General features: G+C 41.4%; 5 protein-coding genes and 1 pseudogene across 6 annotated transcripts; 4 read left to right on the top strand and 2 right to left on the bottom strand.

Annotated features, from left to right (window-relative positions):
• The first annotated feature begins 17,561 nt into the window (after window positions 1-17,561).
• LOC134624625 (uncharacterized) lies at window positions 17,562-30,297 on the top strand. The gene is made up of 10 exons (XM_063469634.1): window positions 17,562-17,748; window positions 18,822-18,884; window positions 20,445-20,536; window positions 22,047-22,173; window positions 22,871-22,897; window positions 23,848-23,927; window positions 24,058-24,148; window positions 24,246-24,353; window positions 26,654-26,821; window positions 28,861-30,297. Exons 1-10 carry the CDS (start codon window positions 17,718-17,720, stop codon window positions 28,995-28,997), a joined length of 924 nt encoding a protein of 307 aa, XP_063325704.1. The 5' UTR covers window positions 17,562-17,717; the 3' UTR covers window positions 28,998-30,297.
• Window positions 30,298-36,401: 6,104 nt separating this feature from the next.
• LOC134624621 (sterile alpha motif domain-containing protein 3-like) lies at window positions 36,402-39,374 on the bottom strand. Its single transcript, XM_063469630.1, has 4 exons — window positions 38,550-39,374; window positions 38,127-38,279; window positions 37,862-37,954; window positions 36,402-37,243 (listed from the first exon to the last, which is right to left on the bottom strand). Exons 1-4 carry the CDS (start codon window positions 39,111-39,113, stop codon window positions 36,926-36,928), a joined length of 1,128 nt encoding a protein of 375 aa, XP_063325700.1. The 5' UTR covers window positions 39,114-39,374; the 3' UTR covers window positions 36,402-36,925.
• An 18,035-nt stretch (window positions 39,375-57,409) lies between these two features.
• Window positions 57,410-128,053, top strand: LOC134624596 (NLR family CARD domain-containing protein 3-like). 2 transcript variants are annotated; one of them, XM_063469592.1, is made up of 8 exons: window positions 57,410-57,450; window positions 58,259-58,394; window positions 60,643-60,721; window positions 61,122-61,350; window positions 61,492-63,286; window positions 65,579-65,752; window positions 125,517-125,690; window positions 127,841-128,053. In XM_063469592.1, the coding sequence occupies exons 2-8, from the start codon at window positions 58,285-58,287 to the stop codon at window positions 128,031-128,033; spliced, it is 2,754 nt and encodes a 917-aa protein (XP_063325662.1). In that variant the 5' UTR covers window positions 57,410-57,450; window positions 58,259-58,284; the 3' UTR covers window positions 128,034-128,053. The 2 variants fall into 2 exon arrangements, with proteins under 2 accessions (XP_063325662.1, XP_063325661.1); XM_063469591.1 differs by lacking the exon at window positions 57,410-57,450 and adding an exon at window positions 57,540-57,643.
• On the top strand, window positions 67,400-69,410 carry LOC135932722 (uncharacterized). Its single transcript, XM_065470314.1, has 3 exons — window positions 67,400-67,495; window positions 67,568-67,647; window positions 68,324-69,410. Exons 1-3 carry the CDS (start codon window positions 67,493-67,495, stop codon window positions 69,285-69,287), a joined length of 1,047 nt encoding a protein of 348 aa, XP_065326386.1. The 5' UTR covers window positions 67,400-67,492; the 3' UTR covers window positions 69,288-69,410.
• LOC134646929 (galactose-3-O-sulfotransferase 2-like) lies at window positions 111,676-118,044 on the bottom strand (annotated as a pseudogene).
• Window positions 118,211-123,216, top strand: LOC135932543 (NACHT, LRR and PYD domains-containing protein 5-like). The gene is made up of 6 exons (XM_065470021.1): window positions 118,211-118,320; window positions 120,569-120,647; window positions 121,048-121,276; window positions 121,418-122,136; window positions 122,776-122,944; window positions 123,062-123,216. The coding sequence occupies exons 1-6, from the start codon at window positions 118,211-118,213 to the stop codon at window positions 123,214-123,216; spliced, it is 1,461 nt and encodes a 486-aa protein (XP_065326093.1).
• Window positions 128,054-136,097: the final 8,044 nt, after the last annotated feature.

The raw sequence follows: 136,097 nt of genomic DNA, 5'->3' as shown, positions 1-136,097 counted from the left end.
TCTTGACACTCTTCTGTGTACCCTTTCAAATAAGGCTGTCTTAAGCTCTTTTCAGCATATAGTTCTGCATTTTTCGGCGGATAATTTCCGCTACATAGCATTCACACTGTATTTTCGCAGAAAATGCAAATTCTTCTAGTAATTATTTAACCCTTCATGTGGTTTACGAGTAAGAAAGACTACAATTCTAACCAATAATACTTAGTTAATATATGATAGGGTTATATGTGTTACAAAAAAATGAATTATATACAGAATTTATACATATCCTAGCTGTAAAGAGACAATATTAAATGAGGTACATGTTTTATACACATCAAAAGAAAGTAAATCTTTTCTCAGGTCAAAGAATTTATAAGTCAGGGCATAATAAAAATCATATGGTCCTCAGCAAGTCTTAAAATTTTTGAGATACATCCTCAAATGAACAACATGTGAAATGACACCATGTCACTATTTATAGAACAAAACCTAAACCAAAATACAGAAGTGGAGTGTGAGAAACAACCTCCCTGAAAGCTAGGCGCTATATATAAAAAAAACAAAACTAAAAGCAATGATTTGTCATTCTCATAAACCCACATTTTATTCACAAGAGAACATAGAAAACATATCCAATGATTAAACTGAGAAAATGTGGCATCTTAGGAAAATATACTAGAATATTTTTAGAATTTGATGGCAGCAACACGTCTCAAAAAAGTTGCAAAAACAGGCAACAAACTGATAGAAAAGTAAGTGGTACTGGTAAATGGGTTGGTTCTTATCAGTGTTGGGCAAGTTACTTTGAAAAAGTAATTCAATTATAGTTACTAGTTACTTCTTCAAAAAAGTAACTGAGTTAGTAACTGAGTTACAATATCCTAAAAGTAATTAATTACTTGAAAAGTAACTATTGCGTTACTTTAAAAAAAAAGTTTAACCCTCTGGGGTCCAGGGTATAATTGGCCATTTTAACTACTTTTGATTTTCCTTCCACATTTTACCTTTAAAAACTATTTACTTTGCCTTGTTTGGTATCATCCTTTTCAGCACAACCTCACATGTCTGAATTTACAGTAATGTTTTCATTTTGACATACTGTATTAACACAATTGATCTAAAATCAGACAAAAACCATAAAATCAGAGTAGAAAAAGTTTTATTTTTTACTGTAACAACCACAAACATCTTTAATGAATCATATTTCATAACTTTAAATGCAACTATAAATTGTCAATTTTAAAATCCTATGCACAAGTTTACTTTTACCCTTTTTTTAAATAACCATTTCAAACTATTTACAGAACAATCAGCTGTTCTTCAATAAGATGCCACACAAATTATTTGTGCCACTCCAAATATTTCTGTCCACTATAAAGGAGAACATCACAGCCTGATACCTGCAGGTCTGACAGCAGCAGGTGTATCACTCCTGTTTCTACCTGGAGACAGCACTCGCCTCATTGTTCTGACACACAACACAAAACTATCCACAACACTGCACACTAACTACACAAGACAACACATTAACTACACACTCCAAACACGCTAAACGTCACAAATCTCACGTCTCAAAACTCGCTCTCTCACTTTTTCTGCTCTCTCTCTCTCTCTCTCTCTCTCGCCGTCACTCCTAAAACTTCCGCTGTTTTTTTTTGTTTTGCTCATAAGCAGAGAGTGCTTGCTAGCGCTGTCCTTAGACAGTAAACGTGACGAAACTATTGAGGAAAAAACGCCGCGTATATATTGTTTATCATGACTCTGGTTTTACGTGGCCTATCAACACAATTTATAAACTGGTATATATCACCTTGTTGCTTTGTCTTTAAGTGGTCGTGTGATTAGCTTACCACGACTACTTTATTCTTCCTCAGTCAAACAGCAGCACTCATGCGATTGTTTTGCCCCCTTAGCTCCAGGTGTTGTGCTAGACAGTGGTCGTGATTTTCGCGTCCGCGGGAGCGCCCGCAGCTGCTTAAAGCTGTAGCGTCCAGATTACTTACGTAGTCAGCTACTTCCGTGCTACTGATATAAGATGCGGTAAGCTGAACACAGCTTCAACCGTCTGTTTGTTGAAAAATAGTAATGGACCGCGTTTCCTTGTTAGTAACTGTAACGGCGTTGTAACGATAGGAATAGTAATTAGTTAGATTACTCGTTACTGAAAAAGTAACGCCGTTACTTGTAACGCCGTTACTTGTAACGCCATTATTCCCATCACTGGTTCTTATACAGCGCTTTTCTATTCTATCCCAAGGGTAGTCATCCTAGAACACTAACTCCAAGGTCAGACAGACGTGCAGTGCTGAGAGAAACTAAAAAAAACATACAAGAGACACATGTCAGACTCTATAGGCCACTGCACGGTGGTGGTGGAGTAATGATTTGGCCTTGTTTTGCAGCCAAAAATAAAGTTTAGTTGAAACTGCAGGAGGAATCTGGTCCCAGTCAGATCAGCAAATCTGCAACATGATGGCTGAAATAGAAAAGACCCAAGTTCAGATCTTAATGCAATTTAAATGCTGTGGAGGGACCCTAACAGAGCCGTGCATAAATGAATACCCACAAACTTCAACGAACTAAAACAACAATCTTAAAAGTGGGCCAAACGTTCTCAACAGCAATGCGAGAGGCTAATAAAGTTACACCGAAAACAATTACTTTAAGTTATGGCTGTTAAATGTGTTTCTACAAGCTACTGAATCATGGGGAATATTTGTTTTTCACTGCTTCTTCATTTTGTGTAGTGTTTGTTACTGTAAATGATGTATTTTCTTTCAGCATAACTATACTATGTCATGAAGGTTTCATTAATGATCAGTGATCCTGTCTTCAGTGCCAGACTGTCAGACACCGGTGTTTAATGAAACATAAAGTGCCATGTACCACCAGCCCTGGAAGGTCGGACGCATTTTAACCGAACCTGCAATATTTCCAAAACCCGAATCAAGTAAATGAACATATAAAAAACAGTAAATGGATTTTTAGAGTTCACACCTGCATGCTATCCAGACAGGGGAGTTTCTGTTGACGTTTGTAAAATACGTTGACATGAAGATAGAAAAAAAAAAAGAAATAGCAAACACTGATATGCAGCCCTGTGACCTCAAGTATTACATAAGAAGCCTAAAATTATATATTATGTAATATCATGTATATGATGTTATTGGGTAATTATCATTGGTTCATTAATTCGTCTATCACTTTAATGTTTGAGCTGGATGTTATTTTAAATCCTTTATAATGTGTGCTAGCTTTATATCTCTAGCATACACTATAATATATTAGCACATCTATAATTTATTTATCTATTTTAAAACTTAAAAATAAACAGTACAAAATACAATTATACACCCAAGCCATACTATATTTTGATTCTGGTATCACTTCGTTTTCAGAAATTTCATGTCAACATGATTTTTAATGCGTGTATTTGAAACCATTTTTCGAGTTAATTTTAACCCTGTTATAAAATTATAATTGAGCTGAAACACCAAAAGCAGTGAGCCCAGAGATATAATCTCTCCAGGATGCCCTGAGTTTACCTTCCTCATGGTAGGACATGCCGGAAAAATATCAAATGGTAAATGGACTGGTTCTTATGGAAGCCCGTTTCCACCACTAAAAAAAAAAAAGTATCCATAACTCGAAATTTCAACTTATTAACTTATTAACTCGAAATTTCGAGTTAGCTCTGCCAATCAATAATCTACGTGGAATGCGCACTCAAAACCGAATCGCAACAAATTGGCGCTTTCGAGAGTACATTTGCTGATAGTAATGCCATGTGATGCAGCTAACAACACAAGGATTTCATCATTTGTGAAGCCCCATCAGCAATTTGTGCATTCATGACTGGCTGTAATACTGGTAGCTTAGCTGTAGCATTTGTTGCTGAGGGCTTCAGCTTCCGGATAACAAGGAAATGACGTCATTCACGTAGATTACTGATTGGTAGCGCTAACTCGAAATCTCAAGTTATTAACTCAAGATTTTGAGAAAACTAAGTCAAAATTTCGAGTTATGGATATTTTGTGTGTGTGTGTGTGTGTAGGAAACAGGCTTCCATATGTTCTTATATAGTGCTTTTCTACTCTGAGTGCTGAAAGTGCTATACACAACTTGCCTCATTCACCCATTCATGCACACACTTTCTTTTATGTCAGTGCTTTCTATCAAACATTCACACACATTCATCAGGTGGATGCATCTTGGAGCAAATTGGGTTTAACCCTGGAGAACCCATGGGGTCAAATGCACACCGGAGCAGACAGGGATCAAACCACCTTTCAGATTAGTAGAAAACCTGCTCTACCACGTGAGCTACAGCCAATGATCTCACCTAGGAAATGCCCAAGAGACATGGTGAGTTGGCTGTATCAACTCCTGTGGCTCCTTTCAGTGTGGAGGAGTAGCAGCTTTACTATGTGTCCCTCTTAAATTACCAAACTCCTCTCTCTGCCTGTTATGCTGAGCCCAGAAATCTTCAGAGGAAACTTGTATCCACGATGTCATTCTTTTGGTCATAGCCTACAGCTTGTGATCACAAGTAAGGAAAGGACCTGAAAATCATCAACCTCACTTTTCACACATAGCTCTCTCTTCACCACAGCAAACTGGTATAGTGTTGCACCAGTCAGTCTCCTGTTCTACTCTCTGGTCATTCATGAACAAGACTCTGAAATACTTAATCTCCTCCACTTAGGGCATCAGCTATTTCTTTTTTTTCATTTTTCATTCACTTTTCAATTATTTAAATGAAATAATAGGGATTGGTATATATGTGTATATGTATATGTATGTATGTATATATATATATTAGGGGCTACAACTTTACTTGATCTGCTATTTTTGTTCTTATTTCCCTGAAGGTACTGGAGTTGTTTTATCAGAGGGAGATGATCCACCTGTTGATGATGAAGGTTATAGTTATTTTTTTTTTACTTCTGGCGAAATAAATTCAACCCTAATAATAAATGACACTGAAATACCGTTTTCTCTACTGCCAAGTAATATCTGTCTCCTCTGCTCTATGTTTAAATTTCTAATTTTTAAATATCTTTACATGATGCTGACTCCAAACATACTGTACTTCTGACATACTAGTGAAATAGACTGCTTAACAAATTTATTGGACCATAAGTTGCACTAAATGAACAGTATTTGTAATGACCAAAATAGTTGTATGTGTTTCTGCAACGTTATCATTTTAATTAAAATGATATTTTGATGGCAAAATAAAATTAGGTCCATAAATAGACAGAGACAACTTTTTTGTAATTCTGGTTCTGTACATTACCACAATGAATTTTAAGTGAAACATCTCAGCTATAAATATAAATATAGATCCATCCATCCATCCATTCTCTTCTGCTTATCCTTGTCAGGGTCTCGGGGGGGCTGGAGTCTCTTATTATTATTATTATTATTTATTGAATGTTTAATGAGTAAATGTCACAGCTTAACTTAAGCTGTTATTTCATTTTCAGATTATGAAAGTTTTGAAAATGTTTTTGGCAGTGGTGAAATTCCAGAAAAAGACAGCACACCCTCCAGTCCCTCCTCAGGTAATGTTAGCCTGCTATGGCCTGTGTTAACAATTCTTGGTTGTTTAAGTCGGATGTGGATGCTTCAATATGGGATTGGGGTTCAGTTTGAAGGCCTGAAAAAATAAAAACCAACCAACCATGGTGTGCTTAGTAAGGGATGGAATGTAGACTGACCTGGAAAATGATCAGCCTCACTTTTCTCTCTTCACCATGACAAACTGGTAAAGTGTTGCACCACAAAACCAGCCAATCACAGACTTGAATGCAAAAAAATCTGATTGGCTGTTTTGGTCTCCAATCAGCTCGAAATGACGAAATGCAATATCCCAGAATCGAGGCAGTGGTGAAGAAACACAGAGTGGCGGAGTTTGAAATATTACTCTTTCTGGGTCACAAAATAAACTTAAGATATTTTCATGTGAGAATGTAGCTGAGTAAACTTCAAATATCTGCTTGATTTATCAAGACATAACATATTTGCAAAAGTGCTCTAACGCCGCCACTCTGTGTTCCTCCGCCACTGCCTCGTTTGAGTTTCGGACGAAATGGATTCTGGGATATTGCATTTCATCATTTCGAGCTGACTGGAGGCCAAAACAGCCAATCAGATTTTTTTGCATCCAAGTCTGTGATTGGCTGGTTTTGTGGCACAAATATAACGGTGTACAGAAAGAGTTGAACCTGCACGGGCAGAAATGTTGAGAGCGCAAGCAACACATTGCGAGCAAGCGCAAATGCAAAAACTGAGCGAGAGGGGCTGCTATTGTGTGTGTGTGTGGATAATAGCAAACACTGAAATACATTTTTTGCACACAGCAATGAATTTTGTTCACTCACATTTAGCTTTTCTTCGCTCAAAATAAATTTCTCCTCAAAATGCAACACTTGCACCTGCAAATTTTTTTTTACGTGCGCTCAGAATAGTGGCACAAAAATAACGCCATAGTCATCTACCACTCTGAATATTGATAATTTGTTCCTGAGCTACTCCTATAGTAATACATAATCAGGGAATATAACTTAAACAGATACAAAACACTGGATCACTGACCCAGGATCGTGACAGTTTTCTTGAAGAAGTTTTCAAACCCCCAGAAGCTTTTTCAGTTCTAAGAGCAATTGTTGGAGAGTCCCAAATTTTAAGCCCTATGGGAGTGTCCCCAAGAGGGACATGGTCCCCCTATGAAGAAGTTTCTCGGATGAAAGGTGAAACATCTTCGAGGAAACTTAGTCCAACAAAGTCCAGACGCTTTTCTTTCCAAGCTCCTTAGACTAGGATGACCTGGATGACTTCACAGATAATAGGGACTAAACTACTCTTTTACTAGCCTGTGTGCTCTTAACCTTGAATTGTCCATAGGCATTGTTGGCATGGATCATGCCAAATTTGTATATAAGAGTTTATTCCTCCTCCTGACAGCTAGCTAGCTCAGAATTAGGTGTGCTAGCTGTTTTTTCTGCTAATGAGGAAATGTTGTTTTGCATGATTGCCCTCTCTCTCTCTCTCGTTGCAGCTCCCAGAAGCCATGGACTGAAAACAGCTGGTGCTGAAAATGCTGACCTCAGCTCCCTCGGCCTGAGCTATGCTCTTTTAGCTTTGTGTATGCTAGTATAAAAAATTGTTTGTTTTTTCTTTTAAAAAGTGTGAGCTACTCGTAAATACACTGGAAACCTGTTCACCCCCCCCCCCCCCCCCCACCACCACCACCACCCAGAGCATGATCTTATCACACATGTGTTAATGAGCTACTGATATTCAGCATCTGCAACCACAAATCCCACAAATCAAGAGCGAGGTACTCCTCACTCCTCAGAACAGTGTTCTATTTTATTAGTTTTTTTCCTGATGAATAAGCCGTTAGAAACAAAATAATCTTTATTTTTCACCAATTCTAACCATGAAAACTTCAGATTAGCACATAAGCTGCACACACCTTACATATAAATCCTGAAAACTGCCTTCTTTATTGGTGCAGTCACCTTTTCTAGGTATGCAAATTTCAGGGTTAAATCCCACAGTTGCCATCGTTATAGTTACTCATGCATGCATGTGGTATATTTTAAAGAACTCACTGACATTTGCGTGTGTGCAGTCATCTTGGACGGGCAAGGGTTTGAAACTCAAGTTGGTCCTCAGAGTACACAAACTGAAACCTGCTGGTTTCAAAGTGCAGGTGAGCTGCTGTAGAAACAACAACGTTTACCCATTGTCAGGTGTACATGAAAACAAATGAGAGAAGAAGATATGTCAACTTGTAAAGCCCTTGTAAACTTGTAGTAAGTAGTAAGTCTAAATTCAAATATATATAGGGTGTAAAATAATGGATTGCATTTATATAGCGCTTTTCGAGACCCTCAAAGCGTTTTACAATTCCACTATTCATTCACTCTCACATTCACACACTGGTGGAGGCAAACAACAGTTGTAGCCACAGCTGCCCTGGGGCAGACTGACAGAAGGCTGGCTGCGATATCGTGCCATCGGCCCCTCTGGCCATCACCAGTAGGTGAAGTGTCTTGCCCTAGGACACAACAACCAACACCGTCCGAGCCGGGGCTCGAACCGGCAACCTTCCGATTACAAGACGAACTGCCCACTTTTGAGCCACGATCGCCTGTGAAAATGACTTTAAAGTTCAAATTTCCTGAATACTGGCCTGCACAGAGTCCTGACCTCAACCTGATCGAACACTTCTGGGATGAATTGAAGCGGAGACTGTGAGCCAAGTCTTCATATCCAACATCAGTGTCTGACCTCACAGACGCACTTCTGGAAGAATGGTGAAAAATTCTCATAAACTCTCCAAAACCTAAGTTGAAAATGTTTGGGCCAACATCATATGAAACCCTGTCACTCAAGTTCACATGCATGTGATGGCAGAGAAGTAAATACTTTTGGTTATATAGTGTATGCAGATCTGACCACTGCGCTATTAATACTCATTGTATATAAAGGAACAGCTCAAATAATAAACAGTAAAAATACACTTTGTTCACTTTGTGTCAGGGGCTGTCTCTGTGACCCAGCGCTTTCAGTTGGTTTTGATCTCTTGTTATATTTTGAAGATTGGGATTTTTAATTGGCCGTGAATTTTAGTTTAGTCTGTTTCACCCAGACTAAACTATTTGTTTATGTATTTCTTGTCTGCGTGTTTCATGTTGTCAAGTATGTGTTGTCATATCTACGTCTTGCCATGTTTCCTGTTTTATTTTGAAAGTCTTGTGTTTCTTTGTTTAATGTGTTTAGTTTTACTCTTCTCCTGTGATGTCATTATGTTCATTTGAGTCACCTGTTTCCCCGTGTGTTTCCACTTCCCCTGTGTGTACTTAAGTCCTCCTTCTTCCTTTGTTCAGTGTCACGTCGTCAGTTTTCCTGCCCTCCGTGTCACTTCAGGTTTCCAAGGTTTTCATGATTTTGTTCAGGCCATGTTCATGTATCTAGTTCATGTTTGTATTTCACAGTTTCTTTCATGCCTGCACAAAATCATGTTCATAGTCGTGATAGTCATTTCTAGTGTTTCCAGTTTAGGTTTTGGTTTAGCCCTTGCCACTGTTCATGTTGTTTTGTTTTGCACTCTTGTCATCAGACCTAATAAAGGCTCACTTTTTGTTTAAAGTTCAGTACCGTCTCCTCTCGTGTTCTGCATTTGGGTCCACTATTCTCGCAACACACAGTCAGCTCCCGCTGGCTGTGACACTTTGTCCTATCTTACTTATTCAACAGAAGAAAAATTAAACATAAAGTAAATGTTTTATACACAATTTTTCATCACAAAACAATTATATGTCTCGTACTATGATTTATTTATAAAGTAGGACAGCTTCATATGTATTGCTGCTGTTATTCATGACGTCACTGTTTTCCATCATCCTCACTGCTGATTTTTCTGAATAAATAAACATGAAAACTGGAATTATGTACTGAAAACACAAAGCTGCTGTGTGTCAGCAAAATGACTCCAAGCTTCTAACTTTAAGCACAATTCCACTGATCAAAACACCGCTTTAGAAACAAATCAGCATAAAGGTCATCATTTAGCACTCGTCTTTAAAATACAGCACAGTGGTTTCATTACGTCTCAGTCAAGTTGCACCTGTTCAAACTTGGAACAACAACTCAGTCACGTGTCAAAATATTAAAGAGACCTCAAGTGACTTATGCAGATGTTAGATAAAAAAATAACAGAGCAGGAAGAGGAAGAGTAGAGTAGGAGTAGGGTAAGGGTAAGAGCAGACCTAGGAGGAAGAAGATAATTTACAAATTTTCCTTGTTCAGCTGAACACTTTGAATTGCTATAACAAATGTTTCTTTTAGTACCTTTTTACAAATCTGGTTTTCTTTGTGTTTCTAATTTTACTTAAATTACATGGGTGGGTTTTGCCACATACTGTGTAAAAGAGGTAACATCCGTGCTACACATTGAGTTGGGAGCTCCCACCAGTCCTGCTTAGATATTAGTTCAGTTCATTTATTTTAGCTTTGGGGAGAATCCTGAGTCAGATGATGGCTGTCATATGGTGTTCTTCCTCTCTTTTTTAAAACCGTGGGTCCCATCTCTTATTTTTTCAAGTACATTAAGTTTCTTCAACTATGGTTGTGTTTCCTTTAAGGCATGGTGTTTAGCAACATGTAAAAACTGTGGATGCTGGATGTTGCGTTTTGTGCTTGCAAATAAGTCAATCACATGGCAGCAGCTCAGTGAATTTAGGCATGTAGACATGGTCAAAAAAACCCTGCTGAAGTTCAAACTGAGCATCAGAATGGAGAAGAGGGCTGATTTGAGATGGGCTATGTGAGTATTTCAAAAACTGTTGATCTGCTGGGATTTTTCCACACAACCTTCTCTTGGGTTACAGAGAGTGATCTAAAAACGAGAAAATATCCAGTGAGCAGCAGTTCCTTTTTAGACGAGAATGCCTAGACTGTTTCACGCTGATAGGAAGGCAATAGTCACTCAAATAACCACTCGTTACAAGAGATACGCAGGAGAGCATCTCTGAATGCACAACACGTTGAACCTTGAACGAGATGGGCTGTAGCAGGGGCTGTAATGAAACCGGGTGCCACACCTGCCAGATAACAACACAAAATTGAAGCAAGAGTTTCTACTAGATAGAAAAATGTTGCCTGGTCTGATGAGACTCAATTTATGCTGCAACATTTAGATGATAGGGTCAGAATTTGGCCTAAAAAGAATGAAAGCTATGCACTATCAGGAAATTTGTTAACAATTCAGACTGCTGCTAGTGGCACATTTTGAGTCTGTGGTACCAATGCAGCATTTCAATGCCACGGCCTACCTGAGTTATGACCACAGTATACACATCTTCTGATGGCTGCTTTCAGCTGGATAATGCACCATGTCACACACTGTCACAAAGTTCACTCTACTCAAATGAACTCCGCAGTCATCAGATCTCAATCCAATAGAGCAGCTTTAGGATGTGGTGGAAGATGAGATTCTCATTATGGATGTGTGTAACTCTGTGATGCCATCATGCCAGTATGAACCAACACCTGTGAGCACTGTTTCCAGCACTCTGTTGCTATTAGTGCCACAAAGAAATAAAGCAGTTCTGAGGGGGGAAAAAATGGGTCAAACCAGTTACAGCAGGGGTCGGCAACCCTGGGCAACCCTGGGCACGCGTGGTTAACTGATGGCACGACCATAGCTGGACTGGTGATTTTTCGTTTTTATTATTATTATTCTTTTTAGTAACGGTATAAACAATGAAAGATGGTGGATTGGTCAGATGCTGGCAGATGTGTAAAAATAACTCAGTTGTTTGGTGGTGGCATCGCGGAGATTCCACAGATTCAGTAACATTAGCAAGTGGTGGAGGCCAGCAGGTGGATGAGAGAAAGGGGAGGCAAGAGGAGGAGAGACCCGAGGCGGCCGTCGGTCCGACTGTCAGGTGAACTGAACTTCAGGTAAGAAGTTATGACCTGCAGTCTATCTGGGTCAGATATAAACCAAGTTTAGGTGTAGTTTACTTTCGTTGTGCTGAGTTTTTACAGCCAGTTACAATAACTTGTACTGCGTGCTAGCTAGCATGACGGAGTTTATACAGCTGGGTTGATGCTATGATGTTACTGATAGTGAACTTTATTTTGTTCATAAGGACAGTTAGTAGAGTTGCCAACCCTCCCGTAAAAACGGAATCGTCGTATTCAGAGAAAATATGACGCGTTTCATATTGAGCTGAGAAGGAACACAGTTTGTCCCGTACTTCAGCTAGAATGAAAAAAGACACAAAGCTGAAATTATTCTGCGTCTTTACGCTGTCAGGTGCCTCTTCTTCTCTCATTCAATCATGAAACTGATCAATGATCAGCTGATTGGTATTTCTGACGCAAGTCCCGTCTCTCCTTTGTTTATCGCCCACTTTGCGCCAGAAAGAGGAAACCAGCGGATGTCGCGCTAAACAACAGCAGCATGTTTAAGCTTGATCAGCTGTTGTTAGAATGTATTTAATATTAATTTCTAGTATCAGCTGATGTTTGCTGGAGCCACAGCTGTAAAAGCTGCTGGTCATGATATCGGTTTGGTTATCTGGTGAGAGGGAAACATGAAGATGAAACCAGGAGATGTCCTTACTGAATCATCAGAGCTGAACAGGTGATGGAGAAACAGGTTTACCTTTTAGGTGACATGAATGAGTTGAAGGGAAGTTATGAACTGTTTCTGAGAGACAAATAACACCAGGATCCTTTTCTATGTAGCTGACAGCTGGTAACTGTGCAGGGGCGGGTCTAGCAAAGTTTTGCCAGGGAGGCCAGGTGGGGCATTAACAGGGAAAGGAGGGCAGAAAGAAATGCTTTTCTTTCTTATTCTCATTTAAAATGTCTACCTTTTATTAAATAATTATCTGAATCTTACAACCAAAGTTTTTATCTGATGTAAACTGTATAGAAATCATACATATACCAACAAGACAGTGTACATCATTGTCACAACAGTGTGTGTTTTCATTCAAAGGTATTTGGATTATTATTATGGATTTTCCTATAATACCTGGGGGGCCGGTCTCTAGTCAAAATGCCAATTTTTTTGTCCCAGTCCAGCCCTGGGCACGACACACAGTGAATTAATCTGAGAGGGTGCATTAAAAAATAAATGGCCGGGCCAGCGGTGCACATCGCAAATTAGCTCGCATAGACACATTAGTTGTACCGCTTCTTAATGACGGTATCTTCGCTAACAACCCCAACTACCAGATTCAACTTGTAATTGGCTAAAAATCACTTAGCCTACTGGTGAGAGGGACGTTGCTAGCTGTCAGTTTTTTCAAGCAATGTTGAAATTTCCACATTCCGACCCTGCAAATGCTTCAGGAGCTGTCCGCTCAGCGCAGCAACTGTTAATATAGAGCGTTATTAAATTTATTGCTAATGCAATTATATGGCACATTGACTTCTGAGGAAAGTTTAGATGGCACTCGTCATCAAAAAGGTTGCCTACCCCTGAGTTACAGTATAGCAAGGTGTGCTTAATAAATTAGCGGGTGAGTGTAAGTGGCTGTGGTTTAGTATAATAAATCTATATTTCTACATAGTTTACATTTTCACCATGTTTGGTAAAGTTACATTTAATTCAGTTTTATGTCTACATCTCCAGTTCACTGAAACAGTTGCCGAAAGTGGGTTTAAACTGGAAGATAAAAACAACAGGCACTTGGTGACTGTGGAGAGGAAAAGCTCAATTTTAACAGGAAGAAATCAGCAAAATCAGGCTCAGGGAGGGGCAGCCACCTGCTGCAACTGGTTGAGGAAAATATTTGAAATGAACAAAGTCTCTGTCCCAGTCAGTTACATTATGTAAGGTAAGTGTTTATCACCCCAGGTAAAGTTAGTAAATTTAAGCTTTGGGCTTCCAAAGGACTTGAAAGCATTCATCCAAGCTATGATACTGTCATGTCTACAGTTGTTTTAAAGAAAAGGTTTGGAGCCATTTTTAGATTTTTTTTTTTTTTTAGATATTTTGAATCCAATAGAAATTCAATCCTAACATTTTTTTCTTTTTGTTTTACTGAATTATCTTCTTAATGGGTTGCTATCATGTGATTTTCATCACCAAGTTAGTAACAAGTCTGTGGTTCTCAAGCGCAACTGGGCTATTTTTAAGGTATTAAAACTGGTTGAGGGGTTTTTTTTGTCTGTGATGAAAGTACACCTATTTTGCATAAAGATTTCATTATTGGCAAACAATAAAAATCAATACTGATAAAATTCAAACAAGATTTTCAAGTTAGCTCTCAGAACTGTGCCTTTCTAGTTTGTACAGTCACCACAGGTATGTGAAGGTCCAGGGTTTGAATCCCCCAGTTTCTACCAGAATAGTGATTCATGCGTGTGATATTTTACAACGTGCTCGTTGACATTTGCGTGCCATCTTCTCGGACTGGCAAAGGTCAAAAGCTGAGTTGGTCCTCAGAGTATGCAAACTGAAACCTGCTGGTTTCAAAGTGTACGGGAGCTGCTGTAGAAGCAACAGGTTCTGACTGTGGTCAGCTAGCCACAAATAGGCCATGTGTGTCATTTTCACAACTAGTGAAGAAAGAGTTAAAATGTAGTCATGGTGAGATTTAGTTAGTTACTCTGTCCAGTTTTCTTCATACAAACTGGTTGGTTGCTTTATATTCTTTGTACATCTCATCAGCTGTATATGTCTCATAATATGATGTATTTATTTTTATAACTACTCATTATTATGTACACCTCTGTCTCCTGAAATATTTACCATCCAGCTGCTGAGGTTTCTGTCGTTCTTTTTAACCTGCTCTCTCCTCTCTCATTCATGCATTATGCTGATTGGTTGCAGGGAATTATGTTCACGCTGGTTGGCTCATCTCCATCAGCTCCAGCATTATTCCTCACTTGGTCTTTGCTGTCTTCTTTATCTGTTTTGAGCTGAGCTGGGACTCATCAGTAGTACTGTTTTCATTCATGGTTGTCAGTAATATTAGTTTGGAGTAGATGTCTTTAGCCACAAACCATTGTGTGGCTATTCTTCTTCCTCTTTTGCTTGATTTAGCTCGGGGTCCCATCTGCCTTGATTTTGATTCAGTGGCTGTAAGTTAATATGTTTGTAGTATTAAAAGTTTCAGGAACAGCAGCGTTGTGGCATCTTACTTAGAGACTTTAACACTCATCCAGCATAATTATAAGAAGTTGGCATGTTGAATGACCTCACCTCATCGCATCTCTGGACAGACCCAGACGACGTAATCTCCGTCAGCATAACTACAATATGGTACAACTACAACTTCCACAAACCCAGAAACACCAAACAGGTAGTTCCCTGTCCCAGCTAAGCAGGATGGGAATGCTTGATGGATATTGGGGGGGGGGGGGGGATAGCACCAGCAACAGCAATTGTAAACCAACATTAACCACAACCTGTTGAAGCCTTGACTTCGAACTCTCTGTTGTGATGTTTTGATCTGTTGCCCCAAAATGAAAAACTGCCATGGAAGGAGAGCGGGGCGTTTTGGGGGTTTTAGTGAATGAACTGAAGCTTCCTTCCTCTGACAGGGGCAACATCAATCTTAGAAGTCAATAATTAAATAAATTAATTAAAAAACAAGTCACTTCTTTAATAAATACCTTCATATTTTTGTCAATTTTGTATAAAAAGGCAGCTGGGCAGAGTTTCAGGCTAAGAATAATACTACCTTAAATCAATGACACAGTATTGTTGTTAAGAATATTTTTAAGATTTCAAATGTTGCTGAAAATAAAAGCAAGCTGACATGATGTACCGTTTTTAATCTCTCAGTTTCCTCCTCAAATACGAGTCATGACTGCTTCTGTTTCCTGGGGGCAGTTGTGGCTCAGGAGGAGGTATAGTGGGTTGTTTATCAAATTACATGGCATGCATGTCAATGTATCCTTGCAGTGCGTGTGTGTTAAAACAAGGTGTTTTGGTTTAGAAGTCACTCTTTTAAAAATGGGCGTAATTGGGTGAATGTAGTAAAAAGCACTTTGAGTGTGCAGTTAGAGAGGAAAAGCAGCAGTCCATTTACAATGTGGTTACATTATACTGTGAGACACTGTGTCCAGTGTTGGGAAGGTTACTTTTAAAATGTATCCCACTACAGATTACAGAATACATGCCCCAAAATGTATTTTGTAATGTATTCAGAATGAGAGTAACGTATTCTGAATACTTTGGATTACCTAATATATTTTAATACTTTTTACAACAATTGCTGTGTGATTTATTACTATTACTGAAGGTTACTCGCCATACCAATACCAACTAGATTTTTAAATCTTAATATAAAATGAGTAACAGTAGGATGGACAATAGGTAAGGCTGCACTTTTAGCAGCAATATCGTATAGAAAACTATTCCACGCATATATAAAACAGGTCCACGGCTCCGAACTGTAGTAAAGGGACCTCTGGCTAATACGTCGGGTACTGTGTCAGACTCGTAGCTGAAAACTAGCTTTACTTTGTTGTCTGGGTCAACTTTGCTAACGAGAGACAGAGAGAGGCGTTGAAAAGCTGCTCCAAAGGAACTTATTGTTTCGGAGGAAAACATGAACACAGTGTATAGTCGAGTCTTAATAGCGTACTTACAACTGGGCTCATCAGGCACTCTTTTTGGCTGCAGTGGTTATTATTATATTTACATGCTTCCAGCTCCCGTTTCTGCTCGGTGACCCCAGAGTGTGAGAGCCCACGAGGGCCGCTGAGAAGAGCCCCAGACGAGGGGTGACCCAGAAGTGACAGAGCGGACCGAGCCCAGAGGCCCGAGGTCTTAGGGTGCCCCACCCCCCAGAAGGGGCCCAAACGAGCCACGGACACCAGGAACCACCACGCACCGACAAACGAGCGCATCAGCCACTGCCAGGAAGTGTGGTGGGGGTGAGATAGGCCCCCAAACCTGAGGGGGGCCTGAGATGTCCCCAGAAAGGTGGAGTCCAAGACCCGACCTGACACATAGACATAGAGAAAAACATGGTTTAACACAGCGGCTCAAATTTCATCTGAAATTACTGATCTTGATCTGCCTCTCAGATTGTTGTCACCCTTTATCAGTGCCATCTTCGCAACGTGTGTCTCTGCTGTAGTTTTGTGTAACTCCTCCCTCGTGTGGTTAACATTAAGCATCACATGCGAATCACTGTGCAAAATGTGACGAGACACACAAGCTGAAAACTATTGTAAGCTACAAAAGACATTTAATAATCTGGGTCAAGACATTAAGAATGTGGTTAAAAAAATGGGACAAAAGCTGCAATTTAAAGCATCCACTGCACCAGAAACTGGATTTCAAACACTTTAGGCAATCTTTTCCCTTTCTGTAGTTTGTGTAGGCATTTTTTTTAATGCTATATGGTGTGTCGTGGCTTTAAACCAGTGAAAATTAACACTAAAGAGGTCCTGCCGATGTGTTTCTGAGGTGAGAGGCCAAAACTGAGCTAGCATCCTGTGCCTGTGGTCGATGACTCAGTTCCTGAGAGCGAGGGAAACATGAGAGGGTGGAGAGACATGTAGACCATATAGAGAGTATGAGAGCGAGAACAGTGGGTTGAGATGTTGAGAAATAAGTGGGGGGGAGACTGTAGCAGGTGGAGAAAAGTACACACAAAAAGAGTGAAGAAGCATGTGAGCATGCATCTAAACTGATGCTCTTCTTTTTTTAAGTGTTTTCACCTGATTATTACTATTACAGAGATTATAATCCCAGCCTGCAACTCAAGGACCAATGACCAACCCAAAACTGATGCTGGGTCATAGGTTGTAACACACAGTCCAATTTCAGCTTCATCCTAAAGTTGTTAGATGAAGGTACAAAGCTTTAAGATTCTTCAAAAAAAAGGATCCACATCATGTTTTCAGCATGCTTTACGTTGTGTAGCGTGCATTAACAGAACAAGCATAGAGCACTAAGCACAAATGAAACAGGCACTGAGTGAGTGACAAGAGACACAGTGAGGGCGGGAGGAGAGGGTGAGAGAGAGGAAGAGAGAGAGAAAGCGGCAAGCAGAAAGCTCATAGCTAAGGAGCGAGAGCAGCATGAGAAGAAGAGGATCGCTTTAAAAAGGACAAAATAAGGAAATTAAGAAACAAAAAAGGAAACTCACCAGTCCCGCTGATGGTCATACGTCAACTTTAAGTGGCTAAAATCTCAGTGAGTAGGAGAGAAAGAGAAAAGTAAATTCATCACCACCATGAAGCTGTGGAGCCGTGTCTGCGTCCTCGGTGAGTTTAACTGTCACGCAGCTTTCACCTTCGATTTCACACTCCATTATCTCGCTAGAGGAAGTTTGAATTTGTGGTAAGTTAAAATTAAAATTAAAGGGAACAGAAAAACTTGCGATTGGGGTCCTCGTGCGCGCTCAAAAACTCAGAAGCTTTCAAGGTCAACGTTCAGATTGTTTTTACTGTCAGATGCTGCAGGAGTCTTGAATTTTTACTCCACATCAAAACTTTCTTTGACCAACACAAGGAAAGCCTTGATTTTCTCCTAAATCTGCACTTGCATGCATTTGATTACATTTCAGCGTCATTCAGGGACTTGAGAAGCATGACATATCCAGGAAGTAATCTGGGAGCACAAAAATCTCGCCATATGCACGCCCTTCTTTGAATCTGCTTTTTGTGCAAAGCAATGCAAATATCACCAGATTAGCAGAATTTATTAATTCAACATGAGGCTAAAAACAGATGTAAGATGTAATAATTTGAATCATTTGTCTCTCTGCAAATTTTAATTTGTCAACCACAAAAAACATGAATGCACCTATAAATATAAAGGTGTTTTGGTTGCAGATTTAATTACTGTAAACAGAATATGCACGCAATACATATAATAATGTAGTATACAGATAAGGTTTGCAGGCTTACAGGGGAACTCTCGTAGAGAGGTCGAAGGTCAGAGTGCAGAGTAACTGAAAGTTTGTAACTGACTGATTGATACGATTTAAAATGATATATCTACTGTCCTGCTTCTCTCACCATTCTCTGCTCTCATTTTCACACCAGCTGTTCTGTTTTTCACACGTATTTGCAGCAGCAGTTACCAGGCGTGCTTTGTCAACCAAGTGACCGTAAATGAGCATGTTTAGTTGGTTTGTGTATCACACACAGGCTAGCCACAGAATCTGGATGACATATACATTGTTAGGGTAAAGTGTAGAATCATGTTGCACACCCACAGTCTGCATCCTGAGGCAATTTCAGATGTTTTTATTTCATTTGATCTCTTTCCATGACTAACTAGCTCACTTTTTACTGCATGTTTATCTGTTGCTCATTCTCTCTTTTTGTTTCAGTTCTAGCAGTTTCTCCTATTTGCCTGGGACTAAATACTACAAGTGATGCACATCAAAACAACGGTATGTTCCATTGGAAATTCGAAAATTATTGAATTAACATAAAACAAGCTTAGAATACTGATGTTCTTGCATACCACAAGTGCAAATACAGATGGACTTGGACAGAAAGTGACAAAAAGCAAGAATCTGACTTTTTAAAACTTTTATGATCATTTAGATGTTTGATTATTTGTATTGTATTTAAAATATTGGACTATTTAAGTCATTAAAAAGTAACAATACTACAGTATAAATGTCCTCTTTTATAAGAATAAACATGCTCACAGTACCTGAAGTTAAAGTACTCATTATGCAGAATTAATAGATGTGTCAGAAACATTGATTGATTAATGTGAAAATGCTTTGATGATGATTTTAATGACTTTATATACTAGTGAGTTGCTTGATCTATAATAATAATAATACTGAATAATTTATTTATTTAGCTTTTTCTTTTATGTAGAAAATATGCAAATGTATTTAGTAATTAAAGTCTTTTGATAAATATATGTTAGTTGGTGGAGCATCTAATCATATTTTAGGAGAGCGGTGGGGTCGGGTTTGGGGGCAATGGCCACTAGGCACACATCCTCTAGACCAGGGGTGCCCAATCCCAGTCCTCGAGAGCTACCGTCCTGCAGCTTTTAGATGGATCCTTGTTCCGACACACCTGAATCAAATGAATGGCTTGTTATCAGGCATTTGCCAAACTTGATGGCATGCTGAAGAGGCAATCAAACCATTTGATTCAGCTGTGTTGGAGTAGGGATGCATCTAAAAGCTGCAGGACAGTAGCTCTCGAGGACTGGGATTGGGCACCCCTGCTCTAGACACACCCCTGAGATGGGATTTTAAAAGCAAAGTATTTTATGGTTTTGACCAAAGTTATAGTGAACTAAAGGATTTTGTACAGGATGAATTTTCAGTTTTAGTCTTTGTCAATTTAAAACCTTCCCAATGAGACTTTCGGTGCATTTGTTCTTGAGTCGCTAAGTAACGGTCAGCTGCTTTTACAAGAGTTGTTTTAACTAGTATCTGTATGGTAATATTTATTTGGTTGTTCTTAAAGAATATTCTGTAAAAATACCTTTTGTATCATAATAATAAAGTTACTGTTGTTGAGATTTGGAACTATATGAATGAAAAAAAAATGATAATAAAATGAAATCACTGAAATGGATAAAAAAAATTAACCAAAATGAAGAAATCAGGAAACTGAAGCTAAAATAAAATTTGGAAATGAAACTTCAACATGAAATAAAGCAATTTTGGTACTTTGGACCTTCTTATCGTATCTTCTTAATTCTCACAACAGCCTAAAACTGGTCAGCACTCTTTGGCTTCTTAAACTGCCCTGAAAAATTTGGCTTGGTATAACTTTATGTATTGTAATGACGGGCTGCAGAGTTCTATTCTCTTTCTTTGTCACATAAATGTGTTTTCCCACTTTTTAAATATATGTTTCACTACATATTTAGCAATGTTGAAGCAGTCCATCAACATTGCTAGCTGTCCTGCAAAGTGCTGCTTTGGAAATGGGGGGAATTAACTGTGATTTTGTGTTTATCTCCTTCATGTCAGATACAAAGGCTTCTGCCACCACGATCACTTCCCCACACCATTCAAATACCACATATGCTGAGAGTACTACAGCAGTGATGACAAACGTTACGGTAAGTCCATTTATCTTGAACTTAAACTGCAAGTTGTAGTTGCCAAAGTGGGAAAAAATGCTTAAGAGTTTCAGGTTTTAGAACATCAACTTCAAATAGCTTTTATTTCATAAAGCGAATTAATAGTAACACCTACAGCAGTCTGGCTGTCTTTAAAATGCAAAAGCCACCAATTCAAGGTTAAGGGACGATCTGCACACAGATATATGTTGGAGGTATTTCCTGGTGCACAGCATGCAGTCACTTCCTGGAGTCTTGTTGTCACTATGAACCTGTAAAGAGAGTTAGAGAACCACAGGCTGTCGTTTACTGCCTTTAATCACAACTCTTATCGTCACACAACATAAAGAGTAATTATTTAATTTCTGTTTATTGGATATTGGATGGTTAACTTGATTCTCCATCAACAGCTTTACATCCCAAATAGTTCTTTTCAGCTTCTGATGAAGAAAAATATAAGTTTAGGATCAGAATAACACTGAGCAAACCATTTTAAATCTCATAGTTTTGTTTGATTCTTTGATTCTTTCTGTCTTATGCTAAATTTGCCAAAGCAGGAGGCTGAGGGTTGGTGATTCAATCTCTGGCTACTCAAAGCTGAAGTATCCTTGATACTGAACCATGCGTGCGAATGTTAGCTTAAAAGTACTTAGGCATACAAAAAAGCAATCATATTAATGGGTGAATGGCCTGTAGTAAAAAAGTCATTTTGAGCAGAAAATATCTTTGTAAGTAGGAATTTAATCTAAAAAGTTATCTACTAATTTACACGTTACTTACATAGTGCTACAATGTAAGTAGAAAAGCACAATGTGAGTAATTTATTCTGAACTTCACTTAACTGGATGTGATATCATCACAGTTGAAGTGCAGGATCACAGACTAAAGATAAACCAAGCCTGAACACACCTGAAGACAATGTGGAGGCGTCTTAGATCTGCCTGCACGAGCTGACTCCTCTGGTTGCAAAAGCATGCAGATTGTATAGAAGTCTTTTTTTTTTGGCGGGGGGGGGGGGGGGGGGGTTGCTACTTGTTTAAAGTCATATTGCACTCAACACAATTTCCTTTTTTTAATTTATAGTCTAATCTGAGTAAAGTAGATGAGAAAGGAGTGTATGATTTAGGTTGTGGCTCCTGTACCAGCATGCAGTGAGCTCAGTTTCACGCCCAGACTCATCCTTCGATGGTGACGTCAAATTTCAAAAAACCAAGATGGCGACTAGAAAAGTTTTCATCTAAAGCCTTCGAAATAAGACTTCTCAAACCACTGGGTGATACCACAGTGGCTACAGACACCTTTATTTTTTTTATTCACAGTCTATAGACATGGCTCCCCACATCAAAAAACAACTCACTTGAACTACAAAGACTCCGCATAGGAAGCCTTTTGAATCAGAAACGACAGCTGTACATAGTTAGATGCCTTCGTATTCAATGAGTGAAACAGAAATCAGGCTGATTACAAGATGAAATGTTTCAAACTAAAGGATGTCTGTTACTCTTCACAGTCTCGAGGTATGGTGGCTACTACTCTAACAAGTACTAATGTACCAATGAAAGAGACTACCACCAAAATCAGTGGTGATCAAACGACCCGTGTTTCCACGACACCAAGTACCAGCTCAGGAATTACAGGTACTGTCACATATTCAGAAGGCGCATGCACAAGTTGTGTGCCTCAGTTTGTCTTCCTGTGCATCAAACCACAACACTCGCAGGCTCACACACTCTGTAGCTGTAAGCAGACTGCAGAAACAACCACTCAAACACTCTCACCCTATTCTAACACACCGTCAAACTAAATATTCAGACACAAGCGAGTGGCAGGTCACCGTATCACATAAAAGGACCACAAAGCAACACACTCACACAATCTAACCAAACTTTAGGGTATTTTAATTTGCAGGCTTTAGGGTATTTCCTATAGACAGGACTAAAACAAAGGCAGACCTGGTGAAGGGTAGATATAAATGTAAGTAAGTAGTAGATATAAAAGTATCATCATAACAAAACTGTAAACAAACAAGTATTAAAAGGGGCCCAGTACTGATACTTGTGGAACACCTTAATCGATTCTTTGGGATATTAAACTGAAACAATCCTTACAGTTTTTTGAAAAGCAGCTTCTCAATAGTAATCACGTGGATACTAACAGGAAATATGAATAGATGGAAAGGAGTTCCTAGCTTAAATTGAATCACTATGCTTAAAGAGTGTCTGCTAAACAGAAAGTCACTTGTAACTGTTGCAAATTAACTAAAGAAAAATCAAATGCTGATCCTCTTGTAAGTTTAACTTTATCTGAACTGAGCCTGCTGTTTGTTTCTTTTAGCACCCCCTCCAGCTGGCTCGTCTGCAGGTAAGAATCTTTATTATGTTATCTATTATGTTATTTAAGCATTGTGTAGACAGAGAGATTTTCATGAAAATGGGATGTTTATGTTTTTCTTTTCTCTCATTATTTCAGTTATATTTACATGTTCAAAATAAAATTATTCTATCTATGTTTAATTCTACTATCATTTTCCACATTTTTACTTCTTTTTTTTCTACTTTTTTTACTAAATGATTGATTACATCGGTGGTTAAATTTTATGTGTGTGTATCATCAAAAACTTGAGTGTTTCCCAAAAAATGTTTTTTTAAAAAACATCACTGAATTAGACTGAATTGCATCATATATTTACAATTGCCCAAATGGGCACTAATGTTGTAGTGAAATTCTTAAAACTACAGTGGCCAGATGTTTCAGTGGTAATAAATAGGATCTAGAATCTTTATTAAAACAACAAAACTGTGAAATTGTTTAGATGTTAATGGATTTTTAGCACATATCAGTGGTTTCCTGTGAGCTGCCTTGGGTTGTCACTGGCAGCACTTACTCAGGATGTGTCTGGTTACCATTACTCAGCCACAGTTCCACTAAAAGCAAGTTTTGACACGACATGCCACACAGAACACTGGCCAGTGCCAAAAGTAGGCTAGATTTGGCTCAAATGAGTGTGCTGCGTGGCCGAGACACGTTTTAGTTTTTCTTATTTGGTGGGACTAAAAAAAATCAACCATAAAAAATGCTAGTGACCCCCAGTTGTTGCAATGCTGATTAGATAATAAGAAATGGAAACTGCAATTTCTCTACAATTCTACTTTTGCATCATTAAATACTTTTACTTTTTAAAGTGATGTCCTCAGGAGTTTAGCGACATAAGAAATAACAGCTCAATATTAATTGTGTCCACTCCCTTTGTTGGGTGGTCCCAATGCTATTACCACTGCTTTTAAAACAGCTCTGCTTATCTTTATCTCTAGGTTATGTGGTCCTGGCGCTTATCATCATAGTGATTATAATTCTGTGTATCATCCTCTACCTCTTGAGGAGAGCCTCCAGGGTAAGAAAAAGAAATGGAAGTAGAAATTATTTTCTGTGGGCTTAGCCTTGGCTTATAATATTACAGCTGACACAGGCATATACACACATCATGTTCGCTTATTAGTATCTTACTTTGTTTGTTTGCGCAGACGTATTCATTTGACCTCCAGCGTCCAAATCCTGTTGGCCATCTCAGCCAACCCACTGGCACCTTTGAGCCAGTCTACCTGGATGATCTGGGTGTGTTTCTGTGGAATTACCTTTTACATATACATGTCTGCACTTAAGATGATCCTAATGAGTTTGCTTTGGTGTTTGTATGCATGTCACATCTCAGAGCGACCGGTACCTAAAGATATTGAAGCCACTGATGACCTTTCACCTCCACCGGTCGCTAACGGCACGAGTCTACAGTCAGAGGAAAAGGACTCCACTGGAGAGAACGGTACAAAATGAAAATGTTTTTCAGTTCTCAAAGACAGAGTTTTAATTTTTCAAGTGAATAAAATGTAAAGCTATTAACTATAAATTCTATTTTTGATGATCATGCGAAAATTGTCCTTCATGTCCATCATAATTTCGCTATAATTCTGTGATGAGACTCCCATTTTGCCACTTCCCAAAGGTGATCTGTTGGATTGAGATTTGGTGACTATGAAAGCCATTTTAGTACTGTCAGAGGTTGCAAGAGTACAAACATTCTGTACTTGAGTAGAAGTACAATATACTAGTGTTAAACTAACTATACTCCAGTAAAAATTGAAGTACTGTTTTAACTTCTTTACTCAAGAAAAAGTAAAAAAAAGTACACACCCTGAAATGTACCGTAAGTAAAAAAGTAAAAAGTAGCTCTTTGGCAGATGTTTTTGTTTTGTGCAAAGCAAACTGAACCTTGTGCTTTATTAACAATAAAATAATATCAGTAGATGGGAATACAAACTTTAGTCTTATTTTTTTTATTCTAATTATACTCAGCTTGAATCTGAAGAAAAAGAAGGAAAATAAAAAATAATATCTATTTTCTGTTGCCTACATGTAGATGGTGACTTTAACTCTATACAGGAGAATGTAGGAGTTAAGGTGGGATACAGCAGGTGGGGGAAGCCTACAATTGGTAGTAATGGCTCAGTGTCTGGAAAAGAATCATGACTCAAAATAATTTCTGTTGAAAGCTCCAGTAGATTTTCTTAGTGTAAAGGCTGTGATCAGCTGATCTGCTACTCTTTCTGGACTTGCACAACTGAATTCAACCAGATGTCAGCAGATTTTTCACGAGTTGTCCTGGCTGATTTCCATCCTTTTCACTGTCATTAAACAGTTTATGCTGTCTGTTTTATCTAGATGATATAATGTTGGTATGAATGTGGAATTCGGTCAGTGGATCTCAGCATCAGTTAAAAATCATATGAATCTCTGCCACACTTGATGAAACCTAACTCTGAGCATGAAACCACAGCCACTGTGCACCAGTCACACACAGGTGCACTAACTAGATGCTAAAGTACTGCAGCAACTTATGAACACCTGCAGAGTCATTTTTGTGTTGTGCCAGCGCCCCCCGCCCTCCCCAAAAAAAACAAACAACAACAACAAAAACAAACAAACCCCTGACCACTTTAAATCCTGATTATGACACACAGTTTTGCCTCTTTCATCTGTTGTATGCTAACTCCTCTGGTGATGCACAAACAGGATTGCCTTTCATTTGCTACTGTTTATGCTCAAATCAGTTTAATGTTTGAAGGTTTGCAATAATGTGAAAAAAATAAGTCCTCTGTAATGTGTAAATATAAGGAGTAGAAAGTACAGATATTTGTTTAAAAATGTACAGAGTAAAAGTTAAAAAAAAACTACTAAGTTTAAACTACTACTAAGTACAGATACCTGAAAATTCTACTTAGGTTATAGTAACTACATATTTGTACTTCAAGGTAAAATTTGAGGTAAAATTCCTCAGATAGGACAGAGGCAGATGCAGTATGATCGCAAATTACAAATAAGATTGCAAATTATACATGTGTTGTGTAACTGTTTGTTGTGGGAGGGGCTTTAAACTACAGTAATTAATGTCTTTAACACCTTGGGGATTACCCAAAATTACATTCAAGTCTCAATATGTCACGTTTTAGTTAACGGACTCAGGCGCAGACCGGAGATCCTTGCAGGGGTAACAGTCAGTTTATTTATACAAACGACACCAGGTGAAACTATTTACAACGTGCTGGAGGGAGGGAATGTAAGGGGAAGGCTGAAACAGACACACTCCAAACGCTCTCTCTCCTTTCTCCACACGGGGGCAACACAAGTCCAATCACTCGTCCAAACAGGCAGGCAGGGAGAGGTCCGGGGTAGATCTGTACACAGAAACTAGTGTTAAAAGCGAAAAGGTAGAACAATCTTTACAGAGTTTAACTCACGAACGGTTGAGTGACTGACGCTGATAGCTCAACGATCCAGCGACGAGTAATGCAGTGCTGCCGTCTTAAGTAGGCCTTGTGATCATCCAGATCGGCAGCAGGTGCGTGGGCCAGGATCCCATAACGAGCGCCGCCCCGGCAGGTGTGTGTGAGAGAGAGAGAGAGAGAGAGAAAAAAAAACCCAACAAAACACATGTTGCCTAATACAGGATCAGCTGGTGAGGCACAGGGACCATGACACAATACATTCGCTAACTCTGCAGCACTAATGAAAGTTGCACATTATCTTAAGAATCCTGTTTGTCTCCTGTTTGCCCTCTCTATTCAGCTCCTGAGGAACAGCCAGAAGCAAACGGTGTGGAGACTTCACCTGCTGAAAACACCACTCCCTCACTGAGCAGCGATGAAGCTGACAAGATATCCAACCCACCGAGCAGTACCAACCTGTTCTTTGATGCTATTGGGGAGCAGCAGAATGAAAACAACAACAACCCAAGTAAGATTTTTCTTTAATAATGAAAATACAAAAACAAAGCACTACGGTCATTTCTCTATTGAATTTTCAGAAATCAAGCAGGACTTTGGGGAGAAAGTTCATTGTGAAGCTCAAACATATAACTCTGTTCTATATATGTCTAAAGACAAAACATGAAATATTCACAAATCAGAAATGAATTTCTTTGTATACACATGACTCAACTTTGACACATATATCCAGTAATAATCCAATAAGTGAGGTCAAACAAATTGTTTCATGCTGCAAAGAAAAGCTGCCAGTTGTAGTCAACTATGATTACAATTACAAAGTTAATAGGCTTTGTCCGTGTCTGGCTATTTACCATGACATTCATGCCTATAGAGATTGAAAATGTGACGTCATTCAGGGATAAAACCGCAAAGGATTCTGGGAACTGGTGGCAAGAGGTACTAGCGCACGCAGGCTTTCAATTGAAATCAGTCACACAGCGATAAAAAGAAACCCAAAAAATGGCAAGAAGCTGTTGTATTATTAACTGCAATAGCCGGTCGCATGACAGCCATGGGAAGCCGACGGGTAAAGAGATCGGTTTTTATCGGATTACCTCGTGGAAGAGGAATTGTTTAAGCCATGTTTCCGAAGTAACAAAGAGCCGACGGATGGCCTGGATATACCAAATATAACGTCCCAGAACACTCCAGCTCACATGTTAGTCTGCTCCAAGCATTCCAGTTTTTTTGTATCACTAATTGCCCAGTACGATTACAGCATACAATATTATTGTCACTGCTACATTTCTGTAATGCGTACTAGAAATTATTTCTAATTATTTCTACTACTAATTAATTACCGTTGAGCTCAAAGGTCCTATTAATAAACGATTTGTGAGGTAAACTTACCTTTGTTTGTACGATGGTCGTTCTACACGGTGCATTTCAAGGTCCTGCACCCATCCGTCGGTAAACTGTACCTGGGCTTGTTGCAGTGACCTGAAGTTACTAAACTTCATGAGTGTATGCAATCACTCCAAGAACCGTATAATTATAAATATGAGCGTGGTGAAAGTTGGGCAGCACGCTAACGTCTTTTGTCCACTCGGTGTGCTCGTAAGGGTCTGACCCTTTCACTCCTTTGATTTTTCCCTCGTATCTTTTCTTTGCCTTTTCGTCGAGTCTGTCTTTGTACGGACCAGCATTGTTCTCCTTCGTTTTGTACAATCCTTTTTTGGTGAGGAAAGAAAAACCAAGAAGGTATTGGAACCGGAGAATAAAAGTTTTGCGGTGCTGCAAATGCTTGTATTTGATGCGGTACTTGGATTGTTTTGCCACCAGTTCCTGGCATGCAATGCGCGAAAGTCACGTGGTCTGTCAATCTCTATAATGAGTGTATGGAAACGTCCAACCACAGCTGTATATGGGACTCTTACTGTGTTTGCTGGTGTAAGGAGTGATGTGACTTTTGCTTTCCTGAACAATCCCCACCTCCAAATGTGAACTTTTTTTGTTTTTAGTTCATGCAAAATTCAAAAGGTAGACCTAGAAACAGGTCAGTAACCAACTGAAGGTAAAGACCATTTGGCTTTAAATGAAGATGTCTGCATTTTAAAGGTGTTGGCTGCAGAGGTGATACATCAGTTTTACTCTAATAGTGAACATTGTCTGTTTCTGTGGCACTTTTTAACGTTTTACTGCTGCACAATGATTAGGTGTTTGCAGATATGTTGGCAATTTCCATTTTGCAATCCACTGTCTTCTTCAATCCCAATCATCAGGAAAGTGATGAAAGAAAGATTTTTTTTTTTATCTGTCCTTGTTGATTGCACCAGCGAACAGCAAAGCAGATTATATGCATTGTGAAATAAGCGATAATATGTATGGAAACGACGTGTGAGTATTGTGTCAAAGTTCATGTCAGTTGCAAGTATCACATCGAATATGGTGGACAGCTCTTGAGAAATGTGCACATGATGTCACATGAAATCTGGTTAGAGTTAGTAATTGACAGGAATGAATAATTTGGACAAATAAATTCAGTTTTGTCTTTGTCCTCTCTCACAGCAGTTTGCTCCAGTGACCCATTTGTTGAAATAAACCTGGACGAGCCAGCGTGGTGTGATCAGCTCCTCAATTCTTCTGAAGGTTCTTCCTCGGTCCTCCCCTTTTCTCCATTCTCCTTATCCTCCTCTTCCTCTTAGCACCTTGAATGTTATCCTCTTCGATCAACATATAGGCAGAGACTGTCTTTCGTAGCACATGGACATGAGCACGACATCTTTTGTTCTCAAAGCTAGTATGGATTGTCAGGTGAACAACCAAGGAATTAACATCAACCTGTAAACATGAAGCTAGCTTTAACTGATTTCTAATTGTGATTTTATATGTTTTTTGTTCAAACTTAATGGTCTCTTTTAGTATTTTTTTTTTCTAAGCCTGTATGAAGGGCTGATTTTAATTGAATTGGTTGAAACTGAGCAATTTGGGAAACTCAAAGAGACAGTCCAAAATTGCACCTAAGAAAAAAAAGGATTGAAGAAATGTTAACAGTTTTTACCCAAATCACAACTTTTCCTGCATTTAACTGACTGATTATTATTGTTACCTAACCACACTGCAAACTTCATACCAAAGGAAGTAAAATAAGCGAGGTAGCTTATTCGTGGTATCTAGACTTACAATAACACCTGAACTTTTTTACAAATGTCATCACTTCATGAGCGTATAGATTGACTCCAGTCCCTTCAAAGTGGGCTCTCAGATCTAACATTCTTTATAAGTAGGCTTAATTTCTCTCAGAAGAGATGTTTGGTTTTAAGTCAGATTCTTTTGGGGGAAATTCATGTGTACAAAGCACTCATATAGGAAACAGTTGATCAACTTTTTGTACATTTTAATATTGCAATAATAATTTAAGGTTGTAATCCCATAGATGCACATGGATGTACACAAGAATGATACATCATTTGGGGACCACATCTCATTAGCAATAAATATAAAACTATCTTTAATGTTTCCTTATGATTTTTTTTTTAATTTCGTTTGTTTTGCACATTATCAGCACATCAAACTTAAATCAAATTAGTTTTTTCCTAAAAACTTTGCCCCAGTAGCATTCTTCTACTCCATTTTATTTACTAAAGCATCATAAAACAGCAGCAACAACTGTTACTCTCAAATTATCGATGTAGGCTAGTTTCCTCTAAACCTACAGTGACATTTGTGAAATCTCTGAACTATAGAAAATAAACTCTGTGTCATAGTTACTGTAAATATTTTTGTATACAATATAATTTTTAGTAGAATACTATGAACCATTTACATTTATTCAAGTTCTATATTTTAATTTTGTGACTATGGATGTTTCCATTCTACTAGAAGTTTAAATGCTTTAAGTTTTTTTAACCTACATTTATTTTGTCATTTTTTTATAAACTGGCTTCTTTTTAGAAGCTAGCTAAAAATAAATTTTACTACTGCCATTTTGCTCAATGTGCTAGTTCAAACTGATATATAAATAAAACATTTTCTGGCTAATGTTAAAAAAACATAGAGAAGTGTTATTTTGTTTAATGTTAAAAATCAAATTGTTTCAAATAAAACAAATTTTTCCAGAATTTCACTCTTATCCCTTCTTCATTGTCTTTATTATCCTGATGGTTAAAATGTCTCTAAGCAGTTTGGTATTCATCTTTCTTTCACTTCACTGATTTTTGGTTTAATTTTATTTGCTGCCTTACTCAAACCTTTTCAGGAAGTCATCTGTGTATTCTTTTGTCCATCAAAACTATAAAATAATTTTGACTTGGCTGTCTGTGAGTCGCAGCATGTGTGGTAGCAGCAGGATGGCTGCTGGTTTGCACTGTTGCTTCACAGCAAGAAGATCTTGAGTTCAGTTCCACCATCAGGCTGGGGTCTTTCTGTGTGGAGTTTGCGTGGGTTCCTCCTGGGTACTCCGGCTTCCTCCCGCAGTCCAAAGGTGGGGAGTCAGTGGCCCATAGTAGTGCATGGTTGTCTGTCTCTGTGTGTTATCCCTGCAACAGATTGGTAACCTGTCTAGGGTGTTCCTGGAATGAAGTCACGACTCTGAAAAGGATAAGTGGATGGATGTCTGTGAGTATGTATACTCCTACTTGTGGCCATGGCCCTTAGATCTAAGGGTCTTCAATCACTTTATTAGTATTAAATAGCTGATGTTAACATTTTTTACCCCACACAGAAAGCCTTGATCAAGCCAGTATTGTTTCATCACAAAGATAGCACACCATAACATTTTTTTTCAAATCCTATAATTAACTTTTTTAATGATCATTTTTGCAGGATGTAAAAAAACAGAAAATACATTTTAAACAAGAAATTGGAATTAAATTATTTGGTGTTGATGAGATGTAAAACTCAAAAGAAACTTGGATTAATTACTTGTAATCTGAGAAACTCATCTCTACAGCTATAAATAAGTCTTGTGTCTGCACTTTCTTTCTGAACTATGGCAAACACCACATCAGAGGTGGTTCTGTCAGTGCCATTCCCAACTGTGTTGGGTGTTAAAGTCGATCTCTGAGTTGATCAGCAGCTGCTGTAAAAGACAAAAATAAATAAATAAAGGAAACAGTTAACATATGTTCATGTCCAGAATGAGCACATTTTGATGTTTGTCTTACATGGTTGACATGTGTTTTAATTATGAAAGCTGATCTTGACTATTAATAAAATTCTCAACAATTAAACTCCATCAAGTGCAGATTATAAGTCCAGCCAGTGGAAGAGGGAAATTTAAAAAAAATCCATTAATTTTACTGAATAAACTTACCAGTGACTTTGACTTCACATTTTGCTGAACCTGAGGAGTAGTTAGTAAACACTGCACAAACATAAAGGCCCGAGTCATCAGTCCTGAGTCTGGACAGTTGAAGTCTGATTCGTCCTTCTCTGAGGGCGTCTTTGTCACTCTGGACTCGTCCTGAAAACTTTTCATCCTGAGACTCTGACACCTCAAAATAATGAACAAAATTGTACAAGACTACTATTTTTTCTTCAATTTTCTGATAACAGAGGACACTAATCAAAGACATGTCATCTATGATGGTGAACGTCCACTCCAGTGTGATGTTGTGGTTCTCCTCTGCCTGATAGGAGGTCTGTGTCACATTGACTACAAATGATCCTGTTGAGGAGACAGAGAGGGAAAGAGAGGAGCAGACACACTGAGAACTGGAACAAATCTGTTGTTGAGCTTTATTTGGAGTTCATAAAGTGAAGCTGTAAACTAACCAGAGACACATGAGGTGAGGATGACGAGCAGCAGGATCCTGCAGATCATCTTCTCCCTGTGAGAGGAGACAGAGGTGAAGAGTCATCAACACACGAGGTCAAAGGTCAGTCAGTACAGCTAGAAGAAGGAAAATCTACAGTCTGACTTCATTCACTCAGTACAACATCTGATCCTGTTCATGATCCTGATTATTACACTGTCTAACCAAAACTACATGAACTACAACCACTGCAATGGAAGCAACCAGGAGAAAAATTTGCTCTCAAAATATTTGACATATTAATTTTTTTTATATTCAGAGTTGCAAAAATATATATCTGACACAAGGTGGGGCCAAGTTTCAACATATAGAAAACAGCAACACTGTGAAATCTGTTTTCTGTGATGGTGTTTAAAGGAGTGTTTACCATCAAAATGAAGATAATATTTTCATGAAAATAAGTTCTAGTCAACTAATCAACTAGCACCATAGTTCTCTCTAGATTTTTTTGAGCTTAATTTTAAGGATTTTTTTTGTACCTGTTACTTACACTGAGAATTTTTTAACTGTTTAAATACTTTGCTACAGACACACAGAATGAGCTACAGTCCTCTAAAAGCATTATGTCAATGACACAACCTCTTTAACTCTTTAAAGCATTAATCATAAAATAATTGGCAGAAAATTAACATTTTTGAAAATGTAGTGTTTATTGAACCTGACAAATACAAAAATAAATATGAATTTGCATCACATTTGCTACATCTGGCTTCTGTTTAAAAAAGTGTTTTGGTGGGAAAAACAAAAATCACATTGATGATGTAGAAATATCAAAAACTTACAAATTCTCATGTATCTAGTAATTTACTACTTAATGCTACTACTACTTGTACTAATAATAGTCTATGCACAGTCTTGTTTTTTCTTTACTAACAGTAGCAATAGAAGCAGAAAAACATTATAAAAACATACATGGGTTTCTTCTTCCTTTCTCAGATTGTAACGAACACCGTTGTCTTTGGTTGTCACTGCCTCCAAAAAATGCGCAGTTTAAACTGTTAACATGAACCTCGTTTAACAAAGCTTGTCCAGGTCTGTGCAGAGTACAGGGTCCTCTTCCAGACTGCAGAATAAGCAACAACTGAGTTTGTTAACCCCGAGATAAGAGAAAGTGAGCAACTGATGCAACAGGCTAAATTCAACAAATAATATTTGAGCTCACATATCCAGTCACATCATTAGACACACAACAAGCTACAAGCTAATTTTCATTTAAAGGAGTTATCACCCAGTTCAGAATAAACTGACTTGTTTGTTGCAGCAGTGTGCCGGGGCACTGACAAAAAATGATCACACAAAAGCAGGTTCAGAGGAAATACTATGAAAAATTTTTCTGACTCAAAAAAATAAACAAATGAATAAATAAATAAATCCAGACCAGTGAGGGACCCCAAGTTGCTCATCTGTGGGAGTAGTACAATTATTACTATTATTATTATTATTATTTTTACAGTTGTGACTCCTGATTTGTATTTTCGGTCTTTTGTGAAGTCATGAATCGGAAGGTTGCCGGTTCGAGCCCCGACTCGGACAGTCTCGGTCGTTGTGTCCTTGGGCAAGACACTTCACCCGTTGCCTACTGGTGGTGGTCAGAGGGCCCGGTGGCGCCAGTGTCCGGCAGCCTCGCCTCTGTCAGTGCGCCCCAGGGTGGCTGTGGCTACAACGTAGCTTGCCATCACCAGTGTGTGAATGTGTGCGTGAATGGGTGAATGACTGGATATGTAAAGCGCTTTGGGGTCCTTAGGGACTAGTAAAGGCGCTATATAAATACAGGCCATTTACCATTTACCATGAACTCCCTCAGTTCTCTATAGGGATTGAACTTTTATAACTCCAGCAGTTTTTGCCTAAGTTCCACTAACCAGGGAGCAGCAGTATTGAATAGTCTTGGATTCGTGGGAATTCTGTTTATCTCCTTTACACCAAATCATTCTGGTATTACCAAAAATGAGCTTAGAGGTACAGTGTGTAAAATCTCAGCACTGGCAGTAGCACTGCTGTTAGCCTCTTGTTTTAGGCAGCATTAGAGAAACTTTCTATGATGTGGATCCAACATTATTGCACTTGGAAACTTAGCAAAGAAACCTTCGTGCTATGTGAGAATGTAATCAAACAATTTGTCAGAGGGAAAGTGTGATTTTCAGACACTGGAACCTAGCATTAGCTGGCATCATGTTAGCTTATAAGCAGCTGTTGTTATTAAAACATTTTATTGTCAGCTGTTAAAAGAGGGGAGAGTCACATGTGTAACTGCGACAATATATGGAAAAAAAATTAGCTTGCTTATTTATGTTTTTATTTGTTACAGCCGTGGCTTCAGTTCCTCGTGAGAAAGAAATTATGAGAAATTCAAGTTAAAGTTAAAAGTAACTTATAAAATTAATGCATATGTGCTCAGTCTCTAGCTACATACATAAAACAAAATTAGGAGTAGGAGAATAGACGAATGTTGACTTTATATTTTTTGTACATTAAACAACTGTAAGACACAAAAATTTTATTTGAAATACACAAACCTAGAGTGCAATAAAGCATGTGTACTCAAGTTCAGAGATGAGTGTTTGACATAAGTTGCTTTTTTTCTATGTTGTTTCACTTTATTTTATCACATTTGGATTTATAAATCTGTTTCTTATCTGCAAGTTCCATGATTACCTTTGTAGTAATTAATTCAGGAAGAAAGATTTTCCGCATGTCTTTTTCCTTTAACCAAGCTCCTTAGACTCCTCCTCCCAGTAGCAACGTCCAGTCAGATTCTCTCTACTCAGGACCTGATAATATTCAGTTAATCTGTCTGGATGATCAGAATAAGACTGTAGTTCCATCCAGTCACTTCTACTTGCCCTTTTTAGGGTCCCCTGGGGGCGCTGGAGCCTATCCCAGCTGTCTTAGAGCGAGAGGCAGGTTACACCCTGGACAGGTCGCCAGTCTGTCGCAGGGCTAACACATAGACAGCGGAAACCAGTCACACTCACATTTACCCCATTCAGACCTATGGGCAATTTAGTGTTTCCAATTAACCTATCCTCAATAAGTACATTTATTTGGACTGTGAGAGGAAGCTGGAGTGATTTATTGTTAATATTTTAAGAATTCAGCTCTGGTCTTTGGCTCTGGTGGTGACAGTAAAACATCCACTTCAGTGACTGTCAGTGAGATGTTTGTCCATTCCTCTCTCAGAATGTCCTGTAGTTTATCTCTGGTCTCTGACACAGCTGCTGTCACATCCTCAAAGTAGCTCAGAGGACGAATATTGATGCTGGATGAGTGTGTAGACTCACTGAGTGCTGACAGTGAGGGGTAGTTGTGTAGAAACTGGTTGTGATCCTCTGTGTGTGAGAGCTGCTCCAGCTCGCCGTCTTTCCTCTTCAGCTCAGCGATCTCCTGCTCCAGCTTCTCCTGAAGCTCTTTGACTCGACTCACTTCAGTTTCCTGCTGGGATCTGACCTGCTGCTTCACATCAGAGCTTCTTTTCTGGATGAGACGGATCAGCTCAGTGAACATCTTCTCACTGTCCTCCACTGCTTTATCAGCACAGCCATTGATGGCCTCCACCTCCTGTTGAAGCAGCTTCACATCTTTCCTTCTGCTTCTCAGTCCTTTCTGCTGCAGCTGGGACTGTTTCACACTCTTAACCCGAATTAGTTGACTTTACTCGCAAATTGCGAGGAAACCCGTTGCCTTATACCACTTTAGTTTTTACACAAGCTGAAACTAAATACGTTTAGTTTAACTAACATGGAATGTTAAGTTTTTACACAAGCTGAAACTAAATAGGTTTAGTTTGACCAACTTGGAATCATAAGTTTTTACACAAGCTGAAACTAAATATTTTTAGTTTTATTAACATGGAATACTACGTTTTTACACAAGCTGAAACTAAATAGGTTTAGTTTAACTAACATGGAATGTTAAGTTTTTACACAAGCTAAAACTAAATATTTTTAGTTTTATTAACATGGAATACTACGTTTTTACACAAGCTGAAACTAAATACTTTTAGCTGTATTAATATAACATGAATTTTCATATTCATATTTTTTTGTGTAGTCAGAATTATTGAATAACAAGATATTACTTGTTACTGGTACTTACTAAAAAAATTAGATTGTATTTTCCTCTAACAAAATAACTTTTTTATGAATTATAAAAAACATTGTTACAATGAAGTTGGATAGGAAAAAAAACAAAATCTTCAAATGCTCCAATGCATTTTATTTTTAAGAAAAAGCCACAACAAAGCCAATGTTAATTTGTCTGTGTGGTAGTTGAATGTGTGTGTGTTTGTGTGGTAGTTGAATGTGTGTGTGTTTGTGTGGTAGTTGAATGTGTGTGTGTTTGTGTGGTAGTTGAATGTGTGTGTGTTGTGTGGTAGGTGAATGTAACAACCAACAAAAAACAGAATTCCCAAAAATTCCCTGTTACAAACAGGATCTGCACCATCTGCCTACATTAAGGCAGGTCAACAGACATACTAACAAAGACTTTCTAATTAGAACAATATCCAACTCCATCTACAAAGACTTATGATGCAACAACTTAAACAATGTCTGTCTTTCAGGTACAACTCTTCAATTTTTACTTTCACGTCACATGCTTCTGCTCACTTCTAAAGCATCTAAGTGTGTGTGTGTGTGTGTTTGTGTGTATAGAAGTTTATGTGTAGTGTTTTTTGTTTGTAGGTGTTGTATGGGACTGTTCTGACTGGGTGCTGAATGTGTCTGTTTCTGCGTTTTGTGCCTTTTTGTTGGGCTGTTTTACAGAACCAAAAAGGTGAGGAAAAAAAACAAACATGTCACAGTAGAGATGACATCACTTTACATTGTAAGCTGATTTTTCAAAGATTGTATCTTTGGCTTTAGGTCAGTGTGGCCTAATGAGAGCAAAATCTGTTGGATGAACAGAAAGGTCAGCTTCATACTTTTAGGATAGTTAAGATGGAGTGCATACGTGAGTCCAAACAGAATGCACATTGCTTTAGGCAGATCTTGGATGTTTTCCATCACGACTTCTCCCTCAATGATAATTTTCAACAAGGTTGGACTTGGATGCTGGGCAGATGTGAGCACAGCCTCTTCACGCTCAGTGAGAAGAATCCCGATGTCAAGGTCACGGAAAAAATCAGCATCTGATTCCTTGTAAAACAAAAGTACATAATCATTAGAATACTCGTTACAAAAATAAACTTCAATCATGATACCATGAGAGTGTCATAGTGAAATGTAAAAGAAAAGAGTGGAATAGAGGCTTCGGGAACACTTGGAAGTGCTATAAAACAATCTTCATAAGTAGATTGACAGGGTTATTGAAACAAAAAACAACAACCAACCAACCAGCGTTTAAATATGCAGCATAATATAGGAAGGAACGTCGATACACCAATCAAAATGTAGGGGTGGTACCTTCAATTTAATTGGGTCAAAAGCAATTTGAACTGGATCAGTATAAGTGATTTTTCAGACTTGATCCGGTTCTAATTCCATTCTAATTGTGTTAATTACTTCCTTTTATACTTAGACATTCTTTCTTTGCATTCCTTTTGATATTTTATTTTTCATATTATTTTTCTTTTGTTCTTTTTTCCAAATATATTTTGTGCATTTCCAGGTTGATTATTGTTTCCTATAACCTCAAAGCGTTTTATTTACTGCAGGCGTCTGTCCAATCAACTCTTGACCTTCTCTGTGCACCTTGCATGTGGGTGAAGCTGTGCCAGGAGACGTTTGGCTAAAAGAACACAAGAGTGTACTTACAAAGCCTGCTTTGAAGAAGGTTGAAGGATTGTCCCCCAGGATGATTGGAAGCCCTCTGAGCACCTGTGTCCGGATTGCAGTTGGGTCAGTAGTCTTTGGGAATGAAACAGAATAACAAATTAGACGACTAAAATAAAACAAAATAACTTATCAGTAAGAAAGCTACTGATCAACAATAAACTGAATTACACAAACTATAGACTGGGACTATGATGTTTGTAAAACCTGTAAAGAACAATACTAAACATAATTTGTATGAACTTACATTGGTCTGTTGTGAAATCTGAGTCAACAACTGTCCAACATTCCCTCTCTTGGAACGAAATAACTCAAGGAAACGAGGACTGTGCCGATCGATGTTCTCATAAAATTCCTGCTTGAGGTTCTTGCCCACAATCCTGCTGAACTCCATGAACACCTGAAAAATACAGAAAGAGAGAGAGAGTAAAAAAAAAGCACTTAACATAACCAACCTGTACAAGACAAGCCATCTGCAAAGTAGAGCTGGAGAAACAGCCATGAATGTCATTTTTGTGGAATTTTAAGTTTTGATGTTTCTATGTATAAACGACATGCTCCACATTAAAGTCATCCATGTTTTCCTTAAAGGGGTCAAAAGAAATCGACATCTAGGCACATTATATAAAACACAGATAGTTATTAGTTATCTTTGCTTTTGTGAACATACCTGATCTTCTGTGAAGAGGGCAGGCCAGCGTTTCACCATCATGTTTATGGGGGGTTCAGAGTCCACAACCTCTTTTCTTCTCAAAGCAAAAGTCTGATCCATCTTTTGTTTTACAAGAAGTCCATTTGGGGTTCTCTTCTGCATTTCATCAGCCAAGTCCTTACGGGCCTCTTCCAGGGCAGCTTGATCAAATCCATCCGGAAAGTTGGGCAAGTAGTTGATTTCACCTTTCTTTGCCTTTTTTATCCGCTTGTTTGCTGGTTGTCCATCTGATGAATGCCTTCCCCGCTTACCGGCATTTACTGCAACATCAAGGCATCCTGATTGCCTGCGCTTTGTTCTATAATTTCCCATTTTATGCTTTAGACTATTTTTCCAACCACAACAGCGAGTGACAGAGCCTCGCTCCTGGAGACAGGGGTGTTTGTTTATCAGTGCTGTTGCAACACTTTCAAACTGAGCAGCAGTTGGGTATGCTGTGTAGCTATACATGCTTTCTGCCAGTCTCTCTAGTATCTCATGTTTCAGCTCTTTTGAGACCTTAAGGTGTGTTCCTTCACTCATAAACAGCAAATCTGCTTGCCTCAGTCTATACTCCACATCAACAGAAAATGTTGGAATGTCAAAAAATTCTGGCCATGGTTCACGTCGATCCTGAGGTGAATGTGAGAGTATCTCTGTATCTGCAGTACTTGTGTCGCTAAAGACGTCATCAGATGAGACAGGCACCAGGTCAAAGACAGGCAGGACTTTAATGGTTGGTTTTTCTGGAAGTTCTTGAAGATCTGTTAGATTACATAGTTCATTATTGAATTCAGGGTCTTGGAATTGGAGACTGAAGTTGTATTGAAGTCCCAGTGACTCTCGAAGCTTGGTTATCAAGTCTTTTACTGTAGAAGGCCTTGAATGTAGGATGACTTTCCTTATATCTGCCTCTGTTAGAATGACTCTCATGGTCATTTTCTGGTTTGCAGTCATCTTGGAAATAGAAACAACAATTAGAATATAACTTTACATATAAAAAAAGGAATTTAACGGCTAAACAATCACTATGTGCATCACAAAAATAGTTGATTAATGCATTTGTTGCCTAAATTCAGTACACTTTTTTTTCCTTCAGAAGAAACATCACTATGAAAATAATTAAGATAACTTAAATGATAGAAGTGTTTATGATTTCAAGTCAAAATATTTGAGAGCATCATACTGGGCTTTGGAAAACACTGAACAAGCTGAACTATCACCAACACAGAAACAAGTTATGAGTACTATCCAGAGGGGGAAAAAACTATGGATGTCCATGAGATTGAAGTTGTACATCCAATAAATGTGTGTTGTTTTTGTTGGTGTTGCTTGTGTCTGTGTGGTACATGACTTTGTTGTTTGTCTTGGTGTTCTATGTAAGATAAGAAAATTATGATTTATCCTGAGATTTAAGTGGTAATTCCATTTTTTAGTCTATTTCTATAGAAGCCCCCCTACTCAAATGTACAAGAAAAACATTTACTAAAATAGTCAGACATTTATGAAAAAATATAAAACCCTTCTCAGACTGTATTATTATATATTTCATCATGAGCTCTAAAATTAGACAAAAAACCTTACAGTCTAGACTGATTGCAGAAACCACACTTTTGCTTTTTAGCATATAATATGACGCTTGAGGGTCACTACTAAATGTTGACCATATGTGTATGCTGGAAGAGGGAACACATCATTTAGATCTTTCAGCTGCACCACACACAGAGAGGGGTTCCTGCTGTCACAGATGAGTTCAAAAGACCTCAGATGCTCGTGGTACCAAGCAGTCATCTCATTACAAATAAACAGGATCTCGGTGTTGAGTGCCACTATCTGTTTGATCTGCCTAAATGAAGGTAGCCCAGCGCATGAACCAACAGAGACTATCATGCCAGAACGATATGTAACTCCATCTACAGAGACTGATGATGCAACAAGCACTGATGTAAGCTGAGGAACTTTCCGGCAGAAAACCTGTTGGACATCCTCAGGATAAGATCTGATTGATGCTGTAGTGACCTTGTCCATTTCAACTGATGGCCTGAAAAATGAACTTGTGTCCAAATAGTAAGCCATCATTTTCTGATGCTTAACAGCCAATGTCAGAGCTACATTTTTGAAGTTGTGGGCATTACGTATGACCCGTTTGAAGAATTTGTGTTTCCCCTCAAATCGCATTGTCCAAACGTCTGAAAGGGGACCAAATGCTTTGATCAGCTCGGGGTAATGCTCGAGGTAGTGATGTTTTGGCCGTAATCTAAAATCTGGGAATGTTGTTTGCAACAATTCTCTGTGTTCTGACACTTTGCAGTCAAGGAAATGTACTGACTCTTCAGTGTGCTTTGTTGCAACAGCCAACTCAACAATCTCTTTTAGGAGCAGTAAAATGTTCCATGCATCGTCTCCCTCAGGGACTTTATGGCCAATGATAAGTGGGAGCAGCCTAAGTAGAGCCCAGTTCTCATGGCCATTGCCACCAATGGTCCCTTTGGTAGAGAAGCTGTGGGAAATTGGCTGAGGCTGGTCAGTTTTGTCATCAAAGGCATATTCAAAAGCTTTTATAGCATAGTTCAGTGTGTCTATGGTAAAATATTTTTTAGAAATCATGTTTGAAATGCAGAGTGATAGCTCAACAGGAACAATCCCTTCCAAAAGGTCATGGAGGATGTCGGGGGGATACCCATGGACAACGTGAAAATGCTCCAGACCATCAGTCAGTACACACTCTCCTTTAACACCATATTGTTTTGCCTTAGTAGGATCCTGCTTTACCTCCTGCACCTGCTGATTGTGAGCATCAATAGTGCGGGGTTCAAAAGCACCTGAATTTACCTCTTTGGCTTGCATCTCGTCCCTTGTTGCCATGCAGAACCTGCAGAATCTGTCCACCGTAAAGCTTTCGAAGAATCCTGCCAGAGAATGAGCAGCCAGGTTATCTGCAGCCACATATACAACTGTCCCTTTAACACATTCTCCCAACTTCTCAACATAGACACCATGTTGCTCCAAAGAAGCTAGATCTTGAATGAGTGGGTGGAGAATTTTTGCATAGCCAAATTCTTTCACATAAGAGGCTTTACACAAGACAGCAAGCTGGATGGAGTGGAGTGTGGATCTGTACTTTGATGGGACATTAGCTATCACCCAATACACTGCACTCATTTTGTGTTTCTTTCTAGATGTTCCCAAAGGGTTGGACACTTCAAAATCATCTGTATATAGTCCAACAGCGATTTTGAATTCATCCCCTTTAAGGAGGTCATTTTCATTACAGTATGTACCATCTCTGTATGAACTGTACTCATGTTGCACATGCTTTTGGATGGAAAGAGCTTTATCCAAAATGTCTGCCCTACTCAACATCTTCTGTAGCATTGGATGCAAAGGTACATATACAGCACTACATTTTTTTCCTCTTTCAATAAGGTACTCTACTGGTTTAACCTCTGTAAAGTTTTTATTCACATATGCTGCTCTCCTTTTTGTAGTTGATAAGGGGCCATTCTTGCCACAGAATTTCATCATTACATTACCCTTTTCAGCAGCCCTTACTAATTCTTCCACAACAGAATCTTCCACATTTGTATGTGGTTTGAGAATTTCCTTGACTGCATTATGCAGCAGTGGCTGGGCTAGTTCACAAATCTGTAGCAGCTGTTTTATAACTTCTTGTACTGTATTTTCTGGAATGTGTAGCACTGTTTGCATCTTTAAAAAAAGAGCAGCAAGATTGTGCTCCAGCTGTTTTTCTAAATCATGAAGATCTTCATTGGTAGAGTCCTCATTGTCTTCCGATTCGGAGGTGTCATTGGGAGGCTCGTGATATTCTTGTGCCATTTCATTAGTTACATTACCAGCAACAATTTCCGGCCTGAACATCCTCCAGTCGAGTGTTCTGTGCTCTTTACTTCTGTGTGCATTAAATGTAGAATACACACTGGTGTGAAAGTTGCAGCCATTAAATGGACACTGGACTCTGTGATTTACCTTCAAATGTGTACTGCGCAAGTGAGTGAGGAAGACTGCTTCTGTGCAGGGTGCAGAAAAGTCACATGACTGACACTGAAAGGTTACTTGTGCAGTATATATTGGCTGTGGAACCTGGGTTTTTTGGTGGATCTTTGCTAAGTGAACCTTGAGTGCATTCATGGAGTTGAATGTGCACACACATTCTTGGTGTAAGCAGGGAAATGGGGCTGTTCTTCCATAGTTTCCGTGTTTTAACCGGTAATGTTTTAAAAGGTAACCCCTTTTCTCACACATAAACTCACAATACTTACACTTCCACAGCATCTTCACAACACAAGGATCTGTAAAACATAAAACAAGAAAACTATCAGACCAAAATAATATTGCTGTATAACACAAAAAAGTAATAGAACCAAAATATATGTGTTACCATAAAACTGGCACGTAAATAGGTAAGAGAGAGTGAGGGAGAACGAGAACAGAGTTCCTACAGGTTAGTTAGTCTTTTTAAGACCTTTTATGTTAAAAATGAAAGGTGGCAGTATGTGTAAAAGTTGATAACAAGCCAAGCAGAGTTGTGAAAAATTAAAGAACACTTCAGAAGGCCACAAGAAAGTTTGTCTAACAATGTTGTTTTTTAACGTTGTTACATTTTTTTAATGTTAATCATTTCTCTAAGACATCGTGTTCTGAGTTTCTGACCTGGGTCATCATAGTGTTCTAAATCGTTGATTCAGCAAATATAAACTTATGTTACCCTATATATCAAAGTAATTGTGGTTGACAAATTAAACTGACTAAATCTAACTTTATTATTCTGCTGACAATAATAGATGGACTCTAGCTAGCAATAAGTAGCCTATATATTACCGATATGCACCAAGTTTAAACCGTACAGTAAGTGACAGCGTCAAAAAATACCTCCAAGCTTTTTGGTGTTGCATGTTCCAACAAAGATATTTATACTACTTATTTTACATACTAACCGTTCAAGGCGTTCAATGCTGCTGAGAAAATGTCGGCAACAGTCTGCTTTCTTCCCTCCCGCAGAGTCCGCGTTGAATCCGTTGCAGAGGCCTTGTGGGGCGCCCAGTGAAGTTTTGAATTAGGCCCCTCCCCTTTGTTATAAAACTAAACACACCAAGTTAATTCTACTAAACCGGATTAGTGGCACTTACTATTTCAGCTAAAAAGTACAATTAACTAATGTTGTTTAGTAATGATAGCAGGTTTTTACAAAACATAACAGTATAAGTAATGATCACTCAGAAGTTTAACTAGAAACAAAATCTGGGTTTACAGTGCATGGCCTTTATGTTCATCCATTGTGCAGAGATAACAGATACTCTGCTGATCAGTACGACAGAAAATCTTCATCACCTCATCATGACGAGAGCAGATGTTCTCCTGGAGCTTCTTGGAGGGGGCCACCAGCTTGTGTTTCTTTAATGGAGCTGCATCATAGTGAGGTTGGAGGTGTTTCTCACAGTAAGAGGCCGGACAAGATAACTAAAAGCCATCAAGTCCTGTTTTTCTTTCAGTGCAGACATCACAGGCCACATCTTCAGGTCCAGCATAGCAGTGACCAGCTGGAGCAGCTTGGAGTCCAGCAGCTCTGCTCATTCTGAGTTTCTTTCTTTCTTGTCTTTTTTCTTCTCGTAATTTTTATAACTAACGTATTAGTAATTAGACTCTGCAACCATGTTCTACCGTTTTGTGTTAGTTCTGGTCGTTTTTCTTAGTTTTATTCTACTTTTTTCACCCGTGTCTGGGGATCCAGAGCAGGGATCCTTTGTTTACAGTAAGGATCAGCTGTCAGCGCTGCGTCCCGCAGCGGTACTGCCGGCGGATAGACTCGACATTCCCAGCGAGCTGAGGAAGAAAAGATGGGGGTGTCGTGCTGGGAAGGAGCGCTGTCGCCCGAGAAGGAGACGTTATCGACCATCTCTTCCTTCTGTAATTATTGGAAATGTTAGATCTTTGCCCAATAAGATGGATGAGCTCACGTCGCTAACCTGGTCACAGAGGGAGTACCGGTGTTGTGCCAAAAAGTGATTGTCTGCCAGAAACTGATTGCCGTCTGCGGGAGCGCGCACAGCTGCTTAAAGCTGCAGCGCCCGGATTACTTGCGTTGCCAGCTACTTCCATGCAACTGATATAACGTGGGGGAAAAAAACCCCAAAGACATTTATGCCTTTGTTATTAGGCAAAGGTATGCATTTATGGAACTTTAACGTTTATTATAATTATGAATGAATAGAATTATGACGCTTGTCAGAAGTTTGCTTTCATTGTGTAGCGCTGTCACGAATGACTACACGCATCACGATGGAATAATTAATGCCTACAGGTTTAGTATGTCTACTCTCGTTGTTCATATTTGTTATAAGACTGTCGAATAGTAGTTAAAACAATAAAGACCTATTGTTCCAGAATCACCATGACTCTTTCTTGTTTGTTCAGAATAACGACTGAGAACATGGCATTTTAGCGCTACCAAAAGGTGATTGTGGCCTATAACTTGTCACTGAAACAATATTTCAGCTTCAAACTTGTTGGACATATTCCAGAAGGGTTACATGTGATATATTATATCCCCAAAACTCTCCAAGAACTGCTGAATAACTTGTACAGGAACAAAAAACTGATAATATGCAATTTCCAACCTGCCAAAAAGTGATTGTGGACTATATCTTGTTACTGAAACAATATTTCTGCTTCAACCTTGCTGGAAATCATCCAGGGCTATATGTGTCACATTATACCCCAAACATTCTCCAAGAAGTGCTGAATAACTTGTATAGGAACAATACCACTGATAATAGTCATTTTCAACCTGCCAAAAAGTGATTGCCACCTATACCTTGTCACTGTAACAATATTTCTGCTTCAAACTTGTTGGGTATCATCAAGAAGGGTTACATGTTACACACAGGAGCCCAAACAGTCTCTTAGAACTGCCGAATAACTTTTAAAAGAACATTAATACCGATAATATGTCATTTCAACCTGCCAAAAAGTGATTGTGGCCTATATCTTGTCCCTGAAACAATATTTCTCCTTCAAACTTGTTGGGTATCATCCAAAAGGATCATATGTGGCACATCATATCCCAAACAGTCTCTAAGAATTGCTGGATAACCTTTAAAGGAACATTAACATTGATAATATGCCATTTTCAGCCTGCCAAAAAGTGATTGTGGCCTATATCTTGTCACTGAAACAATTTTTCTGCTTCAAACTTGTTGGGTATCATCCAAAAGAATCATATGTGGCACATCATATCCCAAACAGTCTCTAAGAATTGCTGGATAACCTTTAAAGGAACATTAACATTGATAATATGCCATTTTCAGCCTGCCAAAAAGTGATTGTGGCCTATATCTTGTCACTGAAACAATATTTCTGCTTCAAACTTGACTGATATCATTCAGAAGGTTCATTCTGCTGCAAATTTAAATCAAGCCTTTATTGGACAGCGCAAAAAATGTCAAACTTCAAATATAACACAAAAAAAGGATAATGGCCAAATGGAAACAGCTGGGAGGAGATATGCATAAACAAATTAGGAACAATAAGTAATACTAAAGAGAAAACAAAAGGTAAAAAAATGCAATTCCAATACAGCACTTATTAATTGAAACTAAAAACCAAAAAACAATAACAATATCCAATTAAAGAACAAACCACCAATTGAAATAAACTAACAAATATACCAGAAACATTGGGTGTAGCGGAAGCTAAACACCAGTAAACCATGAAACAACATCAAAGCTGAATTTTAATGTTGTTAACAGAACAACATACAGCACATACAGCAAAACAAAATAAAAGAAATAATAACTAAATAAATAAATAAACAAACAACTAATAAATACTATTGGAGACAACGATACAAAACACACATTTCAAAGCCCTAGAAAAATTGCCAGAAACCCTAACTGGGTGACCAGCATGCTTCACAGACAAATTTGTTTTCTTTGCTCTTGCGGGGCTTCTTGGCACAGCTCCTGTGGTACCACCATGGGCAAATGTCGCAGCCAATCTGAATTAGACAAAACAAGGTAACACAAGTATTATGTTAATAGTGTTATACAAATAAGTATTTAAATAACAATTTTGCAAAATACTCAGATCATAAAGCAGTCCACCATTCATTACAACTACAATAAGTCATATGATGTGTGATCTGTGACATCTTTAAAATTATTTTTTTGTTTCGTGATTTTTTTTTATCATCTTTTAAGCTGAATGGGCTAAGGACATGTAAAACATAAGCATTTACCCATTGAGTGTCACCATCGTGGTTCCCACAATAGTGGCATAGGTCAGTGAGGTCATCTTCAACAACAAGAAGCAAATACTTTACTTTTAACAATAATGAACTCTGTTTGCATGACTACATAATAAGATTATAGCAATAAAAGAACAATGTTAAAAACACATTCAAGATACCATTTTGTAGTTTACCATTTAATTTATATTTGTAATGATACCTGTATTCTCAAGAAGACATATTGCAATCTGTTGTCTCAGACTTGCAATACTTGAAGCAGAGTTCTCAAACTCTACTGGAACATCTTTTAAGATGCACTCTGCAAACTGTGAATAAAATATATAAAAATGCAGTCATTATTTGAAGTAACATTTGCTATTGAAATTTGAATCATATTTATTTTTAGAAAAATCACAGTAAGTGCTTGTGTTGAACAAGAACGAGGACACAAATGGAGACACTGGAGGAGACAGAGCAGAGACTAGAACCAAAAGCAAGTGATTTTATTAAGGCAGGTAAACATGAACAAAACGCCAGCAAAGATGGAACAGGAGTAACAACTAAAGTGGGAAAATAATTATGAAAACTGTTATGAAACTATGATAAATATGAACCAATTTAGACAACTATCACAGCTCCTTCCTGAAACATCCTTGCTGCAGGAAAGAGCGCTTTCCCAGATAATTCATCAGCAGTTAGACTCTATAACTCCTCAATCACAATGTCATAATTCACTGGACTTTGTGGACATCCATGGTTACCATTCATGCACAATGCACCTTCTATGTTTATGGACGTGCAGGTACACAGTATATGTATGTATATTTAGTGTGTACATATTTGTTTTCATGTACATATCTATACGTATATCTATTACTTCATAAGAACAGTAGTGGTAGAATGGTTATGTTAAGTTATGTTTTTGAAATGTTTCCTGTTTTGTATCGTTGTCTCCTATAATATTTATTGTTTTTTTATTTGTTTATTAATTCATTAATTTATGTTCGTGTTGCTGTGTGTGTTTCTGTGTTGTTCACAACATTAGAGTTCAGCTTTGATTGCATTTTGTTTGTAGGATTATTCAATTATTGTGTGTTTCCTAACATGTTAGCATAGTTACTGTATGCAAAGAATTAATATATATGTTGTTCCATGGTTTACTGGTGTTGAGCTTCCGCTATACCCCCTGTTTCTGGTCTATTTGTTATTCGTTTTTGGTTTTCATGTCAATTAATAAGTGCTGTATTGGAATTACATTTTTATTACCATTTGTTTTCTCTTTCCAATTACTTAGTGTTCCTAGTGTGTTTAAGCAGATCTCCTCCCACCTGTTTCCATTTGGCCATTATCCTTTTGTTGTATTATTTTTGAATTACAACATTTTTGAAATTTGACGTTTTATGCACAGGTTGAAAATGACATATTATCGGTATTAATGTTCTTTTAAAAGTTATTCAGCAGTTCTAAGGGGATGTTTGGGCTCCTGTGTGTTACATTTAACCCTTCTTGATGATACCCAACAAGTTTGAAGCAGAAATATTGTTTCAGTGACAAGTTATGGTAATGGCCTGTATTTGTATAGCGCTTTACTAGTCCCTAAGGACCCCAAAGCGCTTAAGTTATCGGCAATCACTTTTTGGCAGGTCGAAAATGACATATTATCGGTATTAATGTTCTTTTAAAAGTTATTCCGCAGATCTTGAAGAGTGTTTGGGATATAATATGTTACATGTAACCCTTCTGGATGATATCCAACAATTTTGAAGCAGAAACATTTTTTCAGTGACAAGATATAGGTGGTAATTACTTTTTGGCAGGCTTAAAATGGCATATTATGGGTATTAATGATCCTTTACAAGTTATTCAGCATTTCTTAGAGACTGTTTGGGATATGATGTGCCACATATGATCCTTTTAGATGATACCCAACAAGTTTGAAACAGAAAAATTGTTTCAGTGACAAGATATAGGCGGCAATCACTTTTTGGCAGGTTGAAAATTGCATATTGTTCCCTTAATGGTTTTTCAGCAGTTCTAATGGTCTGTTTGAGATATAATATGTCACATAGGACCCTTCTGAATGACAACCACCAAGTTTGAAGCAGAAATAGTATTTCAGTGACAAGTTATAGACCACAATCACTTTTTTGGCAGGTTGGAAATTGCATATTATCAGTTTTATTGTTCCTGTACAAGTTATTCAGCAGTTCTTGGAGAGTTTTGGGGATATAATATATCACATGTAACCCTTCTGGAATATATCCAACATATCCTGTGACTCTCTCCACTCTGTGGTCAGCAGACTGCAAACACATTCTCCGAGATCCCTTCTCATAATATCAGGGGACTTTAATCATGCCTCACTGGACACTGCCCACCTTTACCCAGTATGTGACCTGCCCAACCAGAGACAATAACTATAATAATAGTAATGACTATCCAGAGTTGGGACCAGGAAGCAGAGTTGCAGTCTTACACGCCTCTCTGCAGCTTCTCTCCTCCTGCTACCCCCCCAAAAAAACCCATCTCCATAGAGACCGTGTCAGCTCCCAAACGGACAAAAAACAAACTAAAAACCAGCAATAAACAATTTAAACATAAAAAAATCAAAAAGAAAGAACAATACAGAATCCACATCTGAACCAAAGAGTAAAACAGTGAAATGTGGATTATTAAATATTAGGTCTCTCTCCTCCAAGTCTCTGTTAGTACATGACTTAATAACTGACCAACAAATCGATTTACTCTGCCTTACACAGTGTTGGGAAGGTTACTTTTAAAATGTATTCCACTACAGAATACTGAATACATGCCCCAAAATGTATTCTGTAACGTATTCCGTTACGTTACTCAATGAGAGTAACGTATTCTGAATACTTTGGAATACTTAATATATTATCATGCTGTTTACAACTACGTGAATGTACTATTGCTGTGATTTATTACTGTTACTGAAGGTCCGAAACGTAGTAAAGGGACCTCTGGCTAATACGTCGGGTTAGTGTCGGGCTGGTAGCCGAAAACTAGCTTTACTTTGTTGTCTGGGTCAACTTTGCTTGCCAGAGACAGAGAGAGGCGTTGAAAGGCTGCTCCAACGGAACTTATTGTTTCCGGAGGAAAACACAAACACAGTGTACAGTTGAGTCTTAATAGCTTACTTACAAATGGGCTCGTCAGGCACTCTTCTTGGCTGCAGTGGTTATTATTATATTTACATGCTTCCAGCTCCCGTTTTTGCTCCGTGACAGCTCGGACTTTTCCTTTCTCTCCCTCCCTCGCTCACAGACACATAACGTGTATTTATTTCCGTGCATTTATTTCACCAAAGTAACTGTATTCTGAATACCACCTTTTTAAACGGTAACTGTAACGGAATACAGTTACTCATATTTTGTATTCTGAATACGTAACGGCGGTACATGTATTCCGTTACTCCCCAACACTGGCCTTACAGAAACCTGGTTGCAGCCGGATGATTATGTTAGTTTAAATGAATCAACACCCCCGAGTCATTCTAACTACCAGAAACCTCGACGCACAGGCCGAGGGGGCGGTGTGGCAGCAATTTTTCACACCAGCCTATTAATTAACGAAAGACCAAAACAGACTTTTAATTCATTTGAAAGCGTGATGCTTAGCCTTGTCCACCCCAGCTGTAAAACTCAGAAACCAGTCTTACTTGTTATCATCTATCGTCCACCTGGGCCTTACACGGAGTTTTTTATCTGATTTAGTGCTCAGCTCAGATAAAATAATTATTGTGGGTAATTTTAACATCCATGTAGATGCTAAAAATGACAGCCTCAACATGGCATTTAATCTGTTATTAGACTCAATTGGCTTCTCTCAAAATGTAAAAGAACCCACCCACCACTTTAATAACACTCTAGATCTTGTTTTAACATATGGCATAGAAACTGAACATTTAACAGTGTTTCCTGAAAACCCTCTGCTGTCTGATCATTTCCTGATAAAATTTCATTTACAATAATTGATTACACAGCAGTGGAGAGTAGACTTTATCACAGTAGATGGCTTTCTGAAAGTGCTGTAACTAAGTTTAAGAATATAATCCACCCACTGTTATCATCTTCAATGCCCTGTACCAACATAGAGCAGAGCAGCTATCTGAACGCTACTCCAACAGAGGTCGATTATCTTGTTAAAAATTTTACCTCCTCACTACGTACGACTCTGGATACTGTAGCTCCTGTGAAAACTAAGGTCTCAAATCAGAAGTACCTGACTCCGTGGTATAATTCTCAAACACGTAGCCTAAAGTAGATAACTCGTAAGCTGGAGAGGAAATGGCGTGTCACAAATCTAGAGGATCATCATTTAGCCTGGAGAAATAGTTTGCTGCTCTATAAGAAAGCCCTCCGCAAAGCCAGAACATCTTACTATTCGTCACTGATTGAAGAAACTAAGAACAACCCCAGGTTTCCCTTCAGCACTGTAGCCAGGCTGACAAAAAGTCAGAGCTCTACTGAGCCAACAATCCCTTTAATGTTAACTAGTAATGACTTCATGAACGTCTTCACAAATAAAATTTTTATCATTAGAGAAAAAATTGCCAATAATCATCCCACAGATGTAATATCGTCTACAGCTACTTTTAGTACCATTGATGTTAAGTTAGACTCTTTTTCTCCAATTGATCTTTCTGAGTTAACTTCAATAATTAATTCCTCCAAACCATCAACGTGTCTTTTAGACCCCATTCCTACAAAACTGCTCAAAGAAGTCCTGCCATTAATTAATTCTTCAATCTTAAATATGATCAACCTATCTCTAATAATTGGCTATGTACCACAGGCCTTCAAGCTGGCTGTAGTTAAACCTTTACTCAAAAAGCCATCTCTAGACCCAGCAGTCTTAGCTAATTACAGGCCAATCTCCAACCTTCCTTTCATATCAAAAATCCTTGAAAGAGTAGTTGTCAAACAGCTAACAGATCATCTGCAGAGGAATGGCTTATTTGAAGAGTTTCAGTCAGGTTTCAGAGCTCATCACAGCACAGAAACAGCTTTAGTGAAGGTTACAAATGATCTTCTTATGGCCTCTGACAGTGGACTCATCTCTGTGCTTGTCCTGCTAGACCTCAGTGCTGCGTTCGATACTGTCGACCATAATATCCTATTAGAGCGATTAGAACATGCTGTAGGTATTACAGGTACTGCACTGCAGTGGTTTGTATCATATCTATCTAATAGACTCCAATTTGTTCAAGTAAATGGAGAGTCCTCTTCACCCACTAAGGTCAATTATGGTGTTCCACAGGGTTCAGTGCTAGGACCAATTCTATTTACATTATACATGCTTCCCCTAGGCAGCATCATTAGAAGACATAGCATAAATTTTCAATGCTATGCAGATGACACGCAGCTCTATCTATCCATGAAGCCAGGTAACACACACCAATTAGTTAAACTGCAGGAATGTCTTAAAGACATAAAGACCTGGATGGCCGCTAACTTCCTGCTTCTTAATTCAGATCAAACTGAGGTTATTGTACTCGGCCCTGAAAATCTTAGAAATATGGTATCTAAGCAGATTCTTACTCTGGATGACATTACCTTGGCCTCCAGTAATGCTGTGAGGAACCTTGGAGTCATTTTTGACCAGGACATGTCCTTCAACGCACATATTAAACAAATATGTAAGACTGCTTTTTTCCATTTGCGCAACATCTCTAAAATTAGAAATATCCTGTCTCAGAGTGATGCTGAAAAACTAGTTCATGCATTTATTACTTCCAGGCTGGACTACTGTAATTCATTATTATCAGGATGTCCTAAAACTTCATTGAAAAGTCTTCAGCTAATCCAAAATGCTGCAGCAAGAGTCCTGACAGGGACTAGGAAGAGAGAGCATATTTCTCCTGTTTTGGCTTCCCTTCATTGGCTTCCTGTTAAATCCAGAATTGAATTCAAAATCCTGCTCCTCACATACAAGGTCTTAAATAATCAGTCCCCATCTTATCTTAATGACCTTGTAGTACCATATCACCCTATTAGAGCACTTCGCTCTCACTCTGCAGGCCTACTTGCTGTTCCTAGAGTATTTGAAAGTAGAATGGGAGGGAGAGCCTTCAGTTTTCAGGCCCCTCTTCTGTGGAACCAGCTTCCAGTTTGGATTCGGGAGACAGACACTATCTCTACTTTCAAGATTAGGCTTAAAACTTTCCTTTTTGCTAAAGCATATAGTTAGGGCTGGACCAGGTGACCCTGAATCCTCCCTTAGTTATGCTGCAATAGACGTAGGCTGCCGGGGATTCCCATGATGCATTGAGTTTTCCTTTCCAGTCACCTTTCTCACTCACTATGTGTTAATAGACCTCTCTGCATCGAAACATATCTGTTATTAATCTATGTCTCTCTTCCACAGCATGTCTTTATCCTGTTTTCCTTCTCTCACCCCAACCGGTCGCAGCAGATGGCCGCCCCTCCCTGAGCCTGGTTCTGCCGGAGGTTTCTTCCTGTTAAAAGGGAGTTTTTCCTTCCCACTGTCGCCAAAGTGCTTGTTCATAGGGGGTCATATGATTGTTGGGTTTTTCTCTGTATCTTTTATTGTGCGATCTACTGTACAATATAAAGCACCTTGAGGCGACTTTTGTTGTGATTTGGCGCTATATAAATAAAATTGAATTGAGTTGAATTGAATAGTGCAAAAATAGCTGTGGTTAAAAAGAAAATGAGGAAGAATATGTCGCAGAAGTCCAGCAAAGAGGATAGAGTGTACTCCTGTAAGCGATGTGGTGGCTGACATGAACCGAGACAGTGTCAAGCTTATGGCAAAAGATGTTTGAAATGCAATGGAAAAAATCATTTTGCCAAACAATGTCTGTCGAAAGCCAAACCCAAATCAGTGCATGTAGTTGAAGAGACTGATTTAAGCGAGACTTTCTTTGTGGGCATAGTGTCACTTGAGGATGTAAAAAGTGAGCATAACGTAGCAGAAGACAGTGAGCGACGCTCAGATTATGAAGACACGTGGATTGTTTCACTCCCAATACAAGGAACTTTGGTGGCACTAAGGATTGATACAGGTGCACAGGCAAACCTAATCAGCATGACAGAGATCAATGCTATGAAACCAAAGCCCAAAATAATAACGAAAGGAGTGCCTCTAAAAGACTAGAATGCAAAGAATATTGAAAGTAGTGGTCAATGCAGACTTAAAGTGACAATAAAACATAAAGATTATGATGTATTGTTTAATGTTGTTCCAGAAGGTTGTGAATCACTGCTGGGTGGCGTGACATCCAAAAGATTAAACCTAGTAGAAAGAGTGTACCACATCAGCTGTGCAGAAGCAGCAAGTGGACAGCGAGGCGCAGTTGACTCCATTGTACAGCATTATGAGGATGTCTTCAAAGGTTTGGGATGTCTACCATGCACTTACAGTATCCAGCTGAAAGAGGATGCAGAGCCAGTGATCCATTCACCACGTAGAGTCCCAGCTCCACTGAAGGGCCGTTTAAAGAAAGAACTGGACAGGATGTCACAGTTGCAGGTCATTACAAAAGTGAGAGAACCAACTGAGTGGGTAAACTCAATGGTGTGTGTGGATAAAAGGAATAAAAACAATGATTTGAGAATATGCATGGACCCTGGCGATTTAAATCAAGCCGTAAAGCGTGAACACTACCAGATACCAAAGCGTGAAGAGATTGCAAGTGAAATGGCAGGCGCCAAATACATCTCAAAGCTAGATGCAGCACATGGGGTTTGGCAAATAAAGCTAGATGAGAAAAGTTCAAAATACTGTACTTTCAATACACCTTTTGGCAGGTACAGATTCCTCAGAATGCCATTTGGCATAATCTCAGCATCTGAGATTTTTCATCGTGCCATGGACAACATGTTAGAGGGATTACAAGGTGTTCGCTGTTATGTTGATGATGTGGTTATTTGGGGCTCCACCCTACAAGAACATAATGAAAGACTGGTGAAGGTGCTGCAACGGGTGAGGGAGGATGGATTAAAGTTAAATCATGAGAAGTGTCATTTTGGTGTAAAGGAAATAACATTTTTGGGAGACAAATTCTCTGCTGGAGGTATTGAGCCAGATGAAAGAAAAATAAAAGCCATCGCAACAATGCCACGCCCGACAGATAAGAGAGGTGTGCTCAGAGTGATGGGAATGATAAACTTTTGTTGGGAAGCATTCATGTAACAGAGTGTTTTGCAGGTTACCTCTGTGGTGGCCATCTTGTTTTCCCAGTAAAAAGGTGACCTGCCTCAATTGCAGCTCTTTTATAGACCAGTCTGAATTGAGAGGGTGTGGTCTTTAGAGTATTTAAAGGGAGCAGGAAATGGATTGGGGGCCATTTTGAGATGTTGCTGTCTGTATGTGCATGATATTGGCATGAGATAATAAAGCAATTAAGACAGTGTAAAGTCTAATGTTTCGCTCACCGCGCATCCCGGCGTAACAACTTTGTTCATACCTAACTTTTCAGTGAGAGCATCAGCTCTAAGGGAGTTACTTCGTGATTCCATAGAATTTAAATGGACAGCGAGGCATGAAAAGGAATGGAATGATTTAAAAACCACACTGACAACGCGCCCAGTGCTTGCATATTATGATCCAACGAAGAGTCTGAAAATCTCAACAGATGCCTCAAAGGATGGGCTTGGAGCTGTTTTACTTCAAGCTGAAGAGGGGAGCTGGAAACCAGTTGCTTATGCTTCTAGATCCATGACTGAGTCTGAAACCAGATATGCTCAGATTGAGAAAGAATGTCTTGGGCTGGCATATGGACTTGATATTTTTCACTGTTATGTTTATGGTCTTCCTACCTTTACAGTTGAGACAGATCATCGTCCTCTTGTGTCAATCATTAAGAAAAGTGTGAATGAGATGTTGCCGAGGATTCAACGTCTCATGATGAAACTGCAGAGGTACAGCTTTGACTTGATATACACACCAGGCAAGCATTTAGCTTTAGCAGATGCACTGTCGCGAGCATCACAGGTGTGTCACGCGAGCTCCACTGAGACAGAAGTAGACGATGTTAATATGATAGTGGAGTCTCTGCCAGTGTCTGACGCAAAGATAAAACAAGTATGTGAGGAGACAGCTGCAGACAGGGAGCTGCAAACGGTGATGGAAAATATCCAAGGAGACTGGCCCAGAGGGTCTTGTTCAAAGTATTATCATGTTAGATCAGAGCTCAATGTGGTAAATGGACTGCTGTTGAGAGGCAATAGGATTGTGATACCACATAGTCTGAGACAGCTGATACTTCAACGAATACATGAGGGACACCTGGGAATAGAAAAGTGTAAAAGGAGGGCTAGAGACACTGTGTACTGGCCTGGTATTAATAAAGACATTGAGACCATGATCGGAAAGTGTGAAACATGCAACAAGTTTCAGAGCAGACAGGCAAGAGAACCCATGATGATCCCTGAACTTCCTACAGAGCCTTGGAGGAAAGTAGGAACAGATTTATTTCATTTTAATGGGAAAGACTATCTGTTGGTGATAGATTATTACTCTAACTTTCCTGAGATTGCTCTGCTTACAAGTACAACTGCTAATAATGTGATCACACATGTGAAGTCTATCTTTTCCAGGCATGGAATACCAGAAACTGTCATTAGTGACAATGGTCCTTGCTATAATTGCAAAGATTGGCAGAATTTTGCAAGAGAATATGGCTTTAAACATGTCACATCAAGTCCTCAACATCCACAGACAAATGGCAAGGCTGAAAAAGGAGTGCATATCATCAAGCAGCTTCTGAAGAAGGCTACAGACAGTCAATCAGATCCTTATTTAGCTCTGCTGAGCTACTGGACTGCTCCTCTTGACTGTGGTTTATCCCCTGCAGAACTGCTGATGAATCGTAAGCTACACACCACTTTGCCCTGCTATGCAGAAAGCAAGCAGAGTGAAGAAATTATAAAAAAGCAAGAGCATCTGAAATGGAAACAAAAACAGCGGTACGACAAGGGAACAAGAGCACTTGGATTGCTTGCAAAGGATGATGTAGTGAGAATCCAAGATCAGAATGCATGGAGCAGGAAAGCCATTGTTCTTCGGGAAGCAGGTCCGAGATCATATGACGTAAGAACTGAAGAAGGTCATGTGTTCAGAAAGAACCGTTGCAACTTGCTGAAGACTAAAGAGACATTTCAGGAGGAACAATGTGGTGAGGAAGATGAAAATGTTGATGTGTCACATGCAGAGACAGTGTCTGATTTGAAACCACTGGATGGACATGAGTATGTGGAGAGAAGTGAAGTGGTTTCAGGACCTGTATTGAGGAGGTCAGAGCGTAAGGCCAAAAGACCAGTTAGGCTTAATCTGTAAAGCTGAAACTGGATTTGTTTTTATCTTATATTCTGATGGTGGTGAAAAAAAAACAATTGAAAAAATATTAATGTAAAACAATTATGTGTATATGTTAGTTTATAAGACCTATGTTGTATATCATTCAGAGGAAAGGGGATGTGTTGATATGTAGGTGTTCGTGTAATGATAAGGTTTACCAGCAGGGGGCGCTGTATTTAAGAAAGCTCATGAGGAAGACGGAAGGAAAAAAACAACAAGTCCCAGCATCCTCTGTGTTTAGGGAGCAGTAGTGAAAGTGAAAGCAGGAGGAGGAAGGTGGAGCTGAGGCAGGTGAGTGTTAACATGAATATGTTTCTTCTTATGACATAAAATAATTCCACGCTGTTCGTGTCTGTGGGTGAAATGTGAGGCCGGTCGGCTCCTCTGAGCGCTGGTTTCCTGTAAGTAGAGAGGAAGTGAGTTTAGCTGAGCCTCCGTTTAGTGTGAGAGAGCAGGAGGAGAGTGAGAGCTGTGCTGAGGCAGGGTGAGTGTTAACACCGCTCTGACATTACTGTGTCTCTGTGGCGGGAACAACAGGCTCCGTCAGTGGAGGCAAAAAAATCAGACGTTGGTTTTTCAAAGGAAACAACTTTATGTCGGAAGTTCCCGCACGCTCATTGGATAACGATGTGTCTATCTCGAGCTATTAGCCAATGAGCGTGCGGACTCACAGAAAGACCCGCCTTCATCACGGGATGTGTGCGCCTTCCTGTGTGTGTCCTTGTGTCAGTGGAACTGAATCAGTGTGTTAGAGAAAGTGCTCCTCTGCTGTGCCGTCATCGTGTGGATGCTTCTTTTAAAGTTGGAACTCGTGTTTTTATGATCTGCTTCATTTCACTGAACCTTTATTTCTAACCATGAAGTCCCTTTGAGGTTACAGCCTGCTGGTTAGGTTTAGGCTGTTCTTGTGCTTCAGGCTGAAATATGAGGAGTAAGGAGTGGGGCTGGTTAGCCCTCATGACCCTCACCATAACACATACGTCACAGGACAGTGTTTACCACAGAAACTCCATGAAATGATCAATGAGAACTTTAGAAACCCGTCAGTGTGATGCTTCCAGTACAACAGCACCTCTGAGTGTGTGTGTTTACCTCTCAGACTAACTCCACCCTGACATCAAGAAGATGGAGGAAGAGGATGGAGCAGGATCTGCAGCATCCAGCTGTGTGTCTGTGAGGAGTGACTGGTCCAAAGAACAACCTCCACTCTTCAGTGATGAACCTGCAGCAACAATGTAAGAGAGCTGCTGACTCATTTATTCAGTGTAAATAATGATTTTTGATGCAATGGGAGAAGAAAAATGACAAAAACAGTTTTAAAAATAAGGATTAAAATATTACAAACTATATTTTTGAGTTTCCTGATGTAGTACAAAAATATATGAACATAACTGTATATAGGACAGATATTTTACGGTTCTTTTAGGCAGCACCAAAAAACAAAAAGACTATTTTTAAGCTGTCTGAGGTAGTGAGTCAACATGTCACACTGGGTCAAAGGTCAGGGAGTAAAAGTGTGTTTTAAGGCAGGTTTAAAGCAGCGAGTGAAGGAGCCTGTCGAGGTAAATCCTTCCATAACTGATCAAATTCAGTTGGTGGACCTCTGTGTGAAATCAAGCATCTGCTTCACAGAGAGGATAACCCTCAAATGGGCTGTACACCATTATATAGGGAGACAAAAACAGAGCTTATTGTAGCCATCGCTCTCTCGCATGGACGTGGCAGTCTTGCTGTCTGCTGCGAATCCTCCCCGTACCTCCGTGACCTCGTCTGGTATCTGCTCCCTCCTCTGTAAGAGACAGTAAAGGAAAACACGTCTCTGCCTAGTCTTGAAAATCTAATCTTATCATCCATCGTTCTTCTAGGGCCTCTTCTTCTTGTGGCCTCAGCTAACTGCTAATATTTAAGTGGCTAACATTAACATGTGTGCCAGCCAGGTTAATGTTAGCCATTAAAGCACCAAAAGGTACTATAAAAGTACTTTTTTTTTTCAAAAACTTACTCAAGTAAACGTAACGGAGTAAATGTAACTCGTTACTACCCACCTCTGGACTTGACTGCGGTAGTTTGTAACCTAAGATCATCACACTGCCCCTCTGATTGTCTCCCCCCAACTACTCTTCCAAGGATTGTCAGGTTGGAGATTGGCCTATAATTAGCTAAGACAGCTGGTCTAGGGATGCTTTTTAAGTAAAGGTTTAACTACAGCCAGCTAGGGATGGGTACCGTTTAGATTTGAAAAGCTGCTGAATCAGAATCAGTTGCTGATGATGGCTTTTTTCTTTTACATTAATCATGTATAATCTTAACTCAAAGTGAACATAGACTTGATTGAAGTAACTCAGATCAGCCAATTCAAAATGCTTATTCAATCAACTCTGAGTTTATGGCTCGACTCAGTTTGTTGGCCCTGCACCTTAAAACTATTCCCTGTTTGTCCCTCATGTTTTTTGGATATTGTTTTCACATCTTATGTCACGGCTAGCGGGGCGAGCCATGTTGAATTTAATAAAGGACCCAAGATGCCGACACTGCTGTGAAGTGAGTGAGCTTTATTGAAACGGTGAAGTGCAGCGGAGATGGCCTGTGCAGAAGCTAAGATAACCTCTACTGAAAAAACTAAAAAACTAACCTGAAACCTTAAACGGAGACACGGGGAGATAACACAGACGAGCCGGCAACAAGCAGGAGAAAACAAAGGGCTCATATACACAAAAAAACAATCAGGGAATGAGAAAAGGGAGACACAGCTGGATTAATTGGACATAACCAGACAAGGGGAAGCAAAAGTAGACACACTAACGTAGGACATGGCACTGTCAAAATAAAACAGGAAGTGAACACAGAGACACAATACTAACACAGTACAGAGGGAACACAGAAACCAAAAGCTCAGAACTAGAAAATCTTAATCAGGATGAAATTGTAACAAAAGACAATAACAATCAAAACAAAACCACTGAGTCCACAGACTCGGGACATACATCGGCTCAAACTGTGCTCATAAATATTTTGTAAATCAGACTGTGTAGTTGTGAACTGAGTTTTGTAACATTGTGAAACAAAATATGTGAAAAGTTTATGTTTTTGTGTTCATTGATTTGTGTGTGTAAAAATGTAAAAAGTGTAATAAACATTAGAACTACTTTTGCTGACACAAAGTTTGGCGAGCACTGCAAGTTGTCCCTTTAAACCAGTCACTGATATAAAGAGAGCACCTTGTTCCAGGGCATCTGAGCATGGAGGGAAAGCTTTATGCAGGAGATGGTAAGAGCTGTTGGGACTAAAGAAACTGAGCAGAAAACTACAGACATCTGGAAACTGAGTTGTTAATTCTCAGTGGGATCACCAGGACTAGCAAAGCTTCACCATGACAGTCATCTGATTGACTGAAGCCATCCAAACATCACTTCATGGACCTTTAGCTTGTGTCTGTGTGTGGACAGACATAGCATGAGCTAATTATTCATTACTCCTCCACAGAGTGGAGCAGGAGAGAGCAGAGGTTTCCACTGGTCAGTCTGCACAGCAACATCAAACACACCTGGACTCTGTGGTTATGGTTTGTAGTACTACGTTTACATTTGTTCTTTTCAGTCACCTCTGTGCTGCACTTTGTGGACCAGAGGATTGTCAGTGTGTCCAACATAAATCAGAGTTTGGGCTCCATGATTTCAGTCAGATTGAGGTGACTGTAGCTCAGGAGGTGAGCAGGTCAGCTACTAGTCAGAAGCTTTGTGAATGAAACCCTGGCTGGCAAATGTACTGGGTAACGTACTAAACCCAAGCTGCCCTCTGATGCATCCATCAGAGTGTGAAAGAAAGTATTTAAGCACAGAACAATGTGCTTGGTTGAATGAGGCATGTTGTGTAAAATGCTTTGTGTGCACAGAGTATCACAGAGAGCTATATAAGAACCAGTCCATTTACCATTGGCTAATTCATATAGTCTTCTTTTCCAGCGGCTGGAGGACAACATCACCATGTTTGTGAAGAACGAGCTGAAGAAGATCCAGAAGCTTCTGAGTCCAGATCACCCAGAAACTTTAAAGAGCCAGATGGAGGATGAGGAGATGTTTGGAGGTGAGGATGAAGATGAAAGAAAGAGCTGCAGAGAAGCATTTCTGAAGATCACACTCCACTTCTTGAGGAGACTTAAGCAGCATGAGATGGCTGACCATCTGCAGAGCAGTAAGAGAATTTCTCTAAAGACTGAATATTGATCTTTCCTAATAGCTCAAGAAATGGACCAATAGACATTCATCCTTTCAGGGTACTGAAAGGCTGTGATATTTATTGTGTAATATTTGTTTCTGAATTTCTTACCTTCAGAAATATTTGCTCCACTCTGTAAACGTGAACTTAAAGCCCAACTGAAGAAGAAGTTCCAGTGTGTGTTTGAGGGCATCGCTAAAGCAGGAAGCCCAACCCTCCTGAATCAGATCTACACAGAGCTCCACATCACAGAGGGAGGGACTGCAGAGGTCAATGATGAACATGAGGTCAGACAGATTGAAACAGCATCCAGGAAACCAGACAGAGCAGAAACAACCATCAGACAAGAAGACATCTTTAAAGTCTCACCTGGAAGAGACGAACCAATCAGAACAGTGCTGACAAAGGGAGTGGCTGGCATTGGGAAAACAGTCTTAACACAGAAATACAGCCTGGACTGGGCTGAAGGCAAAGCCAACCAGGACATCCAGTTCATATTTCCATTCACTTTCAGAGAGCTGAATGTGCTGAAAGAGGAAAAGTTCAGCTTGGTGGAACTTGTTCATCACTTCTTTAATCAAACTAACCAATCAGGAATCTGCAGGCTTGAAGACTTCCAGGTTGTGTTCATACTTGATGGTCTGGATGAGTGTCGACTTAATTTGGACTTCAACAAAACTAAAATCCTGACTGAAACAAGAAAGTCCACCTCATTGGATGAGCTGCTGACAAACCTCATCAGAGGGAACCTGCTCCCTTCTGCTCGCCTTTGGATAACAACACGACCTGCAGCAGCCAATCAGATCCCTCCTCAGTGTGTCGACATGGTGACAGAGGTCAGAGGGTTCACTGACCCACAGAAGGAGGAGTACTTCAGGAAGAGATTCAGAGATGAGGAGCAGGCCAGCAGGATCATCTCCCACATCAAGAAAGCTCGAAGCCTCCACATCATGTGCCACATCCCAGTCTTCTGCTGGATCACTGCTACAGTTCTGGAGGATGTGCTGGAAACCAGAGAGGGAGGACAGCTGCCCAACACCCTGACTGAGATGTACATCCACTTCCTGGTGGTTCAGGCCAAAGTCAAGAGGATCAAATATGATGGAGGAGCTGAGACAGATCCACACTGGAGTCCAGAGAGCAGGAAGATGATTGAGTCACTGGGAAAACTGGCTTTTGATCAGCTGCAGAAAGGAAACCTGATCTTCTATGAACCAGACCTGACAGAGTGTGACATCGATATCAGAGCAGCCTCAGTGTACTCAGGAGTGTTCACACAGATCTTTAAAGAGGAGAAACAACTGTACCAGAACAAGGTGTTCTGCTTTGTTCATCTCAGTGTTCAGGAGTTTCTGGCTGCTCTTCATGTCCACCTGACCTTCATCAACTCTGGACTCAATCTGCTGGAAGAACAACAAACAACGTCCATGTGGCCTAAATTATCTGATAAACCAAAACTCCAATCTCTCCACCAGTGTGCTGTGGACAAGGCCTTACAGAGCCCCAATGGACACCTGGACTTGTTCCTTCGTTTTCTCTTGGGTCTGAAGACTAATCAACCTCGTTTGCAAGGCCTGATGACACAGACAGGAAGTAGCGCACAGACCAATCAAGAAGCAGTCAAGTACATCAAGAAGAAGCTCAGTGAGAATCTGTCTGCAGAGAAAAGCATCAATCTGTTCCACTGTCTGAATGAACTGAATGATCGTTCTCTACTGGAGGAGATCCAACAGTCCCTGAGATCAGGACGTCTCTCCACAGATAAACTGTCTCCTGCTCAGTGGTCAGCTCTGGTCTTCATCTTACTGTCATCAGAAAAAGATCTGGATGAGTTTAACCTGCAGAAATACTTTGCTTCAGAGGAGGCTCTTCTGAGGCTGCTGCCAGTGGTCAAAGTCTCTAAAAAAGCTCTGTAAGTTATAAAGTTTTTATTATTTATTTTGGTTGGTATGTTATGGAAAAACACACTGCCATCAACTTCTGTTTTGTTTTTGTCAAAATCCCTGTAATATAATCACTGTACCTTTATATACACGGGACTTGTATTAATGCTGCTGCCCTCTTGTGGCTAAAGTGTAATTATGTTATTGTTATTAGGGAGGATTTGAGAGAAACATGCCAAGTGAGTCAGCACCTTCGCTTTAGCTTAAAAATCCAAATTCTTATGTCATCAGTTATAGTTGCATGTATTCATTATCATAATTTAACCTTTATTATTGATGTCTTCAATTTATTTTGAGTAAACTAGCAATAATTTTATGGTTGTGTTAAATAAATACATCACTAATGAATTATTTATTTCAGTAATTAATTAAAAATGTACATAATGAATTAAAAATATTGATAATGAATTATTTAATGATGTATTTATTTCATTCACGTTGCTACTCCTGGCCCTGCTCGCTGTTCATAAATACATTTTATTTGTCAACTTCACCCATCAAAGTCAGGGGGCGGGGTTAATGCTGATCAAGTCAAAACCATTGCTTTGGTCTGGTGGGCGTTCTTTTAGTGGCTTTTCTCAGTACTAAGTAGGCCCACACACCAGGGTTTGGACATGTGTGGACCCAAACTGTACTTAAACTTGACCCTTTTTTCTGTGTCACCAAATACACTTTAATATCTTCTAGACAAGAATGTAGTGGCATCATCTTTGACCTCTTTTGGCTCCAAACAGAAGTGACAGACTTGAGCAGGGTTCATTTAAAGGCTGACAGAAGTGGAGTGGTGACGGGGAGATGTTTGACAGGACAGTGTTTCAGCCTCCACAGGTTCATGTTGTGCTCCATCAGTCAGTGAAGATGAAGTCAGTGCTGATGAGGCTGTAGAGTGTGTGAGGGATGTGAAAGAGGATGATGAAGATCTGATGATAGCAGATAAAAACAGGCTGCAGAGACTTTGAGCCATACAGGGCACACAGTGTGTGTGCAGAACAGCTGAAATCATTCTGGAGGCCTCACTGGAATATGGAAGCATCACAGTACAGCAGTCTCTGATGTGAGATGAGAAATGAAGCAGCCAGAGCTTTTTCATGAGTGGAAATCCACGGTGACTGTGAGCTGCTGCTACAGCCTCCAGATTAGCCAGCAGCTCATCCTGCTCAACATTTTCTCACCAACTTTAATGGAAGTGTGATGTTTTCAGCTGGAGTGATGGTCAGGGTGGCCTCCCTCTCCTCTTCTTCTCCTCTTCCTCTTTCATTTGTAAAGCCACTTCTGCTGCTTTCATTCATTTGGAAGTCCTGTAGCTGAGTTTGGGAGAGACTAACAGCCTCGGCAGCAGAGGGGAGAAAGGCTGTAACACCACCACTTTACTCTGTTCTACCTGTCACATCATTTTATCAGGAAACAAATATGCTGCTGTTTTTACTATGTTTGTCTTGAAGCTGTAAGAAGATCACATGGTGCTTTTTATTATTGTGTTGGTTTGTTTCCTGTCTCTTGGATGGAGCCCAGCTGTGCGTGGCCCCTGGGCCTGTGGTCAGAGTGTGTGCTGGATAATCCGCCCAGGATGAGGCCAAACTGACACGGGATGAAATGTCTGTCACATAATTGAGCTTAGTGTAGTTTCATTTCTGCACAATTTAAAAACAACCAAAACTTTTTTCTGTCTTTTCCATGTTATACTGTAGACTTTCTTTGATACTGTGTCCAAAAGGAGCAGCTTTTACTTTGAAGGGGAGGCGACTCTGTTTCCTCTTCAGGTTGGATGATGGAAGCAAATGAGTGTGTGATGTTCTTTCAGTGTTGCACTTTGTAGACGCTCCCTGAGCACTGGTCTCACAGCCAGCTGCACATAGAGACCAGTGTTGTTAGTCCAGGTCAGAAGATGACTTGTTGGAATGAAAATGAGCTTGTAGTTTGTCTGCTTTAATCATGTGACTGGAAAAAGGTGTTGGACTTCAAATATGTCCATTTCTGTCACACTTCACCTTTAAAAGTGAAGCCATGTGGTTCCTGGAAGGAAAAACATGACTTTTTCAAGTCTTTGTCCTGTTTTTATGAGAAATGTACAACTTTAATGTGAAACATTCAGAGTTTTTTCTGTTTGTTTGAAGCTGCTTCCTGTTGACTTCAGCTGTTTGGAGTTTCCATTTTCTAAACTTCTACATTCTGAACCTTCTTCAGCTCTGAACAGATGATGAAACACTGAATGATTTCAAGCACTTTGTCTAATAAACTTACATCTTTCATTCTTTATACAGATTGTGGGGCTGTGGTTTGTCAGAGATCAGCTGTGATTATCTGGCAGCAGCACTGAAGTCCAACCCCTCCCATCTGAGAGAGCTGGACCTGAGCTCCAACAAGCTGCAGGATTCAGGAGTGAAGCATCTGTGTGGTTTCCTGGAGAGTCCAGGATGTGGACTTGAAACTCTGAGGTCAGTCAGCATGTTTTAGTTGTGCTGAGATGAATATGATGTGAAAGTTGTGCTGACACTAAACTGCAGACATCAGGCTGATATTATACTGATCCACACTGAGGATCTTCATGGTAAAGTCTGTTTTCTTCTTCTCTGGTTTAGTCCATTGACTGCAGCAGAACAATGTTCACATTTCAAACCTTCAAAGAAGAAGAAAAATCCTCCACTGGATAATAGACTACGTGCACGTTAGCATATGCTACTTCCGGTGCGGAAACTCCTGTGGGGAGCTTTATTTCCGGTGTCCTATTCGCGCCTTGTTTACGGTCCAAAACAAGTTAACCAAATGAATGAATTAAGCGGCGATTTACATTTCTCTAGATGTCTTGGTCATTTACCCAATATAACTGTAAATGATGTTCATCGACTTGTCGATATTTTTTCCCCCGCGCCTCAGAGCAAAAGAGAAAAGGGATTCAAATTTTATATTTGTCAGTATCTGTATAATTTTGAAGGTAAGTCACAACATATCCTTCGGAAAAACTAATATGTAGAGACCCTTAACAGCAATCATTCATTTATTTATTTTTATATAGGGCTTTTGTTGACATGCTGGGTATGTGTGTATTTAACTGTGCTCGCTAATATCCACATAATGGGGGAAACATCTGGCTTTCAGTATTGTTCACCGGTAGTTTGCATGCTGAACATTTGCCTGTTTAAATCATAAGAACTGTCACTATATATCTTATTTTATTGTTTACTTTATTTCATTTGTAAAACATGTATATACATACTATATACACACTCAAACACACACACGTAGAAAAACATATTTAGTATACACATTCAGTAATGTATATACCTTTACATATTGTACATATATTTATTACTTTTTAGATTAGCCATTTTTATATTTTGCTTGTTTTACATTATTGTATTTTGCACAACTCTGTTGCTTGTGAAGCTCGCACACAAGAATTTCACTCACATGTACTGTACCAGTGTACCTGCACATGTGATGTGACAATAAAAGTGATTTGATTTGATTTGATTTGATTTGATTATACAGTGATGTGCTTCCGAGTGTGGACGATGTGTCTTCTCATTTTGTAATGCAGTTCTGCTTGCATTGAGTGATGTAAACAACAATTATTTGATTTTTTTAATGAGAATGTCTGCTTCAAGGGTCTATATATGTTTCTATTACAGTTTCTATGCTTATACTTACCAACTAACACGTTATTCTATTACTAACTTTACTGAAATTGTTGTTTTTCTACAGTGTCTGACAAAGATCAGGTCTCAGGAGAGGTGGTGGTCAGGGCAGAGTGCTTCAGGTCTATGAGGAAAACAGAGAAATCTCACAAACTCAGCGTATGATCATGAAAAACAGACAGTGTGAAATTGTGTTTAGTGTATATAGTGCATAATGTATCATAGGATCATGTCAGGCTGTCATATCAGGGAGGTGTTCAGAAATAAATGCATCGAGCAAACATGGATAATACTTTCTAAGGATATTAAGTGATGACATTAAGTACATTGAAATATTGTACTTTGTAGGTGGTCCTAAAAGATTCGTTGCCTGTGCAACTGCTGCACTTCTCCTGCACGTGCAAGGCTGGAAAAGCTCTGTGCAACCATTGTGTTGCTCTTCTGTTTCAATCTGCACACTATTCGCAGTTGAAAGTCCAAGTCGTTCCCCCGATATTGAGCTGCACTGAAGGTGAACAACAGTGGCATAAGCCCAGAGTTATGGTGAGTGCAATCATCGCAATGTTTTTAATGTAACTTGATATTTTATAATTAATTTTTTCCATATTGTAATAGGGGATAAAGCCTGGCCCTGTTGAGAAGATGGCTGTGCTCTCAGCCAAACCCAAAACAAGAAAGACCACAGAGGGAGTGCGGTAAGTGCTTGCTACTGATGAGGTTTCAGATATCATCACAACATTCGTTAGGGCAATAATATTTAATACAGAATGGGGGGAAACTAATTATTGTTAAAAAGCAGATTCTAGTGGTAATATAGTGAGTTTTAGGGCCTAGCAACTAATAAAAATGGCTTGTTTCAGTATTTATAAATTTAAAGTTTTGATCTGCCATGGCAACTGTAATGAATAAGAAAATTGACTTCTTGTCCCCCAGTGGCACTATTACATCATGATATTCTATCTGAATTCTAAGCTGAAAACTAAAAATCTGTTTAAAATTATTATGCTTTTTTGTTACATATCATTCAGGAAGTGTTTTTCGAATTTCACACCTCTAATCATTAGTCATAATGTTCATTTGTAAAGTGTGTGTGTGTGTGTGTGTGTATATATATATATATATATATATATATATATATATATACATACATATATATACATACGTATATGTATATGTGTATATATATATATATATACACACATATACATATACGTATGTATATATATGTATGTATATATATATATATACACACACACACACACACATACATACATACATACATACATACATTGCTATTATTGTACCTGTAATTGTAGTAGATTTCCCTTAAATTTAAAATGTTTGTGTGTGTGTGTTTTCTGTAACATCCAGGAGCAAACTGTACAAAGGCCTTTACGGGGACCTTCCTGACCTCTCGGTTCTGCGGGTATCTGAAGTGTACCAAACTTTCTCTGATGCTGACCGGCCGATGATTTGTACCATGGGAATAAGTGACGATATCCCACTTGTGGAGTCACGTTTTGGCAAGGTGCAACAAGGAAGTCCACTCTCTTATCAGCAACCATCCAAAGAGAAAGCGCAGACTCTTCATAATGCTCCACCTCCACCATCATTGCCACTGCAGGACTACAGACTGAAACCATCAGAGTGCATGTTTGTCTGTTCCAGGAAGCAACAGCTGCACATGAAAAGTCTGGAGGTGACGCTGGAAATGTCCCAGAGCATAGAATGTGCTACGCGAGAGCAGAGTGAGTGTGCCGATTGGTATAATGTACGGAGACCACGAGTGACTGCATCTCGTTTTAGAGAGATCTGTCATGTGAGCAAACCCTCTGAAGAGCTGCTGGCTGAACGCATCTTAAAAGGTACTCACCAGACAGGCCCTATGAAGAGGGGTTTAGAGTTAGAGGCAGATGCGATCTGGGAATACTGTCAGATAAAACGAGTGAACCACTACAAATGTGGATTTGTGGTGCACCCAGATGCACCGTGGATTGGTGCATCACCCGATGGTATCATTTTTGACCCCTTGGAGCAACCTCCGTTTGGCCTAGTAGAAATGAAATGTCCAAACATTAAAAGTTATGTAGATGCACCTTACCTCAAGGTCAGCAGAGGGACATTGCAGCTTAAACCAACACATGCCTATTATTGGCAAGTTCAGGGCCAGCTGCTAACTACAGGTATGAGTTGGTGTGATTTTGTAGTCTCCACTCAAGAAGATGTCTTCATACAAAGAATACAGAGGGATGAGGGTTTGATGGAGACAATGAAGCCTAAGATAGATATGTTCTATGTCCACGTGTACATGGACAAATACCTTGCAGTGTCATAAATGGGCAGCTTGTCATTCCTGACTTTAATGTCATAAACTTACATGGTGGGCAAGGGCCATTGTATTATTTGCTTGTTGTTTTGTTTTGATCAAAATAGAAAGCTGTTAATAAAAGTGGGTTTGGTGAAGAGTTCACACAGACGAGTTTTGTGTTAGTATTAATATCAGCAGTGTTTGTGTTCAAAACATGGGGGTTTTTTTTGGTAGAAAAGAATCTGATATCTTACTGTTGTAAAACTCAAAGTATGTTAAATAAAGTTGATAATTTGAAATCTATGTGTTTTTTATTTTCAGAATTTCAGAATTCCAGAGAAACAGTATTTAGTAGCTTTAGAAAATCTATTGCAGTCAATAAGACGCACACAGAACAGTGCAATAGACAATGCGGTTAAAGTAAGGCAGTTTTATTTGCAGAGTAACAGTAAAACATCAAGTGATTTATTATTTAACTTTATCCAGGAAAGAGGGTGTGTTAGCTGTAGATCAATTTTACTTAAGTAACAAAATTTGCTACTTAAATTCTTGGAGAGTAACTAAATACATGAATTTAAAATAATAACAATATTCTAAAGATATTCAAAGTATTCAGAATACAGTATTCTGAATAGACAAAGTAATGGAATGTGCTACAAAATACATTTAAAGGCAAGAATTAAGTATTCAGTAACTAAATACAATTGTAAAGTATTCTCCCAAAACTGGCTACTTCTCCCACTAAATACACTACACTACACACATTTCAAACTTTTAATCAACCACCCATTTTTTGACCAGTGGTCCGTATTGATAATTTGTGAGGAGACATGCAACAGTAAACATTTGGTTTATACTCCCAGAAATGGAGAGAGGGATGACAGTGTCAAAAAGTTTGTTTTCTTTAACCCTCCTGATGAGCCTCTCCACGTGGACCCTCAGACGTGCAATGGACTGGGTTCTAAGGACATCCAACTCTGACATTTGAGCTTGCTTGGACAAAAAGGCTGGGCGATGGACTTTCCCAGGTACTAGCTCATCTACCAGAAACCCTTTGTCCACCATTATATCCATCTCAGGTGTCAGGAGGGAGGTGATGCCAGAGTGACGGAAAATCTCCTTGTCACTGATGGAGCCTTCAAAAAGTGCTGAGACAAATGTCAATGCTCCATGGGGGGACATGCCAATAAGCGCTTTGAAAGTGGAGTGCGACTTGTAAGTTGAAAATACCTCACTCTGGAGCAGAAGGGAGGAGGGTGTTTGGCATCTCATTTCAGTACAGTCCATAATGACCTGGGTATTTTTATAAGTCCCACTAAAATCCGTGGGGCAGTTTGCTCTCACTCTGCCAGGTGCCATCCAGATGGAGACAGATCCAAGCAAAGTGTACAAAAAGTTGGACCATGACACAAGTATTCTACTCACTGTAGCTCTGTGGATGTTAAACTTGTGACAAAGCTCCCTTTGCGTACAGCCGGTTGCCAGATAATTCAGGAACAAGAAGAGCTCATCAATTGGCAACAATTTCTGGAAGAGAAAAAAAATTGCTGCAGTCACAAAAATGTGCAACACACACAGATCAAGCAGGTAGTAATTGTGTAGAACTTACAGTCGGTCTGTTTACAGGGCTCTCGGTGGATGTGCTGGTGGAAAGGCTCTTCTGACCACTGGTGACCCTCACCATCCTGCTTGTTGCCTCTTGGATTAGATTCCAAAAGGCCATCAAATGCTCATATGATGGAAATCTGCATTTAAATGGTGGATGTTAATATAGTTTTTTATCTGCAGCTATTGCTAAATTTCAGATGACATTACAACTTTCTATTGGTCAATTTAATACATATCAGAGGTAAGTTACATTAATATTTTTAAAATGATGAGAATAGAAACGAAAACCAACTCCAGCCTTGTGTTAAAATGCACATTTGTGTGCTAATGTTATTAAGGTCATGGGTCACTAGTTGAAAACTTCAGGATTTCTTACCTTGTATAGTACCGAATGTCCTCAGGTGATATGGCAAATCGATGCAGTCCAAATCCCTGCGTCAAATGATACGACTCAAGCTGCCGTCTAAGCTCCTCAATCTCCCGTGACATAGTTTCATATTTAATGCGGTCTACCACAATCAAAGGACTTGCTGCATAGTCGTGGTCTTCAATCAGGGGAATGGAGGCTGGAGCAGACTCAGTACAACCAGTAATGGGCATATCAGACACGTCGTTTTCATCCTCTGTGTTGTAATCTACGGTTGCCATAGCCACGGTATCAACAGGTCGAGGTCGGCGCTCCCAAACTCCGGGTCGCTCCGTCTTTTTTGAAAAATTATTCCAGTGGAATAAGGAGGGAACAGCTTTCGGCTGAAGACAACGCTTACCAGAGGAAGACACGAAGATCTCTCCTGTCTCAAAATGCCGACTACACACTCTAGACCTGGTTGTAACTGTGAAGCCGTCCCTTCTGATTTTTATCAGCCATTGTGCTCGCAATTCAGAATCTTTGGGAAAAGAGTGGAAACTTAACATCTTGTTAAATCTCCCCCCAGCAGTACACAGCGGGACACAGCAATGGTGACCGGTCCCACCTTCTGCTCTTTGTAATTTAAAGCGATCTTTCCGTTTCTGTTTGTTAGACATCATTTTGAAGTCCATCTCCGCAGTAGCGATTGACGGGAAAATAAAACTACCGGAAATGTACAACCCCACATCCGGTCTCAAACCAGGAAGTTAGCATTTTCTCGTGCACAGAGTCCATTCTCTGTGAAACTCTCCAACTCTTCATTCCACCTTAAAGTCTGTGTGACACTGAAATCCAAAGCAAAATGTGTGTTTGCTTTACAGACAGCAGTCCAACACAAACATACACACATCATCCAAAACACAGTCCAACATCCAAATCTCCTCCACTGCCAGCATGAATGATGGGAAAGAGAAGGAGGAACACTCTGACATTCAGGGTTAGAATGAGTTTCATGAAGCAGACTGTGAAGATCAAAGCTGCATTAGAAGCTTACATGAATGAATGAGTGGACAGAAGTGGACAGAGATCATCTGAAGCACTTCAAAGGCTTTAAATCAGCACATTTCTCTTTATTCTTTATCAACTCTGTTAGTTTCTCTCAGTTTTCTGTGGAATGAAAACTGTTGTTGGACCAACTGGAAGAAATGATTCAAGGACTTAGTCACAGAACAGAGATTCAAATCTCCAAAATCCAACTGGCTGCATCAGGACATATAGTCTGAAACTCTGCACAGTTTCCTGTTTGAAGCTGCTTCCTGTTGGCTTCAGCTGTTTGGAGTTTCCATTTTCTAAACTTCTACATTCTGAACCTTCTTCAGCTCTGAACAGATGATGAAACACTGAATGATTTCAAGCACTTTGTCTAATAAACTTACATCTTTCATTCTTTATACAGATTGAGTTTCTGTAGTTTGTCAGAGATCAGCTGTGATTATCTGGCAGCAGCACTGAAGTCCAACCCCTCCCATCTGAGACAGCTGTTCCTATGGGGAAACAATCTGAAGGATCCAGATGTGAAGCAGCTGTCTGATCTTCAGCAGAGTCCAGACTACAGACTGGAGACTCTGGAGTAAGTAGAGTGATGGAGTGAGTGGGTGGTGCTGTCAGCAGTATTGTACTAAACACAGTCAGTATGAAACAAAGATCCAGTGTTTCCTGTAAAGCTGCAGCTTCTCAGTGAAGCTGTGAGAGGAGAATGGTGACAGGCTTCAGGATTGGACACAAACACTTCCTGTTTCTTACCTTTATGGTCACCATAGTAACGGCTAATGCACTCTGATCAAACACTGTCAACAGCCAATCAGCTCTCTGAACAGAGCAGCACGCAGACCAATGACTGCATTCATTTCCAAGTTTAAAGCAGTGAAGAACACAGTCTGTAGGTGAGGAAGAATTTAGTGAGAGCAGATGTTTGGATGGAATTCCTCCAGTTAACAGCTGGAAGCATCCATCTGGATTGTTGGGCTTGTTGTTGGGGTTCCTACAGAGCTCAGAGTGGACACACCAAGGTTCTTCTAATGAATGAAAGTCCAAACTCAAACTAGGAGGGAAAAACATTTTCATCAACTTCAATAAAAATCCAAAGATTAGAAAAAGTGAAGCAACAATGAGTCCTAGTACAGTCCCAGCACTGAAGTCCCTGCTGCTCTTTATACTGGATGTGCTGCATCACTGACTGACAGCTGATGAAGAGTCTCTGGAAACACTCGTTTATCTCCTCTGCTCTTCCTTCCTCTCTCTGCAGGTGGAGGTGATGATGGTAAACAGGACGGTGTGTGTGCTGAGAGAGGAGGAGCTGTGTCCTGATGATCCAGAGAGGTTGAAGCAGCAGCAGCTTGTGTGTAGAGACGCTCTGACTGGGCCATGTTACTGGGAGGTGGAGAGGAGAGCTTCATCCAGCAGTGACTGACAGAGGAATGAAGTGCAGATGACTGTCAGTGCTGCAGAGTGAACTGCTCTGAGAACAGCTCCACTGTCAGACACAATGTAGAGTCCAGCATCATCCCTGTGTGTCCCTCTGGATCTGACAGAGGATCTCAGTGTATCTGGACGGCTCTGCTGCTGCTCTGTCCTTCTACAGTCTCTGCACAGTCTCTGTCTGACTCTGGCTTCAGACCCTCCTGGATCAAACTCACCTGGAAAGACTTTCAAACATCACTCAATAGATTTGAATACAGAATATATTTGATATACACTGTAGATGTACTGTAGAGTTGCAGTTTGTCACTTGTAAATACAGTCTGTGAGCAGCTATGAGCTGAAAGATCTTTCTAGAAACACGAAATGTTTTCACTCTTCTGTTGCTTTTTCATATATTTCCACAACATTAATATTGATCCCACCTGTCTCACCTGTTTCATGCTTTTATACATAATAACAGGACACGTGTGATCTGAGCGCTGCTGTGGTTGCTGTGCTGCACGTCTTCATTTAGATAACAGAGACATCTAGTGGTTCAGAGGGAGAACTGCAGGAGGTGGAGCTGTGTTTTAGAATGGAAAACTTTTGATCTTTTAGGCGCAGATACAAATATGACAAGTATCAGTGTAAGATACAAAAGGTCACATCAGTCAGCAGAGGGAACAGTGATCACACAGCAATGTAAGAATAGAAACATAACAGTGAATCTGGACATGTGTACAGATGGAAGCAAACAAACAGGATGTAACACTACATTAAAGCCACAAATGGGAAGAAAACAAAGCCAAAGGAAAATATATTTGATCTCAGGAATCCAAATCAGATGCTTTAGAGCAGGGGTCGGCAACCCTGGAGGAGCAGAGACCCGAGGCGGCCGCCGGTCCGAGTGTCAGGTGAACTGAACTTCAGGTGAGAAGTTATGACCTGCAGTCTATCTGGGTCAGATATAAAACAAGTTTAGGTGGAGTTTATTTTCGTTATGCTGACTTTTTACAGTCAGTTACAATAACTCGTACTGCGCACTAGCTAGCATGACGGAGTTTCTATACAGCTGGGTGGGTGCTATGATGTTACTGATAGTGAACTTTATTCTATTCATAAGGTTAGTTAGTAGAGTTGCCAACCGTCCTGTAAAAAACGGAATCGTCTCGTATTCAGAGAAAATATTACGTGTTTCGCATTGAGCTGAAAGGGAACACAGTTTGTCCCGGACTTCAGCTAGAATGGAAAAAAGACACAAAGCTGGATTTATTCTGTGTCTTCTGCCTCTTCTCCTCTCCTTCTCTCCCGCTCTCTCTGCTGTTGCGACTTCAGAATCATCAGAATCAAAATACTTTATTAATCCCGAAGGAAATCAGGGTTACAGCAGGCAGCACACTAATGGCGCATGCGCACTTACAAAGAAACCTTCTGACCAAACTTACACAAACATCACATTGGGAAGACATGTCAGAGAGGTAGGCTGATGGGAAAAAACAACGAAAATACATAACATGAGGTGAGAGGAGGAGAAAAAACTCCACTCAGACTGAGCTCCTAGTGGGAGAACAGTTTGAGAACAGAAAAAACACCTCAGCACAAAAAGCACATGACTGTCAACACACCATAGAAACACAAGACAAGCAACAGGGGCGGGTAAAGGGTGAGAGAGAGCCGGTGTAGACAGTGCATCCGGTCCTGCAGCATGTCTGTGCTGGTCCAGTCGACCGTCATCTTCCCCTGGAGGTGACAAGCATCGAAGGCCATTGTTGGGAAAGTTACTTTGAAAAAGTAATTCAATTGTAGTTGCTAGTTACTTCTTCAAAAAAGTAACTGAGTTAGTAACTGAGTGACAATGATCTAAAAGTAATTAATTATTTGAAAAGTAACTATTGCGTTACTTTAAAAAAAAACAAAGAACGTTTAACCCTCTGGGGTCCAGGGTATAATTGGCCACTTTTTACTACTGTTGATTTTCCCTCCACATTTCACCTTTAAAAACGATTTACTTTGCCTTGTTTGGTTTCATCCTTTTCAGCACAACCTCACGTGTCTGAATTTACAGTCATGTTTTCATTTTGACATATTGTATTAACATAATTGATCTAAAATCAGATAAAAAACATAAAATCAGAGTAGAAAAAGTTATATTTTTTACTGTAACAACCACAAACAACTTTAATGAATGATATTTCATAACTTTAAATGTGAATATTAATTGTCAATTTTATAATCCTATGCACAAGTTTTGCAAACAACAAAGTTATTTGCATTAATTTACCTTTTACCCTTTTTTAAATAACCATTTCAAACTATTTACAGAACAATCAGCTGTTCTTCAATAAGATGCCACAAATTATTTGTGCCACTCCAAAAACATAATTTCTGTCCACTATAAAGGAGAACATCACAGCCTGATACCTGCAGGTCTGACAGCAGCAGGTGTATCACTGCTGTTTCTACCTGGAGACAGCAGTCGCCTCATTGTTCTGACACACAACACAAAACTATCCACAACACTACACACTAACTACACAAGACAACACATTAACTACACACTCCAAACACGTGAAACGTCACAAATCTCTCACATCTCAATACTCTCTCTCGCTCTCTCTCGCCGTCACTCCTAAAACTTTCCCTGTTTTGTTTTGTTTTTGCTCATAAGCAGAGAGCGCTTGCTAGCGCTAACGTGACGAAACTATTGAGGAAAAAAAGCCGCCTATTTCTTGTTTATCACGACTCTGGTTTCACGTGGCCTATCAACACAGTTTATAAACTGGTATATGTCACCTTGTTGCTTTGTCTTTAAGTGGTCATGTGATTGACTTACCAGGACTACTTTATTCTTCCTCAGTCAAACAGCAGCACTCATGCGATTGTTTTGCCCCCTGAGCTCCAGGATGCGGTAAACTGAACACAGCTTCAACTGTCTGTTTGTTGAAAAATAGTAACGGACAGCGTTTCCTTGTTAGTAACTGTAATGGTGTTGTAATGACAGGAATAGTAATTAGTTAGATTACTCGTTACTGAACAAAGTAACGCCGTTAGTAACGCCATTACTTGTAACGCCATTACTTGTAACGCCATTACTTGTAACGCCATTACTTGTAACGCCGTTATTCCCATCACTGTCGAAGGCGTCTGGAAAGGGAGGGTGGATGAGTGTGTATAACAGTGTGTGTGTCCAGAGTTCACCTGAGACAGTGTCCTTCGCCCTGCCAGGCTAAGTAAACAGTCTTCCAGCCAACCCAGGTGGCCTTGCATAGGAAAGGAGGAAGAGTCTCAACACAGTCTATTATCAGGGTGTCGTTGTTCAGCTCCAGCCTTGAGACCGCAGCTGGAGCTGAAGAGGTATCTGCATGAAGTGATGGTGGTTTTTACTTTAGTGCGAACAACTCATATGAATTTCAAAGCTGTTCTAACAGTCCGACACTGGTCTCTCAATCTCCCGTTGGAGAGCCGTGAGCTTCTCCATGATCTTATCTGTGCTGCACTCAATGAGCCCATTTTGAGAACTCACCACTCGTCCCATCGATTCAATCCCAGCGGGCAGCCTTGTGGGGGTTTGAACAGCCGATTCCACTTTCTTTAATCTTCGATGAGTCAGGGCCAAGCCAGCTCCGATCAGCAAGAACCCTGTTGTCATGGTTCCGAATAGGTAGATAGTTAATAATCGTTGTAATAGTATATATATATATATATATATATATATATATATATATATAGGATACAGGCCCCTGCCTGGGGCGTCTGTATCCAGTAAGGGTCCTAAGGCTAGACCCCCTATGCTAAGTGAGCCTACCGCAGACATGAGCGAGACAGATAAATATGAAGGCATGCCGGCTCGGACGTCGCCCGGATCAACAAGGTCCGCGTCAGGTGTTGAGGAACCAGGGCACCCTGACGACAAGTGGGCTACTGGAACAAGAAGGCATCGGTGGGCAAGAGACGAAAACAGGGCGTTGTTGGAATGCTACTACGCAAGTAACCCTGGCGGAAGGGGTTACATGAATAGGATGAGGGACCTATGGATTCTTCGATACCCAACATCCACAATGACGGCGAAACAACTAGTAGCTCAGTGTTCCAACATTCGAAAGAAGGGACTGCTCTCACAGCTAGAGATTGACGAGGTACAACATAAATGCTACGGCAAGGAGGAGTCAGGACGCCAGGTCAGGGGGGAGATATCATCACCCCCACCCGAGATTGGGTACATAGCCCCAAGTGCGATAGGAGAAGGATCGTTGAGTGCGAGAGGAACTGACCTGAAAGATAGGATCATGGCCAAGCTTGAAACCTGGATCCCCCGTAGCCGGTTACCAAGATTACGTGAAGTACCCTCAGAAGGTCTGCTAGATGATGTTAATGCAGCACTACGGACGATACCTACAACCACGATTACCGAAACTAACAAGCTGATCTACACTACGGCAGCAGTGATCAGTGAGATGCTTGGCTACAAGTTGAACAGCCACAAGGGGCAGTACCCTCCATGGAGAAGGAGGCTAGAGGGCAAGATCAAAGTAGCACGGAGGGAGGTTAGCCAACTAACGGAGTTGCAGAAAGGCGCGACAAAGAAGGTGCATAAGAAATACAGCAAGCTGTCCATACCTGAGGCCTTGGAAACTGCCAAGCAAAGACTCACAGCCTTGGCAAGCCGCTTGAGGAGGTACACCAGAGAGATAGAAGGCAGGAGAATAAACCAGCTGTTCTCCACAGAACCAGCAAAGGTGTACTCTCAGTGGCAAGGGAACAATAACAGAACAGCACCACCAAGGCTGGAGACGGAGCAATACTGGAAGGGCATATGGGAGAAGGACGCAACCCATAACGGCAATGCTCAGTGGCTAGTGGATCTGAGGGCAGACCACAGCAACCTCCCTGAACAGGGTCCAGTAACCATCACAGTGGCAGATATCCAAGAAAGGGTCTCCAGTATGAAGAGTTGGACAGCACCAGGGCCCGACATGGTTCACGCCTACTGGCTGAAGAAGCTGACTGCACTCCACGAGCGTCTGGCAGCACAAATGAACCAGCTGCTAGTTAACGAGAGACACCCGGAATGGCTAACTGAAGGTCGGACGGTCCTGATCCCCAAGGACCCCAAGAAGGGACCGGTCCCATCCAACTACCGACCAATAACCTGCCTCAGTACTACATGGAAGCTCCTGTCAGGCATCATATCGGCTAAGATGAACAGGCACATGGGTCAATACATGAGCGCGGCACAGAAAGGGATTGGCAAGAATACCAGAGGCGCAAAACACCAGCTACTGGTAGACAGAACAGTCAGCCGAGACTGCAAGACCAGACTGACCAACCTGTGCACAGCCTGGATTGATTACAAGAAGGCCTATGACTCAATGCCCCACAGCTGGATACTGGAATGCCTAGAATTGTACAAGATCAACAGGACCCTAAGAGCCTTCATCAGGAACTCAATGGGGATGTGGCGCACAACACTAGAGGCCAACTCCAAGCCCATAGCACAAGTCACCATCAAGTGCGGGATCTACCAAGGAGATGCTCTGTCCCCACTGCTGTTCTGCATAGGCCTGAACCCCCTCAGTGAGATCATTAACAAGACTGGCTACGGATACCGACTACGAAACGGAGCGGTTGTCAGCCACCTCCTGTACATGGATGACATCAAGCTGTATGCCAAGAGTGAACGAGACATCGATTCACTGATACACACTACCAGGATATACAGCAATGACATTGGAATGTCATTCGGACTGGAGAAGTGTAGTCGGATGGTAACAAAGAGAGGGAAGGTAGTCAGAACTGAGGGGATTGAACTACCAGAAGGCAACATTGCAGACATAGAGGACAGTTACAAGTACCTGGGGATCCCGCAAGCGAATGGGAACCATGAAGAGGCCGCTAGGAAAGCTGCAACCACCAAGTACCTGCAGCGGGTCAGGCAAGTCCTGAGGAGTCAGCTGAACGGTAAGAACAAGATCCGGGCCATCAACACCTACGCCCTGCCCGTGATCAGGTACCCTGCTGGGGTAATAGGCTGGCCAAGGGAGGAGATAGAAGCCACTGACATAAAGACAAGAAAGCTCCTTACCATGCATGGAGGGTTTCACCCCAAGTCCAGCACCCTGAGGCTGTACGCTAAGCGGAAGGAAGGGGGCCGGGGACTGGTGAGTGTCAGCACCACAGTCCAGGATGAGACAAGAAACATCCACGAATACATCACGAAGACGGCCCCAACTGACAGCGTGCTCAGTGAATACCTCAGGCAGCAGAAACCCAAGAAAGAGGAGGAAGGCGAGGAACCATCATGGAAGGACAGGCCCCTGCATGGTATGTACCACCGGCAGATAGAGGAGGTGGCTGATATCCAGAAATCCTACCAGTGGCTGGACAAAGCTGGACTGAAAGACAGCACAGAGGCACTAATCATGGCAGCACAAGAACAAGCTCTGAGTACAAGATCCATAGAGGCTGGGGTCTACCACACCAGGCAAGACCCCAGGTGCAGGCTGTGTAAAGATGCCCCAGAGACAATCCAGCACATAACAGCAGGGTGCAAGATGCTAGCAGGCAAGGCATACATGGAACGCCATAACCAAGTGGCCGGCATAGTGTACAGGAACATATGCGCCGAGTATAACCTGGAAGTCCCGAGGTCAAAATGGGAGATGCCCCCAAGGGTGATGGAGAATGACCGAGCTAAGATCCTGTGGGACTTCCAGATGCAGACGGACAAAATGGTGGTGGCTAACCAACCGGACATAGTGGTGGTAGACAAACAGAAGAAGACGGCTGTAGTGATCGATGTAGCGGTTCCGAATGACAGCAATATCAGGAAGAAGGAACACGAGAAGCTGGAGAAATACCAAGGGCTCAGAGAAGAGCTCGAGAGGATGTGGAGGGTGAAGGTAACGGTGGTCCCCGTGGTAATCGGAGCACTAGGTGCGGTGACTCCCAAGCTAGGCGAGTGGCTCCAGCAGATCCCGGGAACAACATCGGAGATCTCTGTCCAGAAGAGCGCAGTCCTGGGAACAGCTAAGATACTGCGCAGGACCCTCAAGCTCCCAGGCCTCTGGTAGAGGACCCGAGCTTGAAGGATAAACCGCTGGGTGTTTTATATATATATATATATCTATATATATATATCTATATATATATATATATCTCTCTCTCTCTATATATATATATATATATATATACACATATATGTATATGGTACACATGGTTATTGATCAGTGGGCTTTGATCAGTGGGTTTTGGTCAGCGGTTGTTGATGGGTTTTGGTCAGCGGTTGTTGATCAATGGTCATGAGAGTTTGCACAATTATGATTAAGGAACTGACCTCTCAGCCCATTGTTCCTTCAGTGGGCTGGTTTCAGTCATTATGCAAATGTACTGTTTATGAGATTGAAACCTGCAGCTGAGACTGAAGAAGTCACCTGGATGAGTGACGAAACTTTTCTCCCACTGTTAGAAAGCCCACTGTTTACATGTTATTTGCATGGTCGAATTGTTATGGTTTGTTTATAGATAGTGTTTGCGCTGTGGAAATTGATATGTCCTACGTCATTGAACTCACCATGTCTATGCTGACGCTCCTTGAATGCACCACTCTGTGCTAGAATAATGTCTGGGCATGTTGAATGTTTTATGTGTGCTGTACTGATAGTTGCTTTATGTATCGTTATTACAGACCACAGCATAATCAATCTCCTAAACTTGGAAGCTGCCTCCGTGTTCTTTAACCGGAACACACCCACCATACCTTGCCGCTCTAAATCAAATCAGCTAAACTCCCGGAGACAACATTCTCTCCATTTTATGGTCCTTCGAGCCGGATTAGAGTACTGATCAAGGCATGGAACAGACAGATGTCCAGGCTGACTCAGCACCCCCACGTGTTTCGCAGAGAGACCGACGGCCACCTGCTTACCTGACCGATTATGAGGTTTCAACACTCCCTCTTGAGGGACAAACCCAAACCACACAACCGGCTACCGCTTCCCAGTGTTCACATAGCGGTAAAACATGCTCATCCCAGAGGAGCTCCAGCTCCAGGTCCACAAGGGCATCACGCTCGTCGATAGGCAGATTCCCTTCCCAAGCATTATCAGACCTGGAAACAGCCCAGCTCGAAGAGCGAGTAAAGCAGATGGAACTTGAGGAATTCCAACAGCACCTAGAAGAGGATCAACAAGTCGAATATGAATGTCAACGACTTCAAGCTCAAGCCAGAGAGGCCCAGCAGCTACAGGAAGAAGCCATTAGAACCCAAGAGGCGTTGACCAGACAGCTGGAGAGGCGACGACAGCTAAAGAAGAGGGTAAACGAGTTGGAGATAGCCAAGATGGTTACTTCTCTCCTTAAAGAGAAAGCACAAGAACCCAGCGGTTCCAGAGTCTCACCATGCCCATCGGAGGGTAGTAATTCGAGCACCCATGCAGCTCTACCTTCAGTCGGTCCCGTGGGTCAGCCCTCTGTACCGCTCGTCGCTCCACCCTCAACACTTACAGTGACTCAACCTCCAGCGCCCATGGTAGCTCCACCTCCAGTAACCATGGCCTCGCATCCATTACATTCTCAATGCACGCCCCAAGTCCTGCACCCAACTGTTCCAGCTGGACCTCGGTCTACTACCTTTGCACCTGATACCTCTTACCAGGGATCTACTCCATTCTCAGTTCAGCCATCGCAGTACACTCGTGCAGCCTGCACCAACCCTGCTGAAGCAGAATTATCTTGCACTCCCGCCCGGACTAAGTCCGAGCTACATCAACTACCGACAGCTAATGCGTACCCTTTCCTCGCCACAGGGTATGGCATTCCCAAACCTATGATTCCCTCCTTTGAGAGTGGCCGTGAAAGTGACTTTGCCTTATTGAAAATGGCCCTTGACAACCTGTTGAACAGTCATCCACACCTGAATGAGCAGTATAAATATCAAGTGCTGCTTGGGCACCTACGGCTACCTAGTGCAATCCAGCTAGCTAAGGCATACATGCATGACCCAACGTCGTACACCATGGCCATGCACGCCCTGCAGGACAAGTATGGGCAACCCCGTCAGCTCGTCCAAAGTGAATTGGGCACAATTCTGAATGCTCCAGCTATCAAATTCGGTGACGCAGAAGCCTTTGATGCATTTGCCTTGTCTATCCAATCTCTAGTGGGGATGCTTAGGACACTGGAGGGCCAGAACGGTTTTGAGCTAAGATGTGGGTCTCATGTCGACCGACTACTGAGTAAGATGCCACCCAGTTATCGCGATGGGTTTGTAGAGCATTGCCTGAACCAAGGCATTCTTCGGACAGGTACTGACCAAACCTATACCCTGCCTGATCTGAGTTCCTGGCTACAGATGAAATCCCAAGCGAAGCGCATCGCAGGTAGAGCCGCTTCACTCTATGGTCCTGAAGCTTATAAGCCGACAAAGAAAGACCAGCGTCTTCCCAATAAACCAAAGGAGAAATCGACAGCCTTCTTCCTGACTTCCCGGGAAACCCCCAGCTCAGAAGGGAGTTCTGTCCGACCAAAGTCCTCATCCAGACCGAAACCATACTGTCCCCGCTGCGAGAATAAGGAGCATTTCCTGAATGCTTGTGTAGAGTTTAGGAAACTGACCACCGACCAGATGGTGAGGTGGTTAACTGATGAACAGCGGTGCTGGAAATGTGGAAGAACTCACCAGCCGGAGGTTTGCACCCTCAAACGACCTTGCAATACCTGCAGAGAGCAACACCTGACTGTACTGCATGATGCAGTCCAGCAGATCCAGAAGAGCGTGCTCATGATGACTGCTCCAACTACAACAGTGTACTTGGATAGGCCAAACCGTTCCCCCAAGGTGATGCTGAAGGTTGTAAAGGTCTTGCTGTACAACAGGGACCAAACATTGGAGACTCATGCAATACTTGATGATGGCTCAGAACGAAGCATCATTTTACCACAAGCTGTTCGACGCTTAAAGCTCACCCCAGAGCCCGAGACACTTACCCTGCGGACCGTCCACCAAGAGGTAGTGCAGCTTCGTGGCGCCTCAGTTTCCTTCCAAGTGTCCTCCCCCTACAAACCTGGGGAGAAGTATCATATACAGAAGGCATTCACCGCCGATGCCCTTGGTCTCTCAGAACATTCGTATCCGGTGAGGATTCTACAACGCCGCTATAAACACCTGCGTGACTTACCTCTACCTTTGGTAGACCATGTTCAACCTCTGCTGCTTATCGGCTCCGACATGCCTCACCTCCTGGCACCTACAGAACCAGTTCATCTGGGCCCGACAGGGGGACCCATCGCCGTCCATACCAAGCTTGGTTGGTCGCTCCAAGGTCCCATCAGTATTGACCAGACTCCTGCAACTGAGCAGCAGTGCCTGTTCACAGCAACAGTTGTACCAACCAGTGAGCTTTTCAGGAATGTTGAGCGTCTCTGGCAGATTGATACGCTGCCCTATGTGAGCGAGAAGCAGGTAACCCGATCGAAGCAAGATCAGCAAGCTCTAAACCTACTCCAATCATCCACCATCAGGGTCACTGTCAATGGGACACAGAGGTATGCCACACCACTGCTTCGTCGTGCCAACTCCGCCACGCTTCAAGCTCCTATGGAAGCAGTCTTGCCTAGTCTGCGCAGCACGGAGAGGAGACTTGTCAAAGACCCACAACGCGCCGAAATATACTGTCAGGAGATTCAGAAGCTGGAAAAGTTGGGCTATGTAGCTGTGGTGCCACACGAGATAGCTAGAACCACTGCAGAGTCTTGGTTCATACCTCACCACATGGTGCAACACAATAACAAGGACAGGGTCGTCTTTAACTGCTCTTTCCAGTACGAAGGGAAGTCCCTCAACTCTATCCTCCTCCCTGGACCTGCCCTAGGTCCATCTTTGCTAGGAGTTCTTCTTCGGTTTCGGCAGTATCCAGTTGCTGTGAGTGGCGACATCAAAGGTATGTTCCACCAGATACGCCTTTTGCCAGCAGACAAACCAGTGCTACGCTTCCTCTGGCGGGACATGAAGAGGGATGAAGAGCCGAAGATCTACAAATGGCAAGTGCTACCATTTGGCACCACATGCAGTCCTTGCTGCGCTATCTATGCATTGCAGCAGCACGTCCGGGACACTTGTAGGTCCAATCATGACCTCGTTGATTGTGTAGAGCAGTCGTTCTACGTGGATAACTGCCTCCGCAGCACCCACTCCCAAGAGGAAGCTAAGGCCCTAGTCGACAGTCTGCGCCAGCTGCTCCACACCGGGGGCTTTGAGATACGTCAATGGGCCAGCAACATCCCTGCTGTCATTGAACATCTTCCATCCAATGTCAGATCTGAGAGTAGTGACCTATGGCTCTCTCAGTCTAGCACAGACCTTTGGGAGCCAACTCTGGGACTGACATGGGATTGCCTTCGTGACTCCTTCAAATACAGACATCGAATGGGGGAGAGAACTGAACCCACACTGAGGAACGTCTACAAAACACTTGCGTGTCAGTACGATCCGCTAGGTTATATAGTACCATTCACCACACGGGCCAAGATTCTGGTACAGGATCTTTGGAAGGAGCAGCTCGGCTGGGACGACCCGATCCAGCCACCTAGCCTTCGTGACAGATGGCTTGCCTGGGAAAAGGAGATTCCTGATCTTATCCAAGTGGAAATCCCCAGATGTTATGCACCAGCATCTGCTGATTCATCTAGAGATCTTCACATCTTTTGCGACGCTTCCGAGAGAGCATATGGGTCTGTCGCTTACCTGCGGACAGAAACTGCTCAGAAGGAAGTCTATGTCGCCTTTGTGATGGCTAGATCCCGGGTGGCTCCAAAGAAACAGTTGTCCATGCCGCGGCTGGAACTGAGTGCCGCTCTCACTGGTGCACAACTAGCTGGTCTCCTTCAAGCTGAGCTCACGCTGCCCATCCGAAAGGTTATTCTCTGGTCGGACTCCACTATCGTTCTCCACTGGATCAAGTCAGAATCTTGCAGCTATAAAGTTTTTGTGGGCACGCGGGTGGCAGAGATCCAGGGTCTTACAGATGGGAGTACCTGGAGATATGTGGATAGCGCGAATAACCCTGCTGATGACATTACCCGGGGCAAGACCTTGAAGGAGCTGTCACGACCACACCGGTGGCACCAAGGCCCTGAGTTCTTACGTCGATCCGAGGACCATTGGCCGACCAGTCCACCAGCATATCCAGAGCCACAGGATGGCGAGCTGAAGAAATCATATTTCTGTGGACAGGTTAGGGTCACCTCCTCCCCTCGACTTCCTGAAATCAGCATGTTCTCCACCTGGAAGGATCTCATGAAGGCAACAGCGCGGTCCCTACATGGGGCGGCTGACCCAAACTCAAGCTCGCCCAGTGAAGCAGACGATTACATCAAAGCTGAGAAACTCCTCCTGATGAAGGCCCAGTCAGAATCATTCCCAGAGGAGGCCAAGGCACTCAGGTCTGGCAGACCATTGCCAACCAACAGCCGTTTGAACTCCTTATCACCCGAATATGATAAGGATACGGAACTCATCAGAGTTGGTGGAAGGTTACGAAGGGTTGAGCAGCTGGAGCTAGACACCATCCACCCAATCATACTAGACCCAAAACATCCTCTGACTAAGCTCATCATCCAGGATTTTGATGAGACCCTCCTTCATCCTGGACCAGAAAGAGTGTTGGCTGAGCTACGTCGCCGGTTCTGGATCCTCCGGGGGAGGGAAGCAGTCAGACGGTATCAGAGGGACTGCAGGCAGTGTCAGGCTTGGCGTGCCAATCCTTCCATCCCAAAGATGGCAGATCTGCCACCAGCTCGTCTGCGTCTGTATAAACCACCCTTCTATTCAACTGGAGTCGATTGTTTTGGACCCTTCACTGTCAAAATTGGACGTCGAACAGAGAAGCGTTGGGGCATAGTCTTCAAGTGCATGACGACCCGTTGTGTGCATCTAGACCTCCTCGAGAGTCTTGACACTGACTCCTTTCTGATGTCGTTAAGGCGCTTTATTGCCAGAAGAGGCAAACCTTTTGAGCTCCTGTGTGACAACGGGACAAATTTTGTCGGTGGAGCCCGAGAGCTCCATGAGGCCTTTGAGACCATGGCGCCTCAGTTGAAGGAGCGTTTGGCAGAGCAGCAGATTGCTTTCTGTTTCAACCCCCCCAGTGTTCCTCACTTCGGTGGCGCCTGGGAGAGAGGTCAGGTCCGTGAAAACTGCTCTTAAGGTCGTACTCAAGGAGCAGACGGTCCCTGAAACTGTGCTTCGTACGGTCCTTGTGGAAGTGGAGGGCATCGTAAATGCTAAGCCTCTCGGCTACGTCTCATCAGACATAGCAGATCCAGACCCCATCACACCTAACATCCTGCTGATGGGCCGCTATGATGCATCACTCCCTCAAGTGGTTTACGATCCCAGCAACCTTATCGGAAGTCGCAGATGGAGACATAGTCAAGTTCTTGTCGACCATTTCTGGTCCCGATTCACCCGTCACTACCTGCCTATCTTGCAAGAGAGACAGAAGTGGCAGAAGGAGGCGGAGTGCCTCAAACCGGACCAAGTGGTGCTCATAGTTGATCCTCAGCTCCCAAGAGCTTTATGGCCTGTTGGTAAGGTAACGACTACTTACCCTGGAGCTGATGGACGCATCCGGACTGCTGCCGTTAAGGTCAAGGATCGAACGTATATTCGACCAGTAGCCCGCTTGATCTCACTCCCTATGCTTGAAGATGATAAGGATCCACGTACCTGAGTGGCCCTTCTACCTTGGATTCGACTGTCTGTGCAGACAGTCGGGGGCGGCTGTGTTAGAAAGCCCACTGTTTACATGTTATTTGCATGGTCGAAGTGTTATGGTTTGTTTATAGATAGTGTTTGCGCTGTGGAAATTGATATGTCCTACGTCATTGAACTCACCATGTCTATGCTGACGCTCCTTGAATGCACCACTCTGTGCTAGAATAATGTCTGGGCATGTTGAATGTTTTATGTGTGCTGTACTGATAGTTGCTTTATGTATCGTTATTACAGACCACAGCATAATAAATCTCCTAAACTTGGAAGCTGCCTCCGTGTTCTTTAACCGGAACACACCCACCATACCTTGCCGCTCTAAATCAAATCAGCTAAACTCCCGGAGACAACATTCTCTCCATTTTACCCACAAAACGCTACGTCCAGATGAACAGAATCAACTTTTGGAGATTTACTTTCCTGGATGATTGAGAATGCATCAAGACCTTGGGCAAGACACTTTACCTACCGCCTACTGGTGATGGCCAGAGGGGCTGATGGCGCGATATGGCAGCCTCGCTTCTGTCAGTCTGCCCCAAAGCAGCTGTGGCTACAACTGTAGTTTGCCTCCACCAGTGTGTGAATGTGAGCCTGAATGAATAGTGGAGTTGTAAAGTGCTTTGGGTGCCTTGAAAAGCGCTATATAAATCCAATCCATTATTATTATTATTATTATCATCATCTGACCCTGACAGTCACTGCACATACCTGTAACTGTTATGTCAGCTGTTTAATTGAAAGCCTATGATTATCATAACAATGCTATGAGCAAAGACATTGGTACCATCAGTGCAATGACTCCAAACATGCACTCGCACATGCAATCATCTTCAGTCTCAATAAAAATGAGTTACAGTGGGATGCAAAAGTTTGTGCAACCTTGTTAATAGTGATTATTTTCCTGTATAAATCATTGGTTGATAAATTAAAAATGTCAGTTAAATATATCATATAGGAGACACACACAATGATATTTGAGAAGTGAAATGAAGTTTATTGGATTTACAGGAAGTGTGCAATAATTAATGTAACAACCAACGATTTATACAGGAAAATAATGACTATTCACAAGGTTGCACAAACGTTTGCATCCCACTGTACGTCCTCTTTAAACTGTCAGCCTCCTACAGTATCGCTCGTTTTCTACTGCACAGAAAAAGCAGTTTTATGATAATGCAATGAAATCAGAGTTAGTAAAAATTGTATTCACAACTAAAGTGCAAATTTTATACTTGTTAATTTTATTATGTAAAAAAAACTCAAGCAGCTGTTTCTAAGCCACATTGGGCCCATTTTTGGTCCACGTTCACAAAGTTGAGCGTCTGCGCTGCCCGCCAGCTCAGCTGCTGGGATATTTACTCTGGTTATTGTCTTTTTTATGATCTGGAACATGCAAGTCTAATAAATGAAAAACACAAAGGAAATGAAGGAGGGGGCAAATATCACAGCAGGAAGGTCTGAAATATTAGAAAGTGCTGCTAGAAGTTAAATCAAAAGATAATATAAACTGAAAGTAAGTAAATAACTACTGCAAGGGCTCGACACACTCTGACTGGATCCTATTATAAAACTAAACTTTTAGCCCCTCAGTGTCAGTGCAAACCATAGAGGCTGACATAAGAATAGTTTAAGACATAAATCCTTTAAGTTTGAGGCAAGAAGCCAAGATCCAGCTGTAAACCTTTGACATGTTAAATAGAAACGTGATGACATTATGGTTTGTTGACAGCACAGTATGCAGAACAAAACAAACACAAAAAACATTTCTTTACAAAAACGTAAAGTTTTGTTATCACGTCCACATTGTGAGACATGAAACATACTGGAGCTTACTTTACGCTGTTGAGCCTGACTCGATGATCCTAAAAGGAAACTCGAGTGAAACCAACAGATTCAACTATAAACAGAGACGTGTATGAATAACAGTGATACACAGTTAAACAGTTTTAGCAAAAACAAACATTTTTAAAAGGTGTGAAGAAAATCTTTAAAGTAAATAAAAATGTTGATGTGATGGAGGGAATTTGTCATCAGATAGAAGCGTAACAAACAGAAGTATCCCTCCACTAACCTGAGCTCACATCAGAATCTCATCAGCACCAGTCCTCTGATTCATGTTTCATTCCTCATTTACTGACTCCATCTTTAGCATTTATTATAGTATGATTGTTGCTCAGGGCTGTGCAGAGACGTTTAAAGGGGCGGGTGCTCAAAGCTAAAAAGGGGCACATTGAACCAGGCTGAATAACAACAACACACATTCATCAAGAATCTAATATGGGATCGCATCATACTATATCACTGTTGTGAGGCAAAGCAAACATAGCCTATGTTGCTGCTGCTCCTGCTGCTGATGGTGCTGGAGGGCAGGGCTGTGTTGATCTGAGACTGTAGACATTAAAAAGTCCATAGGAGAGATGGTAGCTGACTAAACAAGTGTCATGAGATAATAACAAAATGCAAAGATTGGTGACAGTGCTTGGAACCATAAGGCAACAAAAAACTGAGAAATAAACTAGACCCTGCCTGTGAATCACGCTGCTTCTCTTCTTCTTTCCATCCCCTCATTTCATCTATCACTCTCCACTTGCTGTCCATCTGAGAACAAGGCACAACTTGCTATTGCAATAAACTATTATTTAATTATCCACACTTAACAACTCTTACACTTAATCTATAATAAAATTATGACAGATAAATGTTATAGAAGCAAAACATTTCAGTTGTGCTTATTATTATTTTTATACTGGAATACCTCTCCAACAACTGGTACATGTTAATGTTACCTGTGCTCTTTGTAATCCAGCTGCTGAGGGATTCACTGCCTTTAGTATCCTCACACAGCTCCTACTGTTTCCTCCTCATGTCCTTACCAGCCATGTCTGGACAATGTTATATTATGAGTAATAATTCAAAAATCCATATACATAAAACACACACATGCACGTGCACACAGTGACATTTTAGACCTTCTTCAGAATACTGTATATACTATGGGCACAAGTTTCCATCATGGTGCTGATCCCTTATTATTTATTACTAGAGCTACAATAATAAAGCAATGAGGGGGAAAAAGTAATAAATTTATAATAATGTATTTATGATGATTCCATTTGTTTCACTATACACTCTGTGCAGGGGCAAAGCTTATTACATTTTTAAACTGTAGAGATACAATAATTTTGCTGCTGTAAAATCAACATTTTGTCTTATTTAAAATATAAATCAAATATAATCTGTTTCTTAATGTATGTTCTTTAAAATACAGCGTGTTTTTAAAAATATTATAATTATAATAATCCATTATTATGTGGACATGCATATTAGATCGTTTTTAGTGAAATATAATCCCCCCAGAAAGGCAGGAAAAGCCCTGTAACTTACTTTAAAACTAAATATGTTCCCTAAAACGGTGGACAGAGCTACAGACCCATGACAGCCTTACCCAGTCAGCCAGCAGCTTTGACCAGCACCAGGGCTGGACTGGGACAAAAAATCATTTTGGCATTTTGACTAGAGACCGGCCCACCAGGATAGAGATTGAAAATGTGACCTCATTCAGAGGTAAAACCGCAAAGGATTATGGGAACTTGAGGCAAGAGGTACTAGCGCACGGAGGCTTTCAATTGAAATCAGTTACACAGCGATAAAAAGAAACACAAAAAATGGCAAGAAGCTGTTGTATTATTAACTGCAATAGCCGGTCGCATGACAGCCACGGGAAGCCGACGGGTAAACAGATCGGGTTTTTTTTATCGGATTACCATTGAAGAGAATTTTTTTAAGCCATGTTTCCGAAGTAAGAGCCGACGGATGGCCTGGATATACCAAATATAACGTCTCAGAACACTTCAGCTCACATGTTAGTCTGCTCCAAGCATTCCCACAAAGGTCAGTGTTTTGTAGTAGTTAATATGTCATTTTTCTTAACATAATTGGTGATATAGGTTACAAGCAAGTCTGGCGCTGAACAGAAATGGTCGCGTTTTGCTCCTTTATTTATTGTGCATAAATAGTGAATTGTCCTGACAGAATATTGCGTTTCGCTTCTGTTATTACCACGGTACATTGACAAAAACATATACTTTTATTCACAGGATAAAACAGTTGTTTTGTATCACTAATTGTCTAGTGCGATTACAACATACAATGTTATTGTCACTGCTACATTTCTGTAATGGTACCAGAAATTATTTCCACTACTAATTAATTACCGTTAAGCTCAAAGGTTATATTAATAAATGGTAAACGAATGTGTATTTATGACGACGATTTGTGAGACTGGTAAACTCACCTTTGTTTGTACGATGGTCTTTCGTTCTACACGGTGCATTTCAAGGTCCTGTACCCATCCATCGGTAAACTGTACCTGGGCTTGTTGCAGTGACCTGAAGTTACTAAAAACTTCATGATTGTATGCACTCACTCCAAGAACCGTATAATTATAAATCTGAGCGTGGTGAAAGTTGGGCAGCACGCTAACGTCTTTTGTCCACTCTGCGTGCTCGTAAGGGTCTGACCCTTTCACTCCTTTGATTTTTTCCTCGTATCTTTTCTTTGCCTTTTCGTCGAGTCTGTCTTTGTACGGACAGGAATTGTTCTCCTTAGTTTTGTACGTTCCTTTTTGTGCGGCAAAGAAAAACCAAGAAGGTATTGGAACCAGAGAATGAACGTTTTGCGGTGCTGCATATGCTTGCATTTGATGCGGTACTTGGATTGTTTTGCCTTGAGTTCCCGGCATGCAATGAGCGAAAGTCACGTCATCTGTCAATCGCTATAGGAAAAACCTTAAATTAAGACCAAGAACACTAGGTGAGACATGATCATGAATTACTATTAAAATTAATAAATGACAGATTTAGTGATATTTTCATAAACACCTCCTTTCCTTTATTTTGTTCTCCATTTTCTTTAGTTCGTCTATAAGTTTGCTAAACAAGGGGGAGGGTCCATCCGGCCTCCTCGGCTGTATTTGGTCCAGCCCAGAGTCGATAATGACCAATTGGCCAATCCAAAACCTTTCATTATATATACCCTTCCTAAAAAAAAAAAAAAATCCATCTGCCCATAAAAACAAAAAATCGCCAGCGGCCCACCGGGCACATGCCCGGTATGCCCGATGGCCAGTCCAGCTACGACCAGCACTACTTGTGCAGTTAATAAAAGGACAGGTAATGTTTGTCGCGCTGTTGCACACACAGCACGTTCGTTTGTTTCAGTTCGTCAGTTGCCACAAGACAGCTTACCAACGTGTACGTAATAAGCTAATACTCCTGTGTGCTTTAGACTACAGTGTGCACTGTACACCTACTTACTGGTTTTGTCGCATCAGTCTGTGTCTCTGAGGTAATTTGTGTTTCTCCTACAGCTCTGGACCGCAAAAAATGCGCGTGCTCTTTGTGAGCTCATTCCCAGCTCGTTCTGCCGTCAAGGGCGATCATTGGTTAATCGTGATCATGTGACTGATGCAAGCCAGATCCTTTTATTTAGCAAAAATCTGATTAATAGTTAAATATTATTGTTGAGGGGCACAGACAGGACTCCACACGCACACACACATTTAAAAAAATAAAAATAAAAAAAAAACAATATTGCCTCAACAAAAGCGCACTTTGGGCACCCATCAAGAAAGGGGCGGGTGCTCAAGCCCCTTCCGCCCCCCCCTCTGCACGTGCCTGTTGTTGCTTCTTGTTGGGATGAAGACAAAGATCTGACGGCTGCTCTGTGTTGAAGCACAGCCACAGGACAGTGATGCTTTTGTCATAAGCTCCCACGGTCCAGATCACCTGAACAGAGAAACAGAGTGAGAAGAAGTTTAAAATGCTTCTAGGAAATGTACCAACATTAGACCAGTTTGCAGTAGATTTGTGTACATTTTGATAGATGGACATTTTTCACCACTATCCATTTGATGGCAAATAATCAAAATACAAATTTCATTCCAATTAATTTTAGGGGGTCTAAAGTTACTTCTCAACAAACCGCTGCTTCCAGTCAGCTTGGACAAAGGTTACTAACACTTCTTTGGGCTGTTGTGTTGCTTTAGTTGAATTGTTTTTCTACAGCCAGAAGATGAATGTTAACCATGAACATTAAGTAACATGAAACGTATTTCACTCCAGCTTCTTAAGTTTTGACTTATTTTTACAACATTTGATTAAGAGCCAGTCCGTTTTGATTGTGCAATGCAGTATTTAAACTACAGAAGGGGGTTAATGTCTCATCTAAATAAAACAGGTAATGTTAAACAGTACATGCACCAGAGTTTCCTACCTTTTGTGTACATCTTTGATTCATTCCAGCACTAGCACCTTACACTCTCTCTTGGCTATTTTTACCAGTGAAACAAAGCTGGGATCGGGGGACAGGTGAGGGGCTCGATTAACAGTTCCTGCAGGAGAGGTTGTTGTCTGGAGCTCCACCATAGCACCTGACCTGGACCATGAACAAAGATATCACAGACATCATTGTGGACTGCAATATGAAAGATTGTCTCAAATGCGTCTCCAGTCTTGCACAACTACTACAACGTCTCTAAAAAGTGCATCATCTATTATGTGAATCTTTTATACAAATATATTTGGCTTAAATCTGACATAACTCAAAAGAATTTCCATCCATCTTCTTCTTCTTATCTGGAAACAACCTAAGCAGAGAAGTCTCCAGTCTCCTCCCACAGCTTATTCAGGGGAACGCCAAGTCGTTTCCATGGCAGCAGAGAGATATAGTCTTACCAGTTTGTCTTGGGTCAGCCCCAGGGTTTCCTCCAGGTGGGACACCTTGGAACACCTGACCTGAGAGGAGCCAAAGAGGCAACCTATGGCTCTGGCTCATTTCCATTTGGAGAAGCAACAGCTCGACTCTGAGCACCTCTTGAATGACTGAACTTCTCACCATCTCTAAGGGAAAGGGCAGCCACCCTTTGGAGAAAGCTCATTTCTGTTGCTTGTATCTGTGATCTTGGTCACAGACCAAAGCTCATGACCACAAGCCAACAGAACACCATCACCTTCCAAAATCAGAGATGAAATTCTGAGGGCACCAAACTGGACGCCTTCTAGTCCAACGCCCCCAGAAATAAGCCTGATGAAGTTCAATCGCTGCAGACCAAACTCTTGAAACGGTTGTACAAGGACTGGATGGCCTGTTTCTATGTGCCAGACAACCCACAGCCCCCAACACAGGACACTCTGAGGGTCATGACTGAATGGCTGCTACAGGTTCCCCTCGCCCACCCAAGTTGATAAAAGGTCATTTCCTCCCTTTTTACAGTTTTCAATTAATTCAACTTAACTTTACTCATTTAATAAAAACTTTTTTCCCAGTCACCCACACCCCAGTGGAAGTATCTCAATGCCCCACAGTTTGAGAAGCAGTCGTGTACAATGACCCTCCATACCTGAGATTTACTGACCAAAATGGCTGGTGGTGGGGGAAGCTCTTTAATCGGCTCAGGCTATGTCCTCCGAAGGTGTTTTTCAAAGGTGACTGAGGCTCCGTGGGCGGTGCGGGCACAGAAGCTGTAAACGTCATATGCTGGCTCAGCTGCCGCGTTATAGACGTGTGGAAGATGGAAAGCCATTACTCACATTTTTTGTCAATCAAAACTGTGCCAAATAAAAACAATACAGCAGTATGAGCGGTGTAGTAATTCCTGGTTTAAAGTTCTTCAAGGATCAAACATCAAACTGAGCATAAACATTATCACTGGGCTGGGTTTGTGTACTGTTAATATTACGACAATGTCAATACATTTAACAGCTTATGTCCTTTGTTACCTCAAAAATCCCAGTTTTGAGAATCTGAAAGGCCACAGTGAAGGACAGTATGGAGCCTTTCTTACACTGGCCCAGGTTGTTGAGTGGAGACTGGCACACAACCGCTCCCACACTGGGATCCTGACTTCCTCCTAGATGGATGCACGGACAGTGAGGAGCAGGTAACAAACATAAGCAGGGGGAGGAATGAGAATTTAGACTGGATTAGGTATCCGATATAGGATTGGAGCAGAGAATATTTATCCAATTCAAGAATCTAAGGCTACGTTCACACTGCAGGTCTTAATGCTTAAATCTGATTTTTTTATCAAATCCGATTTTTTTGTCTTTTTTGTCTTTTTCACACTACAAATAAAATGTGACAGCAAACGCGCTCCTGTGTGAACGCAAAAGAAGACGTCACACACAACACGCTCTGTTGACGGAAGTAAAAATGGCGGCTACAGAGCTAGTAGGTGTTGTTGCAGCAGTCTATCAATTTCTCTCCATATGCTAATCAAGTCCAAAACCTCAGTTTCTGTCCATTGACTCCGTCTCCAGTTTCAGCCGCCATGCTCTCTCGTTTTTCTTCTCCGACGCTGATAGTTGGCGTCTGTCTCATGTCAGGGACGTAAAAGATGGATTTAAAATGACCGTTCAAACAGCAGCCACTTTCTAAAACATCAGATATGTATCGGATTCAGGACCACATATGAAAGTGACCCAGGTCGGATTTGAAAATATCAGATGTGTGCCGTTCACACTGTCATAGCATGATGGGATATGAGTCACATAGGGTCAAAAAAGTCAGATTTGATGTGAACGTAGCCTGTGTATGAAGCATTTGAATAGAAGAGCAGCAGTTCAGTGATTCTGACCATTAAAAACAGGAACCATGCCACAGAAATATTGGTATTTCAAATCCTTGTGTTCCTGCAGTCCACTTGTACAACTAGTCTGGATTGATCACCAAGCTCTTACACTAAGAGCTTGCCAGAGCCGAAATCCCTGCTGAGATTGTGGAAACCTGGTGATAAGAAACGTCTTACCACTGCGCTCACAGTGACCAAGTATTTGCTTGGTGTAAATCAATTTACATCTCCATTTTCTTTCATGTAGTGTGTTTTTATTTCTGGATTTTTGGTTGATATTCTGTCTCTCCATTAAAATGAAAGACTCGATTCTTTGTAAGTGAGCAAACTTCCAGATTCAGGAGAGGGAGCAAATAATTATTTCCCCCACACTAGGAACTGTCTGTAGGATTTGATACTCACCCTCTGAATTCCAGATCAGACGAGCAGCAAGGAAATCTTGCAAATTGTTGAGCAGTGTGTATTTCACCCAGAAGTGTTGTTGAGGCCTGACGGTCAGAACATATAGCAGGAATTCTTCTTATAGGAGAAAACAAATAGCACAACAAGACTACAATTTCAATTCTATACAATTCTGAACAGAAAAAAGTCATTTAATGTTCTTATACAGAGATTGTTTTGGTTTCTTCTTTAATACATTTTGTATTTCACACATAAAGTCATACAAAATGATACAATGTGCTTATCCCTGTCAGGGTCACGGGGGGCAGGAGCCTAGCTGGGCTACCACAGGGCGAGAGACAGGGTGCACCCCGGACAGGTCGACCAGTCTGTTGCAAGGCTAACACATAGAGACAGACAACCATTCCCACTCACAGTCGTACTTATGGGCAATTTAGAATTATGAGTTAACTTAATCCCACTAAACTTTGATCGTTGGACTGTGGGAGGAAGAGAACCCACGCAAACTCCACACAGAAAGGCCCCAGGCACTGGAACTGAACTCAGGATCTTCTTGCAGTGCTAATCGCAGTGTTACTCCTGCTAGCGTTTGTTGAGCAATTGCTGTCCTTCTACAGCAATGCATAGAGGTCAAAGGTCTAATGTAGTGCAGCCGCATAGATGATCCATAGTTGCTACAGTCTGCGCTAAGGGTGCAAACACGCACTCAGTTGTTATTTAAAATAGATGTTAAACTACAAATTCTTTAAGTCATATAAATATCCTCTCTTAAATTGTTAAAAAAACTGTTTTTATTTTGCCACAGTTGGTGAAATTAATCAATTTATTTTTATACTAATTTTCTCTAAATCCTGTTATATGTTTGTGTTCAGTCAAATAACACAATAGAGCGCTGTAGATCCAAAAATATAGGATTATAGCTCTATCTCTATATATATGTTAAAGGTTATTTGTATTTAGAAGCCTGCAGCATTTTGATGATGTGAAATAGTGACCAACTGGGAAATTACTGTTATTTCTGTTAAATAAACTCGTATGATCTTTATTTGTAGACCACACTAAGCAAAGAGATAAATAAAAACTCAAAGGGAACTTGAAGCCTGTTTGCCATCCTTTACTGGATGCAAGCAGCGGCTGTAATTACTTTAAAATACACGGCAGTCGTTTCATATAGACAGTACATGCAGACAGTACTGCTCCAGGATTGTTATGTACTGCTACTGCTACAGAAATACCTCAACAAGAAGACAAATAGTTACCTCATGGCAGGATGTACTGGACTGTGCCACTGTAGGACAGCCAACAATGGGACTTCCAAACCCTATGAAAAGACAACAACATTATTTAATAATTAAAACCTCCTCTTCGACCCCTCTACCTCTCACATTGGACTCTCCAGGAGGCTGAAAGCCCGATAGAGGGCAGAGAAGTGACAAGGTGATGAGAGGCATTATGAGCTATGGTCTTTCCATGTGATTTCCATGCATCCTCATTACATTTTCACTTTTTACAGGTGCTAGCTATCCTAGGTCCATGCTAACCAAGCCTACCTCGGATATGGGCAAGAGAAAAGTGAAACCATACCATCGCCAGGGTTAACAAGGTCCCTGTCAGGTGTTGAGGAGCCAGGATACTGATGAAAAGTGTACTGAAACAAGAAGACTCAAATTGGCAATAGGTGAGAACAGGGCACTGTTGGAGTGCTAATATGCAAGTAACCCCAGGAGAAGAGGTTACATGAACAGGATGTGGGACCTCTGATATCTCCAGCATCCAGATTGTCAGCAAAACAACTACTAACTCAGTGTTCTAACATTTGGAGGAAGGAACTGCTCTCACAGCTAGAGACTGACGAGGTACAACACACAAGCTACGGCAAGGGGGAGCCAGGAAGACAAGTTGGGGGAGATATCATCATCACCCCGAGCTTGGGTACCAAGCCCAGGTACGATGGAAGAAGGAGCGTTGAGTGTGAGAGAAACTGACCTGAAAGGTCATGGTGAAGCTTTAAATTTGGACCCTCCGTATTCAGTTACCAAGATTACGTGAAGTACTCTCTGAAGGTCTGCTAGATGATGTACCCTGAAAAGGAGATTAGAGGACAAGATGAAGGTAGCGTGGAGGGAAGTTATCGGTATTGAAGTAAAAGGAAATACAGCAAGCATGAGAACCGGCCCCATGCAACCACAGGCCAATAACCTGCCTCAGTACCACATGGAAGCTCCTGTCAGGCATCATATCGGAGGCTGAACAGGCATATGGTTCAATACATGAGGGGCGCACAGAAAGGAATCAGCAGGAATACTAGAGGAGAGAATCCCCAGCTACTGGCAGACAGAGCAGACGCCTGAGACTGCAAGAGTTTGAATAATACAGGCTAAGGGAAGCATGTATAAAGTAAACAGAAAAGGCACAGTACCTTTAATGCCTATGGCATGTTCTAACCTCTGTAATAGAAACTGTGGTGACCAGTAATGAATGCAGCACTGCGACGTGGCAGATTTCTTTTCTGATGTATTAATCAAACATTTTTATCATATCACATTAGTAATAGTAATATCATTTTCTCCCTTTAGCATAGCAAGAGCACTCCTGTCACTTAAATGGTAAATGGCCTGTATTTATATAGCGCTTTACTGGTCCCTAAGGACCCCAAAGCGCTTTACATATCCAGTCATCCACCCATTCACACACACATTCACACACTTAGTTGTAAGCATGTGCACTACAAATGGGCCTTATGCTCTACACACACACACTTGACGCAGTGAGGCCAGTGTTAGTTCATGGGAGACGTTAAACAGATAGTGAGACTCCTGTTTATCAGGGACGTAAATCCTTAGGTGATGGCCAAGCAGAAAACAAAGTCATAATTCTGTCTGTGAGGGAGAATTATGACTCTGCCATCCCACCTACCCATGTCATGTTTGGTGACAGGGTGTGTACCACACTCAACATGGACCAGAAGAAGCAAAGGAAAGAGTTGTCTCAGGAGATTAGAAAGAAAATCATAGACAAGCATGTTAAAGGTAAAGGCTAGAAGACCATCTCCAAGCAGCTAGATGTTCCTGTGACTACAGCTGCACATATTATTCAGAAATTTAAGATCCATGGGACTGTAGCCAACCTCCCTGGATGTGGCCGTAGGAGGAAAATTGATGACAGATCAAAGAGACGGAAAATCCAAATGGTAACAAAAGAGCCCAGAAAGACTTCTAAAGAGATCCGAGGTGAACTTCATGCTCAGTGAACATCAGTGTCAGATCGCACCATCCGTCGCTGTTTGAACCAAAGTGGCTACATGGGAGACGACCAAGGAGGACACCATTGCTGAAAACAAATCATAAAAAAGCCGGACTGGAATTTGCCAAACTACATGTTGACAAGCCACAAAGCTTCTGGGAGAATGTCCTGTGGACAGATGAGACAAGAATTTTACTTTTTGCCAAGACACATCAGCTCTATGTTCACTGACAGAAAAATGAAGCATATCTAGAAAAGAAACATGGAGGAGGCTCGGTTATGTTCTGGGGCTGCTTTGCTGCATCTGGCACAGGGTGTCTTGAATCTGTGCAGGGTACATTGAAATCTCAAGATTGTCAAAGGATTCTGGAGAGAAAAGTGCTGGCCAGCGTCAGATAGCTTGGTCTCAGTCGCAGGTCATGGGTCTTGCAACAGGACAGTGACCCAAAAACACACAGAAACACCCAAGAATGGCTAAGAGGAAAACACTGGACTATTCTAAAGTGGCCTTCTATGAGCCCTGACCTCAATCCTATTGAGCCTCTTTGAATGAAACATGCCGTCTGGAAAAGGCGCCCTTCAAACTGGAAACAACTGGAGCAGTTTGATCAGGAGAAGTGGACCAAAATACCTACTGAGAGGTGCAGAAGTCTCATTGACACTTACAGGAATCGCTTGATTGCAGTGATTGCCTCAAAAGGTTGTGCAACAAAATATTAAGTTGTAGGTACCATCATTGTTGTCCAGGTCTGTGTCATGCATTTATTATTTTTAAATAATTCTGTTCAAGCATGGTTAAAAAGCAATGTGTGACTTTCAGTGGTTAACATTCATAGAATTTGTATTTACTTATGCTTTTGTCAGATTACAGTTATTTCTGTGACCATTGTGAGGTTTTCGTTCATTGACTGAAGGGTACCAAGAATTTTGTCCACGTCTGTAAATGATATATAAATTAGGCACAATCACTTCCTTTATTTCTACTGTGTCTGGACTCAGTGGAGACCTTCAAAAAGCAGCTAAAGACATGTTTATTAGCTTTTAATTGGAACAGGCTTTTTATGATGTATTTATGACTGTATTGTGTTTTTACCTTGTAAAGCACTTTGTGTCTGTGAAAGGTAATATAGAAATAAACTTTACTTACTTACTATTTATTGTAATCATTTGGCAGCTTTAACTTTGCACTAAACTTGTTTTCACAAAATCGCACTGGTTTTAAAAAAGTAAGGACACACTCTCCATTGTGCCTTCTCACCTTGCTGGATTGCTGTTCTTCTTTCTCTTGTAGCTGCAGCTGAAAAATGAAGGTCTGCTCCTCCAGGGCACTGAGCATACAAGGTAGATGTGATGATTTGTTGTCTATCCGACAGAATGAAGCCATGGTGATCTCCGCTGACTGGTGGCTTTAATAGAAAGTGTAAACCGTTATGCTCATTAGGAGGCTAAAGAACACAGAAAACAACTTGCCAATTACTTCCCTGCTTACAAAGCATTTGCACACCGAGTGCATATGTACTTACCAGACGTCGTCGACTACGAGAACTGAGCCATCAGGCATCATGGGAAGGTAAGACGAGTTATAGTTTGGAAGAATCTTCACATCTTTGACACACATTCTGTCCTGTGAGCTGCAGTTCATCACTGAGGAAAAAGTTACCCACTAACCATTAGCTGTTTATGAGCTTATTGTACTTCCAGGTACAATTGCATCATTTTGGTGTTTTGCTAACTTGACGCAGTTTTCTGGACCATTCAAATTCCCCATTTTTGGTATGTTTAACAGAATAGTATTGTATATTGTGTATATTCATTTTGTTTCCTTCGTTCAATTTGAACAAGTTTAAAATGCAGTAAAAATCAGATGAAGGTAGCGTGACAGACGTTTACTTTGATCACACAAAAATGAGGCAGGACTGCGTGATGGATAATTCTAAGGAGCTCGGAAAGCAACCGGCTTCATTAAGTTTCTTGAAGACGTTTCACCTCACATCCAAGAGGCTACTTAAGCTCTCACATCAAATAGTCACAAGTGATTAAACCCTATTTAAACCCCGGTGGGCTGCCCCCTACTGGGGCATTTAAACCATATTTAAACCTGTTTGGGTTTATGTTAGGCAACAACCAACGTCCTGGCAACAAATTTCTTACTTGACTAACTATGCGGGGAAAAATTAGACACGTGCTTAAAACTAAGAAACACTCAAAAATGTCAATATAATATTGACAATAATAACAAAAGGGATTTGAAACCACGTATCTCATTATTTAGTGATGAATCATGGCGCTTAACTGTGTGGCGTCTGACATCGTTAATGATCAACATTACACGTAGCTGCTTTAGTTTAAGCGGCTGCTGTTTCACTTAATACTGAGACAGGTAGCTGTTGTTTGGGAGAGATCCAGATTTGGGAAAATACAATTAAAAAAGTAATAAAAGTCCATGTTTTGCGTCCGTGTGTGCATGAGCTGCTGTTCTACCCTTGAGGACGGTCAGATGTTTTCCAGAAACAGTCATCTGTCTACACTGGACACTGGGAGGTGGAAGAACATCCAGAGTAGTGCTGACTAGGAAAGAAGAAACCATGGTGTTTGTTTACTGTCAGACTGGACAATGGAATTATAATTTATATGTAATCCAATGGGACAGATACTGGTTTCCTAGTCTTATAACCTCATTAGTTGTAGGTTCTAGACTACAATCCTTTTTAACTCTTGTGACACACATAGATCATTCAGTATGTTGAGAGATGGTGTGTTTGCCTTGTGTCTTGAAGGTGCTAAGATCTTGTCTGATGGTGCAGGTTGGACTCCTAAACTGCAGCAGAGTCAGGTAGCCAAGCTCCCTTAATTCTGCATTTTCCTCCATCTGCTTCCACACAGTGACTACAATCTGTCATCACAGAGAGGCAGGCACAGAGAAAACAGGACCAGGGAATTGCATTCAACTACAGGTTCCACCTCTGGAGTTCATCATACAGGGTACTATGCAAAAGTCTTAAGCCACCGTTAATTTCTTACACTTTGTTAGGAAAATTGGAAATAATAATGGGTTGCATTTATACAGCGCTTTTTGGGGCCCTCAAAGCACTTTACAATTACACTATTCATTCACTCTCACACACTGGTGGAGGCTACAGTTGTAGCCACAGCTGCACTGGGGCAGACTGACAGAAGCGAGGCTGCCATATCGCGCCATCGGCCCCTCTGGGCATCACCAGTAGGCAGTAGGTGAAGTGTCTTGCCCAAGGACACAACGACTGAGACTGTCCGAGCCGGGGCTCAAACCGGCAACCTTCCGTTACAAGACGAACTGCCAACTGCTGAGATGCTGCGAAGGGCGAACTGAACCTCCAGCCTCCCGGGGATCCGGCAGCTTATGCGCCACAGCAGACGCAGCTGCAGCAGGAGGCAGAGGGCCAGCAGCTGCTGGAGCGTCGTCATCCTCGGCTCGTAACATGTTCGAGTCAGGGGTCACCAATGTGGAGGTAAACACAGACGAGACGAGAGCTCTCACACGCCAACGTTTCTCACTCCAATGTTATTCTTGAACTAACAACTGAAAACATCGTACTCAGCAACACACTTCCTGCGTGTGAGTGCAGTCCACCACAGTGGAAATCAGGCAAAAACAAGAGTTTGTAGATAAGATAAGCTTTCTTGTCATTTCTGTCTTCACAAAGATTTTTCCGGGCTTCTTGAAGGGCTTTCCAGAAATCTTCTAGGGTTGTTGGCTGCTGCTGTTCTCTGTAAAGATGATGCGGGCTCCGAGGAGGCCGATCGACGGTGCACTCCATTGTGTGTTTTTCTCTTCAGGTATGCTTTTACTCCCCTTTTTACTTTAGTTTGGTTTTAAAAAATTTGTCATCTAGTTTTTGTTTTTAGTTTAGTTTCTGTTGATTATAGAAACATTGCTACTCAGTAGTTTGCAAGCCTGACAATATCAGGCAGAACTGATCCAGGGTATCACTGAGCTGGATGGTCTCAGGTGCACAGTCTCAGATTGACCGAAACAATGCCTAGATTTAGGTCAGGCATGTGTGGGGGCTGGTCAATAGTATCAGTTCCTTCATCATACTCTTGTCACATGAGACCAGTGACCATTCTGGTGCAACACAAGAAACCCAGGACCTGCTACACCAGCGTATCATCTGACAGCGGCTCCAAAGATTTCACTCTGACACCTAACGGCCATCAAGCTGCCGTTGCCCAGCTTGTAGAGGTATGTGCATCCCTCCATGGATGAGGTTGCCCATTCCTTAACCTACAAACAAACCAGTCATGCTGAGCATTATTACAGGCAGCATAACATTCCCCATGGCTTCTCCATTACTTTCACATTTGCCACATCCACTCAGGGTGAACCTGTTAAGAGGTAAATGAATTGGTTTTTATCAGCACCTCCAAGTCTGAGGCCATGTAGCTCAGCTGGCAAAGGGCGGAGAGCCCACTCCGGGTCAGCGACGAGTTCCTGCCCCAAGTGGTGGAGTTTAAGTATCTGAGGGTCTTGTTCACAAGTCAGAGGAGAGGGGACCAGAAGATCGTTAGATTGATTGGTGTTGCGGCTGCACTGATGCAGGCGATGTACTCGTGGTGGCAAGAAAGCTGAGTGTAAAAACAAAGCTCTCGATTTATCAGTCAGTCTACGTCCCTACCCTCACCCATGGTCACAAGCTGTGGGTAGTGACCAAAATAACGTGATCTGGGACACAAGCAGCAGAAATGAGCTTAATCCGAAGGGCTGCTAGACACAGTGCTCGGCCATCATTCCTCGATATCGAAAGGAGTCGAGGTTGTTCAGGAGTTGGGTGCCTCCTGCGTGAGGTGTTGCAGGCATGTCCTACCAGATGGAGGCCTCGGGGCAGACACAGGACATGTTGGAGAGATTATATGTTTCCACAGGTCTGCGAACGCTTTAGTGTTCCACGGGATAGGCTAGAGGAGGTGGCTACGAGGCAGGAGGTCTGGGCTTCTCTGCTTAGGCTGTTGCCCCCGTGACCCGGTCGCAGATTTGTGGAAGAAAATGAAAGCATAGATGGATGGAGTGGCCTCGTTGTTGGCCCTCTAGTAGGCCTGTAGTTAATGTAATTAACACCAAAGCAACTGAAACCGATTAAAAATCCCCTCTGCGACTTAACTGACCAGATTAATATACCAAGGGTTGAATTTATTCAATGCTTTACTTTGATTAAAAAGTGTTCCTGTAATTTGTTTGAGTAGTGTAAAGAAATCAGGGATGGGTCAAGACTTTTGAACAGTTTTGTACCATTTAGGAATAATAAGCACAGTACAAACAAACACTAACAAATATATACACTATACACTATACAATACATGTTTACTTTTTTTACACCATTTCTTTCCTGAAGGCATCAGAACTATGAATGAACACATGTGGAATTCTGTAATAAAAAAAAAGTGTGAAATAACTGAAAACATGTTTGATATTTCAGATTCTTCCAAACAGCCTTTGCTTTGATTCCTGCTTTGCTCACTCTTGGCCTTCTCTCCATGAGCTTCATGAGGTCGTCACCTGAAATGGTTTCAACAGTCTTGAAGGAGTTCCCAGAGATGCTGAGCACCTGTTGGTCCTTTGCCTTCACTCTGAGCTCCATCTCATCCCAAACCATCTCCACTGGGTTTAGGTCAGGTGACTGTGGAGGCCAGGACCCATCAGACCAAAGCACAGATGTCCTCTGGTCTAATGTCCACTCCTTGTGTTTCTCAGCAGCTGTTTGACCATAAAGGCCTGATTCACACAGTCTCCTCTGAACATGCAGAGATGCTACTGGGGCTCTGTGTGGCATCTATCTGGGCTCTAATCTGAGCTGCTGTTAACTTGTGATTTCTGAGGCTGGTGACTCGGATGAATGTATCCTCAGCAGCAGAGGGGACTCCTGGTCTTCCTTTCCTGGGGCGTCCTCATGTGAGACAGTTTCATCGTGGTCTTTATGGTTTTTGTGACAAAGTTTTCGCAGTTTTACAGCCTGACTGACCTTCACTTCTTACAGTAATGATGGGCTGTTGTTTCTCTCAGCTGATTGGTTCTTGCCATAATATGAATTCTAACAGTGTCAAATATGGCTGTCAGCTGTGCACCAACCTGACTGCTGCACAACACACCTGATGGTCCCAAACCCACTAAGAAGGCAAGAAATGCCACAGATGAGCCCTGACAGGCCCACCTGTGAGGGGAAACATGTCAGGTGACCACATCATGAAGCTCACTGAGAGAAGGCCGAGGGTTTGCAGGCTGTCAATCTATCTACATCTACACACACACACACACACACACACACACACACACACACACACATGTCTGGTTTGCTATCTTCGTGGGGACATCCCATTGACATAATGCTTTCCCTAGCCCCTTACCCCAACCCTAACAATTAAAAATGAATGCCTAACCCTAACCCTTACCCTAAACCTAACCATAACCTAATTGTAACCCTGACAGTAAAACCGCATTTTGAGTGTGAAAATTGCTTTCAACCCCGAGGGGACCTGGATTTTGGTCCCCACGGTGCAGAAAGTCCCCACCAGGATAGTAAAAGTCAGATTTTGGTCCCCACCAGGATAGTACGAACCCGTACACACACACACACACACACACACACACACACACACACACACACACACACACACACACACACACACACACACACACACACACACACACACAGTGTACATGCATACAAGTGTGTCCAACCTTGGCTTTACGTGTACTGACTGGCAGCTTGTCCAAAGAGACAGTGAGACAGAAGATAAGCTGGTTTTCCAACACCCAAGCAGACTGCAGGAGATCAACATAAGACAATTTTTTTGTTTAAATAAATAAAAGAATATGGACTGAGTTAAACAGTCACAACAGTACTATATCTAACAGCTGCCATCACAGGTAATTCTGGGAAAAACAAAACTCTTAAAAAAAACTTTGGTTAATAAAAAATGAAACCTGTGCTCGCTTAATGTTAGTTTAGCTTTAATTTTATGTGTTTCATTTTCCTGTTTGCAGATATATTAAAATTTAAAGAATAGTTTTACAATCATTTGTTGGATGTGTTTGTTTTTTCCTGAACAGTTTGCTGCAGCAACTCTTCTGCATGTTATGGTAATTGAACTGTGCAGGTGCTGCTGCGACTGGTGCATGGATGTACGGCTCCTGAATGACTGGTTCCAGCCTGAACACCTGCCTTATATATAAAGCCTGGAGCGCTTCACACGCTTCCCCTAACAGCTGATCAGCTGGGTGAGCTGCCGTTACTTTGAACACATCGATTTCTCCTGTTTTTGGACAGGAGGTCAGACTCTGTCTTTATTTTGGTTCCTTTCCTCTGTGAGCTCATGTATGTTGGCATCTATCAGACCTCAGCTTTATTTGATTTACTATTTTGGCCTCGGCTCACCCTGATGTGTTGACACTCCTGTTCTGTTGTTTTTCCCTCATTACTTTGTAAATAAATACCATGTAATGACCAGTGATTGTTTCCTGTGGCTGCGTGGGTGTTGGTGGGGAGCAAGTGCCTCATCCATGCCATCTCCTGGCCCGCAGACGGGTTGTAACAATAGGGACTAGACAGGAGAGCGCTGAGAGTGTTTGTGTAGTTTGTTTTTCTAAAAGTAACCTTGTACTTTTACTCCTCACATTTTCAAAAACAGGCTCATTACTTTGCATTCAAGAGGAGTTATTATTTGTTAGTGCGAGCCTCCAAACATCAAACTGATTCAAGTCTAAACAGTAACACATGCATGGCAGTCCTGTTGTTTAATCATCACCAGAGGATGATGCATGAAAGAGCTGAAGTGTGTCAAAGTCAGGGGTTAAAACTGGGCTTCATGAGCTGCAGGGCTTCAGCATCTAGTTAGCCCCACAGAAGACGAGCGCACATAAAGGGAGTGATGTGTTACTGAAGGTCATTTCAAATGCAGCATTTCTGCAAACACACAAATTGTTTGTGCGCAGTTTGTGTAACAGTGTGTTGCAGCTAAAGGTCCAGCTGCTTATTTGACAGGGAGAGAAAAGAAAGAGCTAACTTCACTCAGACAGACAGATAAGACAGACGGGACATGGCAGGAAGAAGAGAGCTTACATTTAAAGGTCAGTGGGATTTTTTAAACGAGATACTTTGTTTGTACATGTGACTGTTTTTTAAATTTTGAAACATGCTGCAAATCAAACTAAGGCAGACGAACTGTTATACAAGGCTGCATGAAAACCCTCTGCAGGTTAGTTTGCTGCACTGTGAGGATTTAAAGTAAAGCACAGTGTGTGCCTGGTGCACAGTGGCTGTGGGTTCATGGCCACAGTTAGCTTACATCACATGTAGCAGAGAGTCACATGAATTTGATGAGCTTAGATCCTTGATGCCAGCTTTATAGCATCTAGTATAAAGACAGTATAAACTGTGGAGGATGAAACATCTGCTCACATCTGGTTGAATCCAGGTGTGTCCATCCACAGAGAGGTCAGCTGATCACAGCCTGCACACTAAGAACAGCTGCTGGAGCTCTCAGGAGAAATGATTGTGAGTTTGATTCAGTTCCCCACACTGAGCCGTGACAACCAGTTTTAGGTTCCCCACCTGCTGAACCCACTTTAACCTCTGACTGTGCACACTTCCTGTTTACAGGCAAAGTCCCCTCTACAACGGAGGCAACAGCAAGTAGATTTGATTTGATTTTCCTTTTTCTTCACACTCAAGCTGAGTATAATTAGAAGCAAAAATAGACTCAAGTTTGTTCCCCTCTACTGATATTATTCTATCATTATGTTCATATAGCACAGGGTTCAGTCAGCTTTGGACAAAATAGAAGTGTCCTCCTTTACTTCCTTACTTTGAGCACATTTAGAGCCTTTACTTTTTTTTATTCGAGTAAATAAGTTGAATCAGTACTGTGACTTTTACTGGAGTATTTTTTACTAGTAGTATCTGCACTTCTACTCGAGTACAGACAATCTAAACCACCCTCTGGTTTTTTATCTAATTAGGACATATATGTAGGTTACTTAAAAACTATATAGTTCCTGTCTCGTTGTAGGTAACATGCGATAATGAGTGATGACAGTTCTGCAAAAACATTAGATATGTGTAAATCTATGACTTCCTCTTCTTCAGTACTGGCTTATTGATTTTACCTTGGCTTGTTCTGTGTCGTTGTGCATCGCTGCACTACTGGGTGAGCATTTATGACTGACAAGTTGGTTACACTGTGTGAAGGTCTGCTTGTCCCCCAGTCTTCTTCGGCTCTGTTCTGCGGTCCTACACTCTACATCCTCGGACTCTACATCCTCGCTGTCTTCACTGCAGCTGCTCATGCGGCCACACTGCTCAGCCGGTGTCAGCCGCCAGCTCTCCGCGGCGCACACGCTGGCCAGAGCGCAAAAAGAACCCCCCAGGTCCTTCCAAGACAGAGCACCATCGTCCCTGTCCGTTAAGCCCCGAGACCGCAACACCAGCAGAAACTGGAGAGTCTCCCCGAGGTAGACGTTCTTTCGCTTCCTCAGCGAAAGAACGTCTACCTCGGGGAGACAGTTGCAGTTTTTATGTTGGTGTAAGTACAGGATGTCTAACAGCTATGTTAGGGCTGTGGTTGTGGGGACTGCACCTGGAAGAAGAGGGAAGCGAATGTTCTTTTAATTGTGTCACAAGTTGTCAAATAGAACATTTGTGGTTTTGAGCTGATGTATCCATGTAATTTACGCAAGAGGGGGCGTCCTAATACCCCGATGTATAAAACTGTGTTCTGAAGTTTTGGAGATGAGATCTGATGCTGTTTGCATACAGTGTCCATCTCCCACGCTGCGTGTGTTCATTAAAAAATCTTCGTTTGACTCCACCTGACAGGGTCAGTGTGTTATTCCGATCTCCTCCACCTCTCTCTCCTCAAAATGAACCTTAACAAGTACCGACGTGTATGCTGTGTGTAAATATGACTTATCACCACTAACCTTCAGAGAGTGACAAAATGTACCTGGACATAATAGCCACAGTTGTCTAATAACCAAAATATAAGGGACACTTACGTTACAGTATGTAGTAGCACTCTATGATAAAAAAAATCCATATTGTGTAATTTTGTTGAATGTTCAGCTGTTACTGGTGTAAAACATGAACAAGCAGAATAGGAAGCGATGTTCTTCGAAATCTAAGCGAAAGCTGGCAGGTGCAACAGACAGAAAGGTCTCTTTCAGTGAAGTCAACGCGACGTGACTTGGAAACCACGGGAAAGGAAACCATTTACTTCAGTTACGCTGCTGTAACACAGAAGCATCCTGCCAACCGTGCACACACTGCTGCTGTATCCTTTCTGGATGTAATATCCAGCACATGTTAATTAGCGCGACTGTTGAGATCCCAGACAGGACTGTGACACTCCTGAAGCAGTACTTTCAAGAGTTTCATTGTTAATGATGGCTTATTTATGAATGAATAGAAAGTCAGTTTTAGAGTAAAATAAAATAAACCACTGGTTTCCTGAGTGAAGGGAAATAAATACCTTATGTCCCTTTGATTTGAAGACGTTGTTCAGTATTAGTCGTCGCTTTGACTCTCTTTAAACAGACTGACTGTAAAAGATGAATAATATCCTTTCATCAGAGGAGGTAGCCGCTCAAACACAGTATGCCTGAATCTCCCTTACGAGCCACTGCTGAGGTGACCAGATGTACACTGTATAGGGCGGCCGACTCTGGACGGAGAACAAGACGATCGAATGTTTGACACTGGGCAATAAATTCAATACTTTCAACAATGAACGAACACCTCTGATCTAGGAAACAACCTGTTGTAAGGAGGTTCATTTAAAATCAAAGTGGCGCATGCATAATTCATGTATATGCATGCAGTCACGTCTGCCGCTGTCTGTCACCTGTGCTACCTCGCATGCAGGGATGACCCTCACTAAGGCTGGGTCAACACTGTCAGTGAACCCACTCTGTGACGCTTCTTATGCAATCAAAGAAACGTGGTTTTCAGTCTGTGTTAGATTGTACGGACAGCAGTTGGTGAAGAACACAACTGAAGCAGTCGTCTAGCGTTAGCACTTTACCTGCTAACAAACTGCTAATATGGTCTGTGACTCTACTTTCCTTCCACAGGTACGTCCTCAGAAAGGAGGCAAAGGTAAGCATGCTGGCCCTGCACTTGCCCAATGTAACTTTGGACCTCAGTATGGAAGAGCAGGTCAATGACAAAATGAAACTGGGACTGCTGTGAGTCTTTGGAAACAACAGCGAGCTATGAGCCTTCTGCCCGACAGGTTCCTAAGACGTGGTTTATGTTGTTGAAAGTGTGGATCTGAAACAATGTAGCAATCTTAGTCTAAAGCTAAAAGATGTGTTTTCATAAATGTAAACAAACTGAAACTCATAATCCAGAAATAGCTTTTAGAGTCCAGACTCACCACTCAACAGCACAAACAAGCCTGTGGTGTTTCAGGAGACACGCCCACAGGCACTTATTTTGAAGCACTACCTTAATTTCACTGGGGGAAAAAATCATTACACAAACCTGATGTAAATCAAAACATTTAAAATCCTGCCTAAAAGTGATCTTTTTTTTAATTCACCTGGAAGATGTACCTGTACCACCACAGCTGCTATCTGCAGACTTCTCCTGTAGATGAGATTTACTGTCTCTGAGCCGTGTTTAAAGGCAAGCTTATGTAAAAAAGCAGTCTGTATGTTAAAATACAAAAAAAGAGTTGAGCAAGGAAGCGATCATCTGTCTGATGAAATCAATAACAGCTGTTAATGCAAGAACAATGTCTTGGTTTTCTGCAGTGCTCTGTGCAGCGAGACTGTCTTGATGCTTTTATTTTCACAAACTCCCGTCTGTGTCATTACAGACACCGCTCCTCTGTAACCTTGGGACAGCTTGTACCTTTTAATTAATTTAAGCATTAACACAGGCTCAATAAGAAAATGCAGTCCCAATAATAAACTCACCTTAAACTATCTCAGTCTTTCTTTTTCTCGCACTCCTTTTAAAGTCTGGTTGCTCTTCATTATACGGCTTCCATCCCAGTCTCTTTCTCTTTCCATCTCAGCTTCTCCCATCATCATTTTCTCTCCTGTCCTAGATGAATCATGTCTTACAAAAGCACCACCAGCTGCTAGCAGTCCCTGTCCCTGCTGTCCCAGCTGGGGTTGGACAGCCCGTGGGAACTGTTTACTATCCAGCAAATCTTTGTATTGGATCTCGGGCCTAATCATCCTCAGACAGGCCGTCCTGGAAGCATTGTCGAGACCCGGCTGGAGCTCGTATCCAAGAATCTTTACTACTCCGCTCTGAAAGGGTCGGATATTTTTGTCGCGTATCCGGTACGCTTCTACGGGCTTTCCACCATCCTTCAGACAAACCCGGCCCAGGATTTCCCGCCGCATCCTGAGAAGAGCTACTTCTTGCTCCATCTGGGCACGACCAAACTTGTCGATATCCTTCCAGAACGTGCGGTTGAAGGTTTTGTATAGGTACCAATCTAAGGCGTTCCACTGGCGTAGCTTCTCCCGCTGACGATCCGTTAGCGACAGATTGGGCAACATCTTGCCTTGTGAGCGTCCAGCTCTAGCACCGACGCCAGCCGCTACGGCAGCTTTAGCGACCCAGCTTCCGCTCATTACGCTGTTGCTGCCGGACTTTTGCTGCCGAGCGTTAAGGCTAAATGAGACTACAGCATCCAGTGACCAGCAGAGGGCATGTCTCAGCAGGATCATAGACTCATCAAAGTACTCGGACACAAGAATCAGTCTGAATGTCCATTATTGTCCATGCCAAAATCAAACCAAAGCAGGTTGCGGGCATAGTGGTTGTTGCAAAGACGAGGGTCATAGTATTTATTTGGGTCGTCGACAAAGTCGCCAAGCCCCTTTGCCTTCTGAAAGGCAGGAGCTACTTCTTTGTAATAAGCAAAAGAGGACTCGGCCAGCGCGACAGGATCCCTGATGATAGAAAAGTAGAATGTGTCTGCAGGCATCACTTTCTCCACCTGAAAGACAAAAATTGAAACAGTTACAAATAACGATTCTACTGCAGTAGTATCACGTGTTGTCTCTGACATCCGTCACGGTTCAACTATCTATTGTTTTAATTATGAAACCAACAGAAGCTCCTCTGATGTCATTCTACCACTGAGCATGCTCAATCTGCACAGAGGGTTCGGCTTGCTGACACGGGTATTTACAGGTATTTACACTAGCAGTCTGGTGATTAGCCGGAATGACAAATAATGCTAATGTCACGGTTCTGGGTCAGTTTCGACCCAGTATTTTGAGTTTTGATTGTTAGTTTATTTTTGAATGATTGTTGTGGTTTTGGGTGCTATGAGTATTATTAATATGATGATGATGATTATTATTAGAGTTCTATGTTTCTGTTTATTTGTGTTTAGGATTTGTGTTCTCATGTTTTGTGTGGGTTTAGTTCCATGTGTCATTTTCTGTCTGTCTCTCAGTGTCGAGTCTGCGTCTTTGTGTAGTGTTCTTGTTTCCTGTTTTATTGTGAAGGTCTGCGTCTCATGTGAGTGTGTTCAGTTTTACCTCTGTCTCGTCTTGTTGATTACTCCCAGCTGTGTTCCCCACCTGTGTGTAATCTCCCTGTGTTTCCCTGTGTCTATTTAAGTCGCGTCTTCTGTCTTTGTAGTTGCTGGTCTGTCTGTGTGTCCACCCTGCTTCATCTGTGTGTTCGCCCTGCTGTTGTCTTCATGTACCATCGTCTCCCTTCCTTCATGTTCAGGTTCGTGTTCAGGCTCAGTAGTTTAGTTATCCCAGTGTAGTTTAGTTCTCCGTTTACCGTTTGTCCATCTATACTTTTGTGTTTAATAAACCACCCTCACACCTTCACTACTGCCTGCGATTGGATCCTCCTTTATTATTTCCACACGGCTCATCTCACTCGCCGTGACAGCTAATGCACGGCCCGGCAGAGTTAGGCTAACCAACCCCACTGGGACCATCTAGTGCTGGTTGAAGGGTTCAGTTCCCTAAGAGTCTGAAGGTTTGGATGGGCTGGCAGTCCTCCTACAGTCATACAGGCGGTTAGGTAAAGTCAGACTAAGCATGGAGATAAGTGTCTGTAGTGTTTTTTGTCCAATTTGAGCAAATTTCTAAATGAACATCACTTTAGCCCACAAAATGACCTCTGTGTATTATTTTTGTGTATTTTGTTCATTAGTTTATACCGATTATCTTCTGCCAATGTTTATTATATGGCTGAGGCTACTGCTGTGTCACATCTGTATATGAGTTCGTACACTTTCATTTTCTATATATAAACTATAAAATGAGTCTCTTTAAAATGTCCGGCCATGCTGGAAATTTGAACAGTGGAGGATTATACAGATTGCTGTATGATTATCAAACCATTTTCAGTCATTACTGTCAGCCTTCTATTTTACCCACCATTCTCCGCCCGTGAACGACTTACCTCTGGCTTATTAAACCTCATGTGATTGCCCATGATGTGAAACTCTGTGGCTCGGGGACCTCGATAACCTTTGATTCTGTGAGCATTGAAAGGTAGTGGGTACCTCAGCTGGTAGCCCAGTGGGAGGGCAAAGCGAAGGTTGCGTTCCTCTCCAAAGCGGTACAGCATGTTGAGCACTGTGCTGCTTGCTGTCTTGTGTGTCTTGAGGATTATTACAATTTTTTGCTACATTTCAGCTTTTTCAGCTATTTTTAGCAGACAGCTTCGGCATTACAGCATCCACACTGCATTTTTGCAGGAAATGCAAATCTTTCTAGTTATTATTATTATCTAGACCAATCTAGACTAGACTGTGATCATTACAGCCACAGCTTGAGGTCTTTAACAGTCTCAGTGTTTTTCTTTTCATGTTTGTCTGAGAATTTCCCCAAATCACGCGATGATCATGATTACTGACAGTCTGGTATGAAAAGTAGTTTTGTTTTGAGTTGTGTGGGTTTTTCCTGTGTCATAGTTTCACAGAAAAGCGTCATCAAGATGTAGTCACAGCCAGAGGCCAGCAGGTGTCACTGTGGAGATGGTTTCAGATTGTTTCCACACTTCAATATAATCCCTGCACAAATGCTTCAGTGTTTCACGAAGCCTCGCTTTGCCCATCACCAGCAAGCATGCACCAAGTGCTGTTACTGCTGCACACACGATCTTTTCTCAGATGGACCAAACTGTCCGACCTGCAGATGTGCGTGGTTCATTCCCATGTGTCAGTTTAAAGATAACTCACTGAGTGTCAGAAAGACGAGTTTGCTTCTCTTCTGTACTGCAAGTGAAAAAAACAAACTGCAGGATGTCCTCAGTGTCAGAGATGTTTTCATGTAATTTGAAAGCTTTGGATGTTGTTATCAAATAATTTCAGAATTCCTGGAAATAATCAAATTTTCATTTTTACTTAAAATTTATTCTAAGCTTATAATCATTTGCATTCTACTCTAAACTTGAAAACTTGATTTTATTCATTTTAAATGATATCAAGGTCTGGGCTATGTGACCACCTGTTTGTGGTTTTGCACTGGTTGTTTCTGGTTTAAGTAATATTCTATGTTGTTGTTGTTGTTGTTGTTTTGTGACCCTGCCAAGAGGGGACACTCTTTAGAAATGAAGACAAACACAGCAGTTGGAAATCTCCAGTTCATTAAATGTGTGATGGTGGTGATGATGATACAACAATATTACTACTACTAACAATAATAATACATTTTATTTAAAAGCACCTTTCAAGACACCCAAAGACACTTAACAATAGAATCAAATGCATAATCGAACATTGACAAAATGAAGAACAATAAGAAACAAAAAGCACAACATAAAATAAACAAACAGTGGGTTCACAGTGAATATGCAGATTTGAACAGATGGGTTTTGAGTTGGGATTTAAACTGGGAGAGAAAAGCAATGTTTCTGATATCTGGGGTAGAGAGTAACCGAAAGCTCTGCTTCCCATAGTGGTGAGGCGGAAAGAAGGCAACGCAAGCTGGATAGAAGAAGAAGATCAAAGTGAGCAGAAGAGGTTGTGTTTAACAGGTGAGAAAGGGAAGGAGGGGCTTCTAGAATATAGTGGATATATATATATATATATATATATATATATATATATGTATATATATATGTATATATATATGTATATATATATGTATATATGTATATATATATGTATATATATATGTATATATATGTATATATATGTATATATATATATATATATGTATATATATATATATATATATGTATATATATATGTGTATGTATATGTATATATATATATATGTGTATGTGTGTGTGTGTGTGTGTGTATGAGAGAGAAAGTCGGGTCAAGGCCCAAAGGCGATATAAGGGTGGCGGCTCACAACAGTTTTTGTTTGCTACATGGATCATTTTAGTTCAGCTGGGTGTCTTTCCTTTGTTATATTTCTTTAAGAGTTCAAAATGTGTTCATTACATAAATAAAAAAGTAATTTTCTCTGTAGCACTTCATGGATTTAAGCAACACACCTTAGTTGTTCACACAAAGCTTAAAGGTAAAAACAAACAATATATACAGTGTTATCTTCATTTTAGATGTTAAAAAGTATTTGCAGCTCCCAGTGTTTTGTTTTGCGTGGAAATCGCGTCCAAATGGCTCTTTGGGTGTTAAAGGTTGCTGACCCCTGGGTTAACTCACAAAATGAGTTAAAAAGGGGGAGACTGTTACGAAATAAATATATATTCTTAGTGCTTATTTTCTGATTATATTGTTTCATGTATTTTAATCATAAAGGCTTTTATAAACCAAGGCCAGATGTGGCAAAGAATTAGGTCAGAGGGTGACAGGTCGCCTAGCAACAGAGGCTTTAGTAAGGGGAAGTTAAGAAACAGGAAGTTTAGTGCAGAGCTGCAGAGGCATATTAATAAAATACAGGAAACCAGACAGAAAAAGAAGAACTAAGTAACAAACACACACATTAGTCAGACCAGAAGGAGTTGTTTTGATCGAAACTGTGTGTGTCTGTGTGTGACCTATAGCAGAACTATGTATACGTATTTTGCCTGGCAATGCTTTTAGCACTGGGGTACGTGCTCGTGTCTGCAGTTCTCCCTTTCCGGAAATGTACAATAAAGATCATTTTTTGAGCTTTGACCACTCTGAGTAGGAAGTCTTTCTCTGTCGCCAAAAGAATTCAAAAGAACGGAATTGAATACCTCCTACCTACCTCGACATACAAACTCTGTGTGGCTTCACGTGTTCTGTTGATGTTTACATGATCGAAATAACTTGAACACAAACAAAGAGGAAGACGGAAGGAAAAAACTACAAGTCCCAGCATCCTCTGTGTTTAGGGAGCAGTAGTGAAAGTGAAAGCAGGAGGAGGAAGGTGGAGCTGAGGCAGGTGAGTGTTAACATGAATATGTTTCTTCTTATGACATAAAATAATTCCACGCTGTTCGTGTCTGTGGGTGAAATGTGAGGCCGGTCGGCTCCTCTGAGCGCTGGTTTCCTGTAAGTAGAGAGGAAGTGAGTTTAGCTGAGCCTCCGTTTAGTGTGAGAGAGTAGGAGGAGAGTGAGAGCTGTGCTGAGGCAGGGTGAGTGTTAACACCGCTCTGACATTACTGTGTCTCTGTGGCGGGAACAACAGGCTCCGTCAGTGGAGGCAAAAAAATCAGACTTTGCTTTTTCAAAGGAAACAACTTTATGTCGGAAGTTCCCGCACGCTCATTGGATAACGATGTGTCAATCTCGAGCTATTAGCCAATGAGCGTGCGGACTCACAGAAAGACCCGCCTTCATCACGGGACTTTAAAAACTACAATGGCGACAGAAACTCCGTGAGTGGAGTTCAGGCTGACGTCATGAAACTGTGACGTTTGAGCCACTTCCTGTTCTCAGTCCCAGCGTCCTGATCACCGAGGTTTCTGTTGCTCTGATATCTGATATTGATTATATTGGTAAACAGGCTGTAGCAGAACTATCAGGTCTGTTCTGAAAACTGTCTTTATTTTTTCAAAGTAAGGGAATATCTGTGGTCTGATACCGCGGGCTCATGGGCTAAGGACTTGGGTTGACAAGCGCAGATGATTGTGTTGTTTCTTATAAAGGCTTGTGTGTGTGTGTGCCTTCCTGTGTGTGTCCTTGTGTCAGTGGAACTGAATCAGTGTGTTAGAGAAAGTGCTCCTCTGCTGTGCCGTCATCGTGTGGATGCTTCTTTTAAAGTTGGAACTCGTGTTTTTATGATCTGCTTCATTTCATTGAACCTTTATTTCTAACCATGAAGTCCCTTTGAGGTTACAGCCTGCTGGTTAGGTTTAGGCTGTTCTTGTGCTTCAGGCTGAAATATGAGGAGTAAGGAGTGGGGCTGGTTAGCCCTCATGACCCTCACCATAACACATACGTCACAGGACAGTGTTTACCACAGAAACTCCATGAAATGATCAATGAGAACTTTAGAAACCCGTCAGTGTGATGCTTCCAGTACAACAGCACCTCTGAGTGTGTGTGTTTACCTCTCAGACTAACTCCACCCTGACATCAAGAAGATGGAGGAAGAGGATGGAGCAGGATCTGCAGCATCCAGCTGTGTGTCTGTGAGGAGTGACTGGTCCAAAGAACAACCTCCACAGTTCAGTAATGAACCTGCAGCAACAATGTAAGAGAGCTGCTGACTCATTTATTCAGTGTAAATAATGATTTTTGATGCAATGGGAGAAGAAAAATGACAAAAACAGTTTTAAAAATAAGGATTAAAATATTACAAACTATATTTTTGAGTTTCCTGATGTAGTACAAAAATATATGAACATAACTGTATATAGGACAGATATTTTACGGTTCTTTTAGGCAGCACCAAAAAACAAAAAGGCTATTTTTAAGCTGTCTGAGGTAGTGAGTCAACATGTCACACTGGGTCAAAGGTCAGGGAGTAAAAGTGTGTTTTAAGGCAGGTTTAAAGCAGCGAGTGAAGGAGCCTGTCGAGGTAAATCCTTCCATAACTGATCAAATTCAGTTGGTGGACCTCTGTGTGAAATCAAGCATCTGCTTCACAGAGAGGATAACCCTCAAATGGGCTGTACACCATTATATAGGGAGACAAAAACAGAGCTTATTGTAGCCATCGCTCTCTCGCATGGACGTGGCAGTCTTGCTGTCTGCTGCGAATCCTCCCCGTACCTCCGTGACCTCGTCTGGTATCTGCTCCCTCCTCTGTAAGAGACAGTAAAGGAAAACACGTCTCTGCCTAGTCTTGAAAATCTAATCTTATCATCCATCGTTCTTCTAGGGCCTCTTCTTCTTGTGGCCTCAGCTAACTGCTAATATTTAAGTGGCTAACATTAACATGTGTGCCAGCCAGGTTAATGTTAGCCATTAAAGCACCAAAAGGTACTATAAAAGTACTTTTTTTTTTCAAAAACTTACTCAAGTAAACGTAACGGAGTAAATGTAACTCGTTACTACCCACCTCTGGACTTGACTGCGGTAGTTTGTAACCTAAGATCATCACACTGCCCCTCTGATTGTCTCCCCCCAACTACTCTTCCAAGGATTGTCAGGTTGGAGATTGGCCTATAATTAGCTAAGACAGCTGGTCTAGGGATGCTTTTTAAGTAAAGGTTTAACTACAGCCAGCTAGGGATGGGTACCGTTTAGATTTGAAAACCTGCTGAATCAGAATCAGTTGCTGATGATGGCTTTTTTCTTTTACATTAATCATGTATAATCTTAACTCAAAGTGAACATAGACTTGATTGAAGTAACTCAGATCAGCCAATTCAAAATGCTTATTCAATCAACTCTGAGTTTATGGCTCGACTCAGTTTGTTGGCCCTGCACCTTCAAACTATTCCCTGTTTGTCCCTCATGTTTTTTGGATATTGTTTTCACATCTTATGTCACGGCTAGCGGGGCGAGCCATGTTGAATTTAATAAAGGACCCAAGATGCCGACACTGCTGTGAAGTGAGTGAGCTTTATTGAAACGGTGAAGTGCAGCGGAGATGGCCTGTGCAGAAGCTAAGATAACCTCTACTGAAAAAACTAAAAAACTAACCTGAAACCTTAAACGGAGACACGGGGAGATAACACAGACGAGCCGGCAACAAGCAGGAGAAAACAAAGGGCTCATATACACAAAAAAACAATCAGGGAATGAGAAAAGGGAGACACAGCTGGATTAATTGGACATAACCAGACAAGGGGAAGCAAAAGTAGACACACTAACGTAGGACATGGCACTGTCAAAATAAAACAGGAAGTGAACACAGAGACACAATACTAACACAGTACAGAGGGAACACAGAAACCAAAACCTCAGAACTAGAAAATCTTAATCAGGATGAAATTGTAACAAAAGACAATAACAATCAAAACAAAACCACTGAGTCCACAGACTCGGGACATACATCGGCTCAAACTGTGCTCATAAATATTTTGTAAATCAGACTGTGTAGTTGTGAACTGAGTTTTGTAACATTGTGAAACAAAATATGTGAAAAGTTTATGTTTTTGCGTTCATTGATTTGTGTGTGTAAAAATGTAAAACGTGTAATAAACATTAGAACTACTTTTGCTGACACAAAGTTTGGCGAGCACTGCAAGTTGTCCCTTTAAACCAGTCACTGATATAAAGAGAGCACCTTGTTCCAGGGCATCTGAGCATGGAGGGAAAGCTTTATGCAGGAGATGGTAAGAGCTGTTGGGACTAAAGAAACTGAGCAGAAAACTACAGACATCTGGAAACTGAGTTGTTAATTCTCAGTGGGATCACCAGGACTAGCAAAGCTTCACCATGACAGTCATCTGATTGACTGAAGCCATCCAAACATCACTTCATGGACCTTTAGCTTGTGTCTGTGTGTGGACAGACATAACATGAGCTAATTATTCATTACTCCTCCACAGAGTGGAGCAGGAGGGAGCAGAGGTTTCCACTGGTCAGTCTGCACAGCAACATCAAACACACCTGGACTCTGTGGTTATGGTTTGTAGTACTACGTTTACATTTGTTCTTTTCAGTCACCTCTGTGCTGCACTTTGTGGACCAGAGGATTGTCAGTGTGTCCAACATAAATCAGAGTTTGGGCTCCATGATTTCAGTCAGATTGGGGTGACTGTAGCTCAGGAGGTGAGCAGGTCAGCTACTAGTCAGAAGCTTTGTGAATCAAACCCTGGCTGGCAAATGTACTGGGTAACGTACTAAACCCAAGCTGCCCTCTGATGCATCCATCAGAGTGTGAAAGAACGTATTTAAGCACAGAACAATGTGCTTGGTTGAATGAGGCATGTTGTATAAAATGCTTTGTGTGCACAGAGTATCACAGAGAGCTATATAAGAACCAGTCCATTTACCACTGGCTAATTCATATAGTCTTCTTTTCCAGCGGCTGGAGGACAACATCACCATGTTTGTGAAGAACGAGCTGAAGAAGATCCAGAAGCTTCTGAGTCCAGATCACCCAGAAACTTTAAAGAGCCAGATGGAGGATGAGGAGATGTTTGGAGGTGAGGATGAAGATGAAAGAAAGAGCTGCAGAGAAGCATTTCTGAAGATCACACTCCACTTCTTGAGGAGACTTAAGCAGCATGAGATGGCTGACCATCTGCAGAGCAGTAAGAGAATTTCTCTAAAGACTGAATATTGATCTTTCCTAATAGCTCAAGAAATGGACCAATAGACATTCATCCTTTCAGGGTACTGAAAGGCTGTGATATTTATTGTGTAATATTTGTTTCTGAATTTCTTACCTTCAGAAATATTTGCTTCACTCCGTAAACGTGAACTTAAAGCCCAACTGAAGAAGAAGTTCCAGTGTGTGTTTGAGGGCATCGCTAAAGCAGGAAGCCCAACCCTCCTGAATCAGATCTACACAGAGCTCCACATCACAGAGGGAGGGACTGCAGAGGTCAATGATGAACATGAGGTCAGACAGATTGAAACAGCATCCAGGAAACCAGACAGAGCAGAAACAACCATCAGACACGAAGACATCTTTAAAGTCTCACCTGGAAGAGACGAACCAATCAGAACAGTGCTGACAAAGGGAGTGGCTGGCATTGGGAAAACAGTCTTAACACAGAAATACAGCCTGGACTGGGCTGAAGACAAAGCCAACCAGGACATCCAGTTCATATTTCCATTCACTTTCAGAGAGCTGAATGTGCTGAAAGAGGAAAAGTTCAGCTTGGTGGAACTTGTTCATCACTTCTTTAATCAAACTAACCAATCAGGAATCTGCAGGCTTGAAGACTTCCAGGTTGTGTTCATACTTGATGGTCTGGATGAGTGTCGACTTAATTTGGACTTCAAGAAAACTAAAATCCTGACTGAAACAAGAAAGTCCACCTCATTGGATGAGCTGCTGACAAACCTCATCAGAGGGAACCTGCTCCCTTCTGCTCGCCTTTGGATAACAACACGACCTGCAGCAGCCTATCAGATCCCTCCTCAGTGTGTCGACATGGTGACAGAGGTCAGAGGGTTCACTGACCCACAGAAGGAGGAGTACTTCAGGAAGAGATTCAGAGATGAGGAGCAGGCCAGCAGGATCATCTCCCACATCAAGAAAGCTCGAAGCCTCCACATCATGTGCCACATCCCAGTCTTCTGCTGGATCACTGCTACAGTTCTGGAGGATGTGCTGGAAACCAGAGAGGGAGGACAGCTGCCCAACACCCTGACTGAGATGTACATCCACTTCCTGGTGGTTCAGGCCAAAGTCAAGAGGATCAAATATGATGGAGGAGCTGAGACAGATCCACACTGGAGTCCAGAGAGCAGGAAGATGATTGAGTCACTGGGAAAACTGGCTTTTGATCAGCTGCAGAAAGGAAACCTGATCTTCTATGAACCAGACCTGACAGAGTGTGGCATCGATATCAGAGCAGCCTCAGTGTACTCAGGAGTGTTCACACAGATCTTTAAAGAGGAGAAACAACTGTACCAGAACAAGGTGTTCTGCTTTGTTCATCTCAGTGTTCAGGAGTTTCTGGCTGCTCTTCATGTCCACCTGACCTTCATCAACTCTGGACTCAATCTGCTGGAAGAACAACAAACAACGTCCATGTGGCCTAAATTATCTGATAAACCAAAACTCCAATCTCTCCACCAGTGTGCTGTGGACAAGGCCTTACAGAGCCCCAATGGACACCTGGACTTGTTCCTTCGTTTTCTCTTGGGTCTGAAGACTAATCAAACTCGTTTGCAAGGCCTGATGACACAGACAGGAAGTAGCGCACAGACCAATCAAGAAGCAGTCAAGTACATCAAGAAGAAGCTCAGTGAGAATCTGTCTGCAGAGAAAAGCATCAATCTGTTCCACTGTCTGAATGAACTGAATGATCGTTCTCTACTGGAGGAGATCCAACAGTCCCTGAGATCAGGACGTCTCTCCACAGATAAACTGTCTCCTGCTCAGTGGTCAGCTCTGGTCTTCATCTTACTGTCATCAGAAAAAGATCTGGATGAGTTTAACCTGCAGAAATGCTTTGGTTCAGAGGAGGCTCTTCTGAGGCTGCTGCCAGTGGTCAAAGTCTCTAAAAAAGCTCTGTAAGTTATAAAGTTTTTATTATTTATTTTGGTTGGTATGTTATGGAAAAACACACTGCCATCAACTTCTGTTTTGTTTTTGTCAAAATCCCTGTAATATAATCCCTGTACCTTTATATACACGGGACTTGTATTAATGCTGCTGCCCTCTTGTGGCTAAAGTGTAATTATGTTATTGTTATTAGGGAGGATTTGAGAGAAACATGCCAAGTGAGTCAGCACCTTCGCTTTAGCTTAAAAATCCAAATTCTTATGTCATCAGTTATAGTTGCATGTATTCATTATCATAATTTAACCTTTATTATTGATGTCTTCAATTTATTTTGAGTAAACTAGCAATAATTTTATGGTTGTATTAAATAAATACATCACTAATGAATTATTTATTTCAGTAATTAATTAAAAATGTACATAATGAATTAAAAATATTGATAATGAATTATTTAATGATGTATTTATTTCATTCACGTTGCTACTCCTGGCCCTGCATCGCTGTTCATAAATACATTTTATTTGTCAACTTCACCCATCAAAGTCAGGGGGCGGGGTTAATGCTGATCAAGTCAAAACCATTGCTTTGGTCTGGTGGGCGTTCTTTTAGTGGGCTTTTCTCAGTACTAAGTAGGCCCACACACCAGGGTTTGGACATGTGTGGACCCAAACTGTACTTAAACTTGACCCTTTTTTGTGTGTCACCAAATACACTTTAATATCTTCTAGACAAGAATGTAGTGGCATCATCTTTGACCTCTTTTGGCTCCAAACAGAAGTGACAGACTTGAGCAGGGTTCATTTAAAGGCTGACAGAAGTGGAGTGGTGACGGGGAGATGTTTGACAGGACAGTGTTTCAGCCTCCACAGGTTCATGTTGTGCTCCATTAGTCAGTGAAGATGAAGTCAGTGCTGATGAGGCTGTAGAGTGTGTGAGGGATGTGAATGAGGATGATGAAGATCTGATGATAGCAGATAAAAACAGGCTGCAGAGACTTTGAGCCATACAGGGCACACAGTGTGTGTGCAGAACAGCTGAAATCATTCTGGAGGCCTCACTGGAATATGGAAGCATCACAGTACAGCTTCACTAAAGTCTCTGATATGAGATGAGAAATGAAGCAGCCAGAGCTTTTTCATGAGTGGAAATCCACGGTGACTGTGAGCTGCTGCTACAGCCTCCAGATTAGCCAGCAGCTCATCCTGCTCAACATTTTCTCACCAACTTTAATGGAAGTGTGATGTTTTCAGCTGGAGTGATGGTCAGGGTGGCCTCCCTCTCCTCTTCTTCTCCTCTTCCTCTTTCATTTGTAAAGCCACTTCTGCTGCTTTCATTCATTTGGAAGTCCTGTAGCTGAGTTTGGGAGAGACTAACAGCCTCGGCAGCAGAGGGGAGAAAGGCTGTAATACCACCACTTTACTCTGTTCTACCTGTCACATCATTTTATCAGGAAACAAATATGTTTTTACTATGTTTGTCTTGAAGCTGTAAGAAGATCACATGGTGCTTTTTATTATTGTGTTGGTTTGTTTCCTGTCTCTTGGATGGAGCCCAGCTGTGCGTGGCCCCTGGGCCTGTGGTCAGAGTGTGTGCTGGATAATCCGCCCAGGATGAGGCCAAACTGACACGGGATGAAATGTCTGTCACATAATTGAGCTTAGTGTAGTTTCATTTCTGCACAATTTAAAAACAACCAAAACTTTTTTCTGTCTTTTCCATGTTATACTGTAGACTTTCTTTGATACTGTGTCCAAAAGGAGCAGCTTTTACTTTGAAGGGGAGCTGTCTCTGTTTCCTCTTCAGGTTGGATGATGGAAGCAAATGAGTGTGTGATGTTCTTTCAGTGTTGCACTTTGTAGACGCTCCCTGAGCACTGGTCTCACAGCCAGCTGCACATAGAGACCAGTGTTGTTAGTCCAGGTCAGAAGATGACTTGTTGGAATGAAAATGAGCTTGTAGTTTGTCTGCTTTAATCATGTGACTGGAAAAAGGTGTTGGACTTCAAATATGTCCATTTCTTTCACACTTCACCTTTAAAAGTGAAGCCATGTGGTTCCTGGAAGGAAAAACACGACTTTTTCAAGTCTTTGTCCTGTTTTTATGAGAAATGTACGACTTTAATGTGAAACATTCAGAGTTTTTTCTCTTGTTGTGTTTGTTTGAAGCTGCTTCCTGTTGGCTTCAGCTGTTTGGAGTTTCCATTTTCTAAACTTCTACATTCTGAACCTTCTTCAGCTCTGAACAGATGATGAAACACTGAATGATTTCAAGCACTTTGTCTAATAAACTTACATCTTTCATTCTTTATACAGATTGAGTCTCTGTGGTTTGTCAGAGATCAGCTGTGATTATCTGGCAGCAGCACTGAAGTCCAACCCCTCCCATCTGAGAGAGCTGGACCTGAGCAGCAACTACCTGCAGGATTCAGGAGTGAAGCATCTGTGTGGTTTCCTGGAGAGTCCAGGATGTGGACTTGAAACTCTGAGGTCAGTCAGCATGTTTTAGTTGTGCTGAGATGAATATGATGTGAAAGTTGTGCTGACACTAAACTGCAGACATCAGGCTGATATTATACTGATCCACACTGAGGATCTTCATGGTAAAGTCTGTTTTCTTCTTCTCTGGTTTAGTCCATTGACTGCAGCAGAACAATGTTCACATTTCAAACAGTGAGACTCAACGTATGGCCCGCGGCCCACACGCGGCCTGCCCACCTTTCCTGATTCAGAGAGAGGGGACCTGATTAACTGTGTAGTGTTCTTCCTCACAGTTCTAAGTATCAGACACAACAATGAATAATCCACAGCTGACTCTCTTTAGCAGGTCAAAGGTCACGGCACACAGCAGACAGTGGGAAATCTTCTCATTCTGATCATTTATCAGCACATATCCATATGTATAAAAACAAAGCTGACACTGTGAGACTTGATCAGAGGTGTGATCATCACAGCAGAGGCCTTTGTGTCAAAGTCACTGAGGATCAAACAGAAACACATGAAGCAGATTTTCCTCTTCTGGCTTTTTATAGCAGATAACCTTCAAAATATTCTGCAGTCAATCAAAAACTGAAGCAAACCATGAATCAACATGTGAACATGAGCTGATGCTGCTGAAGTGAAGCAAAGTTACAGAGGTTTGATTACACACACAGCTGAGAGTTTGTAATCTGTCATCATTTTAAAAGGTTTCAATTTCTTCAGTATTGAACAGCAGAAATGAGGCTTTGTTTTCGGAGGCCGACAGCAGTGAACACAACAGCAGACTGGTGCGTAATAAGCAGTGAATAATGCAGAAAACAGATTTTTGAAGCTGTTCTTGAAGTACACTGAGAGAGAGAGAGCTGTGCAGGAAGTAAAGGTCAAAGTCAGAGAGAATTCATGACGATGTTCATCAAACGTAAAGCGTAGTTTGGATCTTCTTTTGCTGCTGGTTCACTCAGTTTTGGTTGGAGACAGGTGAAACCTGCAGCTTCAGGATCTGTGAGCTGTCCACTTTCAGCCCCGACGGCGTGTCCGTGTACGTGCCGTCGAGTGAACGATCCACACTCTGTGTTTCCATCTTTGTGTGTTTAGCTGCTCTCATTTACTGTTTTACCTGTTTGCTTGTTGTTGAAATACTTTTGGGAGCTTGAACCTGAGATTCTGGCAAAATACATTTATATTAAAAATCCATTCAGGATTGAATGAATCAACATCGCTTTATTCAAATTAAAACCATTTAAATAGGAAAATCCATTTTTTTACAGCCGCCTCTAATGCTGGGTAATGTCAGCTGGTCCATGTGCAGCTGGCTGTGAGGCTCAGGGAGCGTCTACAAAGTGCAACACTGAAAGAACATCATCCATAAATATTGAGGAATAACTGGACTCTCATACAGCGAGACTCAAATGCCTTTAAACATCAGCTTATCCTGCTGATCCAAGTCCAACACTGAGTTTGTAAAAACATGTTTGTCAATCATTTTGTTTGGTTTCGGAGGAAAATGATTCAATAACTTGCTGCTAATACACAACATTTCATCATATTTCCTCATAACCCTCTTTTGTCTGACCATTTGATCCCATTTGAATTTGCAATAAAGGATCCACAGAGTTTGGTGACAATAATGACAGTAGATGTTTGTGTGAAAGTGCTGGAAGCAAATGAGTGTGTGATGTTCTTTCAGTGTTGCACTTTGTAGACGCTCCCTGAGCACTGGTCTCACAGCCAGCTGCACATAGAGACCAGTGTTGTTAGTCCAGGTCAGAAGATGACTTGTTGGAATGAAAATGAGCTTGTAGTTTGTCTGCTTTAATCATGTGACTGGAAAAAGGTGTTGGACTTCAAATATGTCCATTTCTTTCACACTTCACCTTTAAAAGTGAAGCCATGTGGTTCCTGGAAGGAAAAACACGACTTTTTCAAGTCTTTGTCCTGTTTTTATGAGAAATGTACGACTTTAATGTGAAACATTCAGAGTTTTTTCTCTTGTTGTGTTTGTTTGAAGCTGCTTCCTGTTGGCTTCAGCTGTTTGGAGTTTCTATTTTCTAAACTTCTACATTCTGAACCTTCTTCAGCTCTGAACAGATGATGAAACACTGAATGATTTCAAGCTCACACTTTGTCTAATAAACTTACATCTTTCATTCTTTATACAGATTGAGTTACTGTGGTTTGTCAGAGATCAGCTGTGATTATCTGGCAGCAGCACTGAAGTCCAGCCCCTCCCATCTGAGAGAGCTGGACCTGAGCAGGAACAAGCTGCAGGATTCAGGAGTGAAGCATCTGTGTGGTTTCCTGGAGAGTCCAGGATGTGGACTTGAAACTCTGAGGTCAGTCAGCATGTTTTAGTTGTGCTGAGATGAATATGATGTGAAAGTTGTGCTGACACTAAACTGCAGACATCAGGCTGATATTATACTGATCCACACTGAGGATCTTCATGGTAAAGTCTGTTTTCTTCATCTCTGGTTTAGTCCATTGACTGCAGCAGAACAATGTTCACATTTCAAACCTTCAAAGAAGAAGAAAAATCCTCCACTGGATAATTCACTGTGAAACTCTCCAACTCTTCATTCCACCTTAAAGTCTGTGTGACACTGAAATCCAAAGCAAAATATGTGTTTGCTTTACAGACAGCAGTCCAACACAAACATACACACATCATCCAAAACACAGTCCAACATCCAAATCTCCTCCACTGCCAGCATGAATGATGGGAAAGAGAAGGAGGAACACTCTGACATTCAGGGTTAGAATGAGTTTCATGAAGCAGACTGTGAAGATCAAAGCTGCATTAGAAGCTTACATGAATGAATGAGTGGACAGAAGTGGACAGAGATCATCTGAAGCACTTCAAAGGCTTTAAATCAGCACATTTCTCTTTATTCTTTATCAACTCTGTTAGTTTCTCTCAGTTTTCTGTGGAATGAAGCTAACAGCAGGCTAATAAGATGCTGACCAATAGGTTTCTATTAAAGGTTGTAATTTGTATGTGAAAAAGTGCTTTGGCTCAGCAGGGATCAGCTTACAGGTAGAATACAGCTGCTGGATGGGATTAGCATGTCATAGCTATCTACCAAACTGCTAACTGGGGGATTTCAGGCCATCTATGGATCATTTTTGCTGTTTATTCAGCTGAGGCTCACAGGGCTGCAGCCTGTGCCCTAGCTGTCATAGGGCAAGAGGCGTGGTCCACCTGCACAGGTGAGCAGTCCATCACAGGGCCAACAGAGAGAGAGAGAAGCACTCTCTCACATCCACACCTACAGCCAATTTAGAAGCACCAATGAACCTAAGCAGCATTTCATTGGACTGTGGGAGAACATCCAACCTCCACAGAAAGGCCAACAAGCTTCAACCTACAACCTTCTTGCTTTAAGGCACTAGTGCGAACCACTTTTCCCCATTTCAGCCCAAATCCTGCATCTTCCTGTTTCTGACTCCAGGCCAGCTCCACTAACACTTTCTCATCAGACACTGCCACCTAGTGGAGGAAGTCTTAGTTCCATTTGAAGCTTCAGATTACACTTAGTTCCTTTACAAAGAGGTGGAGGTGGTGGGGCCACAGCACCATCATCACTGAGTGCCATAGGACACTTAACCTTTGTTTCCATATGCTGGGAACTTCCTGTTGTTCCAAGGAGGACTGGAAAATGTGTGAAAATCTCCCAGTCAGTTCCTCACAGCACACTTCAATCATTTCCCTCCCACAGCATCAGGACCAGGGCTTTTCCTCTCTTTGGTCCCACTAAGAGATTTCCACACAAACACCTCATCAGTGGGACTCTCAGAGCTACCAGCCCTTTGCTACAATCACAAAGCTCTTCATTGAAATCAATGATATCAAAGCTGGAATCCAATGAGTCCAAGTCTTCTGCTGATTCAGCATCACATTCATCTTTGCTCCTTGTTCTGCATCCCCACCATGGACTTCATTCCTTTCCAAGCCAGCCTTGAGTGTCCTTTATTCAGCTCATCCTCTGCTTTACTTTTACACCTGATTTTAGCTGCTTTATCTCTCTTTCAACACGTTTCTGTGCCTCAATCTTTTTCTTCTCTCCCTCATAACAAGACAGCTTCTTCTGCCTGAGAACATGTTGGAGTGATTTACTAATCCAGGGCTGCTTATTGGGGAAAATACTTCCTGTTTCCAAAGTAATCCCCATTTTCCCCAGAAAGAAATGTAAGTAGAAATCGATGATCTAAGTGAGAACATGAGCCTTTAAAACGTCCCAGTGGGTGCAGTCAAAGCAGTGCCTCAGTCCCAGTATAGAGTCTTTGGTCCAGACTGGAACCACTGTGTGCCCAGTTTGAGCTCTCTTCAGTGCTGCGACCTGACAGACCCAGAGGGGCCATCACATCACATTTAGAAGCTCCCCTAATGGAGCCACAACACATGTCCAACACTTAGTCTGTCTTGTTGGACCAACTGGAAGAAATGATTCAAGGACTTAGTCACAGAACAGAGATTCAAATCTCCAAAATCCAACTGGCTGCATCAGGACATATAGTCTGAAACTCTGCACAGTTTCCTGTTTGAAGCTGCTTCCTGTTGGCTTCAGCTGTTTGGAGTTTCCATTTTCTAAACTTCTACATTCTGAACCTTCTTCAGCTCTGAACAGATGATGAAACACTGAATGATTTCAAGCACTTTGTCTAATAAACTTACATCTTTCATTCTTTATACAGATTGTGGGGCTGTGGTTTGTCAGAGATCAGCTGTGATTATCTGGCAGCAGCACTGAAGTCCAGCCCCTCCCATCTGAGAGAGCTGGACCTGAGCAGGAACAAGCTGCAGGATTCAGGAGTGAAGCATCTGTGTGGTTTCCTGGAGAGTCCAGGATGTGGACTTGAAACTCTGAGGTCAGTCAGCATGTTTTAGTTGTGCTGAGATGAATATGATGTGAAAGTTGTGCTGACACTAAACTGCAGACATCAGGCTGATATTATACTGATCCACACTGAGGATCTTCATGGTAAAGTCTGTTTTCTTCATCTCTGGTTTAGTCCATTGACTGCAGCAGAACAATGTTCACATTTCAAACCTTCAAAGAAGAAGAAAAATCCTCCACTGGATAATTCACTGTGAAACTCTCCAACTCTTCATTCCACCTTAAAGTCTGTGTGACACTGAAATCCAAAGCAAAATATGTGTTTGCTTTACAGACAGCAGTCCAACACAAACATACACACATCATCCAAAACACAGTCCAACATCCAAATCTCCTCCACTGCCAGCATGAATGATGGGAAAGAGAAGGAGGAACACTCTGACATTCAGGGTTAGAATGAGTTTCATGAAGCAGACTGTGAAGATCAAAGCTGCATTAGAAGCTTACATGAATGAATGAGTGGACAGAAGTGGACAGAGATCATCTGAAGCACTTCAAAGGCTTTAAATCAGCACATTTCTCTTTATTCTTTATCAACTCTGTTAGTTTCTCTCAGTTTTCTGTGGAATGAAGCTAACAGCAGGCTAATAAGATGCTGACCAATAGGTTTCTATTAAAGGTTGTAATTTGTATGTGAAAAAGTGCTTTGGCTCAGCAGGGATCAGCTTACAGGTAGAATACAGCTGCTGGATGGGATTAGCATGTCATAGCTATCTACCAAACTGCTAACTGGGGGATTTCAGGCCATCTATGGATCATTTTTGCTGTTTATTCAGCTGAGGCTCACAGGGCTGCAGCCTGTGCCCTAGCTGTCATAGGGCAAGAGGCGTGGTCCACCTGCACAGGTGAGCAGTCCATCACAGGGCCAACAGAGAGAGAGAGAAGCACTCTCTCACATCCACACCTACAGCCAATTTAGAAGCACCAATGAACCTAAGCAGCATTTCATTGGACTGTGGGAGAACATCCAACCTCCACAGAAAGGCCAACAAGCTTCAACCTACAACCTTCTTGCTTTAAGGCACTAGTGCGAACCACTTTTCCCCATTTCAGCCCAAATCCTGCATCTTCCTGTTTCTGACTCCAGGCCAGCTCCACTAACACTTTCTCATCAGACACTGCCACCTAGTGGAGGAAGTCTTAGTTCCATTTGAAGCTTCAGATTACACTTAGTTCCTTTACAAAGAGGTGGAGGTGGTGGGGCCACAGCACCATCATCACTGAGTGCCATAGGACACTTAACCTTTGTTTCCATATGCTGGGAACTTCCTGTTGTTCCAAGGAGGACTGGAAAATGTGTGAAAATCTCCCAGTCAGTTCCTCACAGCACACTTCAATCATTTCCCTCCCACAGCATCAGGACCAGGGCTTTTCCTCTCTTTGGTCCCACTAAGAGATTTCCACACAAACACCTCATCAGTGGGACTCTCAGAGCTACCAGCCCTTTGCTACAATCACAAAGCTCTTCATTGAAATCAATGATATCAAAGCTGGAATCCAATGAGTCCAAGTCTTCTGCTGATTCAGCATCACATTCATCTTTGCTCCTTGTTCTGCATCCCCACCATGGACTTCATTCCTTTCCAAGCCAGCCTTGAGTGTCCTTTATTCAGCTCATCCTCTGCTTTACTTTTACACCTGATTTTAGCTGCTTTATCTCTCTTTCAACACGTTTCTGTGCCTCAATCTTTTTCTTCTCTCCCTCATAACAAGACAGCTTCTTCTGCCTGAGAACATGTTGGAGTGATTTACTAATCCAGGGCTGCTTATTGGGGAAAATACTTCCTGTTTCCAAAGTAATCCCCATTTTCCCCAGAAAGAAATGTAAGTAGAAATCGATGATCTAAGTGAGAACATGAGCCTTTAAAACGTCCCAGTGGGTGCAGTCAAAGCAGTGCCTCAGTCCCAGTATAGAGTCTTTGGTCCAGACTGGAACCACTGTGTGCCCAGTTTGAGCTCTCTTCAGTGCTGCGACCTGACAGACCCAGAGGGGCCATCACATCACATTTAGAAGCTCCCCTAATGGAGCCACAACACATGTCCAACACTTAGTCTGTCTTGTTGGACCAACTGGAAGAAATGATTCAAGGACTTAGTCACAGAACAGAGATTCAAATCTCCAAAATCCAACTGGCTGCATCAGGACATATAGTCTGAAACTCTGCACAGTTTCCTGTTTGAAGCTGCTTCCTGTTGGCTTCAGCTGTTTGGAGTTTCCATTTTCTAAACTTCTACATTCTGAACCTTCTTCAGCTCTGAACAGATGATGAAACACTGAATGATTTCAAGCACTTTGTCTAATAAACTTACATCTTTCATTCTTTATACAGATTGTGGGGCTGTGGTTTGTCAGAGATCAGCTGTGATTATCTGGCAGCAGCACTGAAGTCCAACCCCTCCCATCTGAGAGAGCTGGACCTGAGCAGGAACAAGCTGCAGGATTCAGGAGTGAAGCATCTGTGTGGTTTCCTGGAGAGTCCAGGATGTGGACTTGAAAGTCTGAGGTCAGTCAGCATGTTTTAGTTGTGCTGAGATGAATATGATGTGAAAGTTGTGCTGACACTAAACTGCAGACACATCAGGCTGATATTATACTGATCCACACTGAGGATCTTCATGGTAAAGTCTGTTTTCTTCATCTCTGGTTTAGTCCATTGACTGCAGCAGAACAATGTTCACATTTCAAACAGTGAGACTCAACGTATGGCCCGCGGCCCACACGCGGCCTGCCCACCTTTCCTGATTCAGAGAGAGGGGACCTGATTAACTGTGTAGTGTTCTTCCTCACAGTTCTAAGTATCAGACACAACAATGAATAATCCACAGCTGACTGTCTTTAGCAGGTCAAAGGTCACGGCACACAGCAGACAGTGGGAAATCTTCTCATTCTGATCATTTATCAGCACATATCCATATGTATAAAAACAAAGCTGACACTGTGAGACTTGATCAGAGGTGTGATCATCACAGCAGAGGCCTTTGTGTCAAAGTCACTGAGGATCAAACAGAAACACATGAAGCAGATTTTCCTCTTCTGGCTTTTTATAGCAGATAACCTTCAAAATGTTCTGCAGTCGATCAAAAACTGAAGCAAACCATGAATCAACATGTGAACATGAGCTGATGCTGCTGAAGTGAAGCAAAGTTACAGAGGTTTGATTACAGACACAGCTGAGAGTTTGTAATCTGTCATCATTTTAAAAGGTTTCAATTTCTTCAGTATTGAACAGCAGAAATGAGGCTTTGTTTTCGGAGGCCGACAGCAGTGAACACAACAGCAGACTGGTGCGTAATAAGCAGTGAATAATGCAGAAAACAGATTTTTGAAGCTGTTCTTGAAGTACACTGAGAGAGAGAGAGCTGTGCAGGAAGTAAAGGTCAAAGTCAGAGAGAATTCATGACGATGTTCATCAAACGTAAAGCGTAGTTTGGATCTTCTTTTGCTGCTGGTTCACTCAGTTTTGGTTGGAGACAGGTGAAACCTGCAGCTTCAGGATCTGTGAGCAGTCCACTTTCAGCCCCGACGGCGTGTCCGTGTACGTGCCGTCGAGTGAACGATCCACGCTCTGTGTTTCCATCTTTGTGTGTTTAGCTGCTCTCATTTACTGTTTTACCTGTTTGCTTGTTGTTGAAATACTTTTGGGAGCTTGAACCTGAGATTCTGACAAAATACATTTATATTAAAAATCCATTCAGGATTGAATGAATCAACATCGCTTTATTCAAATTAAAACCATTTAAATAGGAAAATCCATTTTTTTACAGCCGCCTCTAATGCTGGGTAATGTCAGCTGGTCCATGTGCAGCTGGCTGTGAGGCTCAGGGAGCGTCTACAAAGTGCAACACTGAAAGAACATCATCCATAAATATTGAGGAATAACTGGACTCTCATACAGCGAGACTCAAATGCCTTTAAACATCAGCTTATCCCGCTGATCCAAGTCCAACACTGAGTTTGTAAAAACATGTTTGTCAATCATTTTGTTTGGTTTCGGAGGAAAATGATTCAATAACTTGCTGCTAATACACAACATTTCATCATATTTCCTCATAACCCTCTTTTGTCTGACCATTTGATCCCATTTGAATTTGCAATAAAGGATCCACAGAGTTTGGTGACAATAATGACAGTAGATGTTTGTGTGAAAGTGCTGGAAGCAAATGAGTGTGTGATGTTTGTTAAGGGTCCGAAATTGAGGGAGAGAACAAAACCAAGACAGTCCAGAATGTTTGGGTCAAAGCGATCTTGTATTGAAGTACACGCGCGGGAAGACAATTACTGCACACATCAGCAAGGGTCTTCGCCAAAATTATACTTCAGATTGCTTTTATAGCATCAGGGTATTATGACGCCCCCTTTAGCGTTTACAAGCACATAATTTGCATGTACAGAACATTCATGTATTTTAAGAATTAAATGCAACATAGAGGTTCCTCTTTTTGGCATCTTCTTCCAAAAAAGGCAATGGACTCAGGCCTCTGTGGTCTCCAGGGGCTGGTCCTCTCCACGCGTCACCTGTTGTCAAGAAAGCTCCAGTGCAGCATGTTAGCGGAATACATTCAGGCCTATACTCAAATCTGTTTCTAGGTTATATGTGATATATATATGTGTTTTGTAAGCATGTGTGCAATCTTTCTTAAGCTCCCGGCTTCTTAACCAATGGGTCACCCAGACAGTCACGCTGAATGAAGCTTGAGACCTTTAATTACCTGGGAAAGCTTCAACTCCTTATGAGCACAGAACTGCAATGTGTATAAAGATATAACAATGTAAAAATGGTTATGACTGCACCTGTGAAAGATTAATATGGTGTCAGTATGTTTAAATGTCTCAAGGCCATCTTAAAGCTATATGCAGTATGATTAATGCTATGCCAAGGCTGTGAAATATATTGTAGCAATGAAGCAATTTTCCTTTAATCTCACAATCCTCCATTTGACCGCTTGCCCACAAGAGGTCACCATACCGTGTGCTGTGTCACTCCTCGGCCCACTCAGTCGTTTCTATGTCCATCAATAGCATCATAGACACCGGGGTCACTGCCCTGGGATCCACTGCCCTCGTAATTACCTTTTCCAACAATCCTCTGACACAAGGAATGAGACAGCATCCACAGGTGACCAAAATCCCTGATACCTCACGCTTGGGTCTCTTCAATGGCCACATTTCAGTATTCGGTTTTTCAGTCAGTATTGTGCTGGACTGGCCTCCGTGCTCAGGTGGGTTGCGCCGGGCTGTTCCTTTGTGTTGGCGCGGGGATCTCCTCCTTGGCTGTTCTTCTTGCTTCGGCCTCCCAGGTAGACTACTGTTCGGCCCGTTGCATGGGTGAGAGGATTTATTCTGCCTCTGACTGTCGTCAGCACCCGTGTTTGGTGGAGCTGGGTCGTTGTCCACCAAGCTCTCGTCCGCTGCAGCACACTGAGTCCAATGATACCAATTTTTGCCTTTCCCTTTCAATCGGACCGCTGTGGCCGTCCGGGCAGTCACCTCGTAGGGACCGGTCCAGCGAGGCTCTTTCCA

Source organism: Pelmatolapia mariae, linkage group LG3_W, assembly GCF_036321145.2.
Source record: "Pelmatolapia mariae isolate MD_Pm_ZW linkage group LG3_W, Pm_UMD_F_2, whole genome shotgun sequence".
Classification (NCBI taxonomy): domain Eukaryota; kingdom Metazoa; phylum Chordata; class Actinopteri; order Cichliformes; family Cichlidae; genus Pelmatolapia; species Pelmatolapia mariae.
Note: the sequence above shows the minus strand (reverse complement) of the source record. Positions and strands in the feature narration are given on the sequence as shown.

Bases quoted from the DNA above. Each gene is read 5' to 3' on its own strand.
- LOC134624625 (XM_063469634.1), top strand. From the start codon at position 17,718: ATGAAGCTGTGGAGCCGTGTCTGCGTCCTCG. The intron at 17,749-18,821 runs GTGAGTTTAACT...TTTTTGTTTCAG, and splicing joins GAGCCGTGTCTGCGTCCTCG to TTCTAGCAGTTTCTCCTATT. The intron at 22,898-23,847 runs GTAAGAATCTTT...CTTTATCTCTAG, and splicing joins TCCAGCTGGCTCGTCTGCAG to GTTATGTGGTCCTGGCGCTT.
- LOC134624621 (XM_063469630.1), bottom strand. From the start codon at position 39,113: ATGAGTGAAGGAACACACCTTAAGGTCTCAAAAGAGCTGAAACATGAG. The intron at 37,955-38,126 runs GTAAGTTCATAC...TCATTCCCAAAG, and splicing joins AGATTTCACAACAGACCAAT to ACTACTGACCCAACTGCAAT. The intron at 37,244-37,861 runs GTAAGTACACTC...TTGTTTTACAAG, and splicing joins CCTTCTTCAAAGCAGGCTTT to GAATCAGATGCTGATTTTTT.
- LOC134624596 (XM_063469592.1), top strand. From the start codon at position 58,285: ATGGAGGAAGAGGATGGAGCAGGATCTGCAGCATCCAGCTGTGTGTCT. The intron at 61,351-61,491 runs GTAAGAGAATTT...TCTTACCTTCAG, and splicing joins GGCTGACCATCTGCAGAGCA to AAATATTTGCTCCACTCTGT. The intron at 63,287-65,578 runs GTAAGTTATAAA...TTCTTTATACAG, and splicing joins AAAGTCTCTAAAAAAGCTCT to ATTGTGGGGCTGTGGTTTGT.
- LOC135932722 (XM_065470314.1), top strand. The intron at 67,648-68,323 runs GTAAGTGCTTGC...TGTAACATCCAG, and splicing joins AAGACCACAGAGGGAGTGCG to GAGCAAACTGTACAAAGGCC.
- LOC135932543 (XM_065470021.1), top strand. From the start codon at position 118,211: ATGGAGGAAGAGGATGGAGCAGGATCTGCAGCATCCAGCTGTGTGTCT. The intron at 122,137-122,775 runs GTCAGAGGGTTC...TCTCTCCACCAG, and splicing joins GTGTCGACATGGTGACAGAG to TGTGCTGTGGACAAGGCCTT. The intron at 122,945-123,061 runs GTGAGAATCTGT...GTCTCTCCACAG, and splicing joins GTACATCAAGAAGAAGCTCA to ATAAACTGTCTCCTGCTCAG.